This window comes from Chiloscyllium punctatum, chromosome 46 (genome assembly GCF_047496795.1).
Source record: "Chiloscyllium punctatum isolate Juve2018m chromosome 46, sChiPun1.3, whole genome shotgun sequence".
In the NCBI taxonomy this organism is placed as follows: domain Eukaryota; kingdom Metazoa; phylum Chordata; class Chondrichthyes; order Orectolobiformes; family Hemiscylliidae; genus Chiloscyllium; species Chiloscyllium punctatum.
Window position 1 is genome coordinate 34,756,592 of NC_092784.1, and position 121,896 is coordinate 34,878,487.

A 121,896-nucleotide genomic window follows, 5' to 3' on the forward strand; every position below is an offset into this window, starting at 1 on the left:
TACCTTATAACATTGACTAACCCCTGACCTGTGACCTATTGCCTCGTAATAGTGATCCCTCCAGCTCTGGGGGGAAATAGCCTCCCGGCCCTGAGTGTGTCACACTCCCTAAAGAATTGTTCCAATGGGATGGTGTCATTGTGTCTATCCTGGATCTGTCATTGTGAGAACCAATGGAGCTGTTGTTCCCATTGAGTGCCGTTATTTGAGGTGAGAATCCTTACTTGATTGTCAATATGATCCCCAGCTGCTGCTGTTGTCTGACCCTGTCCTAAAATGGCTGTCCTGTCTCTCCCCAGGAAGGATGATGTGAGCTGTAACCCCATCAATCCCACCTGGATCCCATTCAGCTCCACCAGGTCTGGAGAAGGCCCTCTGTCATTCTCCCTGCGTCTAATGAATGGTACGTGATGGGTGACTGGGGAGGGATCTCCTGGCGTCACTCACTGGGAGGTACATTCACTCTCTCCAACCCTTGTCCTCCTGTACTTCAGGTGACTGGCTTACAGAGCGCCCTTCCACTGTCTACTCACTGGGAGACCTCATTCACATTGAGGCATCTGTTTCAATGGCCAATCACATGCCCCTGAAGCTGTACATTGATCGCTATGTAGCTACGCTGAGCCCAGACAAGGACTCCACCCCGAGATACAGGATCATTGAATACAATGGGTAAGGAGCTCTCTGCTCTCTCCAGCTGCTCCTATCTCAATGGCTGCCCTCCATTCACTTCACGGCCCTTTGTCCATCTACAGCTGCCTCCTGGACAGCAAAGCTGAGGATCCTTTTCAACCTTTGTGTTGCCGGGAGACGGGCAGGAGCCAGACAAGCTCAGGTTTGACCTGGATGCCTTTCGTTTCCATGGAGACGAGAATTCTTTGGTAAGAGGAATCTGCTGATTGGCTTCTCCATAGTGGGAGGGAGTCACTAAATACTGCCTTGTTCTGAATGTGTCCCTCAGATTTTCATCACCTGTCCCCTGAAAGTTGCTGCAGTGGATCAGGGAGATTCCAGGAACAAAGCTTGTACTTTCCAGAAGCTGCAGAATATGTAAGTTCCCTCTCTCTGTCCCTCAGGGATGTTGTTGTTGGAGAGGTGATGCACCATGTGGTTGATGGGCTGTTTGTTTGTTTAGCTGGACCCCATTGGAGGAATCTGACAGTGACATTTGTGCCTGTTGCCATATGGGGAACTGTGGGAGCACAAGGGAGATCCTGTTCCCCTCCAGAGGGAGGAGAGACCTTGGTCCTGAAGCTGGTAGGACATTGACCATCTTGATGTTGGGAATCCTCCCCTCTCCATCTCTCCCTGACTGGAATGTTTGATCTTGCAGAGAGTGAAGCTGGATTGAAGTGGGAAAGGGAGGCCTCACTTGGCCCCCTGATCATCCTGGATACTGGGCTGACCAACCTGGCAACTGAGCCCCTGCCTGAGGTTGAAGGAAGGATACAGGAGAGGTCTCCAGGTGGGGAGCTGCCTACCTGCTAGTTTCCCTTTCTGTCCCTGTTTCTCTCAGTAACCACTGGTTTCTCCTTGTTCTGTAGGTGTGGAGTTGGTTGTGATGGTGACCCTGACTGTGACAGTGGTCTGTCTGATCTCTGCTTCATTGCTGGCCTTGGTCCTGTCCAGGAAACACAAGCACGCTCCATCCAACTAGTGAACAAATCCTGAATAAATTCCTTGTATCTTGTCCTGATGGAATGTAACTGGGATTGGTCAGCAGGTTGTGCTTCAACAGTGCGGTGTGGCTTAACTCGGGCTGGCCCCTTCTGTTCCAGCTCCTGTTTCCCTCCCTGCAGTGAGAGTTCACCGTGATGTTTGTGGTTTCCTTCCTCAGAGGCAGGAGGGTTTATATCCCACTGCAGACACAAACCAATCAGCAAACCCCCACCTGTTAGTTGAAGCAGTTGCCATACGAGTTTGGAATGGCTTGTCCTAACTGTTCTGACTGACCCTTCCACTTTGGCCTGAGTGTCATGTGGCCTTGATCATTGTGTGCATCAATGGTCATTCCTACAAATAGTAACAATCTGACACTCCCCCCCCCCCCCCCCCCCCCCCCTCTGCTAGGACAGGGGAAGCCAGCATTTCAAGAGAGAGCTCACACTCTGTCAGAACAAAATGCTGATCTCGGTCTGCTCATGTCTCCTTCCCCTCTCCCAGCTATGCTGTGGTCAGCGAGTTAACAGATGCTCATCTTTCCAGTCAGGAGTGAATTCATCAAACAATTGTTTTTGGGGGTTGTGGACAAGTCCCCAGATAGTCAATAGGAATTACTGTAACAAATACACAGGGAGATTGGAGAGCAAAAGCTTAAGGGTTTGGATGGGATGGAATTTAAATGCATTCAGGCAAGCTCCCTCAAGCAGTATGGGAAGTTACTCAGAAGGGACCTACTCTTGGGAGGGACAGGTGACAGTGGGGAGTGTTTTGGGACCAGTGACCATAGTTCTATTAATCATAAATCATGGAGAGGGACAAAACTGGTCCACCGTTTCAAGTCCTAAACTAGCGCAAGGTGAATGTTGATGGAATTAGACAGGAGTTGATTGGAGTAGTTTATTTGCAGACAAAGGGACCGCTGGCAAGTGGGAGGCCTTTAAAAATGAGATATCTAGAGTTCAAGGTCAATATGTTCCTGTGAGAGTAATGGGTAAGGTTGGCAGGAATAGGGAACCCTGGAAGACAAGCGATATTGAGGCTTTGACCTGAAACTAAGTATGGCTCAGGTCCAGGCAGCTGGGATCAAGTGAATCCCTGAAGGCATACACGGGATAGAGACGTTTACTGAGGAAGGGAATCAGGAAGGTGAAAAGGGGGCACGAGATAGCCTTAGCTGAGAAGATTAGGGTCAATCCAAAGAGGTTTAGTTATTCTTTTTCCTTCTAAAATCCTTAGAATAGAACCCCTCAAGGACCAGAGTCGACATGTGTGTGTGGAACTGCAGGTCCTCAATGAATATTTCTCCTGTCTTTACTGTGGAGAAAGGCATGAAGGCTTGAGGACATTAATGGGGATATCTTGGACAGTCCGTATCACAGGTGTTGGGTGTATTAATGTGTGAAGTTGGATAAATCTCTTATCCAGGTATATCCAAGAACACTGAGGCAAGAGAAGAAATTGTGGGGGCCCTGGCTATTTTTGCATCATTAGCTATGGGTGAGATCCCAGAAGACTGGTGGGTAGTAAATGTGGTGCCCTTATTCAAGGAGGACTGCAAGGAAAAACCTGGAACTAGAGACCAGTAGGCTTAACACCAGTGGTAGGTAAGTTACTTGAGAAGATTCTGAGGAATAAGATATACATGCATTTGGAAAGACAGGGTTTGATTAGGAGTAGTCAGCATGGCTTTGTGTTGGGAGATCATACCTCAAATCTGTTAGGAGAAAGTGAGCACTGCAGATGCTGGAGATCAGAGCATAAAAATGTGTTGCTGGAAAAGCGCAGCAGGTCAGGCAGCATCCAAGGAACAGGAGAATCGACATTTCGGGCATAAGCCCTTCTTCAGGAATGAGGAGGGTGTGCCAAGCATGCTAGGATAAAAGGTAGGGAGGAGGGACTTGGGGGAGGGGCGCTGGGAATACAATAGGTGGATACGATAAAGTGAGGGTGATAGGCCGGAGAGGGGGTGGGGGCGAGAGGTCGGGAAGATGTTTGCAGGTCAAGAAGGTGGTGCTGAGTCTGAGGTTTGGGACTGAGAAAAGGTGGGAGGAAGGGAAATGATGTGTGTGGAGGTGCAGGTGAATTTGTGGCGGATATGGAAGAATCCCTTGGGGCCTTGGAGGGAAGTGAGGGGGGAGGTGTGGGCGCAAGTTTTGCATTTCTTGAGGTTACAGGGGAAGGTGCTGGGAGTGGAGGTTGGGTTGGTGGGGGGTGTGGATCTGACGAGGGAGTCACAGAGGGAATGGTCTTTGCGGAATGCTGATAGGGGAGGGGAGGGAAATATATCCCTGGTGGTGGGGTTCAGTTGGAGGTGGCGGAAATGACGAAGGATGATACGCTGTACATGGAGGTTGGTGGGGTGGTAGGTGAGGACCAGTGGGGTTCTGTCCTGGTGGCGATTGGAGGGGCGGGGTTCAAGGGCGGAGGAGTGGGAAGTGGAGGAGATGCGGTGGAGAGCATCGTCGACCACGTCTGGGGGGAAATTGCGGTCTTTGAAGAAGGAGGCCATCTGGGTTGTTCGGTATTGGAACTGGTCCTCCTGGGAGCAGATGCGGCGGAGACGAAGGAATTGGGAATATGGGATGGCGTTTTTACAGGGGGCCGGATGGGGGTAGGTGTAGTCTAGGTAGCTGTGGGAGTTGGTCGGTTTATAGTAAACGTCCGTGTTGAGTCGGTCGCCCGAGATAGAAATGGAGAGGTCTAGGAAGGGGAGGGAGGAGTCTGAGATGGTCCAGGTGAATTTGAGGTCGGGGTGGAAGGTGTTGGTAAAGTTGATGAACTGTTCAACCTCCTCGTGGGAGCACGAGGCAGCGCCGATACAGTCATCGATGTAGCGGAGGAAAAGGTGGGGGGTGGTGTCAGTGTAGCTGCGGAAGATGGACTGTTCCACATATCCAACGAAGAGGCAGGCATAGCTGGGGCCCATGCGGGTGCCCATGGCTACTCCTTTGGTTTGGAGGAAGTGGGAGGATTGGAAAGAGAAGTTGTTCAGAGTGAGGACCAGTTCAGTCAGTTGAAGGAGGGTGTCAGTGGAAGGGTACTGGTTGGTTCGGCGGGAAAGGAAGTAGCGGAGGGCTTTGAGTCCTTCGTGATGGGGGATGGAGGTGTATAGGGACTGGATGTCCATGGCATTGGGGACCGGGGAAGCGAAAATCATGGAGGAGGTGGAGGGCGTGGGTGGTGTCCCGAACGTAGGTGGGGAGTTCTTGGACTAAGGGGGACAGGACTGTGTCGAGGTATGCAGAGATGAGTTCGGTGGGGCAGGAGCAGGCTGAGACAATGGGTCGGCCGGGGCAGTCAGGTTTGTGGATTTTGGGCAGGAGGTAGAAACGGACGGTGCTGGGTTGTGGGGCTATGAGATTGGAGGGGGTGGATGGGAGATCCCCTGAGGCGATGAGGTTCTGGATGGTCTGGGAGATTATGGTTTGGTGGTGGGGTCATGGTCAAGGGGGCAGTAGGAGGAGGTGTCCGCGAGCTGGCATTTAGCCTCAGCGGTGTAAAGATCGATGCGCCAAACTACTACCGCGCCTCCCTTGTCTGCTGGTTTGATGGTGAGGTTGGGGTTGGAATGGAGGGAGTGGAGGGCTGCACATTCCGAGGGTGAGAGGTTGGAGTGGGTGAGAGGGGCGGAGAAGTTGAGGCGGTTAATGTCACGGTGGCAGTTGGCTATGAAGAGATCGAGGGCAGGTAAGAGGCCAGCACGGGGTGTCCAGGTGGATGGGGTGTGTTGGAGGCGGGAGAAGGGGTCATCAGAGGGTGGGCGAGAATCTTGTTTGAAGAAATAGGCGCGGAGGCGGAAGAATTGTTCGATGTCCCGCCGCGTGTTAAACTCATTAATCCGAGAGTTTAGGGGGATGAAGGTGAGGCCTCTGCTGAGGAAAGATCTTTCATCCTCAGAGAGGGGAAGGTCTGGAGGGAGGGTGAAAATATGGCAGGGCTGGGAGCTAGGGCCTGGTGTGGGGCTGGAGCTGGGAGTGGAGGGCAGGGTTAGGTGTGGGGGCAGAGATCGGCGTGGGGGTGGGGTTAGGCATGGGGGCGGGGTTATGTGTGGGGTCGGGGTTAGGTGTTGGGGCGGGGTTAGGTGTGGGGGCGGGGATCGGCGTGCGGTGGGTTTAGTTTTGGGGGCGGGTTTAGCTGTGGGGGTGGGTTAGGCATTGGGGCGGGGATCGGCATGGGGCGGGGTTAGGTGTGGGTGCAGAGATTGGCGTGGGGGTGGCGTTAGGCGTGGGGGTGGGAATCGGCGTGGGGGCAGGGATCCGTGTGGGGGTGGGGTTTGGCGTTGGAGCGGGGATCGGCGTGGGGGCGGGGATCGGCGCGGGGGCGGGGATCGGCGTGGGGTCGGGGTTGGGCGTGGGGGCATGGATCTGTGTGAGGGTGGGGTTAGGCGTGGGGGCAGGGATTGGCGTGGGAGCTAGGTTAGGTGTAGGGGCGGGGATCGACATGGGTCGGGGTCAGGCATGGGGTCGTGGTTAGGTGAGGGGGTGGGGATCGGTGTGGGGGTGGGGTTAGGTGTGGGGGCGGGGATCGGCATGGGGCAGGTTTAGTTTTGGGGGCGGGTTTAGGTGTTAGGGCGGGGATCGGCATGGGGGTGGGGCTAGGTGTGGGGGCGGGGATGGAGTGGGGGCAGGGATCAGTGTGGGGACGGGGAACGGCGTGGGGGTGGGGATCGGTGTGGGGCGGGGATTGGCGTGGGGGCGGGGTTAGGCGTGGGGGCCGGGATGCATGCGGCGTGGTCGTTGTGCAGGCGAGTGACGTCACTGGGGGCGGAAGTGGCTGCGGCGAATGCAGAAACGGTGTTGTTCCCTGTGGTTGTGGATTCCACAGAGGCCGCGAATCTGTCGGTGATGGTCTTCCTGGCGATTGTGGAGCTGGTTGTCTGGGCGGCGATCGCGGAAGCTGCATGGTCAGTGTGCGTGGAAGTGACGTCATGGTTCCCTACAATGGACCCCTCCATTTACTACATCACCTAACACTAGGGGCAATTTCCCTTGGCCAATTCACCCTGACCTACATGTTTTGTGGATTGTGGGAGGAAAGTGGAGCAAACCCACACAGACACCGGGAGAATGTGCAAACTCCACACAGAGATTCGCCTGAGGCAGGAATTGAACCCGATCTCTGGCACTGTGAGGCAGCAGTGCTCATCACTGTGCCACTGGGCCACCCAAATACTAGTCCAAAATGCAGCACCTCATCAAACAACTTGTAAAAGTCCAAATGTAATATACCTACTATTCCCACTTTATCCAACCTGCTTGTCTCCTCCTCAAACAATATGATCAATGGGGCAGGCATTATCTCCCCTTCATGGAGCCATGCTGACTGTGTTTGATCAAATCGTAAAAGCTCTCCAATGTCCCAACTAGGCTGCTTTGTCTTGGATGGTGTTGAGCTTCATGAGGCTGCACCCATCCAGGCAAGTGGGGAGAATTCTATCCCATTCCTGCCTTGTGTCTTCTTGATGGTGGGCAGGGTTTGAGAATTCAGGAGGTGAGTTACTCCTCATAGTATTCCCAGCCTCTGACCTGCTCTTGGATTCAGAGTATTTCTGCGGCTGGTGCAGTTCAGTTTATGCTCATTGGTGAATAGAAATCTCTCACCCATGGGAGACTAGTTAGCAAGGTTAGATCTCATGGAATACAGGGAGAACTAGCCATTTGGATACAGAACTGGCTCAAAGGTAGAAGACAGAGGGTGGTGGTGGAGGGTTGTTTTTCACACTGGAGGACTGTGACCAGTGGAGTGCCACAAGGATCAGTGCTGGCTCCTCTACTTTTTGTCATTTATATAAATGATTTGGATGTGAACATAGGAGGTAAAGTTAGTAAGTTTGCTAATTAAATCAAAATTGGAAGGATAGTGGACAGCGAAGGTGGTTACCTCAGATTACAGTGGGATCTTGATCAGATGGGCCAATGGGCTGAGGAGTGGCAGATGGAGATTAATTGAGATAAACGCAAGGTGCTGCATTTTGGGAAAGCAAATCCTAACAAGGTTATACACTTAATGGTAAGGTCCTCTGGAGTGTTGCTGAACAAAGAGACCTTGGAGTGCAGGTTCATAGCTCCTTGAAAGTGGAGTCGCAGGTTGATAGGATAGTGAAGAAGGAGTTTGGTATGCTTTCCTTTATTGGTCAGATTACTGAGTACAGGAGTTGGGAGGTCATGTTGCAGCTGTACAGGACATTGGTTAGGTCACTGTTGGAATATTGCATGCAATACTAGTCTCCTACCTATCGGAAAGATGTTGCCAGGGTTGGAGGCTTTGAGCTACAGGGAGAGGCTGAATAAGCTGAGGCTGTTTTCCCTGGAGCATCGGAGGCTGAGGGTTATAAAATCATGAGGGGCATGGATAGGATAAATAGACAAAGTCTTTTCCCTGGGGAGGGGGAGTCCAGAACTAGATCATATAGGTTTAGGGTGAGAGGGGAAAGATATAAAAGGGACCCCAGGGGCAACTTTTTCACACAGAGGGTGGTGCCTGTATGGAATGGGCTGCCAGAGGAAGTGGTGGAGGCTGGTACAATGACAGCATTTAAAAGGCATCTGGATGGGTATATGAATAGGAAGGGTTTACAGGGATATGGGCCAAGTGTTGGCAAATTGGACTAGATTAGGTTGGGATATCTGATTGGAATGGATGAATTGAACCAAAGGTTCTGCTTCTGTGCTGTCCATCTCTATTACTGTATGACCCTATATAAAGCTTATTTATATTCTGCTTGCCAATGTGGACAGTATCCCACGTTCCCACAGTGTAGTGTATTTGCCAGATTTTCACCCTCTCACTGAATGTCTCTGTCTCTCTCTGTGACCCCCTGATGACCTATTCACAATATTCTGCCCTCCCTTTGGGTCCTTTATATATACGGTGTGCCGTTGAGGCGTATGACAGATGGCCAAGCTGAAAGAGTGTTTTTTATGCTGACTCAGTTTGCTGCAATTGGCATTCACTGAATCCCAGAATCGTTCCAGGGCAGAATGAGGCCATTCCGCCCATCCTGGCTGCAGCCACTTTTGCATTTCGGATTAGTGCCATTCACCTGCCTTCCCCCCTCCTAACCCAGCAGCTCATTCCAACAGAAAGTTCTAGCTAGGTGGATAAAGAACTGGTTGAGCAACAGGAGACAGAGAGTAGTAGCCGAAGGGAGTTTCTCAAAATGGAGAAAGGTGACCAGTGGTGTTCCACAAGGGTCAGTGCTGGGGCCACTGTTGTTTGTGATCTGGAAGAGGGCACTGTTGGTATGATCAGCAAGTTTGCAGATGACACGAAGATTGGTGGAGTAGCAGAAAGCATAGGGGACTGTCAAAGAATACAGGAGAATATAGATAGACTGGAGAGTTGGGCGGAGAAGTGGCAGATGGATTTCAATCCAGACAAATGTGAGGTGATCCATTTTGGGAAGTCTAATTCGAGAGCGAATTATACAGTAAACTGAAGAACCTTGGGAAATGTTGATAAGTAGAGAGATCTGGGAGTTCAGGTCCACTGTACCCTGAAGGCTGCTGCACTGGTGGATAGAGTTGTCAAGAAGGCATATAGTATGCTTGCCTTCATCGGACGGGGTATTGCGTATAAGAGATGGCAGGTCATGTTAAAATTGTATAAGACATTGGTTCGGCCGCATTTAGAATACTGTGTATAGTTCTGGTCGCCACATTACCAAAAGGATGTGGACGCTTTGGAGAGGGTGGAGAGCAGGTTTACGAGGATGTTGCCTGCTATGGGAAGGTGCTAGCTATGAGGAGAGGTTGAGTAGGTTAGGTTTATTTTAATTAGAAAAAAGGAGATTGAGGGGGGACCTGATTGAGGTTTACAAAATCATGAAGGGTATAGACAGGGTGGATAGAGACAAGCTTTTTCCCAGGGTGAAGGATTCAATAACGAGAGGCCACGCTTTCAAGGTGAGAGGTGGAAAGTTTAAGGGGGATACATGTGGCAAGTACTTCACACAGAGGGTGGTGGGTGTCTGGAACGCGTTGCCAGCAGAGGTGGTAGACACAAGCACGGTAGAATCATTTAAGATGCGTCTGGGCAGATGCATGAGTAGGTGGGGAGCAGAGGGATACAGATGGTTAGGAATTGGGCGACAGGTTTAGACAGTCCATTTGGATCGGTTCAGGCTTGGAGGGCCAAAGGGCCTGTTTCTGGGCTGTAAATTTCCTTGTTCTTTGTTCTTAGAAACACTCACCTCTACAGCATCTTTGGCATTAAGGACATTCTGCCTGGAAACAACGCTTTGATTGGTTTAGCTGCAGAGCATTAAAAATTTAAGGCCAAGACCACCAGAGGGTGAAAAATATCTGAATGATGCAGACAGAAAGCCCCACCCCCCTCTCTTTCTCTCGCTCTCTTTCTCTCTCTCCTTGGTGCTCTCCCTTTCCCTGTAGGGGGACAAAACACAAAATTCGTGGCAACCTGAGAGAAAAGACTTTCCTCGTCTGAATGTTAAATTCACTGATCAATCACTGAATTGAAGAACGAGTGCTGCCCCGTCAACAGGAGCGTATCATCAGGGTAAAGATCAAAAGGACTGTGAGAAATAGACCTTCCCACCTTGTGGTTTGGATCGTCATTATCAGCAGTTTCATAGCTCAATACGTTATTTCCCCACCAAGTTCTATATGTTACACTATTTATCTACTGTCTGCATAGATTGTGAGGGATTGGTTAGGTGTTTGAAGTCTTGTTGGGATTTAGTTTTAGTTGCATGAGTCAGAAATCCTCAGTCTCTCCCAATCCCCAACCCATTGGCAGATACAAAGCGTACACTATTGACCCATCTCTTCCAACTCCCTCCAATCAATGTGAATAGACAATGTACAGCAAACTGATGGTGTAGAGTAATGGCTGAGTAGGGCACAATGAAGATCTGAATAGTTTCTCAGGAGATATGTTATGGAGCATACCCCTCACTCAGTTTCACCTTTGACCTCAACAATTTTACAATGTGGACAAATCCATGTGAAACCACAAAGGATTGGAAACACACCTTGGTGACACTGTGGCCCATGACCAGAGATGGCCTTATCCTGGAATCCAAGGGTGGAAAATATTATGTTCCGACAGGGTATAATGGTTTCTGACTGGGTTTGATGAAGCTTCTGGAACCCCTTCCTTCAGGAATAATAGTCGACCAAGATGAGCAGTAGAGACCCTTCAAAATCAGAAGTCTGAGACAAGCCAGCCCCACAGCCTTGTGGATACAGAAGGAAGCAGAAGGGGTTCTTTCTCCTGCCGTCCATGTGTACCACAATGGGGTTGAACACCACATCCTTCCGGGACCAGGAGATACCGGAACACCATACAGATTGCTGCACACTGACCGGACACTTGGTCAAACCAATATCTCCCCGGTAACCTTTCTGGAACATATCCTGACAGAGAGCGTATGGGACAACCAACCTCTCATCAAAGACTGAGGCTCAGAGATACTACTGGTGTGATGGTGCTGTTTAACATACTTCAGGGTTACATGGGATGGACTCTAGCCAGGCATCAGGCCGAATCTGTGCAACTGACCCTCATGGAGTTCCTACATCTTCCTCTCTATGGCTGGGAAAGGTTGTTTAAGATATTATAGATGTCTAGTTTGTCAGAAATTGAAGTCCATCCTTGATGGGCCCAGCAATTTGTGGAGCTTTAAAATTGGTAGCTTGTCCCTTTCACGTTGATGTCCTTGGTTACTGTGCTTTGCAGGAACATCTAACCCCATGGACTGCAGTGAGTGCAAGATGAAGGATCATCATCCCCTTCTCAATAGGATGGGGAATAAAGACCAGCTATATCCAGCTATTCCCAAATCCAATGATTGAATTCTCAAATAATCAGTGTTGACTCCAGATCTATTTAATTGGTCATTTCCCCTTTTGATGCAATATCATCCCAAATAAATCCATTCTTGGTCAATCCAGTCCATTCCCTTCCCCCTATAGTCCCCATCTCCATTCTGTCAATCCCACATGGTGTTGTTTGGAAAGGATTGAGCAGATTACTGGATCAGTCATTCACCGAAGGCTCAGACTAAACCAAGATCAGCTCTTTCTCTCATCCATCAACATTGCTCACAATTCCAAGATCATCCTGGAATGTAAAGACAGCCCATGGCTTCAGAAATGCAGATGTTGGAAATCTGAAAAAGACAAAGAAATTACTGGAGGAACTCAGCAGGTCTTACAGCATCTGTCGAGAGAGAAACAGAGTTAACGTTTTGAGTCTGGTGTGTGATGTGTATGGGCACGCAGGTGCTGCCAGACCTGCTGAGGATAGAGCAAACCATTTGTGTCGTAGTGTTTCGAGCAAGGAGGTAATATTGGGGTTGTACAGAGAGTTGGTTAGGCCTCAGCTGCAGTACTGTGTACAGTTCTGGTCACCTCACTACAGGAAGGATGTGATAGCACTGGAAGGGGGTACAGAGGAGTTTGTCCAGGGTGTTGCCTGGGATGTGGAAATTGAGCTACACGGAGAGACTAAATAGGCTTGGGTTGTGTTCTTTAGTAGCCTGATGTGGAGGTACTGGTGTTGGACTGGGGTGGACAAAGTCAAAAATCACATGACACCAGTTATCGTTCAACAGGTTTATTTGAGACCACAAGCATTCACAGTGCTGCTCCTCCTTCAGACAGCTAGTGAGAGAGAATACATTGGACACAGAAATTATAAGGAAAAGATCAAAGGGTGATACAACTCATGTCACTGTATTGAACCCTCACAGATGGCTGATAAACCTTTAATCAGTTAGAATGGAGATACAGGGTTTGATTGAATATGTCACTCCCAAACTTTCTTTCAACTCACTGCCCTGAGATATCTTTAGGTGTTATCAGTATGAAAGAGTTGACATCTCAGGTCAGACAACTCAGTTCAGGCACCCAAATCGAATTCACTAAAGAGGAGGAAAACAACAACAATCTGCCATTCCTCGATGTCATGTCGAGCAAACAGCCAATGGGGAACTTCAAACCAGCGTCTACAGGAAAACAACACAGACTGACCAAATACTGAACGACAGAAACAATCATCCCAACATTCACAAACGAAGCTGCACCAGAACATTATTCCAATGAGCCAACACACACTACAGCACAGAGGAACTACGCAGAGCAGAGGGAAATCACCTCTACTGTGTATTCAAAAAGAATGGGTACCCACTGAACACAGTCCGCCGATTTCTCAGCAACAAACCCAAACAAGCAGACAAAACACGGCCAGAAACTCTAGTCACTCACCCCTACATTAAAGACATCTTGGAAATGACTGCCAGACTACTCAGACCCCTTGGCATCATAGTAACCCACAAACCCACCAACACACTAAAACAGCACTAATGAACTTGAAAGACCCTATACAGACACCAAACAAAATTAATGTCATTTACAAAATACAGTGCAAGGTCTGTAACAAACATTACATTGGACAAACAGGCAGAAAACTAGCCACCAGGATATGTGAACACCAACTAGCCACAAAAAGGCATGACCCTCTCTCACTACTTTCCTCACATACGGATGAGGAAGGACACCACGTCGACTGGGACAACACACCCATCCTAGGACAAGCCAAACAGAGACATGCATGAGAATTCCTAGAAGCATGGCATTCCAACTGGAACTCTATCAACAAAAACATTGAGTTAGACCCCATCGACCATCCCCTGAGAAAAAGAACAGGAAGTGACCTCACCACCGGAAGTGACACCACCACAGGATATGAGATCACCAACCCAAAGAAACCCAAATATATAAATAGAAAGTAGGACTTATCAGCAGTGCTTCGCCTGAGGCCCACTGAAGATGTTACCCAGTATGGTGACAAAACGTCTGGAACTGAACTTTCCAGCTCAGCGAGCAAACCTACATCAAAATGTACAGCAGTGTTGGGAGTACCTTCACACTCATCAGCACTGCGTGAAACATTCCAAATGTTTGGAAAATTCAGATCAATGATTAGATGTAATTGAGATGAGATAAATGCTATTTTCATGTCATTGTCGTGATGTTAATTTTATGCATCTTGGATGTACAAGATTTGACAATCTTACAGAAGCAACGTACAGATTAAAGATAGACCTTGAATCCCTGTTATCTGTGAAGTAATGTATTGGGAGGGAATGAGATGATCTTCATTTTAAAAGGGAGCAGGAGCAGAGGGAATTGGGAATATGCTGCCCAACCTCCTCAAATTCTTTGGACAAATACAGGAACAAAAGAAAATGCAATGGATGGCGTTTTAATGGATTTTTAAAAGCATTTCACAGTCAATCACAAACACATTTATGTGGAAAGGATTCATGCAAAAGGTGATGCCATATGACAATGAAGAGATGGAGCCCCTGAGATCGAAAGTAAGCTGAGGGACAGATAACAACAAGTTAAAACTTGGCTCGATTCAATCTGGTGGCTGATGCTCTCTGCTGAGTTACTGCCCAGGCAGTTAAAGTGAAAATGGAAACACTACTCACTTCACATTTGAGCCATACTCTGTCCCATCCACCCTTCTTCAACAGTGTCATGGAGTCCAATCCAATGAGTACATCGTCCATCCTGTTGCAAGTACATCTGACGGGATACAACAGTGTATCTATGTTAGTGGCCACTATTAAAGAGCTGTTAGTCCAGCAATGGTAAATTACTATGAAAACTGGAGTGTTTACGATAATCGACTATTTTGTAATAACCAATGTTATAATAGATACATATTAAATGACATGAAAACAAGAAAACTTGGTCTCTTTATTTTAGTTCTACACTGCCTTTCATTATTTGATCATTTGAGGGTCTGAAGTCATCTAAGGATGAGCAGGACTGTCTCCATTCCTGGTATAATCTCTGAGGGAGTGAGGCAAGCAATGGGTCTACTTTCACTGCCACTGGACTCCACTTTATTCCCTGAACCTGAACCTGAAAGCCTGTTACTAGGTAACATCTTCAGTGGGCCTCAGGCGAAGCACTGCTGATAAGTCCTACTTTCTATTTATATATTTGGGTTTCTTTGGGTTGGTGATCTCATATCCTGTGGTGATGTCACTTCCTGTGGTGAGGCAGCAGTAGCTAACCACCGTGCCACCCCTTGAATTTTAGTTGATGGGTTACTCTCAAAGTTTATCTTCTTCCTCTTTATTTCTTGGACATGCACTTTCAAACACAAGTTACAGCATCTAGTGAAATACATGGCTGTTTCACACATTTCATGCATATATTTTAACAATTTACATGGATGTAATGTTTAGAGCTTAAAAACATCACAAGGTTCAAAAGACTTTGTCAGTGAAATAGATGCACAGAGGCATGTTCCCATCACCGAGACCCCTCACCATCCTGACTTGGAAATATATCACCATTCCTTCAGTGTCACTGGGTCAAAATCCTGGGATTCCCCTCCCTCCCCAATGACATTGTTGGTAAACCCTCAGCAGGAAACTATGTATTCTGTGTAGGTGGAGTATTCAGGAAGGTCCTGGAAGAACACCGATGGATTAGTTCAGTTAGGCTGGGAATCAGGGAACTCCGAAGAGTGAAGTAAGCTCCATGCTTAATAGAACTGTTCAGTTTAACTGCTGTAAAGGCAACTAAACTACACTGAGTCTGTGTAGTTGAAAACTCGGTGAGAAGTGAAGAACAGAGAGGTATCTCTGTGTGTTGCAATTCAGGAGATATTCCAGCAGCTCATGGAGAGATTATTGTTGGAGTTAGAGCTGCAGAAAAGACTCTGACACCTTTGTGTCCTCAGTAGAAGCCATGCACCAGTAACCGGTTCCCCCTGAATCTTTGTGACCGACCTGACTGCAGTTTCCACTGTTCATAACTGGAGTCAGACAGCATGGAAACTGCAGACCCCTCGGTCCAACCAGTCCATGTCAAACATAATCCCAAACTAAACTAGTCCCACCTGCCTGCTCCTATCCCTCTGAATATTCCTTATTCATGTACTTATCCAAATGGCTTGAAAACTTTATAACTGTAACCATATCCATTACTTTCTCTGGAGGTTAATGTCTCATACTAACTACTCTCTGTGTTCACAAGTTGCCCCTTATGTTTCTTTAAAATATTTTTCCTCTTACCTTAAAAATAATCCCTCTTTAATCTTTAAGCCCCACCTGCCATTCTATATCCGTCATGATTTTATAAACTTCTATAATGTCACCCCTTAACCTCCTCTGCTCCAGTGAAAAGAGTTCCATCCTTTCCAGTCTATTTTTATATCTCAAACCCTCCATCCCTGCAACATCCTGGGAAATCTTTTCTGAACCCTCTCCAGTTTAAGAACATCTTTTCTATAACTGAGCAACTGGAACAGGACACAGTGCTCCAGACATGGCCTCACCAATGTTCAACGTTGTGAACAATGAAATAAACCAATTGGTCAGAAAAGCAGTGTGACCATCCCTTTACCTGATGGAGTTATTGACTCACACTGAAAGCTTTGAGGGAGATTTGAAGTGAAGACGTTGAGGAGGGGATAGTGAAACATTGAAGAATTGACGAGGAAGGAGGTGTCTGATTGAGTAAAGATCTTTACTCCCTGTTCAATGTAGGTTCTCTGTGTTCAATCTCTGCTGGCAACCATCTTATTTATTTTGTCCAGTTTTCTGTCTGGCCCGATTTCTCCAGCTCTGGGTAAATTTCACACGTCCCGTGGTTTCATGCCCACAGTCAGCGTTGAACACTGGGGACAGCAGCAATGTTTTAAAGCAGCAAGGTCAGATGTAATATAGGCTAGGCCAACTGTGGGGCCTGGTGGTTAAACAGCGAACAGGGTAAGAGAATGAGGTTATATGTGTGAGAGTGCGGAGAGTGTGGTGCTGGAAAAGCACAGCAGGATTCCTGATGAAGGGCTTATGCCCGAAACGTTGATTCTCCTGCTCCTCGGATGCTGTCTGACCTGCTGTGCTTTTCCAGCACCGTGCTCTCGATCCTGATCTCCAGCATCTGCAGTCCTCACTTTCTCCTGTATGAGGGAGGATCCCTCTTTGTTGGTCATGTCCCATGAACATAGTGGCTGCTAGGCCATTATAGTGCCTGTGAAGGGAATTACCAAACTGCCTGTGTTTGTCTGGGTGCACAGCGACCTGTTAAAGATGACCAGGTACAAAGATGCCCCTCATGCAGTGGATGTCCAATGAGTGGCAAATTCCCCCAGGAATGATGGGTGTAGAATCAGATGAGGGGAGCATAATGAGGTATGTTTAGTTAGAATGGAAGGGCTGGAGCAAGAGAAGGCCATTCAACCCCTCAAATCAGTCAGACAATAGACAATAGGTGCAGGAGTAGGCCATTCAGCCCTTTGAGCCTGCACCACCATTCATTATGATCATGGCTGATCATTCCTAATCAGTATCCTCTTCCTGCCTTATCTCCATAACCCTTGATTCCACTATCTTTGAGAGCTCTATCCAACTCTTTCTTAAATGAATCCAGAGACTGAGCCTCCACTACCCTCTGGGGCAGAGCATTCCACACAGCCACCACTCTCTGGGTGAAGAAGTTTCTCCTTATCTCTGTCCTAAATGGTCTACCCCGTATTTTTAAGTTGTGTCCTCTAGTTCGGCACTCACCCATCAGCGGAAATATGTTTCCTGCTGCCAGAGTGTCCAATCCTTTAATAATCTTATATGTCTCAATCAGATCCCCTCTCAGTCTTCTAAACTCAAGGGTATACAAGCCCGGTCACTTCAGTCTTTCAGTGTAAGGTAATCCCGCCATTCCAGGAATTGACCTCGTGAACCTACGCTGCACTCCCTCAATAGCCAGAATGTCTTTCCTCAAATTTGGAGACTAGAACTGCACACAGTACTCCAGGTGTGGTCTTACCAGGGCCCTGTACAGCTGCAGAAGCACCTCTTTGCTTCTATACTCAATCCCTCTTGTTATGAAGGCCAGCATGCTATTAGCCTTCTTCACTACCTGCTGTACCTGCATGCTTACCTTCATTGACTGGTGTACAAGAACACCCAGATCTCTCTGTACTGTCCCTTTACCTAAATTGATTCCATTGAGGTAGTAATCTGCCTTCCTGTTCTTGCCACCAAAGTGGATAACCATACATTTATCCACATTAAACTGCATCTGCCATGCATCTGCCCACTCACCTAACTTCTCCAGGTCACCCTGTAATCCCCTAACATCCTCATCACATTTCACCCTGCCACTCAGCTTTGTATCATCAGCAAATTTGCTAATGTTATTGCTGATACCATCTTCTACATCATTAACATATATCGTAAAAAGCTGCGGTCCCAGCACGGATCCCTGCAGTACCCCACTGGTCACTGCCTGCCATTCCGAAATGGAGCCGTTTATCAGTACCCTTTGTATCCTATTAGCCAACCAACTTTCAATCCAATCTAGTACTTTGCCCCCAATACCATGCGCCCTAATTTTACTCACTAACCTCCTGCGTGGGACTTTATCAAAAGCTTTCTGAAAGTCCAGGTACACTACATCTACTGGATCTCCCTCATCCACCTTCAGAGTTACATCCTCAAAAAATTCCAGAAGATTAGTCAAGCATGATTTCCCCTTCATAAATCCATGCTGACTCTGTCCTATCCTGTTACTACTATTCAGATGTGCAGTAATTTCATCCTTTATAATAGACTCCAGCATCTTTCCCACCACTGAGGTCAGAATAACTGGTCTATAATTTCCTGCTTTCTCTCTCCCACCTTTCTTAAAAAGTGGTATAACATTAGCCACCCTCCAATCCTCAGGAACCGACCCCGAATCTATCGAACTCTGGAAAATAATCACCAACGCTCCCACGATTTTCCGAGCCACCTCCTTCAGTACCCTGGGATGTAGACCATCAGACCCCAGGGACTTATCAACCTTCAGCCCTAACAGTCTCTCCAACACCAAATCCTGGCAAATATAAATTCCCTTCAGTTCAGGTCCTTCAGCCACTGTTACCTCAGGGAGATTGCTTGTGTCTTCCCCAGTGAACACAGATCTGAAGTACCCATTTAATTCTTCTGCCATTTCTTTGTTCCCCGTAATATATTCCCCTGTTTCTGTCTTCAAGGGCCCAATTTTAGTCCTAACCATTTAATGGCCTTGCACATACCTAAAAAAGCTTTTTCTATCCTCCTTTATATTCTTGGCCAGTTTACCTTCGTACCTCATTTTCCCTTTGCGTATTTCCTTTTAGTAATCCTCTGTTGTTCTTTAAAAGCTTCCCAGTCCTCAGTTTTCCCACTTATTTTTGCTATGTTATACTTTTTCTCTTTTCACTTTATACGTTTCTTAACTTCCCTCATCACCACAGCCGCCCCTGCCTCCTCTTGGGATCTTTCTTCCTTTTAGGAATGAACTGATCCTGCAACGTCTGCATTATACACAGAAATATCTGCCATTGTTCCTCCACGGTCATCCCTGCTAAGGTATTGCACCATTGAACTTTGGCCAGTCCTCCCTCATAGCTCCATAGTTCCCTTTATTCAACAGAAGTACGGTCACTTCCGACGGTACCCTCTCCCTCTCAAATTGCAGATTGAAGTTCTGCATATTTAACATCATCATGGCTGAACATAGAACAGTACAGCACAGTACAGGCCCTTCGGCCCTCAATGTTGTGCTAGCCTTTTATCCTATTCTAAGATCAATCTAACCTACATCCCCTACATTTTACTATTGTCCAGGTGCCTATCCAAGAGTCACTTAAATGTCCCTAATGTGCCTGACCTTACTATCACTGCTGGCAGGGCATTCCACACACCCGGCATCACATCTCAGGCTCTCACTCACTTTCCTGCCAGCTCCCCTGGAACCCATTATTAATTAAAAAGCTGTCAATCTCCTCCTCAAATTTACTCAATGTCCCAACACCCACCCTACTTTGGTGAAAGTGAATTTTGCAGATTCACGAAACTTTGAGCGAAGTAATGTCTCCTCATCTCTGATTGAACAGGGGACATCTGTTCACCTCCACTTCTCAATCCCTCGGAAAGGCAGCCAGCATCGTCAGAGACCCCTCCCACCCCAATGAAAATCTCTTCCAACCCCTTCGGTCAGGGAGAAGATACAGAAGCTTAAGCACACGCACTGACAGGTTCAAGAACAGCTTCCCCCCTGGTGTTATTCTTCTGAAAGGACCTGGCTCATTTCCGTTTGAACGTTGTCCTTGTTTTTCTGTGCACCTTCTTGGCAGTATGTCTTTGTATCCTTTGCCCTGTTTGATGGTCTTTGTATGTTATGCTCTCCCTGCACTGAGCTGTATTTAGCGACATGAGACAAAAATAAACCAAATCAAATCTCTCAAGTTACCGGCCCTAGACTGTAGACAATATTCCAGCACAGTCTCACTAATGCCTTGGACATTGCAGAAACATTTCCCTACTCTTTCACTCTATTCCTTCAGCAATAAATGCTGAAATTCCATGAGCCCTCCTTCCTCCCTGCTGAATCTGAAAACTGATTTCCTGTAATTCCTGCACGAGGACACCCATACCCCTCGGCATTAAAGCAATCTGAAGCTTCTCCCAATTTCAGTTGATCTCGGTTGCTCTTTTCTTTAATGGGAATCAGCTCGAAGGGTTTCCCCACGCAACTAGGAGCACAATGCTCGAGTTGGCGTTGACACTGCCAATGGATCTGGCTGATTGAGCTGTAGACTCATAAAGATGTACAGCGTGGAAAGAGACCCTTCGGTCCAACTCACCCATGCTGACCAGGTATTCTAAATTAATCTAGTCTCATCTGCAGCATTTGGTCTATATCTCTCTAAACCCTTCCTGTTCATGTACTCATCCAGATGCCTTTTAAATGCTGTAATTGTATCAGCCTCCACCATATACTCTGACAGCTCATTCCATACATACATGACTCTCTGTGTGATTGTAAAGAGTTGCCTTTTTATTCTTCCAGCCAGAATGGATAATCTCACACTTTTCCACATTAAACTCCATCTGCAAAATTGGGGTCTATTTGCTGAACCTATCCTTATCTGTTTGTAAATTCCTGACTTCAATTCCTTCCAAAGCTCCTGGCCAGGTCTCACACAGAGAGGTACCCTCCATGAAACCCACCAAAACTCACACTTCACCAAAGAAACAGAAGATTCTGTTTGAGGTCCAAACAAACATTGGATGATCAGCTGCAGTTACGCAGCTGACCTTCCTGTTGTGAAACAGTGGCATCAGCCACTCTCTGCACTAAAAACAGAATTACATGTGAAGAAGGACTGAGAAATCATGACTACAGCCTCCAATTTCCTCTCTCATTTCCTTCAGTATTTTCAGTAGAGCCCAGTCACTCTTTAATGCTGAGTTGCACTAGTTCATAACTATCCTTTCAGGTTATTGTCAGCAATTGTTGCATTTCCTCCATTTACACAACACCTTCCCGTGAGATGGGAAATCCAACAACAGGACAGATTGTTTACTCTGCTCTGTATCTATTCACTTTGTGGCTCAATGGACATCACCTCTTCCTAAATGTTACTTTTTATACATTTCATCTCTTTGGAAACTTGCAAGTTTAAACTAAAGTTCACGTCTTCAAATCCATTATGTGCCTTTGTTGTTTCCTATTACTGTGATAACTGTGGTCTATCACCACAGCAAATCCCTAAAGCTCGAGCTCTTTCTGTCTGACATTAAAAACCATATCCCCAGAGAGTGGAGACTTTGAATGTTGTGTTTGGGATGGCACAACTGGTCTCTTGGGATCTGAGGTCACACTTGCCTCTGTGATGCTGATGTGTTTGCAGACTTCTCTTGTAGTATCATGCCACTTCTGGGTCTGATATCGACCTTCCTTGTTGCTGGAATTGGAAGAGATTGGATGTATACCCCTTATTTGTCACTACCTCAACATTTGAAGTCACATTTTGTGATGAATACAGCCTGAATTTGAGGAATGATCTGCATCAGGACAGATTGATTTGTTCCTGGTAAGTCCTCAATTCACTGAGATTTGGTGATCCTGTGAGCACATATTGAGGTAGGCACCAACACAGGGAACAACTGTCCTCAGGACCTCTTCTTGCTGGCTTCATATGACAGTCCTCACTTGAAGCACCTCAGTCTCCATTTTCCACATCTCCTTTATGGTGTTCGAGATACATTCCCTACAAATTATTTACCATATGCCAGACACATGAAGGCATATACGATCAAGAGACTGTGTACCCAAAGTTGGACATTCTAAACTGGCTCACAGCCGGAGAAATCCAGCCTGACAGAAAATTGGCCAAACTAAACAGCAGCCAGCAGCTATCGGCTGCAGAGAAAAGAGCAATCCGAAGTCAAAGCGGTTACAAAGGTTCGGGGGGAACCAGTTACAGCCAGCCTGAGGTCTGTGTGAGGAGAAGTGTCAATCTGAACTTCCTGAAACGGTGACTCCGAGTCCAGTGCTGGGGGACATGGCAACAGTGAAGGGGGTTGGTGACAATCCATTGGAAGCTTTGAACGCTGCCCATTACCCCATTGGCTAAAGACCACAGAGTATTCCAGAAGGTCTGGGGTGAGGGGGATAAGGACATATTTGAAACACAAACTGAGTTCTCTGTCCCTGTGTCTACCTCACTGACAAGAACACTGGGGTAAAGTGTTTTCAATAACACATTAACTGGTCCAAAGCACAGACAATAACACATTAACTGGTGCCCCTGGGTGGTCTTTGATTAGAAGGGTTGGTCTAATCTCTGAAGTTGAACCCCACTAACCTTGAACACTTGGATTTTCCTGACTGAAGGGGCTAACTGCCCGATGTGATGACTAACTTCAAATGGGTGAAAGAGGGAATGGGTGAGGGATACAAACAGTCAGAGTTGGTTCAGAGTTGGGGAATCACAGAATACAACAGGTGATCAGGACTTGGGATGTACTGTCTGAGAAGACTGCAGAGACAGGATCAATTGAGGCCTTCAAAAACGCATCGGATTTTATCTGAAAAAGAAGAGGATGCAGGGATGGGGTGAGTTGGAGACATAATGAGCCAGAACAGACACCATGGGCTGAACGATCTCCTTCTGTACTGTGTCCATTATGTAATGTTGTATGAAAGGAAATCTAAACCAGGCTAGTATAGGGCCTGGGGCTGTCAAAGGATCGAATCCCTCTGGAAGGTGGGGTGGGTAGGTGTCTCCAATCTTCACTCTTGTTCCTCCATTTCCTCCCAGTCTATCCTGATACCACTGGCCCCATGGTCCATGATTCCATGGGCCCTGGACATTGTCTCTTTAATTGTTCAGTCCTGCATTGACATCTCAAATAGTGCGAAGTGCTGGCTCTGTTTTCTTTGCCAGCCTGGTGTGCTGTCCCAGCCTGTGGGTTGTCCCCATCACTGAGCACCCACTGCAGCCCCTGCTATGGTCTATCTCACTGAGTCTCAAACTGTCCCAAAGTGTTCGCCATTCACCTGGTTCCTCTGCTCCTGCTCTGCTGGTTGGACCTTTCTTTCTCCAGTTCCTGTTTTACTTTCTCCCAGCTCCCTAACTGCTTCACCTTCTCCCATTCTGTATCTCGTAGACGCTCCATGCAGCTGGGTATTGCTCCTGCCTTGCTGGGTTTTAAAGCTTTCCTCCAGCTCTCAGTGGGGCTCCTGTTTCCTCCCACAGTCCAAAGGTGTGCAGGTTAGGGTGAACTGGCCGTGCTAAATTGCCCCATAGTGTTAGGTTCATTAGTAAGGGATAAATGTAGGGAAATGAGTCTGAGTGGGTTACTCTTCGGAGGGTTGGTGTGGACTTGTTGGGCCGAAGGGCCTGTTTCCACGCTATAGGGAATCTAATCTAATCGAACATTAGCTATTTTTTTTACTTGTCTATTACTCCCCGACCCTTTTTACATCTCTCACCTCCTGTGCTCCCAACCTTACTCAACCCTTTTCCCATGGGTCCCTGTCCCCACTGTCTAGTTGCTCCGATCTTGGATTCGGCTTCCTTGCCTTTGTTTTCTGTGGGTGCCTGACCCCTGGGATCCTACCCTGCCCCAATGAACTCAGAACGATAATCTAATGACAGATACAAGGTCCCCCTGTTCCAGTCCCACAACTGATCCTCACATGGTTTTTCCCAGCAACCACCAGCAAAGGGCTTAACACATTAATGTCAATGTGCCTGAGGTCCACAGTGCAATCCACAGAGTGTGGCAGGAGGGGAGCTGAAGGCCATGGAACCAGTGATGCTAACCGCTGCAGGATCCAGCCTGGGAGAGCCCATGGAGTGTTAACTCAGTGTAGGCAGGAATAGAGAGAGCACCAGCTGCATTTGCCATGTGGCTATGGACAGAGTGCACAAGCAGCTTTGGTAACCTACAGCCGGTACTGCAGTAGCACCACAAAAACAGGCAGATTGTCACTGAGGCAGCGGGGGAAGTCCGTGGAAATTGTGATCCCAAGATAACTCCAACCACACAGAACAGAGGTGACAAGGAACATGGCCTGGGTTTGAGAGAAAAGGATTCACAAATCTCTTTCTTCACTTTAATTTACTTTAGCGATGGAAAGGGATATGTATGTACTGCAGGGCAAGGGTTATAGCTGGGCAAAAGGCAATTACAATGTGATTAGGCAAGGTTTAGGATGCATAGGGTGAGGGAGGAAACTGCGGGGGTGGGGGGGGGTGGGGATGGGCACATTGAAATGTGGAACTTATTCAAGGAACAGCTACTGCGTGTCCTTGATAAGTATGTACTGGTCCGGCAGGGAGGAAGTGGTCAAGTGTGGGAGCTGTGGTTTACGAAGGAAGTTGAGTCTCTTGTGAAGATAAAGAAGGTTCATGTTAGGATGAGATGTGAAGGCTCAGTTTGGGTGTGTGAGAGTTACATGTTAGCCAGAGCAGATCGAAACAGAGAGCTAAGAAGAGCCAGCAGGGGACCTGAGATGTCATTGGCAGATAGGATAAAAAAAACCCTAAAGCTTTCCTTAGGGATATCAGGAATAAAAGAATGGCTAGAGTAAGATAATGGCCAATTAAGGATAGTAGTGGGAAGTTGTGCATGGAGTCCGAGGAGATAGGGGAAGCACTAAATGAATGTTCTTCATCAGTATTCACACTGGAAAAAGACAATGTTGTTGAGGAGAATACTGAGATACAGGCCACTAGACTAGATGGGATTGAGGTTCACAAGGAGGAGGTGTTAGCAATTCTGGGAAGTGTAATAATAGATCAGTCCCCTGGGCTGGAAGGGAAGCCATGGAGAAGATTGCCGAGCCTTTGGCTTTGATCTTTATGTCTTCGTTGTCTACAGGGATAGTGCCACAAGACTGGAGGATAGCAAATGTTGTTCAAGAAGGGGAGTAGAGACAACCATGATAATTATAGACCAGTGAGCCTTACTTCGGTTGTGGGTAAAGTGTTGGAAAGGGAAAGGATTAAGTTAACTGGGGACAGTCGACACGGTTTTGTGAAGGGGAGCTTGTGCCACACAAACCTTATTGAGTTCTTTGAGAAGGTGACCAAACAGCTTCTGGATGAGGTAATGTGGTTGATGTGGTGTATGTGGATTTCAATAAGATGTTTGACAAGGTTCCCCATGGTAGGCTATTGTAGAAAATATAGAAGCATGAGATTGAGGATGATTCAGCGGTTTGGATCAGAAGTTGGCTAGCTGAAAGAAGACAGAGGGTAGTGGTTGATGGGAAATGTTTATCCTGGAGTTCAGTTATGAGTGGTGTACCACAAGGATCTGTTTTGGGTCCACTGCTTTCTGTCATTTTATGAACGACTTGGATGAGGGCAGAGAAGAATTGGTTAGTAAATTTCAGATAACACGAAGATCGGTGGAGTTGTGGATAGTGCCGCAAACTGTTACAGGTTACAGAGGGACATAGATCATCTGCAGAGCTGAGCTGAGGTGGAAATGGAGTTTAAATGTAGAAAAGTGTGAGGTGGTTCACTTTGGAAGGAGCAGCAGGAATGCAGAATATTGGGCTAGTGGTAAGATTCTTGGTAGTGTAGATGAGCAGAGAGATCTCAGTATCCATGTACATAGATCCCTGAAAGTTGCCTCCCAGGTTGATAGGGTTGTTCAGAAGGCATATGGTGTGTTAGATTTTATTGGTTGAGGGATTGAGTTTCGGAACCATGAGGCCATGCTGCAGCTGTACAAAACTCTGGTGCAGCCACACTTCAAGTATTACGTACAGTTCTGGCCACTGTATTATCGGAAGGATGTGGAAGCTTTGGAACGGGTTCAAAGGAGATTTACTAGGATGTTGCCCAGTATGGAGGGAAGGTCTTACAGGGAAAGGCTGAGGGAACTGAGACTGTTTTTGTTAGTGAGAAGAAGGTCGAGAGGTGACTTAACAGAAACATATAAGATAATCAGATGGTTAGATAGTGAGAGCTTTTTCCTCGGATGGTGATGGCCCATTTGAGGGGATAGAGTTTTACATTGAGTGGTGATATCAGAGGTAGTTTCTTCACTCATTGAGCAGTCGGGGCATGGAATGCACTGCTCACAACAGTAGTAGGTACACCAACTTTAAGGGCATTTAAGTGGTCATTGGATAGGCATATGGACAAGAATGGAATACTGTCCGTTCAATGGGCTTCAGTATGGTTTCACAGATCGGCGCAACATTGAGGGCCGAAGGGCCTGTACTGTGCTGTAATGTTCTATGTTCCATGAATCAGCGCTTCCCAATCAGGCAGAAGGATTACTGAGAGGCGAGGTAGCAGTCATCGCTGCAAAGAAAATGTGACAATTGTGGGAGCACAGGGCCATCTTACAAAGGTACGACATGGTTCCCAGTCAGTGAGCACCACCTCAGGACTCCGGTCTAAGGCCCTGAAAGGGCTGGAGAGATATGCAGCAGCTCATTTGGTGCAGGAGATCATGCAGCCGAACCTATTGGGGGAAATGCCTGCGGTTGGATCCACATCTGGAAGGATAATGGAGTTGCAGCTCTCCTCCGTGAGTGTGTAGTACCTGATGGGACAGTGTGGGGTGGGCCCTGGTCAATAATGAGGTGGTGGGCATTCCCGGTGAGAAACACGGAACTGAACACCTCCTGAGATATTCATAATGCTTGATACATGCCATGTTCAAAAATGCTTCTGAGCCGATTCTCTGGATGGGACACGGAGAGAGAACCTGTAGAGTTGAAACTGGGAGACATAGTCTGTGAACACCCACCAGTGTTGGGTAATCTCTGTACCGGCAGCAAATACATTTCAGACTCAGACCTCACCAGGAAATGGCATTTACCTTTCAAGATGGCTGACTGTTGGATTTGGGAAATGTCTGAGTGAGATGAGACAATGATAGGTACACACACACACACACACAGAGTCACACAGACACACAGACACACAGACACACACACACACACACACATACACACACAGACACACAGACACACACACACATACACACAGACAAACACACACATACACACACATATACACACACACACAGACACACACACACACACACAGACACACACACAGACACACATACACACACATATACACACACACACACAGACACACACACACAGACACACACACACACAGACACACACACAGACACACACACATATACACACACACACACACAGACACACACACACACATACACACACACACACAGAATGTGTACCATAGGGAATTGTGGATGAACCTCACCAGAATGACTGACGACCCAGCAGCACAGGCAATCCTCACAGAGCACATGGGTGTGTTCACCAGTTTCACGATTGCGGTCATGTAGACGGCTGGTTAAGAAACCAGACAGCTCTTTGCAGCTCATCATTGATTATAGGGAACTGAATAGGACCACCCCCATCATGACACCAATCATGGTGACTAACCCTGAAACTATTGGGAGACAGGGCCACAGGAGCACAATATTTCACCAGATTGTACATTAGTAATGGATGTTGGTTCATCCTCATTCCACCAACAAGGCCAATATCAATTCCCCTTCACATGTCAGCGTCAGTGAATCACCTGGGCCTGTGTGTCCCAGAGTCTTCACCGTCCCACCCCCCAATATTTCATCAGCAGCTGTTGAAAGCTACGGGGGAACACTACGTTGAATAAATCTCCCCATGGAGATGGGGACAAGGACCAAGCACTGGCCATTGTTAACTCTGCTCACCACACTGGGATGAAGTAAACCTCATGAAGACACAGATTGTGGGGTTTCAGGTGAAGCTAGACACGAGCCACACCGACCTGCAATTGGGACTGGATGAGAGGTCCCAGGAGTACGCTAGAATGAATAGTCAGAAAGGTTTATATCAATATACCAGACTGCCATTTGGGGTATTGGCAGCCTTTCCCAGCCGACCATGGAGAACATTTTAAAAACTCCACCCAACATTGCCATTTTTCTGGATGATGGACTCATAACAGGGAAGGCCAATAAAGAGCACAGCGAGAACAACAATATAGTGTTTAAACATTTCTCCCAGGTGTGTGTATACCTTAGAATGGAAACATGTGCGTTCCTGGGGCCCCAAGAGGCCTACTTGGGTTACCAAGGTGACAAGACCGGCTTCCATCCATTGGAAGATAAAGTGGGGGTGATCAAACATAACCTGGCTCCCAAATCCATACCGAAGCTTTCCTTGGCTTGGTGAACTATTATAGAAAATTCATACATAACCGGCCTCCATCCTGGAACCCTTACATCTGCTGTTCAGGAAGGGGTCAGTCTTGGAAATGGTCTCACACACAAGAAATAGCCTTCAGGGAAGTGAAGCAGCAGGTAACACTGTCTAAGGTGTTGGCCCGCAATGATCCCAGTTAGAGATGTGGTGCTGACATGTGGTGCCTCCCTGTGCGTTATTGGTGTAATGATGGCTCACCAGTGGACCAGCAGAAAGGAACACCCGACAGCTTATATTTCCCAGATTCTGGCTGATGCTGAACACAAGTATGTCCAGAGAGAGAAGGGAGGTTTGGTGGTCATCTCTGGGGTGTGAGGAAGTTCCACCAATCCCTTTCCAGTCAGGAATTTGTCATAGTAACAGATCATAAGCCTCTGACCAGTCTATTGAAGGGAGAGAAGGTGGGGCTGCTTCTGTTGGGGATATACTCATCCAGGCAAGTGGGAGTATTCCACCCCACTCCTGACTTGCATCTTGTAGATGGTGGACAGGCTTTGGGGAGACAGGAGGTCAATTACACTCTGCAGTATTTCTGGCCTCTGACCTGCTCTTGTAGCCACTGTGTTTATGTGATGAGTTCAGTTGAGTTTCTGGTCAATGATAACTCCCAGGATGTTGATAGTGGGGGATTTGGTGATGGTAACACCATTTAATGCCAAAGGGTAGTGGTTAAATTGTCTCTTATTGGTGATGGTCATACCCTGGCATTTGTGTGGCTTGAATGTTACTTGCGCTTTGTCAACCCAAGCCTGGATATTGCCCAGGTCTTATTGCATTTGGACACTGACTGCTTCAGTGCCTGAGGAGTTGGGAATGGAGCTGAACATTGTGCAAGCATCGGTGAACTTCCTCACTTTGAACCTTCTGATGGGAGGAAGGTCATTGATGAAGCAGCTGAAGACGGTTGGGCCTAGGACACTGCCCTGAGGAACTCCTGCAGAGCTGTCCTGGATCTGAGATGACTGATCTCCAATGACCATCTTCCTTTGTGTCAGATATGACAGTAACCAGCGGAGAGTTTGCCCCCGATACACGTTTGCCAGGGCTTCTTGATGGCATACCCAGTCGAATGCAGCATTGATGCCAAGGCCAGTCCCTCTCCCCTCCTCTCCCCTCCCCTCCCCTCTGGAATTCAGCTCTTTTGTCCATGTTTGACCCAAGGCTGTAATGGGGTCAGGAGCTGAGTGACCCTGGGGGAACCCAAACTGGGTGAAGCAGGTTCTTATCTCTGAGAACAGGCAGGGCTTTATGGACGAGTGTGTATAACTCTCCATCATTCATCAAACAGATATTTTGCATTTCATTCCATTAATACTAACATTGAAGGCAGAAACAGAGGTAGGCCTGGAATTAACATTTCAGGGGTTAGCTAGGAAATGAGTAAACAGCCTGCCCATCACTCTGTCGTTCAGTGATGTGATTATCAGAAGCGGAAATACATTGGAATTGCTCCGGTCAGCTTGAACTGTGTCACATTCTGTGTCAGAGAGATAATTACAGAGGGATATTTTGGTGCCACTGACCAATAGTAATCAAAGTGGGAGCGAGGGGGAGCGAGACTGTGGCCTAACTTTAAATGATATATGTTAAGGCATTCTGAAGTTTTTTGGGTGCCTTATAGCTGTGAGAAATGGAGCTGTACTGAAAATAAAGGTCACCTGAAATGACCACGAGACTCGGATTCTCACTGGGAATTGTGGGATCTCACAACCAGTCCTGATTTAACAAGGCTAAAAATCACACAACACCAGGTTATAGTCCAACAGGTTTAATTGGAAGCACACTAGCTTTCGGAGTGACGCTCCTTCATCAGGTGATAGCGGAGGGCTCGATCCCAACACAGAATTTATAGCAAAAATCTGCAGTGTGATATAACTGAAATTATACATTGAAAAATTGATTGTCTGTTAAGCCTTTCATCTGTTAGAATACAGTGATAGTTTCACTTCTTTCATGTGTAAATCACAAAACCTTTTTTTTTAAAAGTTGCATTCTGGCGTTAGCTGTTAACAATGGTGATAGCTAGACAATATGTTGAAGGTGTTAGCCCCCTGTGTTCTCTGTCTATGCCGTGATGTTTAGATTGATTCTAATCTAAAAAGTGAGATAACGGAGTTCTACATGAATGCATGCAGTTTTTGAGCAAAGTACAATGTAACCCTGCAAGTACAAATTCACCCCACAAAATATATGTGTACATGTGGGTCTTTATCTGTCTGTGTGTGTGTGTCTGTCTGTCTGGGTTGGGGGTTGTGAGTGTGAGAAAGCGTATCTGTGTGTGTAGTGAGTGCAGAGTGTCTTAAGTCTGTGGGGGGGGGATGCATGTGTGAGTGTGGGAGTGTGTGTGCACGTCTGTGCGTATGTGTGTCCGTGTGTATATGTGTATAGGAGTACCTGTGTGTGTGTGAGAGTGTGTGAGAGTGTGTGTGTGTGTGTGTGTGTGTGTGTGTGTAGGAGTATCTGTGTGTGTGTATAATGCAATGGTGGTCACCTGTAATGTGACATGAACCCAAGGTCCCGGTTGAGGCCCTCCCGAGGGGTACCGAACTTAGCTATCAGCCTCTGCTCGGCCACTTTTCTCTGCTGCCTGTCCCAAAGTCCGTCTTGGAGGATGGTCACCCGAAGGTCTGAGGCTGAATGTCCTGGACCACTGAAGTGTTCCCCAACTGGGAGGGAACCCTCCTGTCTGTTGATTGTTGTGCGGTGCCCATTCATCCGTTGTCGTAGCCTTTGCTCGGTTTCCCCAATGTACCATGCCTCTGGGCATCCTTGCCTGCAACGTATAAGATAGACAACGTTGTCTGAGTCACATGAGTACCTGCCATGTACAAGGTGGGAGGTGTTCCCACGTGTAATAGTGGTATCCATGTCCACATTCTGACACGTCTTGCAGCGCCTAACTTTGTACACCCCAGTCCAACACCAACATCTCCAAATCCTGATTTAACGAGGAAGAGTACACTATATCCGTGACCCACCTTTCCACAGACCATCTCAAAATAGAACGTCGAACACAGAACATTACACTGCAGTACAGGCCCTTCAGCCCTCGGTCACGAAGTTGGAAACTAGCGGGCGCATGGGTTAAAGGTCAGAGGGGGAAGATTTGAAAGGGACATGAGGGACAACTTTTTCTCACAGAGGATGGTACATGCATTGAATGTGTTTATTGTATTAGCCCCATTCACACATAGACAGACAGACAGCCAAATGCAGTTAAAGGATAAATAAAATCCAATTAACAAATCACAAGATCACTTCAGTGGTTTTTCACAACAAATTGTTCCTCAGGCACAGAGTGTTGTTTCTTCACTGAGTTGTTGAAGATGTTGGTTTTGTTTATCTTTTCACTTCATTCAGAGGATGTCAGTGATGCACATAACTTGGTATCTACACTCTGGCTTCCAAAAGCTAATAATGGAAGGTTTGGCAAGGAGTTTACAAATCACCCTGTGCAGCATCAACACCCCAACTCATTCTCCCAGAACACACCACCCAAATCTCAGTTCACACATCACTCCCAATGGCCTGGAGATGGAATCCCCCAAGGCCTTGTTCATCGTGTCCAGTGACTACAACCAGGAATGTGCTCCCAAAATACCACCAACACGTCTCCTGACCCACTAGAGGGATAACCACCCTGCCCCATTGCTACACAACCAGCAAAGACCATCAAAGCTTTCCAATCCCTGCCTGCATTCGGGAAAATGAGACCATAAGGCAGTGCTCCTTCTCCCAGCTTGTGAGCAGAAACTGAAATGTGAGGATCCAGTACAGAAAGGTGGACAGTGCTGGTCTGAGATAATGGACCAGCTCCTACATAACCAATCAGTGGACTGGTCCATATTCAAGAACTCAGCTACCAATCTAAATGAGCATGGAGCTCCCATCACAGACTTCATCAGTAACTGTGCAGAGCACTGTGCCAGAACTTGACTGTTCCCCAACCAGAAACCATGGATGAATTGAAAAATCCATTCCCGACCAAAATCCAGGTCTGAGGCATTCAGGTCGGGGGTCGGGGGTGGGTCGGGGGGTGGTGGGGGGGAGGGTGTGGCGGTGCCTTCCAGATCACCTTGATCATTTGCAATTGGCCTCCCTTTGTAACAGGTCCACAACAGAGGCCATCTCCCTTGCCCTACACTCATCCCTGGAATATCTGGATAATAAGGATACCTCCGTCAGGCTCCTGCTTATTGACTACAGCACCACCTTCAATCAAATTCCAACTTAACCCATCTCCAAAATCCACAACCTCAGAGTCTGCTCCCCCCTCTGTCACTGGATCTTTGAATTCTTGACCCACAGACCACAATCAGGAAGGATAGGTACTAACACCTCCATGATAATCCTCAACACTGGTGCCCCACAAGACTGTGTACTCAGCTCCTTACTAATACTCCTTATACAATCACCACTGTGTGAGCAAATTCAGCTCCACCTCCATTTACAAGTTTGCTGATGACACCACATAGTGGATCGCATCTCAACGACGGGACAGAGATCTGTAAAGAGATGGACAGTGTTGTGGTGTGGTGAAAAGACAACAACCATAGAACCAGAGTACCCCTGCAGTGTGGAAACAGGCCATTTGGCCCAACAAATCCACACCGAGCTTCCAAAGAGTAACCCTCCCAGACCAATTCCTCTCCTGCTCTAGATTTACCCCTTACTAACCCTAAACACAATGGGGGAATTGAGCATGGCCAATTCACTTATTCTGCACATGTTTGGATTGTGGAAGGAAACTGGAGCACCCGGAGGAAACCCACACAGACATGGGGAGAATGTGTACACAGTCACCTGAGGCTACAATCGAACCCAGGTTCCTGGCGCTGTGAGGCAGCAGTGCTAACCACTATGCCACTGTGAAACCCAATCTCTCCATCAAAGTCAGCTGGTCATTGACTTCAGGAAGCAGAGTGGAGGAACATGCCCCTGTCTGTACTAATGGTGTTGAGGTGGAGCTGGTTAAGAGCTTCATTTTCCCAGGAGTAAAGATCATCAATAACCTGTCCTGGTTCATTCACGTCGCTACGGTCAAGAAATCACAACACACCTCTACTTCCGCAGAAGGCTAAGGGAATGCGACACATCCACAATGGCAGTTACCAAGTCTTATACATATACCATAGAAAGCATTCTATCTGGATCCATCACAGCTTGGGATGGTAACTGCTGTGTCCAAGAACGCAAGAAATTACAAAGAGCCGTGAACATGGCCCAGTCCATTACACAAACCAGCCTTCCATCCATCCACTCTGTCTACATATCCTGCTGCCTTGGGAAAACAGCCAGCATAATCAAAGTCCCCTCCCACCCATTATAGTCTCTTGCACCCTCTTCTATCAGGCGGAAGATACAGAAATTTGAAAGTACGTACCAACAGATTCAAGAACAGCTTCTTCCCTGATGTTATCAGACTTTTGAATGAACTTCTCAAATATCTCTCTCTGCACCTTCTCTGCAGCTGTAACAGTGTATTCTGCCTCCTGTTTGATCACCCCAACGTACTTATATATAGTATGACATACCTGTATAGCATGCAAAACAATATCTTTCACTGTGTCTCGATACATGTGACAATAATAAATCAAATAAAATCCAATCCAACCAAACTCTGGCCTTTCCCTGTCAGACTAGCCATCATCCCAATTACCTTTCAGTAACTTCCATCTGCTGGAGCATAACATCTCCCAAACTTGCTGGAACCCATTCTCGTTATGGACCTCGTTAATGGGGAGCATCTGCCTTCTGTTTAAACACAATACCCTTCCCCGGTAATGAGGTATCACAGAACATTTTGATCAGGAACCAGCCTGCAATTCACTTCCAAGACTGGCTCGCTTCTTCTCCCTTCCTTCTTTATTAACACAGGCTGAAGTTCATTTCTTGCTCAGTACACAACTCCCAATCAAAACTGGGGATGTGTAAAAGAACGATAAATCAGTGAGATCTGGAACAAATGAAAGTCCACTCTCTTTGGAATGAGAACGGGAGTGCACACACAAAGGGCAGGAAATCCACACTCAAAGGAAGGATGCTGAAAGGTCATTGATGAAGAGAAAAATCTCGCAGTGCATGCATTTTCATTATTCATTTATGGGACATGGGTATCGCTGGCTGGGCCAGAATTTCTCACCCATTTCCAGTGGTCCTTGGGAAGTGGGGTTTAGATGCCTACTTGAATTTCTGCAGTCTGATCTGTTGGAGGTTGACCCACAAAACCCTTTCAGAGAGAATTTGAGGATTTTGACCCACTGATGATGAAGGAACTGCTAATATATTTCTAAGTCAGAATTGCTGTAAAGAGGTGGTGTACTGTACCTTTAAGGAAGTTAAAAGCTAGCAGAATTACCTGACACAGCACCAAGTGTCCTGAACACAATATAACGGAACATTTGTTTGAACAACTTGATTAGCGAGTTGCCTGGAGATGTTAAAACAAATTCAAATTAGGCCAATCAGTTTAACTTATATCCTGAAAAATACAAAACTCTAACCAACTTCGTATGTTGACAATCTTAAAAGCCAATGCTTTGGGGGGTATAAGACCAAGGAAAATGGAACAGTTGGGAGGAGAACTGCCAAGCTAATGACATCTGCAGACTGCTCAGAGAATAGCTCTCTTAAAGGTACTTTTATCAATCTGTAAACTATGAGGCAGAATCCCCAAGAAGAAGAAAAGGAGACAGTGGAACATTCAAATAGAAGATTCAACAGCTGGCTGGTTTTCAAATTTGAACTTTTTGGTAAATCTTAATTGGGGGGTTTTATCGGATTAGTATTATGTAAGGGAAGGTAAAAGATAGGTTACAGGAAGGAGTTGTAAATAATTGTTAGTCAATTATTCTCTGTTAAACTTTAAGAAATAAAATTGTTAATTTGTACTTTAAATAGTTCTTGGCTTCTTGAATTTTCACAGATTACTGCGTGGGGTAGATCTTTTCTGTGTTGCTGGTTTAAATTAAGCAGGAGGGTTTACCCCATGTCATCACATTTTGGGGGCTTGGGTATGAGATTTGAACAGGTTTAGACAGATTTGAATAGAGTCAGGGTACGAAAATTCCCAGTAGATTTAAACACTTGCAGGTTAGTGTCCTAGATGTTTAAATAAAATGTCGGGGAGGCAATTTGCTTAATTTCAGAGGCTTGTAGTTGATTAAATTAAAAGTAAGAGAAATGGCTCTTAAAATTGCTAAAGAGTTTCTGGGATTTGAAGATGATTCCCAATTTTATCAAGCAAGTTTAGAAGGAAAGAAAACTACCATACTTTTAGAATTAGCAAAGAGATTAGATTTGGGTTTGACCAAGGACAAAAGTAAAGCTGAAATTGTAAGGGAATTACTCAAACACATTGGTGTGTCAGAGAACCAGACAAGTGCAGTAGAGGTAGAAAAACTTAAATTACACTTGAGGTAAATGGAGTTAAAAGATAAACAATGAGTGAGAGAGAGAGGAAATAAACTGGGAGAGAGAATGGGAAAGAGAAAGAGAGAAGAGAGGGAGAGAGGAAGAAGAGATAGAAAGTTCTTAGCTGAGCAAATAGAGAGATAATTTGAACTTGAGAAGTTGAGCCTTAATCAGCAAAGTCATGTTAACAGGATGGGGATTAAAAGAGAAGGTAGTGATGTATACAAATATTTCAAAACACTGCCACATTTTGATGTAAAAGATGATGAAGCCTTCTTTATTTTATTTGAAATATTGGTGAGACAAATAGGGTGGTCAAAGGAGTTTTGGGTAATGCTAGTCCTTCTAAACTGCGAGGCAGATCTAGTGAGGTATTTGCTGCACTGTCAGATGAGTGGTCAACAGATTATAAAGAAGTTAAACAGGCTATTTTAAGTGCTTGTGAATTAGTACCAGAAGTATATATAGACAGCAGTTCAGAAACACAAAGAAGGAACCAGGTCAGACTTATGTTGAATTTGAAAGAATTAAACACAATCATTTTGATTGATGGGTGAGTGTTTTAAAAATAGATAAGACCTTTGAGGATCTACGAGAGATTATTCTGCTGGAGGAATTTAAAAACTCATTTTCAGAGATGGTAAGAATTCACGTGGAGGAACAGCAAGTTCAGGAGGTGAGAAGGGCAGCAGAATTAGCAAATGAATACGTTTGTGCATGAGACAAGCTTCTGGCCAGAATTTCATCCTGTGGGGAAAAAAAGTTGGGAGAAGGGGAGATCCTACACTACAAAACCAAGAGTAGGAGAACACTGGTAAGAATTTACCACAGGTTAAAGAAGCGCAAGAGGGTGGAAAGGAGGTGAAAGGCCTCAGGTGTTTTCACTGTAATGGAGTGGGACACAGAAGATTACAGTGCCGGTGGTTTTAGAAGGACACTGGGAAAAGGTGTTACACTGCCAGAGGTGGGACACGTAAAGTCACAGTGCTGGTTGTTAAAGAAAGGCAGTGTGGGAAAAGATATGGTAAAAGAAGCTAAGCCAGTGGCATTAGTGAAGGTAATAAAGGAGACCCCAAGAAGAACCAAGGAACTGCAAGAGAGTAGAGTGCACAGCCAAGGAAGGGGCTAGGTATGGTGTTAGTGCCTGATCTCTACAAAGAATTTGCCTCTGTGGAGGAGCAAGGGCAGATGGACAAGAATTTATAATTTTGAGAGGTACAAGAACTAACCAGATAAGGGATGAGCGAATATACAATTTTTTGATCTGTTACCTGCATGTGTGGTAATTTGTGGGAGAGATGGACAGAAATTTAGTGTTCTCCTATGTATGATCATGTTGGAGTGCCAACTCAAGACCGGGGAAATTACAGTGAGAGTGATTGACAGGGTGTCAGTTTCAGGAATTCAGCTTGCTCTTGGGAACAATTTATCAGGAATCGAGGTGGGAATGGCACCTCGTGTTGTGGAGAAGACCAAGGAAGACCAAGAAGCTGAGGAGTTAAAACAGAAATATCCTGGCATTTTCCCAGACTATGTAGTAAACAGATCCCACGATCATAAGCCACCGCATGAAATGAGAAGTAAAGAGAAAGATGAAGGAGTTGAGGTTCAGTTAGCAGACACCCTGTTTGATGGAATGGTGCAGGAAAGACCTGAAGAGACAGAGGGTCAGACAGAGGGGTTTCATCCTGAAAGGCTAATGGACTTGCAACAGCAAGACAAGGTGATAAAAGGTATATAAATATGGAAACATACTCAGAAAAGGATATCAAGAATATTCCTGAGGGCCATTATCTGAAAGATAGAATCCTACAGCAGAAATGGAGGCCACGGCAAGTTAGTGCAGAGGAGAAATGGGCCAAAGTGCACCAGATTCTGTAGAATACAGACAGGAAGTGATACAGGAAGCACGTGAACTACCTGTAGGAGGTCACTTAGGGGTATGAAAGACTCGGGCTAAGGTATAAAAACATTTTTATTGGCCTGGAGTGCACAAGGGTGTTTTGAACTTTTGTCGTAAGTACCAAATGGTCGGTAAGCCACAGGCGGTAATAAAAGCAGCACTTTTGTTGCCAATTCCCACATTTGGACAACTTTCTCATGGGTTGTAATTGATTGTGTAGGTCCCCTCCTGAGAACTAAAAGTGGGAACCAATACTTGCTAACCATAATGAATGCACCTATCAGATTTCCGGAGGCAATTCTATTACGGAGCATTAAGGCAAACAGGGTTTAAGAGGAGTTATTAGCTTTCTTCACACTGTATGGGCTACCCAGAGAGATGCAGTCAATTTGACTGCTCGGCTGTTTAAGGAGGTTATGGTATACAGCACTTTAAATCAAATGCATATCATCCTGAATCCCAGGGAGCTTTTGAAAGGTGGCATCAGAATTTGAAGACCATGTTGAGAGCAGACTGTCAGGATCACCCAAATGATTTGGATAAAGGTATCCCATTCATTTTGTTTGCCATTTGAGATGCCCCAAATGAATCTACTCAGTTAGAACAGAGAACATAGAACAATAAAGCGCAGAACAGGCCCTTTAGCCCTCAGTGTTGTGCTGATCTGTGAACTATTCTCAGCTTGTCCCCCTACACTATCCCAAAATCATCCATGTGCTTATCTAAGGATTGTTTAAATCTCCCTAATGTGGCTGAGTTGACTACATTAGCAGGTAGGACATTCCACGCCCTGACCACGCTCTGCGTAAAGAACCTGCCTCTGACACCAGCGTTTTGTATAGTTGCAGCATGATATTGCGGTTCCGGAACTCAATCCCTCTACCAATGAAACCTAACACACCGAATGCCTCCTTAACAGCACTATCCAACTGGGTGGCAACTTTCAGGGATCAATGTACATGGACTCCAAGATCCCTCTGCACATCCACACGACCAAGAATCTTTCCGTTGACCCAGTACTCTGCCTTCCTGTTATTCTTCCCAAAGTGCATCACCTCACATTTAGCTGCATTGAACTCCATTTGCCACCTCTCAGCCCAATTCTGTAATTTATCCAAATCCCCCTGCAACCTGTAACATTCTTCCAAACTGTTCACTACTCCACTGACTTTAGTGTCATCTGCAAATTCACTAATCCATCCACCTGTGCCTGCGTCTAAGTCATTTATAAAAATGACAAACAGCAGTGGGCTGAAAACAGATCCTTGTGGCACACCAGTAGTAACCGGACTCCAGGCTGAATATTTTCCATCAACCACCACTCGCTGCCTTCTTTCAGAAAGCCAGTTTCTAATCCAAACAGCTAAATCACCCTCAATTCCATGCCTCTGCAATTTCTCCAACAGCCTATCATGTGGAACCTTATCAAAGGCTTTACTGAAGTCCATGTATACCACGTCAACTGCCCTACCCTCATCTACATGCTTGGTCACCTTCTCAACAAACTCAATGAGGTTTGTGAGACACGACCTACCCTTGACGAAACCATGTTGACTATCTGAAATCAAATTGTTGCTTGCTAGATGATTATAAATCTTATCTCTTATATTCGGGCATGAAGTGAGAGGTCCTTTGAAATTAATTAAAGAAAAATTGACAGGACCAAAGTCAGATATCTCACACTTAGATTACATATCTGAGGTGAGGGAGAGACGAAATCGAGTAGGTGAGTTAGCTAAACAGCAGCAAAACAAGGCACAGTATAGAATGAAGCAGGTGGCAGATGACTCAGACATTTTCCTGAGGGGATAATGTGTTAGTCCTGTTATCAGTGATAGGTGATCCCTTCAAAGCAAGGTTTCGTGGTCCCTATCAAATTGAGAAAATGTTGAGTCCGATGAACTATCTAGTAAAGATGCCTGATAGAAAGAAAAGTATTGGGTGTGTCATGTGAACATGTTGAAGCCGTATTATAATGGAGAGAAAGAACTGGAGAAACACGTGTTAGTTACTTCCCCGCAGAGTGAGGAATCAAATCCTGATGATGTAGATTTTGATGTCCCTCAAAATAGATTAAAAACGAAGAAGTCCTTGCGGATGGGATAGGTTAATGAGCTAGCTGTCTCAGGAGCATAGTTGTTACTGCAGTATGAGGACATATGTAAGAATCAGTTGGGGAGGACTAATGCTATTGTACATGAAGTAGACGTAGGGAATATTGCTCTGACAAAACAACTTCCCTATTGGCTTAATCTTTTCAAAGTCCAGACAGGTCCAGATGGAGTGGAGGCAATGCTCGACGAGGACATCATCGAACCAAGCCAGACCGAGTGGGGTTCGCTAATCATTGTAGCTCCCCAACCGGACAGGACTCAACAACTCTGTCAGGGTGAAAGGAAAGGCCGGTAGGTATAGGGAATGCTGGATGACTAAAGAAATTGAGGGTTTGGTTAAGAAAAAGAAGGAAGCATATGTCAGGTATAGATCGAGTGAATCCTTAGAAGAGTATAAAGGCAGTAGGAGTATACTTAAGAGGGAAATCAGGAGGGTAAAAATGGAACATGAGACAGTTTTGGCAAATAGAATTAAGGAGAATCCAAAGGGTTTTTACAAATACTTTAAGGACAAAACGGGTAACTAGGGAGAGAATAGGGCCCCTCAAAGATTAGCAAGGCGGCCTTTGTGTGGAGCCACAGAAAATGGGGAAGATACTAAACGAGTATTTTGCATCAGTATTTACTGTGAAAAAGGATATGGAAGATATAGATTGTAAGGAAATAGATGGTGACATCTTGAAAAATGTCCATTTTACAGAGGAGGAAATGCTGGATATCTTGAAATGGTTAAAGGTTGATAAATCCCCAGGACCTGATCAGGTGTACCTGAGAACTCTGTGGGAAGCTAGGGAAGTGATTGCTGGGCCTCTTGCTGTGATATTTGTATCATCGATAGTCATAGGTGAGGTGCCGGAAGATTGGAAGTTGGCTAACGTGGTGCCACTGTTTAAGAAGGGTGGTAAGGACAAGCCAGGGAACTATAGACCAGTGAGCCTGATGTCGGTGGTGGTCAAGTTGTTGACCACCAACTTGAGGGACAGGATGTACATGTATTTTGAAAGGCAAGGACTGGTTAGAAACAGTCAACATGCCTTTATGCGGGGGAAGTCATGTCTCACAAACTTGATTGAAATTTTTGAAGAAGCAACAAAGAGGATTGATGAGGGCAGAGCAGTAGATGTGATCTATATGGACTTCAGTAAGACATTTCACAAGTTTAGATCTCATGGAATACAGGGAGAACTAGCCATTTGGATACAGAACTGGCTCAAAGATAGAAGACAGAGGGCAGTGGTAGAGTTGTTTTTCAGAATGGAGGCCTGTGACCAATGGAGCGCCACAAGGATCCTGCATCCACTACTTTTCATCAGGTATATAAATGATTTGGATGTGAGTATAAGAGGTACAGTTAGTAAGATTGCAGATGACATCAAAATTGGAGGTCACCCCAGATTACAACAGGATCTTGACCAGATGGAACAATGGGCTGAGAAGTGGCAGATGGAGTTTAATTCAGATAAATGCGAGGTGCTGCATTTTGTGAAAGCAAATCTTGGCAGGATATATACACTTAATGGTAAGGTCCTCGGGAGTGTTGCTGAACAAAGAGACCTTGGAGTGCAGGTCCACAGCTCCTTGAAAGTGGAGTCGCAGGTAGATAGGATAGTGAAGAAGGCGTTTGGTATGATTTCCTTAATGAGTCATAGTATTGAATACAGGAGTAGGGGGTCATGTTGCAGCTGTACAGGACATTGGTTGGGCCACTGTTGGAATATTGTGTGCAATTCTGGTCTCCTTCCTATCGGGAAGATGTTGTAAAACTTGAAAGGGTTTAGACAAGATTTACAAGGATGTTTACAGGGTTGGAAGATTTGAGCTATAGGGATAGGCTGAACAGGCTGAGGCTATTTTCCCTGGTGCATCAGAGGCTGAGGGGTGACCTTATAGATGTTTACAAGATTATGATGGGCATGGATAGGATAAATAGACAAAGTCTTTTCCCTGGGGTGGGGGAGTCCAGAACACGAGGGCATAGGTTTAGGGTGAGAGGGGAAAGATATAAAAGAGACCTAAGGGGCAACGTTTTCACACAGAGGGTGGTACATGTATGGAATAAGCTGCCAGAGGAATTGCTGGTGGCTGGTACTATTGCAACATTTAAAAGGCATTTAGATGGGTATATGAATAGGAAGGTTTGGAGGGATATGGGCTGGATGTGGCAGGTGGGACTAGATTGGGTTGGGATATCTGGTCAGAATGGATGGCTTAGACCGAAGGGTCTGTTTCCATGCTGTCCATCTCTATGACTCTATGACTCTAATTCTGTGTGGATTATGGGAAGGTCAATGCTGTTATAAAGTCAGACTCGTATCTAATACCTAGATTGGAGGACTGTATTGAGGAAGTTGAACAAGCCATTTACATCACCAAATTGGACTTACTGCGTGATTACTGGCAAGTACCTTTATCAGAGACAGTGAAAAAAATTCTGCATTTGTAACCCCAAAAGAATGCCCTTTGGAATGAAGAATGAACCCGTCATATTCCAAAGACTCATGAACAGAGTTGTGGCTGGTTTAACAAACTGGGCAGTCTATTTGGACGATGTAGTGATCTTCAGTAAGTCCTGGAAATATCACATGGTACAGTTGGCAGAGCTCTTTGAATGACTACAAGAGGCAAAATTGGTGATAAACTTCAATAAAACTGAATTTGAGAAAGCAGAGGTGACATTCTTTGGACATGACATTAGTCATGGAATATTGACACCACGGAAAGCAAAGACGAAGGCCATCAAGGAATTTCCACGACCAACCTCGAAGAAAGAAGTGCTTCAATTCTTAGGACTCAGCGGATTCTCTTGGGAGTTTGTTCCAAATTTAAGCAGTGTAGTGACAACGTTAACTGATTTGCTGAGGAAGAACGCAAAGTTTTGGTGGACAGAACAATGTCAGGAGGCATTCAACCATTTGAAATCAATATTAACCACCAAACCAGTTTTAGCTACACCAAACTTTTCAAAACCTTTTAAAGTCACCATGGATGCTAGTGACATAGGAGTGGGAGCTGTACTCCTACAGGAAGATGAGGAGGGGATTGAACTGCCAGTTGGTTACTCTTCGAAGAGGGTCAACATCCACCAGAGGAAATACTCCGTGACTGAAAAACAACTATTGAGTTTGGTACTGGCCTTACAGCACTTTAATGTTTATGGTACGGATAAAATGTACACAGATCACAACCCCCTTCCATTCTTAGAACATTTCAAAGACAAGAATATGAGATCATTTCATTGCAGTCTTTAATTTAAAGGTTGTCCGTGTCGAGGGTTGTAAGAACATAATCGCAGATGCGTTATCACGTATTTAACTGATAAAGTTTAGATGTGATTTGTCTTTATTTAATGTTATATACATATGTAATGTTATATGGGAAGAAGTTAAGGTGAACTTAGGTTAAAGATATCTGTATGTTAGGTTAAAGTGTTTAAAGAGTAGAAAAAAATGAAGTCATCTTTTCATTATGATGGTTCAGTTTTTTCATAATAGGAGAGGTGTTATGAAGATGTGGGTACTGTACCTTTAAGAAAGTTAAAAGCTAGCAGAACTACCTGACACCGCAGCAACTGTTCTGAGCAAGAGGTAATGCAATACTCGGTCCAAGAACTCAAAAAGCTGGTTGCTTGGACATGACAAAATAAATTTGAATTAGGCCAATCAGTTTAAATTATTCCCCGAAAAATACTAAGCTCCAATCAAATTTGAATTGAGTATATTTATAATCTTGAAAGCCAATGGCACAATCTGATGCTTTGGGTGTATGAGACCAAGGAAAATTGAACAGTTAGGAGGAGAACTGCCAAACCACCAGCATCTGCATACTGCCTGGAGAATAGCTCTCTTAGAGGTACCTTTATCTGTCAGTAGCCTATGAAGCATAATCCCTAAGAAGAGGAAAAGAGGATCGAGGAAGATTTACAAAGAAGATTCGACAGCTGGCAGGTTTTGAAAACTTGAATTTTTGGAAATCTTAGTCAGGTGTTTATTGTCTGAGTATTATATAAGGGAGAATAAAAGGTAGGTTAGAGGAAGGAGTTGTGAATAGTGGCTAGTTAATTAATCTCTGTTATACTTTAAGAAGTAAAGTTGTTAATTTGTACTTTAAATAGTTCTTGTCCTCTCAATTTTTCACAGAACACTGATGGGATAAATCATCTCTGTGTTGCTGGTTTAAATGAAGCAGGAGGGTTTACCCCGTGATGTAACAGGATGGTGAGTAACAGGCTTGGAGAGGAACTTTGAAGTTGTAGTGTTCCCAAGTTTCTGCTGCCCTTGCCCTGTTGGACACAATTTTGTGAAAAGATAGGTACAGGAAAATTAAGTTATTAAAAAAGTCCAATTGCATTCTTAGCATCTGATTACAGAAGTGGTATTTTCCTTTTAAGCACATTAAGCAAATTCAGTTGCATCAGTGATGATAGAGGAAACTGTTGCAAGTTAACCCAGACACAATCTATGAATGTGGTTTACACAAGAAAAGTAGGAACTAAAACTGAGAAAAACGTTGCTTTTCTCTAGTTGTTGCTAAAGGCATGAAGATCCTCTGAGTGAGAACATGGAGCTGGACAACATTTACACCAATCTGAATTATGATCAACTGAAACAAGACAGGAAACAGCAAAACCTAATATCAGGTAAACATCCATAATCTGGTCATTATTGTACAGGTTACTCAATCTTTGTAAATTCACCTTCAGATCCATGAACAACAATGTAAATACTTCTCATTGTTTGAGACAAAGAGTTGTCAGGAAATTCCACTTCTTCAGAATTGATGGATTTTAGAGCTGATCAGTGAGATAACATAATATGGTCAGACACTCTTCAGTGACCATCCTTTTTAACTGTTTGTGTTGTGAACAAACAATGAAATAAATCAATTGGTTAGAAAAGCAGTGTGACCATTCCTTTAACTGATGGTGTTATTGACTCACACTGAAATCCATGAGGAAGATTTTGAAGATTTTGAGGGGGAGATAGTGAAACATTAAAGAATTGACGAGGAGGGAGGTGGTTGATTGAGAAATGTGGTCTTTGTTTTTTTAATGATGCAGATGACACAATAACTGATGATTTGTGTCTGCTTTGTATGACCCATACATTTTGTCATGTCAATTCTTGTGCAGTATTCAATCTTTAATGAATGTCTGTGACCTCAGCAAGTGCATGACCGTTAGGTCTAATGTTAAAACATTCCAGCATTGACAGTTTAATGTAAAGGGGAGGAGAGGGGGGAATGATACAAAGGGGTGTCTATGATGATATGGAAAACAGGATGGATGAACTGTTGGAATTGATTTCTGGGGGGGGACAGATATCTCATGATCTCTGTGAAGGTTTCCCCAGTATAGGTTTGTTTCAGAGGGATCTCTGTTCCCCGAGTACTTCATGAGAACACACCGTGAGAATAAAGAACCAAATAGTTCAATCTCTTTTACTATACAGTGTAACACCCACAGCACTTCAATATACTAATTGATTGCATTGACAGTTCTGATTTCACATGGAGTCAGACAGTATGGAAACTGCAGACCCCTCAATCCAACCAGTCCATGTCAAACATAATCCCAAAATAAACTAGTCCCACTTGGCCGCTACTGGTCCATATCCCTCCAAACATTCCTTGTTCATGCACTTATCCAAATGTCTTTTAAACATTATAACTGTACCCATATCCATCACTTTCTCTGGAAGTTAATGTCACATTCAAACCACTCTCTGTGTAAGGAATTTGCCCCTTACGTTTTTTAAAATCTTTTTCCTCGCACCTTAAAAAATAATCCCCTTTAATCTTGAAATGTCCCAGCCTCAGGAAAAGACACCTGCCATTCTATACTCGTCATGATTTTATGAACTTCTATAAGGTCACCCCTTAACCTCCTCTGCTCCAGTGAAAATAGTTCATCCTTTCCAATCTATTTTTATATCTCAAACCCTCCATCCCTGACAACATCCTAGGAAATCGTTTCTGAATCCTCTCCAGTTTAATGACAACTTTTCCATAACTGAGCAACCAGAACTGGACTCAGTGCTCCAGACATGGTCTCACCAATGTTGTAAACAATGAAATAAACCAATTGGTCAGAAAAATAGTGTGCCCATCCCTTTAACTGACGGAGTTATTGACTCACTCTGAAATCCTTGAGGAAGATCTTGAAGTGGAGACGTTGAGGAGGAGATAGTGAAACATTGAAGAATTGACAAGGAGGGAAGTGTCTGATTGAGAAATGCTCTTTATTCCCTGTACAACTTGGATTAACCTCAACATGACCTCCCAACTCCTGTACTCAAAAGTCTAAGCAATGAGTGCAAGTGAGCTAAATGTGATGCAAACTTCAGAGATCAGAACCACTGCAATCCAAGACCACCTGATGATATCTCCCTGATACCTTTGCCATGTCCCACATGAGAAACACACCCATTCTTTGCTTCCATCTGGTAAACAAAAGGGTACTGAGTGTCAGAGATGGTTAGTGCAGAATGTATTCCAGCATTTCACACTGAGACAGTATCGCACATCACGTACAAACACCATCAGTGTTCACACACGCCCTGAACCGGACACAGTGGGGATCAATCTTTCTTTTAAATCACATGATGGTGCAGCCCACTGTCACATCAACTGCATTCTCCTTTCCTCCAACTACACTAACCATTTGGATCAGCCAATAAGATGCAAGCAGAATGTGTTGTGTATGGTCATTATACTTTGGTTTATTGTAATACCAGAACAATTCCAGGATTTCTTTCCGATTGGATTGGCGGCAGTCAGGATGCATTGTCTTTCTCTGGGAATAACTGTACCTTACTCCACAGTTCATCACCATTCTGATTGCGGTACAATAAGTCACGCAGCAATTTTTATTTCTAAATATTTGCTATGCGTAATCAACGCTGCAAATTATTTCCAGTCCCTGGATTACTTTTAGAGTGTGGGACAGCCAAATGCAGGGGAATAAAACCCAGCAAGATCAGCTCAAGAAGCACCTCCATTAGCTCGAAGGACAATAAGGGATTCCAACACATTAAATCATATTGAAGGAAAAGAACCTCAGATCAATTACTCTCGAATTTCTGAGACACTCACCGTGGTGCAGGAGGACTGTTCTGTTTGGAAATGAGGCTCTTACTGAGACCCACTCCTTTAATATTCACAAATATCCTGGGCACCTTCAAAATAATCGATGATCATAAGGCTCGGAGTGTGAATGGATTGATGAACGAATGTGGTTTGGAAGATCTCCTGAATCTGCAATCCTCCATCACCCCAAGTGTTCAATAGCACGGCTAAAGTCAGTCTGTTTGTATTCTCTCCCTCAGGCTGCAGTATTTATCAGGAAAATAGAGAAGATCACCAGATTATCTCAGTGAAAAACTGAGCAGACATGATGAGCCGAATGGCCTCTACCTGCTCCAATATCCTATGGTCTCACTGTAATAATGAAACTAAAAATCCCACAACACCAGATTAGAGTCCAACAGGTTTATTTGGAAGCACTAGCTTTCGGAGCGCCGTTCCTTCATCAGGTGGTTGTGGAGGTGAAGATCATGCTCACAGAATTTATAGCCAAAGAAGTCCAGTGTCATGGAGGTGTGATACTGTAAACAATCCCAGATTAAAACTATCACCTTTTATCATGGGATATGCTGGTTTCTGTTTGAGATATAAATCCCAGAACTTGCCCTAAATTACATTCTCAAATTAGCTGAGTTTTTCAACCAATAGGTGTGAAATCTGTCTGTGTCCCAATGCTATGTCAGACTGACAAACCCTCCGTATAGTTTTACAGAGTTTTACATGGATTCATGCAGTTTTTGAGCAAAATAAAATGTAATTCTGCAAAAACAAATTCACCCCATAAACTGACATGTGTGCGCTTCACTCCTATTGTTTCAAAAGCTGGGCTAACGTGAGAATGTAATTTGAGGGAAGTTCTGAGATTTACATATCAAAGAACAGAAACCAGCATATCCCATGAGAAAAGGTGAAAGTTTTAATCTGGGATTGTTTACAGTATCACATCTCCATGACACTGGATCCCTTTGGCTATAAATTCTGTGATCATCATCTTAACCTCCACAACCACCTGATGACGGAGCAGTGCTTTGAAAGCTAGTGCTTCCAAATAAACCTGTTGGACTCTAACCTAGTGTTTTGGGATTTTTAACTTTGTCCACCCCAGTCCAACACCGGCATCTCCAAGTCGTGGAAGAATGAATGCAGATTGAGGTGCTATGAAACCAGAGCAGACAAGAAACATTATTCACAAAATAAACTAACTCTGCCCAAAGTAATGAATTGAGATTCCCGAGACCACCACAAAGAAAGGAACCCAGTGATTGAAAGCAAATGGAAATTGGAAACCAAACCAGAGTTGGCAAACTCGGACTCCTCTCCCACTGATGCTGCCAGACCCCCTGAGCCTTTCCAAAAATCTCAGGCTTTGATCCTGATTTCCAGACATCTCAGCTCTTCTGTTGAATTGGAACCGAGCTTCAGTTGTGAACAAATCTCATTTTAGTTGAATTTCCCAAACAGTCTCAATGCTGGTGTCCAGAGGGATTTCATACTTTTAAGCTCCTTTCTAAATTTACACGGGGTGGAGGAGGCTATATAAATGCATGGGCTCTGAACACGACTCAGAAACTTTAGCAAAGCCTCTACTCCAAAAGCAATGTGTCCATCGGCTCTGGAGAAGCGGGGTTTGATCCTCTGTTAGACACAAAGCTCACTGCCCTGTCAACCATAACAGTATGAACGGACCTGATCCACTGCAACAACAACATGATTGATTTCCTCAGGTTCTCAATCTGTGGATGACTGAGACAGTCTCTGTAGCCTGGGTGTGCTCTGCAGGTTCTGTTTGCCAGGGGAATAGACCGGACAGTTCAAGAATTCAACACGAGGGTCAATGGCAAAGGAAGCCTTGGAGCTGAGGAGAAAAACCCTGCATTTGCCGGACATCCCCAGGGCACCCTGTGGATGATTTGCTGGGGTTGAAGTACGAACAGAAACTGACTGTGGACAGCGTTGTTGTGAGCACTCCTGCATTTCTTGCTGTCAAGAGCCTTGCCTGATATTGATAGTCACAGACAGCATTGAAACGGTCACATGGGAAGGAAACTGGGACCTGATCACATCAGTCCAAATTGACAATAGTCAGGTATGAAAGGAACCTCCGCCCAGGAGACCGGGACAAGAAGGAAAATGGGACATGGGAAGTGAAGGTGCAGTACCCCATTGCACTGATGACTAGAACCAGCAGATCTGCTGTTGCCATGGCTACACTCCCACAGACATACAGTCGGAAATACCTCAGTGTCTTCCTGAGAGAATTGGAATTGTCACCACGTTGGCTGCAAGAATGAGAGATGAGATTAACCACGTTTTAGTAACAGATTGATGTCTATTTAAGGGCAGCTGTTGAGCAGTATTTCTCCAGTTACATAAGCAACTGCAACTGATATTGGGCTATCGCATGGAGAATGATCAATATAAGGTACCGTTCCTCTCAGTCTAATACAGACACTCTCAGAGAGATCCAGAAATCCATGGAAACACTTGCGTACTCCCTTCAAAGGTTATCACAATAGCAGCATTGCTGTCTAATTGAAGGGAGTTGGGGAATTTATGAATATAAATGTCATGAGTTGATTCCACTGATGAGCAGCTTCATCATACTGATCCTGAGGACATTGTTATAACTGTCAGTTAGATGGGAGGAGGAAGGATATTGGGAACACAAATGACTAACAAACAGATGACAGTGCCTCACTGGGGATACTGAGAACTATGAGAATCGGGGAGGAAGCAGCTTTCATTGTCAGGATTACTGGCTGTCCCATTTTGGAAGAGAATTTTGTCGGAATTCCGTAGAATTCTGAAGGCACTAACTGGTGCATGTTGGAGCTATGGGAAGGGGACCTCATTTCTAATCCAAACAATCCTCCCAGGAATTAATTAGTTTAGTTCGAATTCCTGTTAGTTCCGCTCTTTTCGCAAATCTACCCCTGTTAGCTTTTGTGTTTTTAATTGGTTTGCTTTCTGACTAAGAAGTCACTTTTCAAGAGAATTATAACTTTGTAAATGTCCTTTATAAATAAAGCATGTACAATCGGCAAGTTTTGTAGATTTCGAATCCAAAGGACTGGCCAAAGCAGACCTGTTTCCATGAATGTTCCTGCCTCTTGCCCTGACTGTGCGGAATAATCCAAATCTTGCAGATCATGTCCTGCCCACACGCGTCATCCAGATCTAGTGTCACCATTGCAGATACACAACCGAAGGACAAAGCTCTCCTTACTGTTCCTGCTCCACATTCACAATGGCCATCTTCTGTTGCACTTATTCCAATCTGTGCTTGTGATTAAGGACAGTGAGGCTTTATCTTTTGCTAATGCTGCTACATGGCCCCCACTCTAGAGGGGTCCGAATCCTGGGGGTAGTTCAGTAGTCTCTATACTGGCACAAAGATGTCTGTTGTAATTGACACTTACAGTTAACATAGAAATAACATTTCAGCCACAGTACTGACGGCTTTGCTACCTTCCCCCACCCTCCTCTCTGACCTCTCACCTCCAGCCCCACCCCCACTCACCTACTGTACTCTTTGCTACCTTCCCCCACCCTCCTCTCTGACCTATCACCTCCATCCCCACCCCCATTCACCTATTATACTCTATGCTATTTTCTCCCCACTCCCAACCCCCTCTCATTTATCTCTCCACCCTTAAGGCTTCCAGCCCCTATTCCTGATGAAGGGCCTTTGCCCAAAACGTCAATTTTCCTGCTCCTCGGATGCTGCCTGACCTGCTGTGCTTTTCCAGCACCACTCTAATTTAGACTCTGATCTGCAGTCCTTGTTTTTACCCAGTTTTGTGCATGATATTGGCGACAGCAATTTTCCATTGTTCTGGATGTACGTTTGCTCGCTTTCAGATGTTTCCTTACCATACTCGTTAACATCATCAGTGAGTCTCTGGTGTTATATCCTGTTTTCTTAGGTTTAGGTTTCCTTGGGTTGGTGATGCCTCTGTTTGAATACGCTGTAGAGGTGATTTTCCTCTGCTCTTCGTCGTTCCCCTGTCCTGCAGTGTGTGGTGGCTCATTGAAATAATGTTCTAATGCAGCTTTGTTTGTGGATGTTAGGATCATTGCTTCTGTAGTTCAGTAGTTGGTCTGTATAAGTTGTTTTCCTGTTAAAAGGAATGGGTGCCCAATGAACACAGTCTGTCGATTTCTCAGCAATAAACCCAAACGAGCAGACAAAGTGTACTCAGAAACCCTCGCCATTCTCCCCAACATCAAAGACATCTCAGAATTGACTGCTAGACTATTCAGACCCCCTTGGCATCAGAGTAGCCCACAAACCCACCAACACACTAAAACAGCAGCTCATGAACTTAAAAGACCCAATACAGACAACAAGGAAAACACACATTGTACCTCGCAAGAGCTGTAACAAACACTACATTGGACAAACAGAAATCTAGCCAGTGGGATAAATGAACATCAACTATCCACAAAAAGGCATGACTCACTCTCACTATATTGTGACATACAGATGAGGAAGGACACTACTTTGACTGGGACAACACATCCAATATAGGACAAACCAAACAGAGACATGAACCAGAATTCCTAGAAGCACGGCTTTCCAACCAGAATTCAATCAACAAACACATTGATTTAAACCCTATCAACCATCCGCTGAGAAAAAACCAGAAATGACATCATAAACACAGGAAATAACATCACCAACACAGGAATTGACATCACCGACCCAAGGAAACCTAAACACATAAATAGAAAGCGGGATGTAACACCAGCACTTCACTGGAGGCTCACTGATGATGTTATCTAGTATGGTGACATAACGTCTGAAAATGAACCTTCCAGCTCAGTGAGCAAACTTACACCCAGAACCTCAACCTGAGCTACAAATCTTCTCAAAACTCACTAATTCTTCACTGTGTTTAGTAATTCCCTCATGCCCACTAGAGGTGACTGTATTTCTGTATCACTGGGTTTATCACTACACACAGAAAAGGTCAGACAGTGTTCCTCTGCTCTGAGTGACCACTCATGTTGAAGATAGAGTGGTTTTTAAAGTATTCACTCACAGGACATGAATTTGGCTGGCCAGATCAGTATTAATTGTTCAGACCAGTATTTATTGACCAGACCAGTATGTATTGGTCAGACCAGTATTTATTGCTCATCCCAGAGAGCAGTTGAGAGTCAACCACATCGAGAGTCACATGCAGACCAGACCAGGGAAGGACAATTACATTAATTAACCAGATGGGTTTTTGTTTACCTGTTAACCGGCATTAGACACTTAATCACAGATTTTTATCATCTGCCAAGACTTGGATTTGAACATAGATTCCCAGAACATTATCTCGCTCCCTGGATTAATAATCCTGTGATAATAACCTAACATGGCCATCACCATCTGAGGTAATGGTGCTTCCCTGGAATTATTGCTTCCTCATATTTCAACAAAACCTGAATGTGTTTCTCCATCACCAGTTGGCCTCCCACACTATCGGTTCCTGTTCCTCCAACAGTAATTGTACTCTGCATTTACATTGGATAAATCTATCCTCAAATCTGAATTGCACATCCACAAATGAACAATACGTGTTTGTGTGACACTATCAGCGGTGTGTCACTTTACAGACAATAGACTTGAGATTTCTGCGCTGGCACGAGTCCTTCCTTCACAGTAACCATTACCAGATGCAACAAGTAACCTAGATTAAGGCTGGAAGTGACAGTAGCCCATGGTAGCAGCAAAGATCTTATTTATTTCATAGGAATAGCATCCCCCGCTTGCTCCACTTGCCTTCTTTTGATATCAGTTCTATACCATACATTGGCCAATTGTAATCATTTTGCAATGATACTCTTCCAACAGCACATTCACCATGGACCAACGGTACCCACTGGCATGGACAAGGATATTACTCGGGGCATTGGCACACTCACTGTATTTTTTTTTCACTGGTGGGACATGGGTATTGCCCCCTGATACCCATTGATTCTAGTTTTGCGAGGGCTCCTTGATGCCACACTTGGTTTAATTCAGACTTAATGTCAAGCGCTGTCCCTCTCCCCTCCCCTCTGGAATTCAGCTCTTTTGTTCATTTTTGAACCCAGGCTATAATGGGGTCAGGAGCTGAGTGACTTTGGGAGAACCCAAACTGGGCATCACTGAGCAAGTTATTGCTGAGCAGATGCTGCTTGGGCAATTTTCCACATTGTCGGGTAGATGCCAGTGTTGCAACTCTACTGGAACAGCTTGGCTCAGGGAGCAGCAAGTTCTGGAGCACAAGTCTTCAGTCCTATTGCCAGGATGTTATCAGGACCTTTGCCGTTGCACTATCCATTTTCTTGATATCACGTGGAGTGAATTGAATTGGCTGATGCCTGGTATCTGTGATGTTAAAGACCACGGATCATCCACTCGCACTTCTGGCTGAAGATTGCTATGAAAACTACAGCCTTATCTTTTACACTGATGTGCTGGATCATTGAGGATGGGGATATGTGTGGAGCCTCCTCCTCCATGAATTATTTAATCATCCACCACTCTTCCTGACTGGAGATAGCAGGATTGCAGAGCTTCGATCTGATCCGTTGGTCATGGGATCACTTCGCTCTGTCTATCACTTGTTGCCTATGCTGTTTGGTGTGCTAGTAATCCTGTTTGGTGGCTTCCCCTCAACTTCAGGTATACCTGGTGATACTCCTGGCGTACCCTCCCGCACTCTCCATTGAACCAGGTTTGATCCCATGACTTATTGGTAATGATTGAATGGGGGATATGCAGGCCATGAGGTTACAGATTGTGCTGGAGTACAATTCTGTCAAATAGTGCACAGTCCTGCTGTTGAGCTTTGGTGGGTGGAGTGGCTGAAAGTTTGTGGATGTGGTGCCAATCCAGCAAGCTGTTTTGTCCTGGAGGGGGTCAAGCTTCTTGAGTGTTGTTGGGACTGCACCCATCCAGGCAAGTGGGGAGTGTTCCATCACACTGCTGCATTGTAGATGGTGGACAGGCTTTGGAGAGTCAGGAGGCAGACTACTCACCACAGTATGTCTGGCCCAGACCTGTTCTTGTAATCATTGCATTGATATGGTGAGTCCAGCTCAGTTTATGGTAAATGGTAAAATCCAGGATGCTGATCGAGGGGGATTCTTTGATGGGAGCATCATTGAATGGCAGAGGGTAATGGTTAGATTGTCTCTGCGTGGAGATGGTCATTGCCTGGTCTTTATGTGGCGTGAATGTCACTTACCACTTGTCAGCCCAAGCCTGGATATTGTCCAGAACTTGTTGAATTTGAACAAGGACTGCTTCAGTGTCTGGAATCATGAATGGTGCTGAACATTGTGCTGTGAACATTATCAATGAACATTCCCACTTCTGACCTCACATGGGAGGTAGATTGTATATGTTCACTACTTCTCTGGGATATTACCCTTCTCTTCATTAAACCGAATGCTGCTTTTTCCCTTCTGGCTGATTCGCTGTTCCTGCTATGTTTCTCTAATCCTGAACAAATGATCAGAATATGATAATGTTTGATTTTATAGCTATGCTGCTGGTCTCGTTTCTGGAACATTGTCGTGGCCAATTTAATTATTGTATATACACTTGATCTCATGTAAAAGAGTACCCCTTAGTTTTGGCCAAAAAATCTTGTATTTTCCATATATCTTGTGTAAAAGTTGACCCCATTATGTCTCATCATAAACCTCTTGCAAAGGAAACTGCATGTTCTAATTAATTCACTTAAAGGAAATAGCATTCATCCATTCATACCAGTAATTGCACTCATCACTCTTTGTTACTATATTGCGTCTCTATTAATTAATTAATTTATTCATTCATAGCTCTCCTTTGGTTTACGAGAGCACATTTTGATTCATTCATTCATTCAGACCGTACTGAGTCTGTCAGTACTTAACGCACTTTGTTCACTGTCCATCCAAAAGTAATATTGTTAAAAAGTTCATCATTTTAATGGTGCCATTACATCCGAATAAAAGTGAGATATATATCTTTACGTCTTTGACAAGTTTATTAATATTGCTGAGATTCATAACATAGAGAGTAAATGGGAGAATTTGGTGGGAAAGTTCAAGACATTTATGCATCCAGAATTCAATAAAGATTTCACTTTAAGTGCACCACTATACCAGTGACGTTGTTGAACAGTGGGATTTTGCAAGGTTTCACTGAATCTTTGACATGTTAAATTTTCATCCTGGAATGTATAAATAAACTTTCCTCCTAGTAATTCATTCTTGGTTCTCTTGTTTTTACCCGGTAATTCCCTTTGCCATAATTCATTGTGTTTTTATCTGGGATTAGTTGTGTGATCAAATCGACTTCTGCTAATAATACGGTATCTCGATCTGCAGCATGAATTTCAGCCCCTCAAAACTAGTACCGGGTAACAGTCAACCCCACAAATTAAAGATATATGTAGCTAATATATCACACTTTTATTCAGATATAATGGCACCATTAAAATGATTAACGTTTTAAAAATAGTCCAAAACATTTGACTTTTCCACGAGTATATACGATACACTGTTGAAAAACCTGTTTCTAGTGACGGAAATCTGATGTTGCCTTGATGGCGTATCAGCTGCTGTAACATTCACACTCAATATGCTTGTTTACAATGATATTTATACATAATTGATGGGAAGCTAATACTGATGTAGTCTGACAATCTCTGTGTATTGGCCTGTCAGGCATTCTCATGTTTTTTTTAACCCACGACTGTAGGTGCCTGAATGAGACGCATTGTTTTGCAGCTGATTTCGACTGTAACACACATCATGAATGTCTGAATGATTAATCCCACTATTACAGTTTGTGTTCGCACTCTGTATACTGATTGAGAAATCTGATTAACGATTTCTTTCCAATGCAAAGTGAGGTTTCACTCGGTGTTACACCACGTTTGTTTCCGACTGATTTCACTGGATAGAAGGTTATCCCAGTGCTTCTCAAGCACAACATCCTTAAAATGGACAACAACATTGACTGTGCTATTCATTTTCTATCTGAAATGCTGACCACACTTGGAATGACACCAGAATTTGAAATCATGCTTTAAACTAACAGTTAGATTTTTAAAAAATACATCGAAGTGACTTATTCAGCCAGAATCACAAAGGAACATATTCAGAGAATTGTAGAATCCCTACAGTGAGGAAACAGGCCCTTTGGCTCAACAAATCCACACCGACCCACTCAAACCTATTCCCCCGCCCTATTATTCTATATTTGCTCCCAACTAATACACCTAGCCTACATATCCCTGAACACTATGACAATTTTGCATGGCCAATTCATCTAACAAGTACATCTTTGGATTGTGGGAGGAAACTGGAGCACCCAGAGAAAACCCATGCAGACACGGCGAGAATGTGCAAACTTCACACAGACAATCAGCTGAGGCTGGAATTGAATCTGGGTACCTGGCATTGTGAGGCAGCAATGCTAACCACTGTCAATTATGGTGTAGTTTATTAAACGCACTCTGTGCAGGCTAAGGCAGTATCCAAACAAATGGAGCTTTGTTCTGCGACAAAGTAATTGATTACAAATTGACACAATCTAACATCTTGAGCTATTGATGTTTAATATAATTTATGTTGAAAAGAATTGTGCTCTTTACCACTTCGGCATTACGACTCATCAGGGTAAAATATGTAGTGAGAGAGATGAATTTTGAAATAGGGTACAGAGCAGAGATTTTTTTCTTGCCTTCACTAATATAAGATAAATGTACTTAAATGTGTTCCTGTCTTTTTAACATCATCTGGCATTATGCTCAGGTAACTTATGTGATAAGTGCAACTGCACAATTATTTCACATGCATTACAGGAACAAGAAAATAGACCATAAATTCACATGAAGATGTCAGAACATAATGTTCGACAGTTTTAGGAGAGGACTTGACAGAAGGAAATGCAGACTTCATTCAAATTCTGCGTGTGTCAATAATTCATATCTTGGTCACATGGAAATCAGAAGTAGATTATTCACATCCCTGAATAAGTCAGATGGTACCGGGTTTGCCGAATCCCTGGCTGAGATATGGAATTAGAGTCAGGAGTAACACTGCAATATCAGGCCATGGTGACAGTACAATAACAAACATATTGTGGTGAGTAGGCTACCACCAGGACAGTAAAACCAGGGTCAGCTTTCACTGCTCAGCAAAAAAAATAACATTGTTTTGTTTTTATGGGGTGGAGCGGAGACATATAGATGCTGCATGATGCTCGCAATGCTCAGAAATTCTGAGAGGTTTGTTGGGTCAAAGTTGGCTCAACAGCAGGAGTCAAGGTTATAGGAGCAATCGTTTTGTTCACGGAAGGCTGTCTGCCCTGGGGACCCTTCCAGGCTAAACACTGCATCCCCTTACATTGACATCTCAACATATTAGGCTCGAATGTAATAGCACGATTAAGGGACTGGCAGACAACACAAAAATGGGGAGGTGGAATATGCTATGCTGCAAGACCAATTCAAAAAACTGACTATTTCACAGAAAATGTTCAAGCGATGTTTAGTTGAAGTGTGGAAACTGTAATTTTGAATGAAGAACTATTAAATCTAAATCTTGAAAAGTGTCAGGATACTCTGTGCTCTTTAATCTTACGTTCACAGATCACTGATGGTATCATAACAAGTCAATGAGTTAACTCAGAAGGATATTAACCTGGTGCCCAGGTTCTGGAGCAGAAACGCTGTCATCGTGAAGAAGATCTGTACAAATAATAAGCAAGACAGAAAATAAAGTTAAACAATCAGTTATGTTCAACACATTAAAGGAAAGAATCCATCATGCTTGAGGAGTACAAAAGCCATGCTTTAGTGTTTTGTCTGGAATGGGTAACTAACAATTGAGAACAAATATTCTGCATTGGCACACAGAAACCATTTGGCCAACTGTCATTGAGATAATGATCATTGGCAAGATCGGAAGGTAATCCCGATGTTCCTGCTTAATTCAAATTCCTCACATTCTCTTTCACAACACATCACACAAACTTTCTATGGTTAGCTTAAATTGCATATGTCCAAAATGCACCTGTTCCATTTCCCCTACTCCCTTGAGTATAGCATTTACACAAACATGATGGTTTACAGTTTTCAGATTCTGAAGAATTGTTGCATACTTGGGTACCGATGGGGAAACCCATTGGAAAATAAACCTGCTGCTACACGAACAGGATCAAACAATGTGGCACTCATTGTTATGGACCCAGATACTGACATTGTCATCACCTCTGAGAGTATCAGACAGGGAGGACTAGCTCCTGTCGATACCCAAGGCCCAAATGAGTTGAAGCCAAGGAAAGGGAGGGACATCATGCTAGCACTATCTTGGAGAAGTGGAAAACAAATTCTTCTGTCAAGAAATTCAGGGGAGACAAGCAGGAAGTTGGATGAACACAGCAAACAGGGAAACACTTTAATGATGTTCTCCAGAGAAAAATGCAAGGCGGGTTTGGATGGAGAAAGGAATGGCACATTAATGAGCCATGTCTCCTCCAGTCTGCATGAGAATTCAAACTGGAACAATGTGACTGATCCTTACCTCTGAAAAGGCTCAGTAAGACATGAAGTTGCATGTAATTTATTACAGTAAGTACTTGGGAGAAATGTATGTTACTCCACAGGGTCCCTGTTGGAATTGTGCACTTATCCCAAAGTGTGCATTTATCTGGCAGTTTAGTGAATTACAGTACATTCTCCATGAATCATTTTACGTTATTTCATCAAAGTGAGACAGTTGATTTAATATCTCTACTCCAGCACCAAATGAGAAAGGGTTTGCACTCATGTTCACAAAGTGGGCTCCTCTGACCCTTTCAGTGATGACCTTCTCTTGCACTTTACAGATCGTGGAGGTGTTCAATCAACAGAGTCTGTCCAAGGAAAATCGTCACCTCTCATTATCTACATTCTCCTGGGTGTCTCCATCCTGCTGTCCTTGGGGATGCTTATCACTGCAGTGATACTCTGTAAGTGTTGTGTCATTTTAAACTGTTGTGGTAGGGTTAGGGTTAGTGCTGTATGAATACTCCAATGTCAATTGACAAATGTGATGTAGCAGTGAAACGAGCCTGGGTGATAATGGCGAAAGGAGACTTCGGATTTAGACTCCACTCAAAGCACTGCACCTCGCCCGTTGCCTCACCTCAGTCAGTAGCCCACTTGCTGCCTTGTCTCCTCATGGGTGAGTATATCCCCTGCAGGGAAAAGCAGTCATTGACAAAGCCCTCACAGATTCCAAACCCAGAGCACATCATCCCAGAGGATCTCAACAATGGGAGCAGCTCTACCGTTAATTTTCTGGAGCAATATGGACTGTACCAATGATGCATCTTCGGTAAAGGAAGAGTAAGACTTTGTCATTCCACCATGATGTACTTGGGTTTATGTGAAAATGTTGTGTCAGAAAGTTTCTGTTCTAATGTCAACCATATAAATATTATCCTGATAGATTTTGAATTTTGTCCATTCTGTCTGCTGAGGGAAAATGTCTGTTTCACCTGGTTTGATGGTGAAAGGGATGACACAGTCGAATGGGGCCCAGCAGGGCTGTGTGGCACGGAGATGTTCAAGGGTGTGATGAGTTGTTGGCAGGGCATTTCAGGCCAGTGACATTGTTGGCTTTGAATTGTTGGACTGGGGTCAGTGGTGGGGTTGGATACCGTTACATTTGTAAATGTTTGTGACCTGAGCTGACCATAAATACTAAGTGACTTTTATATTAACAAGGACATCACTGCCATCTGCCCAGTTACAGAATACTGAGTATTTATTGAGAGATCTTGGTGAGATGGACTGAGCCCCTCAATTGCTGCTTCCACTGCTCAGCATCATAAAGCCTTATGACCTGATCTCAAACTATGAAGTCTTCCTAAACATTGCTTTAATAGCAGGAGATAGTAGTGCACCCACAGCCTAACATTCCCCATGGAAATTGTTGGTATGGCGCTGTCTTCCCAATTTCACCACCATTTCACACACCAAATCCTCTTGATGAAAAATCCCAGAGAACTCAACATTGTTAAGATCAGGACAGGACAGTTCTTAATTTAGGGTGTAGGTTTTGCACACTGAGCTGTAGGTTTGATATCCAGACGTTTTATTACCTGAGTAGGTAACATCATCAGTGGCGACCTCCAAGTGAAGCGAAGCTGTTGTCTCCTGCTTTCTATTTATATGTTTGTCCTGAATAGGGTTCCTGGGGTTTGTGGTGATGTCATTTCCTGTTTGTTTTCTGAGGGGTTGATAGATGGTATCTAGATCTATGTGTTTGTTTATGGTGTTGTGGTTGGAGTGCCAGGCCTCTAGGAATTCTCTGGCATGTCTTTGCTTAGCCTGTCCCAGGATAGATGTGTTGTCCCAGTCGAAATGGTGTTTTTTTTCCTCTGTGTGTAGGGCTACGAGGGAGAGATGGTCATGTCTTTTTGTGGATAGCTGGTGTTCGTGTATCCTGGTGGCTAACTTTCTTCCTGTTTGTCCTACGTAGCGTTTGTGGCAGTCCTTGCATGGAATTTTGTAGACGACGTTGGTTTTGTCCATGGGATGTACTGGGTCTTTTAAGTTTGTTAGTTTTTGTTTGAGAGTGTTGGTGGGTTTGTGTGCTACTAGGATTCTGAAGGGTCTTAGTAGTCTGGCTGTCATTTCTGAAACTTTTTTGATGTATGGTAAGGTGGTTAGGGTTTCTGGTGTGTCAGGTCTGCTTGTCGTGGTTTGTTCTTGAGGAATCTGCGGATTGTATTTTTTGAGTATTTGTCCTTCTTGAATACGTTATATAGGTGGTTCTCCTCTGTTTTCCGAAGTTCGTCTGTGCTGCAGTGTGAGGTAGCTCGTTGGAATAGTGTTCTGATACCGCTTCATTTGTGTGTGTTGGGATGGTTCCTGGTGTAGTTAAGTATTTGGTCAGTGTTTGTCGGTTTTCTGTATACGCAGGTTTGTAGTTCTCCGTTGTCCTTTCTTTCGACTGTGACGTCCAGGAATGCGAGTTTGTTGTCGGTTTCTTCATCCTTGGTGAACTTTATGCCTGTGAGGGTGTTGTTGATGATGTTAAATGTCTCTTCTATCTTGTTTCATTTTGTGATGACAAAAGTGTCATCTACATAGCGGACCCAGATTTTTGGTTTGATGTTTGGTAGGGCTGTTTGTTCTAGTCTTTGCATTACTGCTTCTGCTATGAATCTTAATGCCATGTCATGAGGATCACTCACCAGTCAGGGAGGGAATTGGGCTGACATTTGGAGGAGGTGATGTCTGTATCAGTGATGGGAGCACCACAGTGACATGCTCATTCTATTGCAGTATTTCCTGATTCTGCAGCTTGTCTGACTGAACTCTAGTTGCTTTCACCTGATATTGAGAAGGTAGAAGGAATCACTGATAGCAGCATGTGCCCGTGTGGGGATTACGTTTTCTTCTTCATCAGGTCCTACTCCAGAGATGTTGTAGTACCACAAGATGGAGGAACTGAAGGAGATCATTCAGTTCACCGAGTCTGCTCTGTCATTCAATCATCATGAATCTGATAACCCTCAACTCCATTTTCCTGCATTTCCCCATAACTCTTGATTTCCCTGATTAAAAAGCTGTGTTTCTCAGCCTTGAATGTAGTTTACAACCCAGCTTCAACAGCCGTCCGCGAGTCATAACCCTCCAGGAGAAAAATTACTCCCCATCTTGTGGGTATTCCTTTAAATGGGTATTCCTTTATTCTAACATAATGTACCTCTGGTCCTAGATTCTCCCACAAGGGGAAAATCACCAACCCTTCCACATCTATCCTGTCAAGTCCAAACTTACCAACTCAGCGAGCAAGTCAACATCCTCATATTACTGCTATCTTGTCATGTCATTTCGTACAGAGACAAAGGCAAGGCGTTTGTATTAATTGTCAACTGGTTTCAGTTATGAGAAGTCACTGCAATGCCATTCCAGATGCTTGGATATACTCAGTCAGTCACTCAGGGTGGTTAGAGTCAGGAAACTTCACAAAAGGGGCAGAAGGCAAATCCTGGTCCTGAGGCTTTCCGCCCCGAGTGTGGGCTGGACCACACTGGGATGAGAGAAGAAGGGGATTAAGGAGGATGAAATTGGGCAGCACAGCTGCTGCTGTTGTAGGTGGGAGGAATATGGGCAGTGCGGAAGGCATGTAGTGTTAGTGGTATCAGGGGCTGGGTTGGATAACAGCGAGTGAGGGAAGATGTTACAGGAAACAGTGAAAGTGGGAGAACATGAGTCCTGGTGGGAGGTGGGTGCAGTGGAAGGCGTTGGAGGGAAGATGTTGGCATTTATGCTGGCAGAATGGAAAAGGACATTAACCTTCCTCCTCTCGAACTGGATCTTTCTCACTATTTCTGCACTAAACCTGGATGACAGCCTCAGACCAGAATGGGATGTTCTGGGTTCATGGCCTCCACTGCAGATCCGAGGGGAGGGGGAAGTCTTCTGTTTGTTAACAGACAATCAATTTTTCAATGTATAATTTCAGTTACATCACACTGCAAATATTTGCTATAAATTCTGTGTTACGGTCGAGCCCTCCAATTATGGGCGGCACGGTGGCACAGTGGTTAGCACTGCTGCCTCACAGCGCCAGAGACCCGGGTTCAATTCCCGCCTCAGGCGACTGTCTGTGTGGAGTTTGCACGTTTTCCCCGTGTCTGTGTGGGTTTCCTCCGGGTGCTCCGGTTTCCTCCCACAGCCAAAGATGTGCATGTCAGGTGAATTGGCCATGCTAAATTGCCCGTAGTGTAGCTAAGGGGTAGATGTAGGGGTATGGGTGGGTTGCGCTTCGGCGGGGCGGTGTGGACTTGTTGGGCCGAAGGGCCTGTTTCCACACTGTAAGTAATCTAATCTAATCTAATCACCTGATGAAGGAGCGTCACTCCGAAAGCTAGTGTGCTTCCAATTAAACCTATTGGTCTATAACCTGGTGTTGTGTGATTTTTAACCTTGACAAAGTCACGTGAAGGTATATGATTTTCATTTGAATAAAAAGGCGAACCAGAATTGACTATCTGGGTGTACTGAAAGTGTGTTGCTGGAAAAGCGCAGTAGGTCAGGCAGCATCCAAAGAACAGGAAAATCGACGTTTCGGGATTAAGCCCTTCTTCAGGAATCCTATCTGGGTGTACTGGTACACTAAAGAAGGGATTTGCTAAATCCACATCAGAGAACCATTTGCTGTCCGGTGGAATTTGAGCCAATATAGTATAGGTGTTGGGAACATTTGGGGCGCGTGGAACAACAGCATTATTGACTGCCTGCAAGTCTTGAACAAACCTCCATTCCTACGGTTCACCGGGAATGTTTGGCTTTTTGACCGGAAAAATGGGGGTTCTCACTGGTGAGTTTTCACAGGGGATTATCACTCCAGCTGTTAGGAGGGATTCAAAGACTGGAGTAATTCCTTCTATAGCTTTGGGTTTTAATGGGTATTGTGCGCTGCAAGGATGATACTCAGACTTTGGGGTTATCCTTATGGGCTCACAGCCCCGTATGAGCCCCACATCATGTTTGCCCTTTGCCCACAACTCAGTAGGGAGCATTTTTAATTTTGGGTCCAAGACTTCTATCTTAGAGAAACGCCAGGCTATCCCCCTACGCTTCTCAGGGCTAGCGGGGGTTACCTGGACTGTCCTATTTGCCTGAGTTAGCCAATTTAGTTTCTTTTTATATATTCGTATATCTGCATTGAACCAGATACCCACATTGTCCCTGAAGACTCAACCTTTCGTTCTTTGTGCCATTAGCATCCATGGTCCCAAATCTGTCACTAGACGCCTTCGTCAGTGACACGTGAGGAGCGGAGCCTTCCACATCAAAAAGATGGGATCTGCTTGTTGTTTCAGATAACTTAGATAAGTTCACACTGACTGCACCTCTGTGATCACTCCAATAAAATTCGCACAATAACAACTGACCTGGTTTAACCAACCTCTTGAACCAATCCTTCACACATGGTTTGTCAGGGCCATAGTGGTGTATGTGTGCTGTTCAGTGCAGCATATCGCCAGCAAGAAAATTGGTGTTAATAGGATTAACGTGGTTGCTTGCTTCCAGGGTGAGTGAATCGCTCACTGAAATTATCGCTCTCTGGCTTAATCGCCACTCATAGACATACATCGGGGTCGTGGGTCATACTTTACAGCTTGCACTGGTAAATCTTCCCTTTGAATTTCTGCAAGCCCATCGGAGTACTAAGCAAATCCAACCCCAGTCTCCCTATGAGATCCCAACCCATCAGATTTAAAGGACAAAATTCCAATAACAAAAAGGAGAATTGGAATGTTTCTCCATTACTAGTTTCGCACAATAGGGGTGCGGAAAATCTCTCCAGCACCACGACTCCTGATGCACCCATTGTGTTCAGGAACCTTTCACTCATCTTTATTTGTGTCGATTGTCTAAATTGGCTTAACTTAAGGACTGAGTATGTTACCCCTGTATCTACCAAAAAGGTAACTGATGTACCTTCCACATAAAACATAGAGGTGGGCATTGACTTATACACATCATTGTGATATTGGACATACTGTCCACACTTTGCAATCTCAGTGCTCAACATAGAGGTGTGACATGTCTCAGTGCCCATAAGGTTAGTAGAAGGGATTAGCATAAGCGAGTCTTTATTGCCACGCATAAAGGAAAGAGGCTTTCCTGTACCTTGTGGGCTGCCCACCTCCATCTCAGCCTTCCCCTGTCAGTCACCCTGTCGCTCAGCCTCCAGGGCCGATTGGGACTGTCTGTGGGGGCACTGTCTCGCCCAGTGGTCCATTGCTCAGCAAACAAAGCACCCACCAGATCTACCTCTGCCAGCGCCTCTTCCACGACCTCCTTTTCTGCAGCACCTTCCTCCAACGGCTGGGTGACCATCTTTTGCGCTATTTCATTCTTCATTCCATTGATGAAGCTGTTCCTCAGGTGTCCTTCATACGGTGTGATTTCTGCTGCCGTTTTGTCTTCAGGTGGTCTCAGTCCACTATGGACATTATGGACTTCAGTAAGGCGCGTAAGGTACTGGGACCCTGTCTCACCTTCTCGTTGTTCACACATTGCTATTTTGGTCATGTCCATTCACACTGGGAATGCCTCCCTACAGGCGGTTGCCAGCGCTGCAACAAAAGCATTAACGTCTCCGTTCTCTTCTGCTTGTGGGTTGGCTACTCTGGCATGGACATTTACGGCTGGCCAGTTATACTTCTCTTGGCCTTCTTGCTTCGATCTGTTGCGGGTACGAGATGCTACCGGTGATTCAATAGACCCTGACTTGGAACCTTCGCCAGGCGGATCTCGTAGGGGAGGCTGTAGGTCTCGGAGGGCAGTCATCAAGGTCAGGGTTTGAAACAGACTTAAGACACTGTACAGCTTTGTTAGGTTGTTTTCCTGCATGTGTCTGCATGTGCGCTGGTGTTTGTATGCACATTTGATCTATCTTTTACTTAAAATTTCCTTTCCCTGATATCAGCCTCAGCCTTGCACATATTATAAGCACTCCAATTCACAGATTCTATTTTTCTCTTCCTTCTCTCCTTTTCTCTCTCTTCTTACCGCGACCTCAACATTTCCAGCTGTCTTTTACTAAAACTTCCTCCGTCCGGAAAACCACGTTCCTTGATCCACAATTCTAACTGCTTTACAGACTCTGGGACGTAATTATTTAGCATGTATTGTATTTTTGGTTGGCCATTCCAAGTCATGTGTGGATTCTCCCTTTGTTTGCTCTTGCCGGAGCCCATTTTTAGTGTAACTGGAAAAGTGTTCAGCTCTCTCCCTCTCTCTCACTCTCATGGTACCATTATCTTTCTTCCTTTTGACTTGCTTTTTACCTCTGGAGGTCCTCTCTCACATTGGGCTCGTCCGCCTCAATGCCTTGGTTTTCATAAACCAAGAAACCACGTACCCGGTACATCTTAGGCGAGTCCAACTCAGCCAGTGGTGGTTCCAAGTCTAAAACCATCCTCAACCTTGCTGTCTCCTAAACACTCTTCCCTTGGGGTTTTACTCTAATACCATGCGAGAGTTTACTGAACCCTTTTCCTGTTGTATTTATTCTCTTAGAATGAGTCTCTATGTGGGATTACTTAAGCCATGACTCTTACCCCGAGCCTATTCAATTTGAACCCCCGGCGCTGGGGCGATCCACAAATTCCCAGTCCTCTCATGCAAAGTGGCCAAATCAGTGCTTGAGATGAAGTGAAAGACCTTCAAGGCACTGGCGCCTGTGCCTCCTGGGAATCTTCAGAATCTCACCCAGTATTGGGATCCCAGACGAGCCCCCAGGTTTACTGTCATGGAAATTAAATCGACTTGACTCAATTATGACAAGAGCAAAGAAAGGGTCTTTATTAAAAATCCTGCCGGATTTTGACTCACTACACTAAGTCAGATCTTTCAATGCAAAGAGTACCGAAACATTACACAGACGCCTGCCTTATAGCGTTCCTTATCACACTCTCAAGGGCAGAGACTGGGAAAACTCAAGTTGTTATCCTCTCATCCCCTTGTCCTAGACGTAACAGTTATTCAGCTTTCTCAGAGTTTACAGAAGGTCGAGTTGAACGTTTACAGAATTCAAACAGAGATACGCTAACTGCAAACCTTCATCAAAGCATCGTTTACAAAGGTCAGGACAGCATTGATTTGAAGAAAAGCATTCTCTTGAAATTTCACAGTAAATGGATAGTTAATTTCACAGTAAATGGATAATTTTCCATTACATTGCCTTCCTTTATATTACTGGCTAGCTTCCCCTCAGATTTAATCTTCCCTTACATTACTGGATAGTTTACCCTCAGATTTAATTTATTTTATATTATTGGCTATCTTATCCTCAGATTTAATCTTCCTTTATGTTACTGGGTAGTTTACCCCCAGAATAATTTTCCCTTTATATTACTGGCTAGCTTATCCTCAGATTTAATCTTCATATTACTGGCTATCCTACCCACAGATTTAGTCTTCCTTTATATTACTAGCTAGCTTACCCTCAGATTTAATCTCCCTTTATATTACTGGCAACTTTACTCTCAGATTTAATCATCCTTTATATTACTGGCTAAGCTACCCTCAGATTTATTCTCCTCTCTCCTTATTTCCTTTTCTGTTGCCCTCTGTTGGTTTGTGTAAGCTTTCCAATCCTCTGGTTTCCCACTGCGCTTTGCCACATTATTTGTTTTCTCTTTTGCTTTTATGCTTTTCCTGACCTCCTTCATCAGCCATGGTTGCCTCACCCTCCCTGTACTATGCTTTTTCTTCCCTAGGAATGAATTGCTGCTGTCTCTCCTGAATTGCTCCCAGAAACAGCTGCTATTGTTGTTCCACTGTCTTTTCTGCTAGGCCCTCTCCCCGTCAATTCTACCCAGCTCCTCCTTCATGCCTTTATTCAGCTGTCCCTCTCAAACTGCAGAATAAATTCAATCATATTATGATCACTGCCTGCGAAGGGGTCCTTCACCTTAAGCTCCCTTACTAAGTCTGCCTCGTTGCACAACACTAAATCCAGTATTGCCTGTTCCCTAGTGGGCTCCACCACAAGCTGTTCCAAAAAGCCATCACACAGACATTCCACAAATCCATTTCCAAATCCAATACAAACCTGATTTTCAAAGTCCACCTGCAAATTGAAATCCCCCATGATCACTGTAACTTGGCCTTTCCTGCATGTCTTTTTTATCTCCTGGTGTATCTTATGCCCCCAATCTTACTGTTTGGGGGCGTGTACAGAATTCCAAATATAGTTTTTTTAACTTTGATGTTCCTCAGTTGTACGCACACAGATTGTATATCACCTGACCCTATTTTGTTTCATACTATTGATTTAATTTCATTTCTTACCAGTAATGTAACCCTATCCCCTCTGCCCACCTGCCCATCTTTTCGATAGGATGGGTATCCTTGAATATTCAGCTCCCAATCCTGATCCCTTGCAGCCATATCTCCGTGATGCCCACCACGTCATACCTTCGATTTGTGCCACAAGCTCATTTACCTTGTTCCTTACACTGCGTGCATTCAGATATAACACCTTCAGTCCTGGATTAACCATCCCTTTTCTCATTGTAATTTGTTTGTCCACCGTGCTTGAAGTTTGACAGCTAACCCTTTCCAAACACTCTATTTGTGTCTGTGCTGGAGATTTTAATATCTTCTCCTGAATTCTGCACTCTTACCTCCTCCTTTAATTTGCGTTTTCTAATCTCCTCTATAACTGAACTCTCCCCCTGCCCCTATTCAGTTTAAAGCCCTAGTTAAGCGATTCGCTGGAACTCTGGTCCCAGCACAGTTCTAGAACATAGAACATAGAACATAGAACAATACAGCGCAGTACAGGCCCTTCGGCCCTCGATGTTGCGCCGATCAAAGCCCACCTAACCTACACTAACCCACTATCCTCCATATACCTATCCAATGCCCGCTTAAATACCCATAAAGAGGGAGAGTCCACTACTGCTACTGGCAGGGCATTCCATGATCTTACGACTCGCTGAGTGAAGAACCTACCCCTAACATCAGTCCTATATCTACCCCCCCTTAATTTAAAGCTATGCCCCCTTGTAATAGCTGACTCCATACGCGGAAAAAGGTTCTCACTGTCAACCCTATCTAACCCCCTAATCATCTTGTACACCTCTATCAAATCACCCCTAAACCTTCTTTTCTCCAAAGAAAACAACCCCAAGTGCCTCAGCCTTTCCTCATAGGATCTTCCTACCATACCAGGCAACATCCTGGTAAACCTCCTCTGCACCCGTTCCAGTGCCTCCACATCCTTCCTATAGTATGGTGACCAAAACTGCACACAATATTCCAGAAGCGGCCGCACCAGAGTCTTATACAACTGCAGCATGACCTCAGGACTCCGGAACTCAATTCCTCTACCAATAAAAGCCAGTACGCCATATGCCTTCTTCACTGCACTATTTACCTGGGTGGCAACTTTCAGAGATCTGTGTACATGGACACCAAGATCCCTCTGCTCTTCCACACTACCAAGTAGTCTACCATTAGCCCAGTAATCCATCTTTTTATTACTCTTACCAAAGTGAATCACTTCACACTTAGCTACATTGAACTCCATTTGCCACCTTTCTGCCCAGCTCTGCAGCTTCTCTATATCCCGCTGTAACCTGCCATATCCTTCCTCACTGTCTACAACTCCTCCGACTTTCGTATCATCCGCAAACTTGCTCACCCAACCTTCTAACCCTTCCTCCAGGTCATTTATAAAAATGACAAACAGCAATGGTCCCAAAACAGATCCTTGCGGAACACCGCTAGTGACGGCACTCCAAGATGAATCTTTGCCATCAACTACTACCCTCTGTCTTCTTCCAGAGAGCCAATTCCTAATCCAAACCTCCAACTCACCCTCAATGCCATATCTCTGTATTTTCTGCAGTAGCCTACCATGGGGGACCTTATCAAACGCCTTGCTAAAATCCATATATACTACATCTACCGCTTTCCCCTCATCTACCTCCTTCGTCACCTTCTCAAAGAATTCAATAAGGTTTGTGAGGCACGACCTGCCCTTCACAAAACCATGCTGACTATCCTTGATCACATCATTCTTATCCAGATGTGCATAAATCCTATCCCTTATAATTCTCTCTAAGACTTTGCCCACAACAGAAGTGAGACTCACTGGCCTATAGTTACTAGGATTATCCCTACTCCCCTTCTTGAACAAGGGAACCACGTTTGCTAGCCTCCAGTCCTCTGGCACTACTCCTGTAGACAAAGAGGACACAAAAATCAAGGCCAATGGCTCTGCAATCTCCTCCCTTGCTTCCCAGAGAATCCTAGGATAAATGCAATCAGGCCCAGGGGACTTATCTATTTTCACCCTTGCCAGAATTTCCAACACCTCTTCTCTACATATCTCAAAGCCATCCATTCTACTTATTCGTGCCTCAGTATTCATATCGACAACAATGTCCTGTTCCTGAGTGAATACTGACGAAAAGTATTCATTCAGCGCCTCCCCAATCTCTTCAGCCTCCACACGCAACTTCCCATTACTATCCTTGATTGGACCTATTCCTTCCCTAGTCATTCTTTTATTCCTAACATACCTATAGAAAGCCTTAGTGTTTTCCCTAATCCTACCAACTAAGGACCTTTCATGTCCCCTCCTTGCTGCTCTTAGCTCTCTCTTCAGGTCCTTCCGGGCTACCTTATAACTCTCAATCGCCCCTATTGAACCTTCACGCCTCATCTTTACAAAGGCCGCCCTCTTCCATTTAACAAGGGATTCCAACTCCTTATTAAACCACGGCTCCTTCACACGACCCTTTCCTCCCTGCCTGATAGGTACGTACTTATCAAGGACACTCAATAGTTGCTCCTTGAACAAGTTCCACATATCAATCCCATCAAGTTCCACATATCAAGACCATCCCCTCAGAGCAAGTCTCTTCTTCCCAAATATCCCATGAATTCAAATCCATTTCTCCAACACCAATCTCTGAGCCTCACATTTACCTACTTAGTCTTATCGACCCTGTGCCAACTAACTCGTGGCTCAGTTAGTCATCCAGAGATTATTACCTTTTGGTTCTGCTTTTTAATTTAGCTCCTCGTTTTTCATACTCCCTAAGCAGAACCTCTGCCCTAGTTTTATCCATGTCATTGGTAACTGCATGGACCACGACCACTTGATCTTTCTTCTCCTACTCCCTTTCCTCTACAGCCCAGATGAGATATCCCAAACCTGAGTACTAGGCAGGCACGTAGAATTAGCTGAGTGGTCAGCATTGACCAGTTAGGGCCGAAGGACCTGTTTCTATGCCGTATTACTCTGTGACTCTATGAGGAAGAATTTCTTCCCTCAGGGAGTTGGACACGTCCTTTGAGGTGAAAGGGACCGGGGGTATGGAGAGAAGTGGGAATGGGATACTGAGACAATAGACAATAGGTGCAGGAGTAGGCCATTCTGCCCTTCGAGCCTGCACCACCATTCAATATGATCATGGCTGATCATCCTAAATCAGTATCCTGTTCCTGCCTTAGCTCCATAACTCTTGGTTCCACTGTCCTTGAGAGCTCTATCCAACTCTTTCTTAAATGAATCCAGAGACTGGGCCTCCACTGCCCTCTGGGGCAGAGCATTCCACACAGCCACCACTCTCTGGGTGAAGAAGTTTCTCCTCATCGCTGCCCTAAATGGCCTACCCCATATTTTTAAGCTGTGTCCTCTGGTTCGGGACTCACCCATCAGCGGAAACATATTTCCTGCCTCCAGAGTGTCCAATCCTTTAATAATCTTATATGTCTCAATCAGATCCCCTCTCAGTCTTCTAAACTCAAGGGTATACAAGCCCAGTCACTCCAATCTTTCAACATAAGATAGTCCCGCCATTCCAGGAATTGACCTCATGAACCTACGCTGCACTCCCTCAATAGCCAGAATGTTTTTCCTCAAATTTGCAGACCAGAACTGCACACAATATTCCAGGTGTGGTCTCACCAGGGCCCTGTACAGCTGCAGAAGAACCTCTTTGCTTCTGTACTCAATCCCTCTTGTTATGAAGGCCAGCATGCTATTAGCTTTCTTCACTACCTGCTGTACCTGCATGCTTACCTTCATTGACTGGTGGACAAGAGCATCCAGATCTCTTTGTACTGCCCCTTTACCTAACTTGATTCCATTTAGGTAGTAATCTGCCTTCCTGTTCTTGCCACCAAAGTGGATAACCATACATTTATCCACATTAAACTGCATCTGCCATGCATCTGTCCACTCACCTAACCTGTCCAGGTCACCATGTAATCTCCTAACATCCTCCTCACATTTCACCCTGCCACCCAGCTTTGTATCATCAGCAAATTTGCTAATGTTACTATTAATATCATCTTCTATATCATTAATATATATTGTAAAAAGCTGCGGTCCCAGCACTGATCCCTGCGGTACCCCACTGGTCACCACCTGCCATTCCGAAAGGGAGCCGTTTATCACTACTCTTTGCTTCCTGTCAGCCAACCAATTTTCAATCCAAGTCAGTACTTTGCCCCCAATACCATGCACCCTAATTTTGCTCACTAACCTCCTATGTGGGACTTTATCAAAGGCTTTCTGAAAGTCCAGGTACACTACATTCACTGGATCTCCCTTGTCCATCTTCAGAGTTACATCCTCAAAAAATTAAATATGATCAGCCATGACCTTATTGAATGGTAGGGCAGGTGCAAAGGGCCGAATGCTACTTACTTTCTATTTGGTATGTTTCTATTCCCAAGACCCAAGTATGGCAATGCTTCCTTCTACATTGTACTGGATACATACTACTGTAGGATCACCTCCTGTTTCTCACTGCCTCTTACACTATTACAATTCCTACCAGCATGATGTCCCCAAAACCATGTGCGTTAATTTTACCCACTAGCCTCTTATGTGGGACATTATCAAAAGGGGGTGGCATGGTGGCTCAGTGGTTAGCACTGCTACCTCACAACGCCAGGGACTCGGGATCGATTCCAGACTTGGGCAACTGTCTGTGTGGAGTTTGTACATTCTTCCCATGTCTGTGTGTATTCCCTCTGGGTGCTCCTGTTTCCTCTCACTATCCAAAGATGTGCAGGTTAGGTTAATTGGCCATGCTAAATTGACCATAGTTTTCAGGGATGTGTAGGTTAGGTGCATTACTCAGGGGTAAATATCGAGTGAAAGGGTCTGGGTGGGTTACTCTTCAGAGGGTGGACTTGTTGGATTGAAGGGTCTGTTTCCACACTGTAAGGAAAGCCTTCGTGAAATCTGAAAAAACACATCTATTAGCATTCCCTTATCTATTGATTACATCCTCAAAAAAACTTCAGTAGATGCCTTAAATGTGACTTCTTTTTTATAAACCCATGCTGATTTTGTTTCATCCCATTAATGCTTTGCAATTGTTTTGCCATTATGACTTTTATATTAGACTCAAGCATTCTCTGCACTACTGATGCTAATACTACCCCAACTTATTTTTCTATCATGGCTGAGTCACCTTTCCTGTTGTATTTTTGTGATAGAAATGAATAATTGTAATTTACATAAACATTTTAAAAAATATTAAGCTCTGCCGATCCATAGCAACCGTTTTAATAACACTTCCCAATCCACTATGGCCAATTTGTGCCTGACACCCTCCTGGCTCCTTTCATTCAGATTCAGAACCTGAGTTTGAGAATCAACTTCCTCATTCTCCCCCTTAAGGAACCATTTTATAATTTATTGATACTCTTCCCCAATAAACCCGACTCAACAAAATTGTTATAAATCCTTTCTCATTGCACGATATCCAGTCTACCATAACTTGCTGTCTAGTCGGCTCCTTAAATGTACTGACATTTTAAAAAACATGTAAACATTCCAGAAAGTCCTCCTCTACAGTATTAACCTTCGGCTGCCACATTCCTGATGAAGGGCTTATGCCTGAAACATTGACTGTCTTGCTCCTCAGATATTCCTGACCTTTCCCATGGCCACACTTTTAGACTCTGACTCTCCAGCATCTGCAGTCCTCAGTTTCTCCCTTGTCCATTCGAAATGTAAATTAAAGTCACATACACTAGTGCCCTTATTGTATGTGTCTCTGGTTTCCTGTTTACTACCTTCTGTTTTACCTCTGCTACTGTTTGGCGGGGCTATAGAGAGCTCCTATTAACATTTCCTGCCCTCAGTACTCCTTAGCTCCATCTATGCAGTTATACAACAGAATATTTTCAGCCATTATCCATGGTCACGATTGCATTGATTTACTTTCTTACTGACAATGCGACCCCAACTCTTTTCCTACTTGTCTGTCATCCCTAAATATTAAATAACCGCAGAGATTCAGTCACCCTGCAGCCATGACCTTGTATTCACAACTACATTACAACTGCTGCGACACTGCTGCTCCTTTAATAAGGTGATGTTGTCCTTGGTCTTTTCTTCGGAGGGGTCAGAAAGGCAGAGGTTCCAATATGTCTGGCAATATCTACTTGAAAAAGTTTTAAAGTGTTTTTTAAACCATTTCTCCAATGAAAGGGGAATGGCCAGTTCTACCATTCAGGGTTTGGTTTGCATTTAGCAATCTGGCTGCTTTTGTTTGCAGCAGTTGCTGGTCAGGTTTTAGCTGGGAACCCTGAGAAGCTGCTGGGGACCCAAGGAAACAGCTCCATGCTGATCTTCTTCTCTCTCTCTGGAAGAACCTGGGTTTGATTTTCCCCATTTTTGCCAAGAGGCTGTTAATGGGGATGTATCAGGTATTTGGAACAGTATCATTAAGTTGCAATGGAGTCGACTGGGTTTTCAAATAGGTTAAGTTGTTCCAAATTCTGTTCTCTTTTGTTTAAGTTTAATTCAGTAATATGTGAAGGATTTCTGTTTTGTTTAAAACTGAGTGCTTGGGCCAGCTGCGCCCATTCTGGCATATCTGCCACAAACCTGTTTAAAATAACTGAGAAATGTTAGGGTTTGGGTTACTTTCTTGAAATGTTTGAAGGGGTAAGGCCTGGTCCATTACACCGTGTACAGGTAAATCTATTTACACTGTTAATGCATCCAGACTCTTTAGAATGCTTTTTGACTGAGACATAATGTCATGAGGTTTGTCTTGTTAACCTTGTTAGTCAACTTGATTTTAGTATATACTATATCTCCACTTCTGCTTCTGACTATCTTGCCTTTTGTTTATTTCCTCCATCCGATATCTGGTCAGCATGGACGGGTTGGACTGAAGGGTATGTTTCCATGCTGTGCATCTCTATGACTCTGTCTCCCTGCTTGGGTTCCCATCCCCCTGCTATTCTTGTTTTAAATCGTCATGACAACATTATCAGACAGCACCCCACCCCCACTGCCCTGATACAACTGATCCTGCTTATATTTATTCCATCTTCCCCAGAAATGTCCCAACATCCCAGAAATCTGAATCCCTCCAACCTATGCAACCTTTTCAGTCACATATATTCATCTGAGATGTCCTTTCATTTCTACACTTGCCACCATGGGGCATTATTATTGATCTTGAGTTTACTATCTTTGACATCCTAACTTTTAAATTTATGTTATAACTCCTTTAATCAGCTGGAAGGAATTCAAGCCTTTTTGAGTTATGTTGCTGGTATATATGTCCCATAATCACTGGATTTTATATAGATACAGCAGGAGTCCATTCAGCCCCTTGAGCATACTCTACCATTCAATAAGATCATGGCTGATCTGTGGCCAAACTCCATTTACCTGCCTTGGGCTTGCATCCCATGATAGACAAAATGCGAACATTTTTATCACAGATTAAAATTGCATAATTGAATTAGTATTGGCCACCATTTGAGGAACAGGGTTCCAATCTCACTGACTTGTTGCGTGTCGAAGTGTTTTCTAGCATCGCTCCTGAATGGCTTGGCCCTACCTCTGAGATTGTGTGCGTGTGTGAGAGAGAGTGTGTGTGTGTGTGTGAGAGAGAAAGAGAGTGTGTGTGAGAGAGGTCTAGAATCTTCAACCAGTGGAAGTAGTTTATCTTTATCAACCTTGATGTTGCCTGATAATATCCTGAAAACCTCAATTAGATCATGTCTTTAAACTAAAAAATTTTAAAGAACATAGGCCTAAATTGTCAAATCTCTCCACATAGCTTTATCCCTGCTGAAACATTTTGAATTGTGTCAGAGGTCATCTATCTCCTAATTTGACCAGTGAGCATGACGTTGGTGGTGGGAAAGTTGTTGGAGGGAATCCTGAGGGACAGGATGTACATGTATTTGGAAAGGCAAGGACTGATTCAGGATAGCCAACCTGGCTTTGTGCGTGGGAAATCATGTCTCACAAAATTGATTTGAGTTTTTTGAAGAAGTAACAAAGCAGATTGATGAGGGCAGAGTAATAGATGTGACCTTATATGGACTTCAGTAAGGCGTTCGACAAGGTTCCCCATGGGAGACTGGTTAGCAAGGTTAGATCACATGGAATATAGGGAGAACTAGCCATTTGGATACAAAACTGGCTCAATAGTAGAAGACGGAGGGCACTGGTAGAGGGTTGTTTTTCAGATTGGAGACCTGTGACCAGTCGAGTGCCGCAAGGTTTGGTGCTGGGTCCACTAAATTTCATCATTTACATAAATGATTTGGCTGTTAGCATAAGTACAGTTAGTAAGTTTGCAGATGATACAAAATTGGAGGTGTAATGGACAGCGAAGATGGTTACCTCAGATTACAACGGGATCTTGATCAGATGTGCCAGTGGGCTGAGAAGTGGCAGATGGAGTTTAATTCAGATAAATGCGAGGTGCTGCAAATCTGGAAAAGCAAATCTTAGCAGGAGTTATACATTTAATGGTAAGTTCATAGGGAGTGTTGCTGAACTAACAGACCTTGGAGTGCAGGTTCATAACCCCTTGAAAGTGGAGTCGCAGGTAGATAGGATAGTGAAGAAGGTGTTTGGTATGCTTTCCTTTATTGGTCAGAGTATTGAGTACAGGAGTTGGGAGGTCATGTTGTGGATGTACAGGACATTGGTTAGGCCACTGTAGTAATATTACATGCAATTCTGGTCTTCTTCTTATCGGAAAGATGTTGTGAAACTTGAAAGGGTTCAGAAAAGATTTACAAGGATGTTGCCAGGTTTGTAGGATTTGAGCTACAGGGAGAGGCTGAACAGGCTAGGGCTGTTTTCCCTGGAGCATTGGAGGCTGAGAGGTGACCTTATAGAGGTTATAAAATCACGAGGGGCATGGATAGGATAAATAGACAAAGTCTTTTCCCTAGGTTGGGGGAGTCCAGAACTCAAGGGCATAGGTTTAGGGTGGGAGGGGAAAGATATAAAAGAGACCTAAGGGGTAACCTTTTCACACAGAGGGTGGTCTTAGGCATCTGGATGGGTATATGAAAAGGAAGGATTTGGAGGGATATGGGCTGAGTGCTGGCAGCTGGGACTAGATTGGGCTGGGATATCTGGTTGGCATGGACAAGTTGGACCAAAGAGTCTGTTTCCGTGCTGCACATCTCTCTGACTCTAAATGAGGGAGTTTTCTGCACATTCAGGTGGAATATCATTGTCCTTACTTTACTTGCCATCAATTTTTCACACACCTGATCACTTGTCTCTCTCAAGCAAATCTCTTGAAAGGAACTTTTCTGCTTGATAGCAAATTGTGATTTTGAAACTCTCCCGCTGCATGGATTAACCAATTTTTTACTTTAAGGATAATAAGTCTCATCAGCAATTTGTTTACCACCACTTTTTACCATGTCACGTTCATGAGAATGGGCTAATAATCCTTGTCAATTGATTAACTCTGTTGGTTATGTCACAAAGCTGTTTTTTTTAAGGATGCCACGCCCTTGGTTTTCTTCAGAGGGGCTGTAACTCAGCTCCCGGTGCCGAGGTGGTTACTTTGGTACAGAGATGAAAAAGCATTTTCAGAGGCCTTTTGATTATATGTAAACTGATGAGACTTCAGGTCAAAGTGGTCACGTTTTAGAAGAAATCTGTATAAGTCAAGTGGGTATGGCCAGCTCTCTAGGTGAACAGTTCAGTCCAGAACGAGGGGGAGTTCAGTTGTGCTCTGTGTAGGAACAGACTGCTAGACTCTCTCTCTCCTTCTGCCCTTCTAACTTTGTCCTGTCAGCTTTTGTTTCATTTTTTTGATCTGTGTGGAAGTGGTTTGCTAGTTGGGACTATTGTGTATATGCGGAACAGCATAATTAAGTCTAGTTTGGATACACTGAGATCTGCAAGGGTTGTTTATTCTGTTCTTTGTGTTTCATTGTAATTTTGTGAATACATTTTTGTCTGTTTTAAAACCTGGTTGTCAACCTAGCTAACTTCCTCCGGGGAATTTTCACTGTATACTTAACGAAACAAATTGTAAAGTTATGGTCTGGGCTTCCTACTTTAGTTATGAGTGGTCTGGCCTCGTCCTTAACAGTTAGTTGATTCAAAACTGTGAAGCAGGTTATAAGTTATAAAGCAGATATCACAACAGAGCAACTATTGTGCGTAAGTGTGTGTGCAGCTTGTAATCCTAGACGAGAATTATTAGCAGCAGACTCACAACATTGTGTACAGATGGGGTCCTTAAAGGCAAGATACATTGACAAGTTTACCATGTAATTTTCTCCCTGTGGGATATGAGAGACATATTAAACTTTATGCTGATGCGTGAATTATCATGTTTCCTTTTCAGTTACACAGCTGTTCACCATCATGAAAACGTTAGAAACTGACTTCAAGATGGATCTAGCCCAATTGCAACACAACGGTGAGTGGGTGTGTCTGATCATCATGTCTTCCCAATGTAGAGAGTTCCCAATTTGTCAGAGGATCCAGTCATTCTCTCGACACTCACTTTGAGACTGGGCTGAAATCCTTTCAATTCAGGAGGGTTGCAGTTCCACCTGTTGATAGTGTAAAGGAGGATGGTCCTGTCTGTGTGACAGTCACTGGAGTAAGCATTCAGTGTTATAACCTGGGTTTAGTTTGTGTCAGGAACTAAAGTCTAACAGTTAATCAGTACAGTTATAGTGTTGTGTAATTAGTCATTCCAGTCTGACTCTGGAAAGTAAAATTTGTGACAAGAGAAGCTGTCATATCCAAACTACATTGTCCTCTTGAAAAACAAAATCAAAACTTGATGGGAAAACTCAACACATCTGGCAGCATGTGTGGAGAGAAAGCAGGGTTAATATTTTCATTCCAGTGACCCTTCTTAAGAACAGTGCTTCTGTGTTTTTAGGTCCTGGTTACAGTTTGTTGAGTTGCGTGGAGTGAATTAGAAACCTCCTGGACTCTCCCTCAGCTGGACAGGAGATTGGGGCCTTTGAAATTTCCATGCTCTGTCTTGTGGTGTGATGTCAATCCTTAATCCCTTCATAGTAGACCCACTATGTCCCATCACCTCACCTCTGTTCTGTCTCACTACTTCATTGTGTGACATTACTGCCTCTCTCCTGCACCCTCAGTGCTTATAGAATACAGGCAGAGGATCCTAATGTTGTAGCTTCCCTGGGACAGTTGGATTGAATTGAAGAAAACAAATTGTACACCACATGTCTTCAGTACTGCAGTTGTTATATTGTCAGTTCCTGCAGCCTTTGCTGCACTGAGTGCTCTCAGCTGTCTCTCAAAATCACATGGAGTGAATCGGATTAGGTGAAGATGGACCTGTGTGAGGCTGGGCCTGTTGGGATATCACCCGCTCGATACATCAGGGTGAAGATTGTTGGGAAATCCTCAGTCCTGAATTTTGAATTCACATTCCATGTATTTTGGCTGCTCCAATATTTTGGATGGGCGTGTTCATGAGAATGGCTAATAATCTATCATTCCTCGTCAATTCATTAACTCTGTTGGTTAGTTTATTTAAAACTGTAAAACAGGTTATAATTTATAAAAGAGACATCACAACAGAGTTACTACATTTTATGTGTGTGTGCAGCTTGTTAACCATAGCAGAACCATTAGCAGCACACTCACAACACTGAGGACACAAAGGGTCCTTAAAGGCAATTACACAGACAGGTTTACCATGTAATTTTCTCCCTGTGGAATATGACAGGCTATTAAACTTTCTGCTATGTGTAGATTATCATCTGTTTCCTTTTCAGTCACACAGCTGTCCACTGACATGAAACGTTTAGAAACTGACCTCAAGACGGATCTTGTCCAATTGCAACATAATGGTAAGTGTGCCTGACCAATCATCATGTCTCCACAATTAGAACGTAGAACAATACAGCGCAGAACAGGCCCTTCGGCCCTCGATGTTGCACCGACCTGTGAACTATTCTCAACTCGTCCCCCTACACTATCCTAAAATCATCCACGGACTGTTTAAATCTCCCTAATGTGGCTGAGTTAACTACATTAGCAGGTTGGGCATCCCACACCCTTACCACGCTCTGCGTAAAGAACCTGTCTCTGACATCTGTCTTAAATCTATCACCCCTCAATTTGTAGTTATGCCCCCTCGTACAAGCTGACGTTATCATCCTAGGAAAAGGTCTTTCACTCTCTACCCTATCTAATCGTTTGATCATCTTGTATGTCTCTATCAAATCCCCTCTTAGCTGAAAATGTGTTGCTGGAAAAGTGCAGCAGGTCGGGCAGCATCCAAGGAGCAGGAGAATCGACATTTCAGGCATGAGCCCTCTGACCTGCTGCGCTTTTCCAGCAACACGCTTTCAGCTCTGATCTCCAGCATCTGCAGTCCTCACTTTCTCCTCAAATCCCCTCTTAGCCTTCTTCTTTCCAATGAGTACAGGTTCAAGTCTCTCAGCCTTTCCTCCTAAAGACCTTCCCTCCAGACCAGGCAACATCCTGGTAAATCTCCTCTGCACCTTTTCCAATGCTTCCACATCCTTCCTGAAATATGACGACCAAAACTGTACACAATATTCCAAGTGTGGTCGCACGAGTGTTTTGTATAGTTGCAGCATGATATTGCGACTCTGGAACTCAATCCCTCTCCCAATGAAACCTAACACACCGAATGCCTCCTTAACAGCACTATCCAACTCGGGTGGCAACTTTCAGGGATCTATGCACATGGACTCCAAGATCCCTCTGCACATCCACACGACCAAGAATCTTTCCATTGACCCAGTACTCTGCCTTCCTGTTATTCTTCCCAAAGTGTATCACTTCACATTTAGCTGCACTGAACTCCATTTGCCACCTCTCAGCCCAAATCTGCAGTTTATCCAAGTCCCCCTGCAACCAGCAACATTCTTCCACACTGTCCACTACTCCACCAACTTTAGTATTGTCTGCAAATTTACTAATCCATCCATCTATGCCTGCGTCTAAGTCATTTATAAAGATGACAAACAGCAGTGGGCCGAAAACAGATCCTTGTGGCACACCACTAGTAACCCGACTCCAGGCTGAATATTTTCCATCAACTACCATTCGCTGCCTTCTTTCAGAAAGCCAGTTTCTAATCCAAACTGCTAACTCACCCTCAATCCCATGCCTCTGCATTTTCTCCAACAGCCTACCATGTGGAACCTTATCAAAGGCTTTACTGAAATCCATGTACACCACATCAACTGCCCTACCCTCATGCTTGGTCACCTTCTCAAAAAACTCAATGAGGTTTGTGAGATATGACCTGCCCTTGGTGAAACCATGTTGATTATCTGAAATCAAATTGTTGCTTTTTAGACGATTATAAATCTTATCTCTCATAATCCTTTCCAAAACCTTTCCTACAACAGAAGTAAGGCTCACTGGTCTATAATTACCTGGGTCATCTTTACTGCCCTTCTTGGACAAGGGCACAACATTTGCAATCCTTCTGTCCTCTAGTACCAAACCTGTAGACAATGACGACTCAAATATCAAAGCCAAAGGCTCTGTATCTCCTCCGTAGCTTCCCAGAGAATCCTCGGATAAATCCCATCTGGCCCAGGGAACTTGTCTACTTTCACTCCTTCTAGAATTGATAACACCTGTTTGTAACTAACCTCGATCCTTTCTAGTCTAATATCTCATACCTCATTCTTCTCGTCTACAATATTCTCATTTTCCTGAGTGAACACCGATGAGAAATGTTCATTTAGCACCTCTCCGATCTCCACAGGGTCCACACTCAACTTCCCACTTCTGTCTTTGACTGGCCCTAGTCCTACCCGAATCATCCTTTCATTCTTCACATACCTATAGAAAGCTTTAGGGTCCTCTTTTATTCTAGTTGCTAAAGACTGCTTGTGTCCTCTCTTTGCTCTTAACTCTCTCTTTAATCCTTCCTAGCTGATCTGTAACTCTCCATCGCCTCATCTGAACCATCTTGCCTCATCAACACATAATCGTCCTTCTTCTTTGTAACAAGAGATGCAATTTCTGTAGTAAACCACGGTTCCCTTACCTTATCACTTCCTCCCTGCCTGACAGGGACATACCTATCAAGGACATGCAATATCTGTTCCTTAAACCAGCTCCACATTTCCATTGTCTGCATCCCCTGCATTTTGCTACCCCATTCTCTGCACCCTAATTTTTGCCTAATTTTACATTATAATTGCCCTTGCCCCATCGATAACTCTTGACCTGTGGCATGTACCTATCCCTTTCCATCGCTAAACTAAACGCAACTGAATTATGGTCACTCTCTCCAAAGCGCTCACCTACAACTAAATCAAACACCTGACCTGGTTCATTACCAAGCACCAGATCCAATGTGGCTTCCCCTCTTGTCGGCCCTTCGACATACTGTGTCAGGAAACCCTCCTATACACATTGGACAAAAACGGATCCATCCAATGTATTAGAATTATAGTATTTCCAGTCAATGTTGGGAAGTTAACATCCCCCATTATGACCACCCTGTTCCTTCACTCCAACCCAGAATAATTTTGCCAATCCTCTCCTCCACCTCCCTGGAACTCTGCAGAGGCCTATAAAAAAACTCCAAGCAGTGTGACCTCTCCTCCCCTCTTTCTAACCTCAGCCCACACTACCTCAGTAAACGAGTCCTCATCAAAAGTTCTCTCAGCCACCGTTATACTATCTTTTACTGCCTTGCCTGTTTTTAATGAAAGATCTAAACTCTGGAACCTGCAACACCCATTCCTCACCCTGCTCTACCCATGTCTCCAAAATGGCCACCACATCGAAGTCCCAGGTACCTATCCGTGCTGCAAGCACTCCTACCTTATTTCGGATACTTCTGGCGTTGAAATAGACACACTTCAAACCACTTCGCTGTCTGCCAGCACATTCCAATGACCTTGAAATCTTGTCCATGCCCTCCCTACTCTCATCCTCCTGTGCAATGCAACTGCACTTCCGGTTCCCATCCCCTTGCTGAGCTAGTTTAAACCCACCCGAATAGCACCAGCAAATTTCCCACCCAGGATATTAGTACCCCTCTGGTCCACGTGAAGACCGTCCTGTTTGTACAAGTCTCACCTTCCCCAGAATGAGCCCCAATTATCCAAAAGCCTGAAACCCTCCCTCCTGCACTATCCTTGCAGCCACATGTTCAGCTGATATCTCTCCCTATTCCTTGCCTTGTTGTCACGTGGCACGGGTAACAAACCAGAGATAACAACTCTGTTTGTTTCTAGCTCTCAGCTTCCACCCTAGCTCCCTGAAATCCTGCCTTACATCTCTATCCCTCTTTCGACCTATGTTGTTGGTACCTACATGGAGAACGACATGACCCTCTCCCTTCAGGACCCCAAAGATACGATCCGAGACATCACAGACCCTGGCACCTGGGAGGCAACACACCAACCGCGAGTCTCGTTCATTCCCTACAAACCTTTTATCTGAGCCTCTAACTATTAAGTCCCCAATAACTAACACTCTCCTCCTTTCCCTCCTTCCCTACTGTGCAACAGGGACAGGCTCTGTGCCAGAGACCTGGGCCCCACTGAATACCCAATTCAGAGAGTTCCCCAACGTGTCAAAGGCTCTGCTCATTCTGTCGATACTCACCTGAGACCGGACTGAAATCCTTTTGATTCAGGAGTGTTGGAGCTCCACCAGTGGATGGTATAAAGCAGGATGGTCCTGTTTGTGAGAGTCACTGGAGTAAACATTCAGTGTTATAAACCAGGTTTAGTTTGTGTCAGGAATTTAAATCCAACAGTTTATCAAGCCCGATATAGTGTTGTATAATTAGTCCTTCCAGTCTGACCCTGGACAGTCAAATTTGTGATAAGTGAAGCAATTATATCCAACCCACAATATCCTGATTAAAAACAAAAAAAACAGAAGTTGCTGAGAAAGCTCAACAGGTCTGGTAACATGTGTGGACAGAAAGCAGGGTTAAGATGTTTGTTCTAGTGATCTTCTTCAGAACAGTGCTTCTGTGTTTTTATGTCCTGGTTACAGTTTGCTGAGTTGTGTGGAGTGAATTAGAAACCTCCTGGACTCTCCCTCAGCTGGACAGGAGAGCAGGGCCTTTGAAATTTCCATGCTCTGTCTTGTGGTGTGATGTCAATCCTTAATCCCTTCATAGTAGACCCACTATGTCCCATCACCTCACCTCTGTTCTGTCTCACTACTTCATTGTGTGACATTACTGCCTCTCTCCTGCACCCTCAGTGCTTATAGAATACAGGCAGAGGATCCTAATGTTGTAGCTTCCCTGGGACAGTTGGATTGAATTGAAGAAAACAAATTGTACACCACATGTCTTCAGTACTGCAGTTGTTATATTGTCAGTTCCTGCAGCCTTTGCTGCACTGAGTGCTCTCAGCTGTCTATAAAAATCACATGGAGTGAATCGGATTAGGTGAAGATGGACCTGTGTGAGGCTGGGCCTGTTGGGATATCACCCATTCGGTTTACCAGAGTGAAGATTGTTGTGAAATCCTCAGTCCTGCATTTTGCATTCACATTTTATGTATTTGGACTGCTCCAATATTTCGGATGGGCATGTTCATCAGAATGGGCCAATAATGAATTATTTCGTGTCAATTGATTAACTCTGTTGGTTAGTTTATTGAAAACAGTAAAGCAGGTTATAAGTTATAAAGCAGACATCACAACAGAGCAACTACATTTTGTGTGTGTGTGCAGCTTGGAAACACAGAGCAGAATCACTAGCAGCAGACTAACAACATTGTGTACACATGGGGTCCTTAAAGGCAAGATACACAGGCAAGTTTACCATGTAATTTTCTCCCTGTGGGATTTAAGAAACATACACTATTAAACATTACGCTGATATGTGAATTATCATGTTTCCTTTTCAGTTACACAGCTGTCCAGTGACATGAAAATGCTCGAAACTGACTTCAAGAAGGATCTAGTCCAAATGCAAAATAGTGGTGAGTGGTCTTGACTGATCACCCCAGGTCTCCAATTCAAAGAGTTCACCAATTTCTCAGAGGGTCTGATCATTCTCTTGACACTCACTCTGAGGCTGGGCTGAATCATAGAGTAATAGAGATGTACAGCATGGAAACAGATGCTTCAGTCCAACTCGTCCATGCCGACCAGATATCCCAACCCATTCTAGTCCCACCTGCCAGCACCCGGCCCATATCCCTCCAAACCCTTCCTATTCATATACCCATCCAAATGCCTCTTAAATGTTGCAATTGTACCAGCCTTCACCACATCCTCTGGCAGCTCATTTCATACATGTACCACCCTCTGCGTGAAAACGTTGCCCTGTAGGTCTCTTTTATATCTTTCCCCTCTCACCCTGAACCTATGCCCTCTATTCCTGGACTCCCCAACACCGGGGAAAATACTTTGTTTATTTATCCTATCCATGCCCCTCATAATTTTGTAAACCTCTATAAGGTCACCCTCAGCCTCCGATGCTCCAGGGAAAACAGCCCCAGCTTGTTCAGCCTCTCCCTGTAGCTCAAATCCTCCAACTCTGGCAGCATCCTTGTAAATCTTTTCTGAACCCTTTCAAGTTTCACAACATCTTTCTGATAGGAAGGAGACCAGAATTACACGCAATATTCCAACAGTGACCTAACCAATGTCCTGTACAGCCGCAACATGACCTCCCAACTCCTGTACTTAATACTCTGGCCAATAAAGGAAAGCAAACCAAACGCCTTCTTCACTATCCTATCGACCTGCAACTCTACTTTCAAGGAGCTATGAACCTGCACTCTAAGATCTCTTTGTTCAGCAACACTCCCAAGAACCTTACCATGAAGTGTATTCGTCCTGCTAAGATTTGCTTTCCCAAAATGCAGCACCTCGCATTTATCTGAATTAAACTCCATCTGCCACTTCTCAGCCCATTGGCCCATCTGGTCCAGATCCTGTTGTAATCTGAGGTAACCTTCTTCGCTGTCCACTACACCTCCAATTTTGGTGTCATCTGCAAACTTACTAACTCTACCTCTTATGCTCATATCCAAATCATTTCTGTAAATGACAAAAAGTATAGGACCCAGCACTGATCCTTGTGGCACTCCACTGGTCACAGGCCTCCAGTCTGAAAAACAACCATTCACAACCACCTTCTGTCTTCTACCTTTGAGCCAGTTCTGTATCCAAATGGCTAGTTCTCCCTGTATTCCATGAGACCTAACCTTGCTAATCAGTCTCCCATGGGGAACCTTGTCGAACGCCTTACTGAAGTCCATATCGATCACATCTACTGCTCTGGCCTCATCAATCTTCTTTGTTGCTTCTTCAAAAAACTCAATCAAGTTTGTGAGACATGATTTCCCACACACAAAGCCATGTTGACTATCCCGAATCAGTCCTTGCCTTTCCAAATACATGTAAATCCTGTCACTCAGGATTCCCTCCAACAACTTGCACAACACTGAGGTCAGGCTCACCGGTCTTTAGTTCCCTTGCTTGTCTTTACCGCCTTTCTTAAACAGTGGCACCATGTTTGCCAACCTCCAGTCTTCCGGCACCTCACCTGTGACTATCGATGATACAAATATCTGAGCAAGAGGCCCAGCAATCACTTCCCTAGCTTCCCACAGAGTTCTCAGGTACACCTGATCAGGTCCTGGGGATTTATCCACCTTTAGCCGTTTCAAGACATCCAGCACTTCCTCCTCTGTAATCTGGACATTTTGCAAGATGTCACCTTCTATTTCCCTACAGTGTGTATCTTCCATATCCTTTTCCACAGTAAATACTGATGCAAAATATTCATTTAGTATCTTCCCCATTTTCTGTGGCTCCACACAAAGGCCACCTTGCTGATCTTTGAGGGGCCCTATTCTCTCCCTAGTTACCCATTTTGTCCTTAATATGTTTGTAACAATCCTTTGGATTCTCCTTAATTCTATTTGCCAAAGCTATCTCATGTCCCCGTTTTGCTCTCCTGATTTCCCTCTTAAGTATACTCCTACTTTATTTATACTCTTCTAAGGATACACTCGATCTATCCTGTCCATACCTGACATATGCTTCCTTCTTTTTCTTAACCAAACCCTCAATTCCTTTTGAATCAGGTGCTCTTGTGTGGTTCCATTTGGAATTCTCAGACATTATCCCCAGATAAAGGAACAATGGGATACATCTATGCCTGGTTGATTTGATGAGGGGATTGATGGTGAATGGAGTTTGGCTGCTCCCATGAGAAACTGCTGCAGCAATGTGCTGGGTTGGAGACATCATTAAACATCAAAGTTAGTGGAGGGAGGGAAAGCATTTGTGATTGACTGTTGGGAAATGTGAGCCAATCAAATGTTTGTGTTTGAAGGATAGTCAGTATGATGTGGTTCTTGTGGAACACTTAATTTATCCTGACTTGCCTTTCTGTAACATTGCTCATGGTAAATTAGATTAAAGCTACAGTGCTTTTACTGTCAACAGGAACATTCTGAGCTGCAAAAAGCAATCACACTGGTAAAGGATGCAGATAGGATAGGAATACTTATGATCTAAGTTAGAAAAGAAAAATCTGCATAAAGCAACTGTCTTTCTCCCTGTTCCTATTCCAACTCCTTGTAGTGTGATGTACATGATCAGAACACAGACATATTTACATTTTTCTATTAAGATTTGTGAATGCTATCAGAATTAAAATTCTGTTTAGAAAGTAAATCTGCAGGATGGTAATGATGTCCTTTTGGAGAAAGATCACTGTGTGCTCTAAACTGTTGTTGTTGCTCTTTCAGTTACAGGATTGTCTGAGAAGAAAAACAGATCACCTGGTAAACTCCGAGGTAATGTTTATCAACTGGAGAAATGTCTGTTTAAAAGTCAAAACTATTGGGATGGTTACCCAGGTGGATTGGTAATACTGTCCAGGTCCAGATTCCAGCTCCTCCAGATTTATATGCCTGATGAGGGGTACCATCTTCTGGGAGGTTACACTTTCAAACCCGTGTATTATTTTCAGGATGTCTACAGGGCCACTGCTCAGATTTCTGTTCTCTGAAAGAAGCAGCCCCGATAGAAAGATCCTCTCACCTTCTGTATCGTCCCCATGAATGTTTCATACATATTCTCCAGTGCCTCTGCATCGTTTATATAAAATGGGGTCAGAGCTGTTCATCGATTTTGGATGGGAAACTGCCACGGATAATTTAAATGAGGTGCCCTGGCTTCATTCTGAGCTTCCATTGGGAGATTTTCTCAGAACTTGTGCCCTGACAGACCCAAACACAGCTTCAGTTATTTATTTAAGGTCAGGTCTGACTAATTAGAGGGTTATCCATGTTTGAAGGGTTAAATGATGAGGACAAGCTGTTACCAGAAGAAACTAAACTTGGTTCATCAGTGTGCTGCTCGAGGCAGCAGGAACCTGCCTGCACCTCCCCAGGCTGGCTCAATGATACACACTGTATCAATAATCTCTGATGTGAATCAATGAGGTCTTCAGTTATAAAACCAGGTGAAATGCTGCTTTGGACTTTGGTATCAGGATAAGATTTAGCTGAATGAAAGCTGCAGGATCCTATTCAGCTCTATGTTACATTTAATTTCTGATCAACTGGGTTTAAAGTGTTCACTCATCAACAGAACTGACCAACCAGACGGATAATTCGGGTCAATTAGTCATGTGAGAATTTCTATTGCAGTCCTCAACATTAACCTCGGTCTTCACAAAAGCTCATGGCCCCACTGGCCTAATGGAGAGTAAGATTAGGGTCAGTCAAGGACAGGAGTGGAGTCCGAAGAGATAGGGGAAGCACTGAAAGAATGTTTTTCATCAGTATTCATTCAGGAAGAAGACAATGTCGTCAAGTAGAAGACTGAGATACAGGCTATTCTATTAGATGGGATTGAGGTTCACAAGGAGAAGGTGTTAGTAATTTTGAAAAGTGTGAAAATAGATAAATAGATAAATCCCTGGGGCCAGATGAGATTGATCCTTGCACCACAAGGATCTGTTTTGGGGCCACTGCTGTTTGTCATTTTTATAAATGACCTGGGTGTGGGCGAAAAAGAATGGGTTAGTAAATTTGTGGATGACACTGAAGTCAGTGGAGTTGTGGATAGTTGCAGGTTACACAGGGACATATAAAAACTGCAGAGCTGGGCAGAAAGGTGGCAAATCGAGTTTAATGTGGAAAAGTGTGAGGTGATTCACTTTGGAAGGAGTAACAAGAATACAGAGTACTGGGCTAATGGTAAGATTTTTGGTAGTGTGGATGAGCAGAGAGATCTCAGTGTCCATGTGCACAGATCCCTGAAAGTAGCCACCCAAGTTGATAGGGTTGTTAAGAAGGCATACAGTGTGTTAGGTTTTATTGGTCGACGGATTGAGTTTTGGAGCCATGAGGTCATGTTGCGGCTGTACAAAACTCTGATGCAGCCGCACTTGGAGTATTGCATACAGTTCTGGTCGCTGCATTATACAAAGGATGTGGAAGCGTTGGAAAAAGTGCAGAGGAGATTTATCAGGATGTTGCCTGGTATGGAGGAAAGGTCTAATGAGGAAAAGCCAATGGATTTGAGGCTGATTTCATTCAAGAGAGGAAGGTTAAGAGGTGACTTAATAGAGACATACAAGATGATCAGAGAATTAGATAGGGTGGACATTGAGAGCCTTTTTCCTCAGATGGTGATGGCCAGCATGAGGGGATATAGCTTTAAATTAAAGGGTGATAGATATAGGACAGATGTCAGAGGTAGATTCTTTACTCAGAGGGTAGTAAGGGCATTAAATGTTCTGCCTGAAACAGTAGTAGACTTGCTACCTTTAAGGACATTTAAATGGTCATTCAATAAACATATGGATGACAATGAAATAGTGTAGGTTAGATTGGTATCACAGGTCGGCACAACATCGATGGCTGAAGGGCCTGTACTGCTCTGTAATGTTCTATGTTCTATGGTTTTTGGTCAAGGGGGCAAGAGTATCTTCCAGTGTCACACACACCATTCAACTTTCAATGAGACACCTTCCCTCGACATTGAATAGTACTGGGAGGAAGGGCGAAGGTACCAGTACACAGAGCATAACCTGCTGTGGAGAACCAATCAGCAGGACAGTTGGTGAATGAATTTGAAAGTTGCCAGAATTGCACTGCAACAGGTGAGGAAACTATTGACAGGTGAGGAAACCAAATAGTTGACAGATTCTGTGCAAATTCATCTTCTCCCAGCATTACAGACTTATCTCTCCACTGTGACATGGGTGAGAGTGAACATTGTTCAGTCCTGAAGAAATCAAACTCTCATTAACACACTGAGAATACCCTCTATTGTGGAGTCTGGCACTGTCACCAGACTGAATGACCAGGAGCAGCCTAGGTGGCAAAAACTGGGCATCCGCAAGGTGCTGTGGGCCACCAACAGGAGCAGAATTATAGACTTCCACAGTCTGACAATACATGGCCCTCAAGCAACCCTTCTCATCCATCTTTATGAAACTAAACTGGGTAAAGCAAAACTAGAAACATCAATTGGATGACTGAGCTTGTTATTTAGTTGATTCCCCAAAAACATCCAGAATAAAACACATAATTGACACTTGCCAAAGGGGAGCTCACAATTTTACATGGGTCATCGGTGATTATCAGATCATTGCTTTTCGACCTCTCAAATCTCCCTTATCGTTCCTCTGCAGCCTCCCCTCACCATGCTTCACGACACCACCCTTACCCAAAGCCCCTTTATCCTGCTATTTTCTTTCTTCTGTAAATCCCTCCCTGACTGCCTCTCCCTCTGACTGTTTCTGATTAACCTCTACAAGGTTGGCCAATCCTGATGATTCCTGGGACTGGCAAGTTGCCTCTGGGATTGGGACCTGCAGGTCTTTAGTTACAAATCATTGGGTTGGCTGGACTCATTTTCCAGCCTCAGTGTGCTGCAAAGTGACTGAGCCTGGTTCAGCTGAGATTCAAACATCATACCCTTAGATAGTGAGTCTCAGTGTCGAACGTTCCTTTGGGCAAGGCACTGTATGGTGTATAACCAGTAATATTACAATACTGGGTAAAATCTCAGTGAGCAAGGAGATTGATGAGATACTGCAGTGTCCCTGTTAACTCAAACATTTATTTCCATGTCCTCACAGAACTATCTGGGGAGTGTCCTGAAAACTGGAGGCGATTTGAACAAAACTGTTATTACTTCTCATCAGAAAGCAAGACTTGGACAAATGCCCAGAGAGCCTGTGCATCACTGGATGCCAATCTTGTTGTCATTAACAAGCTGGAGGAACAGGTAAGAGATTCAAACAATTTCAAATCCATCAATCTCTGGTTATTTCTCAGTGACCTCAGGAACAACATTGACTAGAAATTCACCGAGACAGAATATAAACAGCAAAATTCGACAAGATCAGCCTGAAGCCTGCCTTGCTATTCAATATGATCATGGACAGTCATCTGCATTCCTTTCAGATCTCACTCACTCCCCAGTATGCCACGATTCCCTGAGAGATCATAAATCTGTCAATTTCAGTCTGCAATCCATACCTCTGGTGTGGACTACAATCCTCTGACTGAAGAAATTTCTCATCTCAGTCCTAAATGATTGATCTCTAACCTACAGACTGCTCAGCCATGGGAAAATAACATTAGTATTGACACTGTCATTTGCACTTCACAGCTCCCATGTGAATGGCTCCTACATCGTGGAGCTTTGGTAATTTTAGGTGCAGTTGCACCCGCAGTATTTATTTTTATCCAGACAGCTAGCAAATACCTCAAACTTGCTGGTAAAAATCAAGAGATGCGAGGGCTCCAGTAATACATCTTGGGTCTCAACATCAGTTTGGCTCACAGTCACATCCTCCTGTTGCTCACTACTGACCAATTCTTGAAGTCCTACTTAACCTAAGCAAGGTGTCCAGGGAACAAAGTGTCCAGGTAACTTTTCACCTTCAATATCTTCACCTCAGTCTCCAGCTTGAATAAAGCAGCAATGACTCATCAATGAAATGGCTGTCTTGTCTGGGATCATGATGCTGTCCAGAAACTCCCACATACGTGCAGTTACAGTTTTTAACATTCCTCCCATACATTTATTTGTTTGTAACATTAGTGAGATAATACTTTAGTTAAGAAATAGCAAGTTACTTAGCTTAGAGATTGAAGAAAACTCTCACCACATTTTTAAAGTGAACCAACCCACTGTATTAAATTCCCAACATAGTGGTCTGTGAAGCACACAGTTCCCCAATCAAAACCAAAGGCTGTTATGTCCTTGTTCTTGTGCTGACACCTGTTCTTCAACTCAAACTGCTGTTATAAACAAACATCCCATTCTTTCCCCTCAATCTTTAAATACTATAAGGTAAAAACAATGACTGCAGGTGCTGAAAACCAAATACTGGATTAGTGGTGCTGGAAGAGCACAGCAGTTCAGGCAGCATCCAACGAGCAGCGAAATCGACGTTTCGGGCAAAAGCCCTTCATCAGGAATAAAGGCAGTGAGCCTGAAGCATGGAGAGATAAGCTAGAGGAGGGTGGGGGTGGGGGGGAGAGAGTAGCACAGAGTACAATGGGTGAGTGGGGGAGGAGATGAAGGTGATAGGTCAAGGAGGAGAGGGTGGAGTGGATAGGTGGAAAAGGAGATAGGCAGGTCGGACAAGTCCGGACAAGTCAAGGAGACAGTGCTGAGCTGGAAGTTTGAAACTAGGATGAGGTGGGGGAAGGGGAAATGAGAAAGCTGTTGAAGTCCACATTGATGCCCTTTTAATACTATATTTTCAGTTAAAGTGCTTTTCTAATTACTTATCAATTTATGATGTAATCCTAGAACTGTCACAAGTCTTGAGGTTTAAACCAAAATCCTTTTCCTGTGGCTTTAAGTTAAAACATTATACCTCATCCCTGAGGGAATTCCCATTGCTCAGTCTGCTACTATGTCTGTATTAGGCAATAACACAACCAGCAAGAATTAACTTGCCCTCATCCTCATCTGCTTGCCACAGATGCATGCATTCATGTCAATATCAATCAGAGCAAGTCTTTGTGGAGACAAATTGCGATTTTAGCGTTATGATAATGCCAAGGATGTGTACATATTAAGATAATGTGTATCATGTTGTGTGGCATGATCACCATGCTGAATGGAATAGATTGTGAATAAATCTGGAAACATATAACTGGGCATCTATGAGGCACTGTGTACCATCTGGAACAGCAGCAGAATCATACCCCAGCACAATCTGCAAAGTCATGGCCCAGCAGAGCCCCCACATAACATTACCATCAAGCCAGGAGACCAACCCTGGCTCAATGGAGGGCATACTTAAGTAGCCATAGGCATACCGAAATAAATGTGATGTCAATCTGGTGAAGCTACTAGACAAGACTATGCATGCCAAACAGCAAGTGACAGACAGAGCTAAATGAGCTCACAACCAACAGATCAGAATTAAGCTCTGTGGTCCTGCCACATCCAGTCATCAATAGTAGTGGACAATTAAAGGAGGCTCCACAATTACCCCTATCCTTTTGATGGAAGAGCCCATCACATCAGTACAAAGGATAAAGCTGAAGCATTTGGAGCAATCTTCAGCCAGCTGTGCAGAGTGAATGATCCACCTTGGCCTCCTCCAATGGTCCCCAGCATCACAGATATATCTTCAGCTAATCTGATTCAGTCCCCATGATATCCAGAAACAATTGGAGTTCTTGACAGCTTTTTGGCAAAAGTACCAAAGATCTCGGGTCGAGAGATCACTCCCCTAGACAAGCTATCCCAGTCGAGCTACAACACTGGCATCTATCAGATAATGTGGAAATTGCCCAGATATATTCTATAGACAAGAAGGAGGAAAATCCACTTGCCAATTACTGTATCATCAATCTGCTCTTGATCATCAGTAAAGTAGGGAACATGTCATCAACAGTGCTATCAAGCATAAACTCCTCAGCAATAACCTGCTCACTGATGTCCATTCTCGGTTCCACAGGTCACTCAGATCCCAAGCTGAAAATGTGTTGTTGGAAAAGCATGAGCCCTTCTTCAGGAGAAGGGCTCATGCCTGAAACATCGATTCTCCTGCTCCTTGGATGCTGCCTGACCTGCTGCGCTTTTCCAGCAACACATTTTCAGCTCTGATCTCCAGCATCTGCAATCCTCACTTTCTCCACTCAGATCCCAACCCAATCACAGCCTTAGCTTAAACATGGACAAAAGAACTGAATTCCAGAAGTGAGGTGAGAGTGACAGTCCCTAACATCAAGGTCATATTTGACCAAGTGTGGCATCAAGGAGCCCGAGCATAACAGGAGCAATTGGGAATCAGGGAGAAAGCTCACAGCTGGTTGGAGTCATATATGGCACATAGGAAGATGATTGCGGTTTTTGAAGGTCAGTCATCTCAGCTCCAGGACATGTCTGCAGGAGTTGCTCAGGGTAGTGTTTTAGGCCAAAGCACCTTCAGCTGTTTCATCAATGGCCTTCTCTCCATTATAAGATCAGAAATGTGGATGTTCACCGATGATTGCACAAGGTACTGATTCCTCAGATACTAAAGCAGTCATCAATTCAACAAGACCTGGACAATATCCAGGTTTGGGCTGAAAAGTGGCAATGATATTCATGCTACACAAGTTCAATGCAATGACCACTTCCTACAAGAAAGAATCTAAATGTCAGCCCTTGTCATTCAATGACACCATCATCAATGAATCCCCCACTATGAACATCATGTGGGTTACCATTAACAGATGCTGAACTGAACTAGCCATATAAATACAGTAGCTACAATAGAAGGTTAGCGTCTAGGAATCAGATATAGAAGGAAAGTCCAACAGACAGGAAACACATGATATCTTGCAATCACTAGGAAGTGCTTGAAGGAAGGACAGGACTGGCAGCTCAACATCTGCGAGGTAGGGGGGGATTGGCAGCAGGGAGGGATGTACGAGAGGTGGGGACATTGCATTATGGACAAAGAAAGGCATCACTGCAGTAATGAGAAAGGATATCTTAGAAAGATCTTTAAATAAGGCCACTGGGTAGAAATCAGAAATAAAACAGGGATTATACTACAGGTCTCCCAACATTCAAAAAGAGATAGAGGAGCAGATAAAAAGGCAAATCACAGAGACATGTGAGAGAAACAGGATTTTAGTAGTATGAAATTTAAACATTTTCTTATTCAGCAATTTTGGCATTGCTGGCTGGGCCAGCATTTATTGCTCTACCCTAGTTGCCCTTGGGAAGGTACCTTCTTGAACCACTGCAGACCATGTGCTGTAGTCTGACCAGTTTCATTTCTGTATTGAGACATTATAGCGATTGATGCAACTGATTAGCTTGCTTGGGCATTTCAGAGTGCAGTTAACAAACAACCCAACTGATGTGGATCTCGAGTTACATGAAGGCCAGACCAGGTGAAGAAGGCAGATTTCCTTCGGTGAAGGACATTATTGAACCAAATAGACTTTTCTGAGAATCAGCAAGAGTTTCATGGTCAACGGTAGATTCTTAATTCCAGATGTGCTAACATTAGCTGGAATCGCCTTAGAGTGAAAGGATTACACAGGGTGGAATTTTTAAAGTCCATCCAAGAAATCTTTTCGTGCCAGAACATAGATGGTTATGTTAGAGAAGGGAAAGTGCCCGAATAATCATAGAGAATGAAGCCAGTCAAGTGGTTAAAGTTTCAATGGACAAACATTTTGGGGATCGGGACCATAACTCAATAAGGTTAAAAGGTGTTATAGAAAAGGATCAGGATAATGCAGCATTCAAGTGTCTAAATTAGTTAGGAAGGCCAACTTCAGTGTCACTCAATAGGATCAGGCAAACATAGACTGGGATCACCTACTTGCAAGTCAGTCTACATTTGGAAAGTGGGAGCCTTTTAAAAGGAGTGCAGTGAGAATACAGGACAACTATGTTCCTCTAAGAATGAAAGGCAAGGGCAGCAAGCCCAGAGAAACCTGGCTATTGAGTATTTGGCAAAGAAAAAGAAGGATGCATATGTCAGGTACAGCACGTGGAAAACAGCGGAGGCATTTCAAATGTATGGAGACTGTAGGAGATTGTTAAAAAAAGATCAAGATGGCAAATGGGGTGATATGAAGGTGTAGAAATGTACTTTACCTTTAAGAGAGTAAAGGACTTCGCAAGCACACAGAGTGCTGGAGAATTTACAATGTAACATTTGGTCCAGAAGCTAGCACTGGCTGAGTTACTACGAGACTCAAACAAATTTGAATTCAGCCAATCAGTTTAAATTATACCCCAAAGTACCAACTTCCAATCAAGTTTAAATTAAGTACATTGATAATTTTAAAAACCAATGACACAATCTGATGCTTCAGGGTATAAGACTGGGAACAAATGAACAGTTGAGGGGAGAACTGCCAAGCCACCAGCATGTACAGTCTGCCCGAAACACAGCTCTCTTAAAGGTACCGTTATCTATCAATGACCTGTGGAACAGAAATCCATAAAAAGAAGAAAATCTACAGAGGAAGTTACAAAGGGAAGATTCGACAGCTGGCTGGTTTTGAAATTTGAATTTTTGGTAAATCTTACTAAGGGGTTTATTGGACTAGTATTATAGAAGGGAAAGTAAAAGATAGGTTAGAGGAGGGAATTGTAAATAGTTGTGAATTAATTATTCTCTATTATACTTTAAGAAATAAAGTTGTTAATTTTTATTTTAAATAGGTCTTGGCCTCTCGAATTTTCATAAGTTACTGCATGGGATAAATCTTTTCTGTGTTGCTGGTTAAAATTAAGCAGGAGGGTTTACCCTGTGTTGTAACAGTGGAGCCACATCTTTCGCAGGTAGAACTAAAGAAAACCCCAATGCATCTCTAAGTATAATAAGAGCAAGAGGATTCCCAAGGAAACCTATTAGAATCATAGAATCTCTCCAAAGCACGGAAAGAGGCGTTTTGGCACAAAGAGTCTGCACTGATTTCGCTGAACAACATCCCCCCAATCCAGGATGCAGCCCCCCACCCAATCCCAGACCCAGTCTGCTCACCCAATCCCAGACCCAGCCCCCCACACAATCCCAGACCCAGCCCCCCAACCAAACCCAGACCCAGCCCCCCACCCAATCCCAGACCCAGCCCCCCAACCAAACCCAGACCCAGTCCGCTCACCCAATCCCAGACCCAGCACCCCCACCCAATCCCAGACCCAGTCCCCCAACCAAACCCAGACCCAGCCCCCCAACCAATCCCAGACCCAGCACCCCCAACCAAACCCAGACCCAGCCCCCCAACCAATCCCAGACCCAGCCCCCCAACCAAACCCAGACCCAGCCCCCCAACCAATCCCAGACCCAGCACCCCCAACCAATCCCAGACCCAGCACCCCCACCCAATCCCAGACCCAGTCCCCCAACCAAACCCAGACCCAGCACCCCCACCCAATCCCAGACCCAGCACCCCCACCCAATCCCAGACCCAGTCCGCTCACCCTATCCCAGACCCAGCACCCCCACCCAATCCCAGATGCAACAGCCCACCCTATCCAAGACTCAAACTCCCATAGCTAATCTATTTAGCTATACAGTGCTTGACACTATGGACAATTTAGCAGGCACAATCTACCCAAACTACACATCTTTGGACTGTGGCAGGTAACCAGTTGCCCAGTGAAAACCCTTGCAGATTGAGGGTAGAACGTGCAAACTCCACACAGACCATCACCCATGGCTGGATTCAAACCTGTGTCCATAGTAATGTGAGGCAGAAATGCTAACCACTGAGCCACCATGACTTAAGGGGTAATCTATTCATGGAGACAGAGGATATGGGTGAGGTCTTTTTGCCAAATATTTCTCATCTGTATTCACAGCAGAGAAAGACACTGTAGCTGGAGATTTGGTATGGAATGGTGAGGCCCAAGAATGTGTTCAGATTAATAAGGAGGAGATATTAGATGTTTTAGCTGGTATAAAACTGTATAAAACCTTCGGCTTGATTATAATCCATACAATGCTGCTATGGGAGGCTAAGAAGGAGATTGCTAGGGCCCTGGCAGTGACTTGTGGAGTGCCTCAGGGGTCGGTGCTGGGCCCATTGCTGTTTGTTATCTATATCAATGATTTGGATGAGAATGTACAAGGCATGATTAGTAAGTTTGTAGATGACACTAAAATAGGCAGTGGACAGTGAGGAAGTTTATCAGAAATTGCAGCAGAACTTGATCAACTGGAGAAGTGGGTGAGAAATGGCAAATGAAGTTTAATATAGATAAGTGTAAGGTCTTGCATTTTGGAAAGTCAAACCAAGGTAGAAGTTTCATGGTGAGTTGTAGGGCCTTAAGGAGTGCAGTGGAACAGAGGAACCTTGGAGATCCAGTGCACGGTTCTCTGAAAGTGCAGTCACAGGTAGGCAGGATAATGAACAAGGCCTTTGGCACACTGGCCTTCATCAGTCAAGGCAGTGAGTATAGCAGTTGGGAAGTTAGAACGTAGAATATAGAATATTACATCGCAGACCAGGCCGTTTGGCCCAAATTGTTGAGCCAACATGTGGAACCAATCTGTAGCCCATCAAACCTTCACTATTCTATTTTCATCCATATGTTTATCCAATGACCATTTAAATGCCCTTAAAGTTGGCAAGTCTACTACTGCTGCAGGCAGGGAGTCCCACGCTGATACTACTCTGATTAAAGAAACTATCTCAGGCATCTGTCCTTTATCTATCACCCCTCAATTTAAAGGTATATCACCTCATGCTCGCCATCATTATCTGAGGAAAAAGGCTCTCACTGTCCACCCTATCTAACCCTCTGATTATCTTATACGTCTCAATTAAGTCACCTCTCAACCTTCTTCTATCTAATGAAAACAGCCTAAATTCCCTCAGCTTTCCCTCATAAGACCTTCCTTCCATACCAGGCAACATCCTAGTAAATCTCCTCTGAACTCTTTCCAAAACTTCCACATTATTCCTAGAAATGTGCACAATACCCCTACTGCGGCTTCACCAGAGTTTTGTACTGTGGTGATCTTTGTGGTAGGCCACGAGTAACTGAACTCCAGGATGACCATTTCCCACTAACCTCTGTCTTCTTTCTGCTAGCCAACTTCTGATCCAAACTGCAAAATCACCCTCAATCCCATGCCTCCATATTTTCTGCAATAGCCAACCAATAGGAACCTTATCAAGTGCCTTTCTGAGATCCATATACACCAAATCCACCACTTTACCTTCATCCATTTGTTTGGTTACCTTCTCAAAGAACTCAATATGGTTTGTGAGGCACAATCTACTCTTCACAAAACCATGTTGACTATCCCTAATCAACTTATTCCTTTCGCCACGATTATAAATCCTATCTGTTATAATCCTTTCCAACACTTTACCCTCAACTGAAGTAAGGCTCATTGGTCTATTTTGATACACTCACAAGAGTGCCTTTTCTGAGACTTCATGTCACCTGTCGACATTTTGGACTCTCTGGCATCACCACAGGCTAAGGGCCGGGGTGGTACTGATGTTATGTGAGGCTTGGATTAGGTGGGCTTCCATCAGTCTGGTATCAGACTTATCGTGGTATTGGTGGATCGATGCGCAAAGTTTCTATTTTACTTTTTTGGTGGGGGTTGGCTGATCCTAGTCTCCAGCCAGAGCCAGTTAATGGTAGTTGTAATTCTTCGAATGTCAGTGATAATGAGAGTCTGTATGTATTTTGGGCAAATGTTTTGAATCTTTCAATGCCGAAGAATTTCATGAAGCTGTTATTCAGGTCCAGCCACTTGCCTCGTGCGCTCATCACAAAGCCAAAGTATTGGGTTCAGAGCCTCCCATCAATTCCATTATCTTGGCATGAAGGTGTTCATATTTCTCACTTTTCTCATGACATGCCATTTCTAACGCTTTGCTGACATTTTCGTACCGCTCTATGACATCGAATACAGCGATCGTTTGATCTTTCTTAAACGTGATCGGGTTTCCATAGTGACCAGTCTTTTGCAAATAACCTGGGTTCAATGTATGATGTCCAGCTGTACTTACTGACATGCTTCTGCAGCTGGTCTGTGATCTTATTATGGTGTTTTATCCGAGTGTTTTTGACAAATAGGTAGCATCCTGAGATGTGTGAGATGGTCTCGATTGCCATCTCACACCTTCGGCACCTTTGTTTCTATTTGGTCTTCCCCTTGATAGGGTGGCTCTTGTCAGATATAGATTCCTCTGCAAGAGCAGGCTGTTTTATAAACCGTGAGGATTTCTGTTGGGTTGTTGATTTCAGCTAAGAGTCAGTGATCCTGTCATCTCTGAAATACTGAATGCCTGCCCGTTGACATTCCAGCTTTTGCCACTTTTCAAATTCCCACTCTCTCCACCCTGCATACCTGTTGGACGGTTTTTGTCGCACAGGGTTTGTCTCTTGGAATGCTGGCATAATGGCCTGGATGTGAGTCATCTGATCCATTTCCCCTTCGCTGCCGTTTTGGCTGCTAGGTCGGAAATCTTCAATTTCTTTTAGGACTTTGAGCTTGCGCTGTTCCACAACAGTGCCTTTGTTGCATTCTCCTCTGTACTGAAAGGAGGCCTGAATTATCAAATCACAGGATATCTCAAGTGCCTCGCGTTTGTGGACAATTGCGGATGAAATTTGCACCTCCAGTTTTGGGATGCCTCAACCGCTGTTCCTGTTGCTGGCATACAGGACTCCATCAGCGCTATGAGGTGGAAGGTGGAAGAATTCTTTTGTGGCGTTACGGATGATCTAGTCCAGTTTTATAAGTGTGCATTGAGATGCTTTGGATAGGATCAAATGATAATACAATCTGGGGATGACATGAGTTTTTAGGATCTCCAGCCATCGCCTTGGTCGGAGAGACGCTGCCTGTATTCCTTTAACCCAGGTCTTAAGCCTCTCCTCCCATTCTCCTTCTGACACACTCGACCACAGATCGATATGGGCACCCAGGTATTTCTCTGTATCGCCTGGGGGTATAGATTTGTTGCATAGCTTCCAGTTATCAAAGTGGTTGTATGGGAAGGTCTTCCTCTTAAACGTAAAGTGGAAGCCCTTCGTCTTCACAATGTTAATGCTGAGACCCATCTGATCACAACATAACTGGAGCAGCTTCAGATTCCTCGTCATACCAGTGTGAGAGTCACTCAGAAGGACTATGTCATCTGTGAAGGCCAAAGCTAAACAGTTGACTCTTCTGTCGCCCAGAGGCATGGCAACCCCTGAGTTGGCCCACTCCTGACAGCATACCAGAGGATCCAGAGCAATGTTAAATAACATTGGTGAGAGTAGGTCACCCTGTTGTTTATGCCCCTCACAATGTTTATTGGGGTGGTATAGTTGCCGTTCCCTTCCACCATGGTTGTGTTGCCAGTGTAGAGATCCTTGATCACACCTACAAAGACTTTGGGAAGTTGTGCTCTTTGTAAAGATTTCTGTAGCAGCTTGTGCTCAACCGAGTTGAATACTTTCGCCAGATCAACAAAGACAACTGCGAAGTCCTTGCGGTTATGCTTTGCTTCCTTAATGATGTTCTTGAGGATGACAGTGTTTTCATTGCATCTGGGAATGGCTGCTAAAAAAACCCATTTTGCCTAGTCTTAAATTTGACTGTTTCACTGAGAAATTTTGCCATTATTTTCATGAACAATCGTTGCAGCATCAGACCAACAGTTATCAGCCGCCAGTTGTTGATGTTTTTAGGCAGTCCTTAACCTTGCATTTCGGAATCAAGACTGTTCAACTCTCTTTCAGTGATTCAGGTATTGTGCTGGATTTGAGCCAGAGGGAGAAGAGTCAGGGTAGACGAGTTTCCTCCTCCTTGTGGATTGATTGTATATCACTCAGTTTCAGGCCATTTGGTCCAGTGGCACTGTGCTCGTCTAACCCCTTGATGGCTCCTCAACCTCTTCCACCTCTATGGGTTTCATTAAGGATCTGTCATCTACGTTCCCGGTAAATGGGGCGTACTTTCTGATATTTGATTTATAGTTTGGTATTGACAGTTTCTCACGGAAACATGCTTCCAGTTCCTCTTTAGAGTCTCCATGATCTCATGAACTAGCTGGCACCAGGTGTTTTTGTAGAGCTGCTGTGTCGCTCTAAACAGCACTCTACATGCTGCCCATCTTTTCTTTGCCCTGGTCTTTGTGTATTTTTCAGCCTGGCCTTTTTGAAGCTTATTACATTTATTTCTGTCTCTCTCTACTATTCATTAGTTGATCAGTAATACTTTCCATCAGTCCAACCGCTAGGGCAAGAGTGTCCGGGTCATTCCTCACACTCAAGAGCTCCTCAGCTTGTGTTAGCTGGTCATCTATGTCCCTTGCTTAGGGATTGAGGCCGGTGTTCTGCGGCTGGGTCTTTGGCACGGGTTTGCATCATTGGGATTATTCTGGACACTCTCTGCTCCTATTCGTGCGAGTCATTAGTTATGCTCAACTCGTTTGGGGTTTGGCCCTCCCTCCAAGTGTTTGCAAGGTTCTGCATTTGTCTGAGATTTGATTGGGTGTTTCTGTTTTAAGGACATTGGTGATCGATTTATTAATCAATTTGCATCCTGCAAATCTCAAATCGAATTCCCTCAGGAGTGCCACCTCCTCCTATGACCATATACGATCACTTCTGCCTGGTTTTCCCTTGACCTTGAGTGCAGTTTTGAGCTTTTGGATTACCAGGGTTGCCTCCACTCCCCTTCTTGAACAAGGGAACATTTGCTATCCTCCAGTCTTCTAGCACTATAGCTGTAGACAATGATGACATAAAGATCAAAGCCAAAGGCTCGCAATCACATGCCTGGTTTCCTAAAGAATCTTATATATAATCAAATAAATCCCATCCAGCCCAGGGGACTTACCTATTTTTACACTTTCCAGAATTACTAATACCTCCTTGTGAACCCCAATCCCATTAGTCTCGTAGCCTGTATCTCAGTATTCTCGACAACATTGTTTTCTTCCAGTTTGAAGACTGATGAAAAATATTCATTTAGCACTTCCCCTATCTCCTTTAACTCCAAGCACAACTTCCCACTATAATCCTGGATTGTCCATAACCTTATTCTAGTTACTATTTTGTTCCTGATATACCTATAGAAATTTTAGGGTTTCCCTTGATCCTATCTCTCTTTAGGTCTTTCCTGGCTAACTTGTAACTCCAAGTGCCTGAACTGAGCCTTCATGTCTCATCCTAACATAAGCCTTCATCGTCCTCCTCTTGACAAGAGATTCAACTTCTTTAGTAAACCACAGCTCCCTCGCTCGACCACTTCCTCTCTGCCTGCAAGGTACATACTTATCAAGGACACGCATTAGCTGTTCCTTGAATAAGCTCCATATTTAAATTGTGCCTATCCCCTGCAGTTTTCTTTCCCATCCTTCGCATCCTAAATCTTGCCTAATTGCAACATAATTGCCTTTCCCCATCTATAACACTTGCTCTGTGGTATATAAATATCCTTTTCCATCACTAAAGTGAACATAACCAAATTGTGGTCACTATTACCAATGTGCTCTCCTACCTCTAAATCTAACACCTGGCCGGGTTCATTACCCAGTACCAAATCCAATGTAGCCTCGCCCCTTGTTGGCCTGTCTACATACTGTCGAGTGTGTGTTGCTGGAAAAGCACAGCAGGTCAGGCAGCATCTGAGGAGCAGGAGAATCGACGTTTCGGGCTGGTGCCCTTCATCAGGAAGGGTTGATTGCTGATGATTCCTGATGAAGGGCATCCGCCCAAAATGTCGATTCTCCTGCTCCTTGGATGCTGCCTGACCTGCTGTGCTTTTCCAGCAACACATTCCCGACTCTGATCTCCATCATCTGCAGACTTAACGTTCCCCTATCTACATACTGTATCAGGAAACACTCCTGCACACTTTGGACAAAAACAGACCCATCTAAATTCCTTGAGCTTTTGCATTTCCAGTCAATATTTGGAAAGTTAAAGACCCCATAACAACTACCCTATTACTCTTGCTCCTATCCAGAATCATCTTTGCTAACCTTTCCCCGACATCTCTGGAACTATTCAGGGGCCGATAGGAAACTCCCAACTTGGTGACCTCTCCTTTCCTGTTTCTAACATCAGCCCATATTACTTCAGTAGACGAGTCCTCAAACATCCTTTCTGCCAACGTAATACTGTCCTTGACTAACACTGCCACCCCCCCCCCTTCTCTATTCATACTGAAATATTTAAGTCCCGTAAATGTCAAGTTGCCGTTTTACAGGAAGCTGATGAGGCCACACTTGGAGTATTGTGTTCAGTTTTGGTCACCTTGTTACAGGAGGGATGGAAACTAGAAACAATGCAGAAGAAATTTACAAGGGTGTTTCCAGGACTCAATAATCTGAGTTATAGGAAGTGGTTGGACAAGCCAACACCTTTTCCTTTAGAACACGGGAGACTGAGGGGGATCTTACAGAAGTGTATAAGATCATGAGAGGCATGAGTGAATACACTCAGTCCTTTCCCCAGGGTTGTGGAATCGCAAACGAGAAGGCATCAGTTTAAGTTTATAGGGGAAATAATAAAAGGGAACCTGACGGTTAGCGTTTTTGCACAGAGGGTGGTATGAGCTGCCAGCGGACATTGTTGAGGTGAGTGCATTAGAATTAGACTCCCTACACTCCCTACAGTGGCCCTTTGGCCCACCAAGTCCACACCGACCTTCCGAAGAGTAACCCACCCAGATTCATTCCCCTACTCTATATTTCCCAGATTAATGTATGTACAACACAGATGGCCTCCTTCTTCAAAGACCGCAATTTCCCCTCAGACGTGGTTGACGATGCCCTCCACCGCATCTCCTCCACTTCCTGCTCCTCCGCTCTTGAGCCCCGCCCCTCCAATCGCCACCAGAACAGAACCCCACTGGTCCTCACCTACCATCCGACAAACCTCCATATACATTGTATCATCCGTCGTCATTTCCGCCACCTCCAAACAGACCCCACCACCAGGGATATATTTCCCTCCCCTCCCCTATCCGCTCCATGACTCCCTCGTCAGTTCCATCCCCCTCACCAACCCAACCTCCACTCCCAGCACCTTCCTCTGCAACCTCAAGAAATGCAAAACTTGCGCCCACACCTCCCCCCTTACTTCCCTCCAAGGCCCCAACGGATCCTTCCATATCCACCACAAATTCACCTGCACCTCCACACACATCATTTATTGCATCCGCTGCACCCGATGTGGCCTCCTCTATTTTGGGGAGACAGGCCGCCTACTTCCGGAACATTTCAGAGTACACCTCTGGGACACCCGGACCAACCAACCCAACCACCCCTTAGCTCAACACTTCAACTCCCCCTCCCACTCCACCAAGGACATGCAGGTCCTTGGACTCCTCCATCGCCAGACCATAGATGAGGAAGAGCGCCTCATCTTCTGCCTAGGAATCCTCCAACAACAAGGGATGAACTCGGATTTCTCCAGTTTCCTCATTTCCCCTCCCACCTTATCTCAGTCAAATCCCTCGAACTCAGCACCACCTCCCTAACCTGCAATCTTCTTCCTGAGCTCTCCGCCCCTACCCCCACTCTGGCCTATCACCCTCACCTTAACCTCCTTCCACCTATCGCATTTCCAATGCCCCTCCCCCAAGTCCCTCCTCCCTACCTTTTATCTTCGCCTGCTGAACACACTTTCCTCATTCCTGAAGAAGGGCTCATGCCCGAAATGTCGATTCTCCTGCTCCTTGGATGCTGCCTGACCTGCTGCGCTTTTCCAGCAACACATTTTCAGTATAGAACGTAGGAGCAAGGAAGTCTTCTTACAACTTTATAAAACATTGTTTCGGCCACAGATGGAATACTGTGTGCAGTTCTGGTCATCACACTATTAGAATGACGTCACTGCACTGGACTTGGTGCAGAAGAGATTTACCAGGATGTTGCCTGGGGGTGGAAAATCCCAGTTATGAGGCTAGTTACAAAATTGTGAGGAGCATGGAGTGGGGAATCTTTGACCTATGCAGACTTGACTAAGATCAGAGGGGATAAGTTTAAGATGAGAACTAAGTAATTTTGAGAGATTTTGAGAACTGATTTTTTTTACCCAGAGGGTGGTAGAAATTTGGAACATGCTGCCTGAGGGAGTGATGAAGGCAGGTATGCTTGCAACATCTAAGAAATATCTGGATGAGCACTTCAAAGGACCAGAGCATAGTAGGCTATGGACCAAGTGCAGGTAAAATGGAACAAGTGTAATTTTAAGCTTCTTGGTCAGCAAAGAAATGGTAGGCCAAACATCCTTTTATGACCCTATGAATCCTTCAGCAACTCTCCAAAGACTGTTGACAAAGTTCAAGTCAGGAGTGTGACTAGATTACAGTGTGGAAACAGGCCCTTCGGCCCAACAAGTCCACACCAACCCGCAACCCACCCATACCCCTAACCTAACACTATGGGCAATTTAGCATGACCAATTCACCTGACCTGCACATCTTTGGACTGTGGGAGGAAACCCACACAGACATGGGGAGAACGTGCAAACTCCACACAGTCAGTCGCCTGAGGCGGGAATTGAACCAGGGTTTCAGGCGCTGTGAGGCAGCAGTGCTAACCACTGTGCCAGGTGCCGCCCAAATTCAGGAGTCAGGATATTCTCCACTTGTCTGGATGAATGCAGTTCCAACAGTGCTCAAGAAGCTTGACACCATCCAAGATAAAGTAGTCTTTGTTGTTGATTGACATCACGTCATCACTTTCAGCAGTCAACTGTCAACATTGACAAGATTTTCTGCAGAAACTCATCACAGTCTATCAACAGCATCTTCCAAACCTGTGAAATTTTCAGGGCTATCACTGGCAAATTTCTCGCCAAGAAACACACGATCCTGACTTGGAGCTATATTGATGTTCCTTCACTCATGCTTGGTTGAAATCCTTCAACTACTCCCCTTCGACTGCTGCCATTCTCGAAGGTGGCTCATGACCAGCAATTAGGAATGATCAATTACTACCCACATCCCTTGAATGAATACAAAATAGAATAAGAAGAAAGAAGTATTTAATCATTCACAGAAACAGACTTGTACTCATCACTGCTGTTTCATAGGGAGGGAGGCTAGTTTAAACTAAATGTATTGAGTCTTCAGATAGAAGATTGTCAAGTAGAGAGTTTGCCATTAACATTACTAACAATCTGCTTTATTCCATTTACAGCAAAAACTCTTTTTATTTACTTGGCAGGCATTTATAAAAACGTGGCTTCAAAAGAAAAATCGCTGGATTGGACTCACTGATTCTATCTCTGAAGGTGATTGGCGCTGGGTGGACGGAATGGATTATACTTCCTCTGTAAAGTGAGCTTACTTTCTGATTGTATGTTTTCGACAATATTTGAGACACTAGACACAAAACAAAAAGCTGAATGTGTTTTGAAGTTTAGCTTCAGCTATTTTGTTAAACTGGAAAATTAGAGATAAATGGAGTGAAGCCAGGTAGGACAGTAGCCGTCTAAGGGACACTATGAGATCCCTTTAAGTTGCAAAATGACATCTCTAGTGTATGCGCACTCACTTGTCAAGAGTGCTGACTGCTGTGTTGATAAGAGAGTTTGTGTACACGCACATCGGTGTACACCAGTTTTGTTTCGAGCAGACAGATCATGATGTAGCTCATCCAGAGCTCCAGCCTCCAACCTCTGAAACTCCCACATCTGAGCACATCCTCAGTGGCATGCAGCACCTCCCCACAGTATTCATTAAGAAGATCAACAACTAGATACAGGTCAGTTGCTAGAATATTTATTCAGCACATTGCTACAAGTCTATGCATTTTCCAGTGCATTTCAGGGCTTTTAAAATGTTTTACTAGAGTATAAAGTGATCTGGCTGCTTTTACTTTGGTGACTGAAGGATTGTTCATAAACTAGTGCTGCCCTTGCAGTGTCTACTCCTCACACCATTGGGACAGTGAGGAGAGGTCATGCAGAGCATGACAAACTGCTAGAAGAGGAAGGGAAGAGTAAAAGTAGCTATTTTCAACAGGCACCATAATGGCAGAGCCTATTAGGGAACACACTTGATAGAGAACAGCTTTTTCCCGAGCTTTGCTGGAGTTGCATTATGTCCTGGTATTTAGAGCCATGATAGCATCTGTCTGAGATCCTACTACCACACAAAGCTATTGGAACAATGGTACATGTGTTGCAAGGATTCCGGACCCTGTTTAACTCCACAGGTTTGTTAACGAAGGTGATTATCTAATCTTTGCTGACAGGAATGAGGTGAAAATGTGTTGCTGGAAAAGCGCAGCAGGTCAGGCAGCATACAAGGAGCAGGAGAATTGACATTTTGGGCATGAGCCCTTCTTCAGGGCTCATGCCCAAAATGTCGATTCTCCTGCTCCTTGGATGCTGCCTGACCTGCTGCGCTTTTCCAGCAACACATTTTCAGCTCTGATCTCCAGCATCTGCAGTCCTCACTTTCTCCTGACAGGAATGAGGCCCAATCTCTACACAAAGCCCTGTGCCAAGTTAGTACCAGATTCTTCAATGCACCTTGAAATTTGGATGCAGGCTTTCTGGCAGGATTCTCCATTCCCTGAACACTTTAAAATGTATAACCATCACTCTTCCTCTATAGTCTGGGCACTGAGGTCTTCGTTTGAGTGTTCTACAGCCATGGCAAAGGCTAAACTCACCTTCTAGTGAGCTGGGCTCTGAGATTTCCATTCTCTCAGACCCAACAGCAATGTTTCACCATTTGCAGATCCTAATTCTCTTGTACCTTTTAAGTTGCTCATTGTGTCTCTCTTTGAGTTGATGGCTGTATTTGTAAGATTGAGTGACAGTGTATCTTCACTGTCTTCCTGCTCTTCTATCACTGTTAGAGCAGGAAGCAGATTTAGGTGTTTGAAATGAAACTGAGCAAACGTTTGTCTTGGGCGAAGGAAATTTGAAAGTAAGATATGCATATTTAAACCATTGGCTTACTTGAAAGAGACTGTGGATGACTGACAGAAAGTTAGATACTGTTACAATCTTTGTAGACACCAATAATGACTTGAAAACGTTGAATTACTTGAAAACCAGTGATTAGCTGCACCGGTAATACTTTGAGATGTTACATTTTAAAATAATCTTTGATTGCATTAAATAACTAAAACAAAATGCTCTTGATTAAGCATTAATTTTTCTGGCATTTAATTTCTTCTCTATTGGAAGAGCTTGACTTACGCAATTGTAGTTCTGCGGCACAAGTCTTCAGTACTGTTGCCAGAAAGTTAGCACCCATTGCCTTTGCTTATCTATAGCCTCTGACCATTCCTTGATATCATGTGGACTGAATCAAATTGGCTGAAGACCAGCAGCTGCGATGCTGGTGGCCACTGGAGGTGGACGAGATGGATTACTCACTCCGTATTTCTCGCCATCTCCTTCAGCAAGTTGTTTGATTTCCACCACCATTCATGGCGATATGTGGTGGGGCTACAGAGCTTCAAGCTGGCCTAAACAAAGAAGGCTGGAGAAATTCAGCAGGTCTGATAGCATTGTGGAGAGAGACACCAAGTGTATTTCTTTCTCCAGAGATTCTGTCAGACTTGTTGAATTTCTCCAATATTTTCTGGTTTTATTTCTTGGAAGTGCCCAGTAATAACCTCCTTTATGATGAATTCTGACTGACACCTTGTCCATGCTAGATGTCAAACTATATGGGCTATTGATCCATTTTCTGTACCCCTTCATTCTTAACTGAAGCAATCATATTTCTCCATCATTCTGTTTGTTTGTTTCAGATTTCCAGATCTGTAGTACTTTTCTTTCATTAGATTTGATTTATTGGTTGTTGAGATCACTTACTGCTGTCTATTATGTCCTTAATTCTCTGATCTGCCCATGTCTGTATCCTGCATTGTAGCTTCACAAATTTGTCAAATTTCTGATATGCCAGGTGCTACTCACAGTATGCCTTCCGCATTCTTCACTCTGCCAGCCATGAGGTTTTAATGGACTACAGTTCAGCTGCTGTTGATGGCCCATAGCATCTCACTGATGCCCAGTTTAAGTATTGAATCCTTTTGCTCTTAACTAACTGACATGGATAGATGCATCATAGCTTGGGGAGGTCAAAGTTAAGTAAATTTTGCCTCTTGCTGGAACACACATCACTTGCAACAGGCTCATTCTAGCCACTATGTAAATGGCAAGCTCAGTCAGCAGAGGTCTTACTGATTCACTCTCAGCTCTGGGCATAGATCCTCCCCCCCCCCCCCAACACGCGCACACACACACACCATGTTTGACTGGACAAATTGGTGAGGACTTTCCAAGATTATTTCGCAACCAGAAACCAGTGTGCTGTCATGAAAGTGTCTGACCTAAATGTGGAACAGGCAAATACCATATTCTGTTGATGATGGTGTTAGGTTGTTGGGGTTCTGTGAGTAAGATGATCACATGCTATTGCTTGACTAGTCTGTGAGACAATTTTGGGTCTGCACCCTGACACCACACCCTCAGCCCAAATGTTAGTAAGGAGGAATTTTCAAGGTTGGTAAGGCTAGGTAAACTATTGTCTTTTCTGGTGCCAGGTCAATGCCAGTGAATCCATTCAGTTTCCCAACGGTGGTCTAGTACAAACGAAAGGCATACTCAGCCATTCTTAGAAGTTCAACTGCTGGAGTCTCATGGGGATTTTGCATTAATTTGCAGTATGAATTCTTATCATGAATTGTATTCTCATCTTTTCTTCAGATTTTGGTCAGAAGGTGAACCAAATAACAAGTCTGATGAAGACTGTGCAGAAATACACAGAGATGGAGACTGGAATGATCTACCGTGTGATTTCTCTCAACATTGGATTTGTGAAAAGCCAGCACAATTTAATTGTCCTTCGTGTTCCACCAGTGCAGAGGGAGGGAAGTAAATCACTTTTGAAGTGTTCAGTCTGTGTACATTAAACAAGCAACTCTAAGCTGGGATTGACAGGAGAAGGGAGTAGCAAGGGGTCTCCCTCACTCTCCTGACCATAACGTTCCAAAGTCCCACTGAAAGCAATCAGGCTATTCCCCTTTATCTCAAAAAGTAATGTAAAAATTCACATGATATATATTCCTACATTCCTGTACTATGTTGAATCAGATCAATAATTACGGTGTACTGTGGATGCTGGAGATGTGAAATAAGAACAGAGAAAATCAGATGAACCGGCAGCATCTGTGAAGAGTCAAATAATTAATATTTTAAGTTCTGAAGTAGTCATTCTGGACTCAAAACATTAAATCTGTGTGGCTCTCCATAAATGCTGCTGAGTTTCTCCAGCACTTTCTATTTTTATTCCAGTTTTCTGGAATATTAAGGGACAGTGCACTGTTTGTGCATTGAAATGTCCTGTTCCTTTCACTCACCATCCCAATCCCATTGCAGCAAAAGAGCTAAAGGGATCTTAAACATGCTGTACTGTTTAAAATTCAGGTTTGTTCAATATATTGTATCAATTTCATGACACTCTGATCTTTTGCTATAAATTCTGTGTCTTATGATCCTGCGTCACAGCTACCTGATGAAGGAGCAGCGCTTCCAAATAAACCTGCTGAACTATAATCTGCTGTTGTGTCATTTTTAACTTTGTCCACCCAAGTCTAACACCGGCACCTCCACATCACTTAAAATTCATTACACCTCTCCTCATCCTTCAAGGAATGGAATGGGTTTTGAACCATTCTTGCTCATTTAGCTGTGTGTGTGTGTGTGGACAGAAAAGCCCACTTCACTCTAACTTCAGAGAGATGAACTACAGCAAGGGATCATTCTCCTCCCCTTTGCCCTCCAACTCTGTCTCCCAATTCTTCCTCCTTACCCAAATGCCTGACAGCCCTCCCAATCCCGTTCTGTGTCCCTGCTACTTGCATGTACTCCAGCACCTCCCCTTTCCTGGGAGACCCCCAGTTCGCAGGGATACCGAATTAGATCAATGGGTTTGTAACTCAGGGCGGAGGCTTGTCAAAGACCAAATATTGGAAAATTAGCAACTGAAGACAGAATGATATGAACAAGTTTGTGACAAGACATCGTAATTCCAGCACATTTTATGATCTGCAGTGAATACAAATGCTTCAAAGCTGCTGAAAATGGGTGAAATTATTCAACTTTGTATGAGTGGAATCAATTGCATTCCCTTTCCTTGCAGCATATTCCCAACAAAACAGTGGACCAATACTAAACCAGCACAGCATTCAGTACACAATGCAGTGAGTGGACATGATTCAGGATGAAATATTGAAAATGAACCCCGCCCTTCCTGAGTAATTTATATTCAAAGCAAGCAATGAGCTGTGATGCAGATTCATCAACTAGTTTCCAATATGACCTCATTGTAACTCAACAGCATTTTCTCAAAGATCAAGTCCAGACTGTCAAAAAAGAAACAGAAATGCAGAAAATAGCAGCAGGAGTTGAACATATAGTCCCTTTTCATAGCTGCTCTGCCATTTAATGGGATTATGGCTCAGTGTGTAACTCAGTACCCTGTTCCCACTTTCCTCCATACTCTGATTCCTTTCACCCTGAAAATTGTATGTAACTCGTCCTTGAAAACATTTGATGTTTGACTGGAACTGCTTTTTGTGATAGAGAATTCCACAGGATCACCACTCTCTGGGTGAAAAGATTTTGTCTCATCTCAGTCCCGAATGTCCAGCCCTATGTTGTTAAACACTGACCTCTGGTACTGGACTCCCCCAGTCATTGGGAACATCCTTCCTACATTTGCCCTGTCTAGCTTTGTTAGAATTTTAATCGGTTTTTGTGAGATCATCCTTTATTTTTCTAAATTGAAGTTAATATAGTCATAACCGATCCAGTCTCTCATCTTATTTCAGTCTGGCCACCTCAGAAATCAGTCTGGTAAATCTTTGTGGCGTTCCCATCTGTAATGGAAAATTAAGAAATTTTACATTTACTGTGAAATTTGAAACAGAATGCCTTTCTAAAATGTAATGCTGTGCTGAGCTTTGTAAACAATACTTTGATGAGGTTTGCAGTCAGCTTGTCTCTGTTTGAATTTTGTAAACATTCAACTCGACTTTGTGACAGTCGAACACAGTGAAAGCTGAAGAACTGTTATGTCCAAGACCAGGGGATGAGAGAATAACAACTTGAATTTTCCCAGTCTTTGCCCTTGAGAGCATGATAAGAAACAGTAAAAGGCGAGTATCTGAACAATGCTCAGGTACCCCGAGCATTGAGGCATCTGGCTAAATATATTGGGTCAAATTCTGCAGAATTTAATTAAAGCTCCTTTCTTTGCTCTTGCTAACAGTTCAGTCAGGTCGATTTAATTTCCATGACAGTAAACTTGGGAGCTCGACCTGGGACCCCGCAACAGGGTGGGATTCTGAAGATTCCCAGCAGGTGCAGGCGCCTTGAAGGTCTTTCACTTCATCTCGAGCGCTGAATTGGCCCTTTTGCGTGAGAGGACTGGGAATCTGTGGAATGCCCCAGCGCTGGGGTTCGAATCGAATAGGCTCAGGCTAAGAGTCGTGGCTTAAATAATCCTACATAGAGACTCATTCTAAAAGAATAAATACAACAGGAAAAGGGTTTATTGAACTCTAGTGTGGTATTAGAGCAAAACACAAGGGGAGGGGATTGCTGTCTCTACAGTGCTTAGGAGACAGCAAGTTTAAGGGTGGTTTTAGACTTGGAACTGCCATTGGTTGAGTTGGACTCGCCAAAGACATACTGGGTACGTGGTTTCTTGGTTTACGAAAATCAAGGCATTGAGTTGGACATGCACAATGTGAGAGGGGACCTCCGGATGTAAGAAAGCATGTCAAAAGGAAATGATAATGGTACTGTGCGAGAGAGAGAGCGCTAAACACTTTTCCAGTTACACTAAAAATAGGCTCCGGCAAGAGCAAAAGGAGAGTCCACACAGGACTTGGAATGGCCATCCAAAAACCCAATTCATGCTTAATAATTACGGCCCAGAAACTGTAAAGCAGTTAGAATTGTGGATCAAGGAATGCGGTTTTCCGGAGGGAGGAAGTTTTAGTGAAAGACAGCTGGAAATATTGAGGTCGAGCGTGGAGGATAGAGAGAAGGAGAAAATGAAGGGAAAAAATAGAACCTGTGAATTGGAGTGCTTATAACATGTGGAAGCCTGAGGCTGATATCAGAGAAAGGAAATCTCACCTAAGGAAAAGATCAAATACACATACAAAAACACCAGCGCACATGCAGATGCGTGCAGAAAACAACCTAATGAAGTTGTACAGTGTCTTAAGTCTGTTTCAGATCCTGACCTTGATGACTGCCCTCCGAGACCTGCAGCCCCCCTACGAGATCCGACTGGCGAAGGTTCCAAGTCAGTGACCGCTGCCTCAGCGTCTGCTAGATCACTGATAGCAAATCATACCCGCAACCAACTGAAGCAAGAAACCCAAAATGGCAACTGCCACTCCAAGATGGAAAGGCATCCAGGGCCTGCTCGTGATCTCCCCATGATGGATGATGAGTCAGACAATGAGGATACTGACATATGATCACCTAACCAGATAGTTCTGCAAGCCTCAATGGTGAAGTTGCGGGTCCAGAAGGGTATCCAGTGTTGGTCCACCGGCCATGGACCATGAAGGATCTGGAAAGTGCCTATGGGCAATTGCCTGACCCACGCGAGGTTGGAGGTAATAAGTTCACCGAAGAAGTGACAAAGTTCTGTACTGAGTTCCGTCCCATGTCACATGAGATGAGACGTCTCCTGGGACGAAAACTAGGTGCCGATGTCACCAAAATCAGCTGCAAAAGTCCATGCAACAGTAGCCAACCCACAAGCGGAGCAGAACGGAGACTTTAATGCTTTTGTTGCAGCGCTGGCAACCGCCTGTAGGGAAGCATTCCCAGTACGAATGGACATGATCAAAATAGCAATGTGTAAACAACGGGAAGGAGAGACAGTGTCCCAGTACCTGAGGCGCCTCACTGAAGTCCATAACACCCAAAGTGGACTGAGAACACCCGACGGCAAAACTGCGGCAGAAATCACGGCGTATGAAGCACACCTGAGGAACAGCTTCATCAATGGAATGCAAGACGAAATAGCAAAAAAGGTAAAGGATACATGTATTACCTGGGACGCGGGAAAGCTGAATTTGATAGAACAGCATGCAATACATGCTGAAACATTGCTTATCCAAGAGAAGGATAAGTGGAAACTAAAGATGGAACAGCAAGCACGTAAAGCTGATGCAGATGGTCACCCAACTGTTGGAGGGAGGTGCTGCTGCAAAAGAGAGGGGTAGAGGCGTGGGCAGAGGTAGATCTGGTGGGTGCTTTGTTTGCAGAGCAATGGACCACTGGGCAGACAGTGCCCCCACAGACAGTCCCAATTGGCCCTGGAGGCTGAGCGACAGGGTGACTGACAGGGGAAGGCTGAGGTAGAAGTGGGCAACCCACAAGGTACAGGTAAGCCTCTTTCCTTTATGCATGGCAACGAAAGCTTGCTTATGCTAATCTCTTCTACTAACCTTATGGGCACTGAGACATGTCACACCTCTATGTTGAGTGCTGAGATTGTGAAGTGTGGATAGTATGTCCAATATCACAATGATGCCAAAAGGTTGATGCCTACCTCTATGTTTTATGTGGAAGGTACATCTACCTTTTTGGTAGATACAGGGGCAACATACTCAGTACTTAAATTAAGCCAGTTTACACAATCAACGAAAATAAAGATGAGTGAAAGGTTCCTGAACACAATGGATGCATCAGGAGTCATGGTGCGGGAGAGATTTTCCGCACCCCTATTGTCGAAACTAGTAATGGGGAAACATTCCAATTCTCCTTTTTGTTATTGGAATTTTGTCCTTTAAATCTGAGGGGTTGGGATCTCATAGGAAGACTGGGGTTGGATTTGCTTAGTACTCCGATGGGCTTGCAGAAATTCAAAGGGAAGATTTACCAGTGCAAGCTGTAAAGTATGACCCACGACCCCGATGTATGTCTATGAGTGGCGATTAAGCCAGAGAGCGATAATTTCAGTGAGCGATTCACTCACCCTGGAAGCAAGCAACCACGTTAATCCTATTAACACCGATTTTCTTGCTGGCGATATGCTGCACTGAACAGCACACATACACCACTATGGCCCTGATGAACCATATGTGAAGGATTGGTTCAAGAGGTTGGTTAAACCAGGTCAGTTGTTATTGTGCGAATTTTATTGGAGTGATCACAGATGTGCAGTCAGTGTGAACTTATCTAAGTTATCTGAAACAACAAGCAGATCCCATCTTTTTGATGTGAAAGGCAGTGACACGTGAGAGATTTGGGACCATGGATGCTAAAAGCACAAAGAATGAGAGATTGGGTGTTAAGGGACGATGTGGGTGTCTGGTTCAATGCAGATATGTGGACATATAAGAAGAAATTAAATTGGCTAACTCAGGAAGATAGGACAGTCTAGGTAACCCCTGCTAGCCCTGAAAAGCCTAGGGGGATAGCCTGGCATTTCCCTAAGATAGAAGTCTCGGACCAAAGATTAAAAACAGTCCCTACTGAGTTGTGTGCAAAAGGCAAACATGATGTGGGCTCATATGGGGCTGTGAACCCATAAGGATAACCCCAAAGTCTGAGTATCATCCTTGCAGAGTACAATACCCATTAAAGCCCGAGGCCATAGAACGAATTACTCCAGTTGTTGAATCCCTTCTAAAGGCTGGAGTGAAAATCCCCTGTGAAAACTCACCAGTGAGAAACCCCATTTATCCGGTCAAAAAGGCAAACATTCCGGTGAACCAGAGGAATGGAAGTTTGTTCAAGACTTGCAGGCAATCAATAATGCTGTTTCCCCATGTGCCCCAAATGTTCCCAACACCTATACTATATTAGCTCAAATTCCACCGGACAGTAAATGGTTCTCTGATGTGGATTTAGCAAATGCCTTCTTTAGTGTACCAGTGCCCCCAGATAGTCAATTCTGGTTTGCTTTTTCATTCAAAGGGAAATTATATACCTTAACCCCTATCATATATAACGAGGCTCTACGGAGGAGTCTGGAGACTCTTGTTTTAACCCCAGGATCAGCGATTCTGCAGAATTGCTTCCTGATCAAAAGACAGCACACATGTAGGCTGCACGTTGGCTGAGATACAATACTGTTATTGGAGATGCCTAACATTACAATAAAATGATGTAACGTCCTAAACCCTGCTAGCCTTGTCCCCACAGAAGGAGACGGAGACCCACATGATTGTGTTGCTGTAACGAATGAAATTTGCAACCCCAGACCAGACTTGCAGGTTTCACCACTTCAGAATCCGGATATGGAGCTTTATTGTGAATGGGTGAGCATTCAGCAGCAAGGAGACGGGCCAGAATTGTGTTGGGTATGCTGTAGTGACTACTTACGAGGTAGTCAAAGTGGGACCACTCCCTTCTCATCTGTCGGCGCAAGCAGTGGAGCTGATTGTCTTGACTGAGGCCTGTAAATTGGCTGAGGGAAGGACAGTGAATATTTACACCGAGAGCAGGTACACATTCGGGGTTGTACATGATCTTGGAACCCTGTGGAAACACAGGGGCATCTTGACCTCCACCGGAAAGCCCATCACACACCGTGGCCTGATTTCTGACCTCCTGGAAGCGGTCATATTGCCTAAATCAATCGCTGTGTGCAAATGTGAAGCTCACATAAAAAAATAATGATTTTATTTTCCAAGGCAATGCAAGGGCAGACTCAGCGACAAGAACTGCAGCCCAGCAGCTGCCAAGCGAGCAGATTGACATGTGTATGACAAAAATTTGTACCCCAACAGACGTACGGGAGTTACAGTCACAGGCCAAACCAGAAGAAAAGCAAGAGTGGAAGAAAGCAGGATGCAGTGTGAGGGAAAGAGTATGGTGTGGCCCCAATGGTAAACCCTGTCTACCACGATCATTATTTCCATCCTATGCCTAGCTGACACATGGTAAGGACCATGTGTCAAAAGGAGGGGTGGGGGGGAGAGGTGGAAATGTATCACAGTATTTCGACACACTGGTACACCAAGGGATTTACTCATTACTCCCAGAAGTATTGTGAATGTTGTGTTATGTGCTACTAATAATGTGGGGCAGGGGAATACAGATGAGTCAGGCAACACACCCCCAACCCCAAAGACCTTTGAACATTTACAGATGGATTTTATTGAACTAACACCCAGCGAAAGGAAAAGGTATTGTCTGGTAATAGTTGATATGTTTTCCAAATGGGTGGAAGCATTCCCCACATTTAAACAGGATGCCGGTGCAGTAGCCAAGGCTCTGCTAACTGAAATAATCCCGAGATGGGGCATCCCTGAAAGGCTCAGTAGTGACAATGGAACACCATTTGTTAATAATGCCCTACAGCAGATCAGTGATTATTTGGGAATAAACACGAGACAACACTGTGCCTACAACCCAGTGAGTGGTGGGGCAGTGGAAAGAGAAAATTGCGACCCTAACAAGAAATTTAAATTGACAAAATGTTGAGGAACTAAGGGTGGACAAAGACATTTCCAATTGTGCTTGTGAATATGAGATCTAGGAGGAGAGGAAGAGCTAATCTTAGCCCGTTTGAGATTTTGTTTGGTAGGCCACCCAATACAGGAATTGGCCCAAGACCAGTAAGACAGGTAACAGGCCACTGTGAGGATGAGATGTTGTGTTACTGTATAAAACTCTCTACACTTTTACCTCAGACATAGATTCAAGTGAAAGCAGCACTACCCCAACCAGCAGAAGGGAAGCTATACGATCTAGAACCTGGAGACTGGATAGTGGTGAAGGACTTCAGGAGGAAAAACTGGAAGGTGAAAAGGTGGCTGGGACCGTTTCAAGTGCTCCTCACAACACAGACAGCTGTTAAGATCACCGATTTTTACTTATCCAGCTGTTTTTTTTAAAAAACTGGCTCTTTTGTTTGGTTGTTGTCATAAAATGACAAAAAGGGGGAAAATGTAATGGAAACTTAAGAAATTTTATATTTACTGTGAAATTAGCAAAAGAATGCTTTTCTAAAATTTAATGCTGTGCTGAGCTTTGTAAACAATACTTTGATGAGGTTTGCAGTCAGCTTGTCTCTGTTTGAATTTTGTAAACATTCAACTTGACCTTGTGACAGTTGAACTCAGCAAAAGCTGAAGAACTGTTATGTCCATGACCAGGGGATGAGAGAATAACAACTTGAATTTTGCCAGTCTTTGCCCTTGATATAAGGCGAGTATCTGAACAATGTTCAGGTTCCCCTTGCATTGAGGCATCTGGCTAAATGTATTGAGTCAAATTCTGCAGAATTTAATTAAAACTCCTTTCTTTGCTCTTGCTAACAGTTGAGTCAAGTCGATTTACTTTCCATGACACCATCACGACAACATCTTTCCCCAAACTGCACACAATATTCCAGGTGTGGTCTCATTCATACTGTGTATAAATGCAGCAAGACATCCCTGCTCCTGTACTTGAAGCTTCTCATCATGAAAGACAACATACCATTTATTTTCTTCACTGTTTGCTGCACTTATATGCTTACATTCAGCAACTGGTCTACAAGGACACCCAGATCTTGTTACACCTCTCCATTTCTCAATCTCTCACCATTCAGGTAAGAACCTGCCTTCCTGTTTTCACGGCCAAATTGGATACCCTCACATTTGTCCACATTATACTGCATCAGCAATGCAACTGCCCACTCCCTCAACACGTCAAAGGCTGGCTTTTAGCAGCAAAGTCATCATTTCAGGAACAAATATATACCAAAAACCCCTTGAAAATAAACGTCCTGTCAGATGCCATGGCAAAATATTTCACACAGGGCTCATGCACTATGGGTATCAATTAACAGTGTCAGCAAAAACAGCCTTAATTAATCTAAACAAATGTTTTCTGAGTCAATTTCTGTCACATACTTTAAAATAACTATGCCTTTGGTTTTAAATATGCTGAAATTGCATTGCTTAAGTTTGTTCCTTGGTTTGTGAGATTGTGTTTCTGTTTTTGCACTGGACAAGTATTCTGAATTTTTTTATGATGAACGTAATTATATAACAACTAACTGAATAAACAATGTAGCTGTACCTTGTGATCACTGAATGCTGTGCTTTCCTCTTTTATTTAGCAGTTATCAACTTGCATATGTTCCCTTTCTGGTAAATGAGTTTTAACATCTCACTGTTTGAAATTTGCAAATAATACGCAGCATAGTTTATCTTGGTAATTTTCTGAATTTCCATGTTTTTGAGGAGTGACCTTATGGAGGTTTATCAAATCTTGAGGGGCATGGATAGCGTAAATAGGCAAGGTCTTTTAACTGGTGTGAGGGAGTCCAGAACCCAAGGACATCAGTTTTGGGTGAGAGAGGAAAAATTTAAAAGGGACATCAGGGGCAACTTTTACATGCAAAGGGTGGTGCCTGTATGGAAAGACCTCCCACAGAAAGTGGTGGAGTCTCACTGAATTACGACATTTAAAAGGCATCTGGCTAAATATATGAATAGGAAGTGTTTAGACAGATATGGAGAAAATGGGAGAATTTCTTCAGGGTGGGCATTCTTGGAAGAGGCTTCGCAGTACGTTTACAGTGACTACGAGAAAGTGTGGAAGAGATCTTGTGGAAGAGGTTTCACAGTAAGGCTACAGCGACTAGGAGAAAGTGTGGATGAGGTTTCACAGTAAGGTTACAGTGAGTTATGGGGAGAGGCTGAACAGGCTGGGGCTGTTTTCCCTGGAGCATTGGAGGCTAACAGATAACCTTATGGAGGTTTACAACATTATGAGGGGCATGGATAGGATAAATAGACAAAGTCTTTTCCCTGGGGTCAGGAGTCTAGAACTAGATGGCACTGTTTTAGGGTGAGAGAGGAAAGATATAAAAGAGACCTAAGGGGCAACTTTTTCACACAGAGGCTGGTTCGTGTATGGAATGAGCTGCCAGGTGGAGGCTGGTACAATTGCAACAGTTAAGAGGCATTTGGATGGATATATGAATAGGAAGGTTTTGGAGGGATGTGGGCCAGGTGCTGGCAGGTGAGGCTAGATTGGGTTGGGATATCTGGTCGGCATGGACGGGTTGGACCGAAGGGTCTGTTTCCATGCTATATATCTCTATGACTCTACGAATAGGAGGAAGTGTGGAAGAGGTTTCGCAGTAAGGTTACAGCGACTAGGAGAAAGTGTAGAAGGGGATTCTCCTGCTGCGCGGAAGCTGTCTGACCTGCTGTGCTTTTCCAGTTCCACACTTTTCAACTTACAGGGATATTGGCCAAGTGTTGACAAATGGGACTAGATTAGTTTACGATATCTGGTTGTCATGGAGGAGATGGAGCAAAGAGTCTGTTTCCATGCTGTATATCTCTATGATTCTTTGGTGTACAGAATGCTGACATTTACATTCTCTGCAATCGCTGTTTGTGACTCTGCCTGACAAAATAACAGACATTTACATAAACTTAAACACCACTGCTCCCACCTCACCTGTCCTATCGGTGACGATACCTCATTTCTTCCTACAGTCATCATTCTCTTTCAGTGTGCCTTCTAAGCCTCCTTCATGATACCCACTGAGCCCTGAACCGAGCAACGTTTCTCCCCTGGCCTCCTCCATAAATAGAGTGCCCAATATGGTGAGCTCCAGTCTCTATGTCCCTGAAGACAGCCCTTAACAATCAAACATTCAGGTGCATAGGGATAGAGTACACTGTCTGGGTCGCTTAATCGATATCAGTGGCATCTTCCGATGCCCAATAATCAGCATGGAGATCACGATAACTTTGATTTGGCATATTAGACCTGTCAAAGCATCCCATTTGAGTCCATTGTTTGTGCCTCTTGACAGGGTTGCTCCCCTGTAATTCTGTATCTCACCCAGGTCTGGCATACCCATCCTTACACTGTTTCTAACCGGGTTTTGTTGGGAACCCAATGGGACCAGAAGTACAGGGTGTAAGGCCATCTGCATTGCAGCAGTGTCTACCCGCTCATTGCCTTTGGACACTGGATCTGTTACACCAGTGAAAGCTGAACATTTGATTATCGCTGGACTGGCTGGCAATTGCAAAGCCTGCAAGAAGTTATGCACAAAAACAGCATTACTAATAGGTTGTTCTGTGGAAGTTAAAAATCCTCCATTTTCCCAAAAGGTTCCATAATCATGGTCCACGCCAAAAGCATAATGAGAGTCAGTATATATATTTTCTGATTTTCCCTTTGCTAATATGCAAGCATGAGTGAGGGCAAAGAAACTCAGCTTTTTGTGCGAGGGAAGGCAAGACATTCAATAAAACTGTGGTATTGGTTTCACATCTGGACACGCTGTTGCTGACAACAAGCAAATCATCCACATACCATATTACTGTCCATTCCTGCGGTAGTTCCAAGGTCATGATAAGGATGCTTCACTCTCCAATGGCCATATCTCTCACAGTTAAAACAAGGGCCTGCCAATCGC

At 44.3% G+C, this 121,896-nt stretch overlaps 1 protein-coding gene across 3 annotated transcripts; it reads left to right on the forward strand.

Moving 5' to 3' along the window:
• Positions 1-43,827: 43,827 nt before the first annotated feature.
• LOC140467901 (CD209 antigen-like protein C) lies at positions 43,828-110,985 on the forward strand. 3 transcript variants are annotated; one of them, XM_072563974.1, is made up of 10 exons: positions 43,828-43,864; positions 44,171-44,286; positions 58,594-58,716; positions 77,899-77,973; positions 79,319-79,393; positions 84,419-84,493; positions 87,281-87,328; positions 90,631-90,779; positions 106,679-106,791; positions 110,187-110,985. In XM_072563974.1, exons 2-10 carry the CDS (start codon positions 44,208-44,210, stop codon positions 110,356-110,358), a joined length of 909 nt encoding a protein of 302 aa, XP_072420075.1. In that variant the 5' UTR covers positions 43,828-43,864; positions 44,171-44,207; the 3' UTR covers positions 110,359-110,985. The 3 variants fall into 3 exon arrangements, with proteins under 3 accessions (XP_072420075.1, XP_072420077.1, XP_072420076.1); XM_072563976.1 differs by having other exon boundaries at positions 106,679-106,745; XM_072563975.1 differs by lacking the exons at positions 43,828-43,864; positions 44,171-44,286 and adding an exon at positions 49,019-49,152.
• Positions 110,986-121,896: the final 10,911 nt, after the last annotated feature.

Excerpts from the sequence above, each read along its gene's own strand:
- LOC140467901 (XM_072563974.1), top strand. The coding sequence starts at position 44,208 with ATGGAGCTGGACAACATTTACACCAATCTGAATTATGATCAACTGAAA. Across the intron at positions 77,974-79,318 it reads AGCCCAATTGCAACACAACG|TCACACAGCTGTCCACTGAC; the intron begins GTGAGTGGGTGT and ends TTTCCTTTTCAG. Across the intron at positions 106,792-110,186 it reads GATTATACTTCCTCTGTAAA|ATTTTGGTCAGAAGGTGAAC; the intron begins GTGAGCTTACTT and ends TCTTTTCTTCAG.